Source organism: Ambystoma mexicanum, chromosome 6q (genome assembly GCF_040938575.1).
Source record: "Ambystoma mexicanum isolate Mex_15411 chromosome 6q, UKY_AmexF1_1, whole genome shotgun sequence".
Classification (NCBI taxonomy): domain Eukaryota; kingdom Metazoa; phylum Chordata; class Amphibia; order Caudata; family Ambystomatidae; genus Ambystoma; species Ambystoma mexicanum.
This window is the reverse complement of record NC_090937.1, coordinates 1228183264-1228327442: the sequence shown is the minus strand read 5'-3', so window position 1 is coordinate 1228327442 and position 144179 is coordinate 1228183264.

Here is a 144179-nt window from a genome sequence, read left to right as displayed (position 1 = left end):
CCACCACTTCCTTCCAGAGAAGAGTGCAATGGTTTTGATAAGGCAGCACCCTAAACATTTTAAATGTCTGCAAACTGTCGGCAGACTTAAAAAATGCACAGGGCCCTGCAGCCTTTCATTGGCACTTCTATTTTTAAATTGTGAACGCAGCTCTGAAAAGAGCCTTTTTTTTGGCTTTTTGTTGTTTTGCATTAATTTTGGTTTTTTAACAAGACACCCAAGGAAAGGAAAGGAAAGGAGGGTAAGGAAGGGGCACCAACCATGGGGATAAGAAAGGGTATGTCGAGAGAGGAAGATGTAGGGTGGGCCTTAATCAGGTAGTGAGCAGGCCTTCTCATGGTCCCGGACCGCAGCCTCGAAAGCACTTTGAAGGGTCCCGCATACACAATACTGTGACCCTCGAAAGGTAAGGGTGTATTGTGTTGTGTATGGCCTGCGAGGCAGCTGATGGAATGCAGTTCCAAACAGGAGTGCAGCTGGCAGGAGCAGAAACGGAGGATGCTGCAGAGGAACTCAACCTACTACGTTTCTCGCAGGGGACAACCCTACGAATAGCGCCAGCTTGGAACAACCTTAGGTGCCGCTTCATGAGGTAGTAACGTAACTGTACAAACCTGGTTTGCCATGACTGAGCACCAACTGGCACCCAGTGCAGCACACCTTGTTTGCACGAGCATTCGGTACTCCTTCATGAGTGACAAACAACCTCCACACACAAGATTCACAGTGGATGCTAGTAGTAGAGACTTCCACTACCTCATCCTCATTCTCATCTTCCTCGTCATTCCCCTCTGCATCTTCACACCTGTTCCCCTCCCCAGTCCCTTGGGAAAGTGGTGGTGGTGGAGGGGGTGGAGGGGTTGTGAAGCTGAGGCAGTAATAGCAGGAGCAGTTTGGGTTGCCATCAGGAGGGATACGGAAGTGAGCAACCGTGAACAAGGACAGCAGGATCCTGCACCAATAAACAGCAATGACTGCAAATGTCAATATAAGCCAAATAGGCAGTGCTCTGTCTTAGTAATTCAAAAGCAGAAAATAAGGAGCACCTCTGGGGTGTGGCCTTTTATAGGGGTACCTGGTGCGCGCTTCATGGACAGCCAGGCTGTCCGTGAAAAACATTGAACACCAAAAAGGGTTCAAAAAGTTCCAAAAGGTATCCAGATCGCAAGGGACATGGTCTGGTACCTTTGCAAGGGTGAAGTTCCACAGGAAAATACCTTGGATTGCTCAAAAAAGTACTTTGTGTGTGTTTGGGGGCCTGGACCGTGTTCACAAACAAGGACACACGCTTAGCATGGGTGCGGTCACATGATGATATCGCGGACACGTTCGGGAATGGGACAGGTATCCGTAGGACACCAAATGCATGGGGTCGGTTGTACGCATGCGTGTGGGTATTCTACGGACAGTGTTCCTGTCCCCGAACTAATTAAAAGTGCGACACACGTGTGTCAGACAGTTCTGGACAGTTGCAATGTTCGTAGGACCCACGGGTGTGATTCTCATGTGTGCAGGTGTTCTACAGACAATGTTCAGGTCCCCAAACTAATTAAATGTGCGTCACAACTTTGCAGACAGGCGGACGGGCTATGTGTTCTACGGACGTATTCACCCTGATTGCGGACGATGCAAACAGGGGGATGTTCTTAGGACACCTTATTTTGAATAATAGCGCACATGCAGACAGATTTCGTAACAGCATACATAACATCCCATTAACAAAGTTTTTTCACTGAATTTCATAGGTTTTTAGTAGCGCAACTTAACTGTAACGTACCTTTAACAACATTTTTTCACTGAATTTCATAGGTTTTTAGTAGTGCAACTTAACCATAAAATCCCTTTAACAAAGTTTTTTCACTGAATATATATACATAAAATGCTTAGCTATGTTTCCGTATTCAGTTGATGCAATTTATCAGTGTTAGGTTGCCCTCTGCCATCCAAATAACAAAGTGCACCTCTGTGTGCCCTTCCACTTCAACAACAGTCATAATTGTAACCAACAGAATGAGCACAGTTCTACATGGTCAGAATCATTTTGAGTTACTTCTTTCCATCCCACTTCTCTTCACACATGGAACAATGTTTCTAGTGTCAATGAACAGTAGATTACCGGCTCAATGTTTCAGTCTCTGAACAGCAAAATGCTGTAGGATGAATGCCTCCTCATGATCTAAAACTGAAAGTAGGTGCTGTAATTATGCTACTACTCTTTCCACCCCCACTTCCATTCAGTGCACAGCAGTTCCAATGTCAATGAATATTTGATTACCAACTCAATGTTTCAGTCACTAAAGAGAGAAAAGCTGTTGGATGAAAGCCTCCTCACAAGCTAAAAATGAAGTTAGGGGCTGTTGTCATGATACTATGCAATATTATGCCGTCACGGGGACTCTGCACTGGAAGTGTTTACAATTACGTGTCTACAAGACACATCATGTAGGCCAGTGTAATCAATTGATACTGCAACTATGTGGCACATACCTCTCATTCCATCTGATACAAGTAGGCCTTTCAAATTCAAAAGAAGACAGTTTCCGATATGTTTAGCCTTATCAATGACAATTAATAAGTCTCCGGGACCTACGCCCATTTACTGGAAGCGAATGGTTTTAATTCTGATAACCGTAATATACAAAAGACCTACTCAATATATCAATACTTTTTCTTATTTCTTGTTGGATCCCTTCTTAGTCTTTGTTTTGTGGTGTAATACACTGTGTTTGTGCTACGGAGAATGACAATGTGTCTGTTTTTTTCTCTTCTGTTCTGTTGTTCTCTAGTGAGAGGGGGCATGGCTTGTCATAGCATTATTAGTCATCTGACCTCTTCCTCCTTCATCAATGTTCCTTCCTGACATCAATGTTGCTTTATTAGTAGGCACCCTTACCATTTACCTATGTGGCCACCTCATGCACAGGGCATTGCACACTGCAACACCACATCTCTGCCCATGGAGTTTGATGACCAGGGGCCCGAGTAATGGAATTATTTCCATGATAAATGTGGGATTTGCGTGCCGTTCTCCGCAAAACCGCATTTGTTGACTAATGGATTTGACTGTGCTGCATTTTTACGTAGCTTGCGTGAATTTGCACAGGCTAAGCACATATCTACGAGTGTCCGAGTGCCTTCTGTGAGACACCACACAGAGCGTGGCCGTGGCTTGCACAGAGGGCAGGGAAGGGGTGGAACTCGGAAAAAGAGGAAAAACAAGGGAAAATCTGGGAATTATGAGGGATGGCCCACAGGCAGTCCATTGTACAACCACTATTGCGCACAACAATACGTATTCCGGAATCTGAACACTCAACCTTCCAGCAGGGAAATGGCCACGCAATGCCCTTATGCTAACTATCCGCCACCGAAGGCAGGCATAAAAATACTTGTGCATAGGATTCACCACTCAGCGGTAAAATCGGGTGTCAGATTTAGGGGTGCATGCACGCAGCTGCGGTTCCGATCTGACTTAGGGATGCACATATGCAGTGTAGCGAGGTGCAGGAACAGTTTAAGGGGGTTTACATGCATATATTCTGGGTTTTACCTGAGTTCTGATAAATTGGTCGCATGTTGTCGGGGTGCCAGTAACTGTTGCGGGGACCCTGCGCACGGTCCCTGAGATGCGAGCCTGCTTGCAGGGGACCTCACACACTGTTTTCATTGTGCAGGTGTTTTTTTTCCCAGGGAGCACGTAAAGGTAGCTCTTTCTGGCTGTTTTTGCTTTGCGTGGGCGTGTGTCGGGCGTGTTTGAGCCATGACTTGTGTAAACAGTTACTTCACACAAACAATTCAATGAATACGCAGAGCGCGCAGAAAATATTCTGCACCTAGGCTCGCACAGAGTGATTGTGGGATCTCTGCACAATATTCCATGCATTTTGGGCCCAGGTCTTTATGCTCCTGATGTAGGCTACTATAAAACCCATCTCTTGCACATTGACATTCTCCGCTCTGCCACTCACTTTCTTTTCCTTGCCAACTTTGTTTTCCATAACTGGCATGTGTACTGCAGTCAGTAGCTCACATAATGTTTGGGCCTGATACCACATGCGTTCTGAGAATGTACATGTGCTTTCAAGCCTTTCTTTGGACATGGGCACTTTTTTCACTTATAGGTTGTATATGCATATTTGTAACCAGTGTTGCCTGTCTGGCGCCATTTTTGTAACGGACGAGTGTTTTGGTCAGGTTCTTTGCCTACACATCAGTTCAGATGCGATTTCAATTGGGCAGCTAATGGATGCATTTGTTTGATTTGCATATCCATAGAGGTGCACAGTATATATTTGATAGGCCCTTATTTCAGGCATGACACACCACAGTTGGATGCATGATCACACAGGCGTATCTTTTCCCAATTGCGCAGCTCAATTTGATGGGTATTTTTTGAAGAAACTGGACAATATGGTATGAAGGGCCTTTTTAGAAGCGTGAGTTAACATGTTATTTTTGCTGAAAAAACTAGAGATAATTTGCAGACTAATAGGGGTCCCATTGCCCAACTCAACATGCCACTGTTTCCGTTTTTTTTTTCTTTCTTTTAAATGTGTCTCTTTGCAGTCACAGAGGATCTGATAGTCCATTTGATTGATTCGGTTCTACACACAAACGAAGGAATTCCCATTTCATTAGAACATGTTACCATGACAAATAAATCACCGGAAAACGCACAGTACACCAAAAACGTTTCTTTTTTCAAGGTTTGCACACTCGTACTCCTTTCTCATATTGAGGGCAAGGTAAGTTCCTATAGTAAAGAAACGGTAAGACTGCTTTAACGGTAGGGTAGTACTTCTAACCGGATCAGAGCCTGATGGGTTGGGTTGACCCACTCTGGCGGTGTGGTGGGTGCTCTGGAAGACAGCCACACACCACAACAACCTGCCCATGTACTAAAGAACAGGGTGGAGTGCCTTCCTATGATAGGTGCTTGTCACATGTCTCGTCCCTTTTTTGGTGAATTAACACGCTTAACACCAAGCACAGTATGGCACAAAGAACGTAAAATGAAAAGAACGTGAAACTTTACACTGCTCTTGACATAACATCACATGTTTGGTAAGTTATGTGCACAAAACTGAAACCTAGTTATTCCGTACGTTTCCCTTATGAGAAACACGTTTTAATGTCAGTGCACATACTTAGGTTGGATAATTGCTAACTATTCAATTGAATGCTCAAAACAACTACCATTTAAATCAAATTAAGCACGATTCACCAATGTACTTCTGGATAAATCATGGACAAAATGTATCCATAAAGCTGCTCTTCAGTAAAATGACTAGGGAGGCTGTCAAGAAATTAAGGATCAATGTGTTTAACCTCAGTGGAACGGAGTACATTAGGAACAATTTTAAGTGATTAAGCAGAGAGCGCTTAGCAAAGAACAGCCTGTGGAACACTGCCTTGCCAACATCATTTCAGAAACAATGCGGGTTGTTATCTGGATGGAACTGAAGATGAAGATGCCAAGAGACACACGGAATCAATTGCAGGCGAATACACATTTTCCAGGAAGCATTTGACAAGGTCTTTATTGAAGGTTAATTTATGAGATGCAGTCGAAAATGAGCACATTTAACTCAGACGAATGCTCGCTGCAAAGGGAAGAGCACAATAGGGCCAGATGCTGAGCTTTTAGAAAAGGGGAACATTGTGGTATTGTAATACACTTTAATTGCGATAAGTTGCACTTACATTTGTGCATGTTAAAATAATGCTGTGCAAGACTTCGTCCGACAGGACTTTATTTAATAATGTAACACCTAGATAATTATATATATATAGATTCAGTGAAAACACATTGTTAAAGGGACGTCATGGTTAAGTTGCACTATTAAAAACCTATGGAATTCAATGAAAAACTTTGTTAAAGAGGTTTTTCGGTTTTACTTGTAACCATAACATCCCTTTAACAATGTTTTTCAATGATTTTCATAGGTTCTCATTAGTAGAACTTAACCATAACGTCCCTTTTACAACATTTTTTACTGAACTTCATGGTTTTTTAACAGTAAACCTTAATTTCCTACATGTTCCTTATATTATACTCGCCCCTCCCAAATGTAGCAGTTGCAGAGTCCATGGCAGCTCCTCTGAAGGGACCCACACATTACATTTCCTCATTCTCAATCTGAATATCCAGGAGAGAGCACTTGCTTTGGAAAGCTATTAGGGAGATCAGCAATCTTGTTGAACATAGCATTTGTTGTGGCCATTCCTCCTTCCCAGTCACCCCCATCACCACCAAATCACCCTCTGGAGGGCCTGGACAGGGGAACAGCTGTGGTGATACAGATCAGGATGAAGAGGAAGATGAGATGGAGAAAGTCACACCATCCAGAATGAGTCCTCTGTGTGACAAACACCACCATTGGAGATGTACCGAAGGCTCATGCAGCAAAGTTGTACTCAGTCATAGAAAAAAGGTGCTGTATTCATACAAGGTCACCTGCATGCGGCACCACACCCAATCTAACCACCTCGGTTCTCTAACGAAAGCAGTAGCTTTCTCAGGGAAAAGTAGGTTGACACCCTCTACCCCATCTTCTTCAACTGCTCCTGTTACCACAAAGGACACTGCTTTGGGACAGAGGATCCCAGCAGCCGCCTCACAGGCCATACAAAACACTGTTAACACTTACCTTTTGAGGATCACAGTACTATGTATGCACTGTTATGCACAAATCTGCCGTGGGGAGCAGTTTCGGAGTGTCTAGTGGCTGAGGTCAAGGAGCACGAAAAACACTGCCCCTCATCTTAAATTTAAGGCCCACCCAACATCTTCTTCTGTCCACCTGCCCCTCCACCTCTGTGGTTGGTGCCCATTCCCTCCCCACCTTACCTTGTTCTCCTGGAACACAACAGAAAAAAGCCCAAAATTTACAAAACCAAAAAAAAACACAAAAAGGTTCCGTTAGATGTCACCTTTCACAGTTAAAAAACAGAACTGAGAAAACATCTCAAAGGATTCTTTGCAGACTGCATAGTCCACAGAAACCTAGAAAATTTCAGGCATGGGGTGGGGGAATGAAAATTATTTTAATTGTTTTTCGTGCAAAAATTGTGACTCTTAAAAAAACCTTTTTTCTCTTTTTAACTTTCATATTTTTTGATTATTTTGTTTTATATAGAGATTATACATTCTACACAACATAATTATTTTAGTAACTTTCACAAAAAGTGCTTTGAATTTATTTCTTTTTTTCCATATTTATTTAATGCAACTTCTAACAAATACTTGAATCCATACTTTGTGTGTTCACAAAAACTGCTTCATTACATTTTGAACATTTTTCCGAAAACTCTGATTGCCCACATCAGTTAGATGGACTCCATCTCTCCGAAAATGTTTGACAATATCATATGTAATGTTCTCATAATGAAAAGATGTCATCCAACATCTCACAAAAAAAGCACACGCAGATTTATTCACATTGCACCTTGCTTTCTCCATTTGCAGACAACATAATTTCAAACGCATCCGCATTTGTCTCTGAGCAATCCGAGAAAACACAATTTTTGAATTTTTAAATATTTCTATCAACTTTCCAAACATATTCTTCATTGCAAACTGCAATGAAATTTCTATAACGTACCCCAAACTGTTCCGTACACAATGAACAGCAATGATATCCGGAAGTTTTAAATTAACCATATTCTTACAAAACGAGAGTCAGCCCACTTCAATACTAGCACTCCATAACATGATACTTTAAATTCATGGAATCGAAGATTTTCAGCCAATCCGCAGTGCTCAGAATAGACCTTCAGCCAATGGATCCAAAAGTCCCCCACAATCAATACACTCTGCCTCCTCAAAGACACAGCCATAGCCATCTTCATTGCTCTCACCAAACAAAACTCCTGCTACCCTCTCTTCCTGTACACCAGACTCATGAAACCTGAATGGCTAATCCCCCGATATCTGCGGACTACCGCGTTGTCCATGGACGCAGCAGCCAATCAAAGAGGTGGGGGAGTTTTAACTCAATTTCAGTTATTTATTCTTTAGTGTTGGCTCTGAAAAGAACCTTTGTTTTTTTTGTTGCTTTTTTGGGTTTGTTAACAAACTCCTTTTTTTCCTTTTCTTGCTTTAATGTACAGGAACTGTTTCAATGCATTCCTAACATTGGAAGACAATTGCATTTCGGACATCTGTGAAGTGAACTCTATTTTCATGAAAAAGATTCACACATCAGACCTCATATTGTCATTCACAAATTTCTGACATTGCTGCAGCATATAAAAAGCATATACAGCTTTATTCACAAGTTGCTGCAATTCTTCCATTTGTGTACTGAAAACGTTTGCACATCTCCCTGTTTGCCTCTAATTAATTTGAGAAAGAAAATATCTTTGCATCAGGAAACAGTTACATCAGGCTTCTGTAAAAAACATTCAGGGCCAACTGCAAATTCTTTGCAGTCACATACCCCAAACTGTGCCCTCCACAATGCACAACTATCAGGTCTGGACATTTAAAGTGTGGCATACTCTGAGAGAATGACAGCAAGCTTGTCCAGTTCAACCTAGAAACTGCATGCCACAAAACATCCACTTCTTGCAATCCAATACTTTCATAGATGCTATAATTTTCAGCAAACACCTTCAATGACTGGATTGAAGAAACTCCCTAAATCCATATACTCTGATTCCCCAGAACCACTGCCATAAACATCTTCAGTCCTCTCACCAAACAAAACTCCGGTTACCCTACCTATCTTCCTGTACACCACACACAGGAAACCTGATTGATTCCCCCGATGTCCGCGGACACCCAGAACTATCCAGGGTCTCTGCAGTCCCCTTTCCATGCCAGACCCCCTCAAAAAACCTGGAAGTGGCACATGCCATACACAGACTACTGCGGTGTCTGCGGACATGACAGTCAATTGAAACAGTTTATTCTACAATTGTTGCTCTTAAAAAAGGGCCTTGTTTCATGTTTTTATTAGTTTTTCTTATTTTTAGCTCCTTCGCTTGAGTGCTTTACTATAAACTCCACATGTTCCCATTGAAGTTGTTCATATGTTATGAACTTTTACAAAGCATTTTTAAAATTGAAAAGAAAAATGTCATTCCCATCATTTAAATTCACTCCTTCACTCTGAACACTATTTACACCATCCACTATATTTTAATTCTGAAAAGAAGCCATCCCTGAAGCATATAAAAAAGAACATACACCTTTATTCACCAGCTTCCTTGCTTTTTCCTTGTCTGGACTCAATGTATTTGGACAGCTCCATATTTGCTGTGGATTAATTGCATAACAAATAATGTAAACCGTTGGAAACAGTTCCAATAGGCTTTTCAAGAACTCCTTAATGGCAAACTGCAGTGATGCAGCAGTCACATGGCCCACACTGGTCCCTCCACAATGCACAATAATGATATGTGGCCAATATGGCCATTCAAATTGAGCCATACTCTGCCAAAATTATAACAAACTCACCCAATGTATTCTACAAACTATATACCATCTCACATCCACTCTATGCAATCCAATAGTAGCAGAGATGCCACAAGATTCAGTATACGCTTTAAATCAATCCATGCCATGATCTCCCACCATCCACACAATCATGTGTTCCTAGCAATAGTCACAGCCATTTTGCCTGCACACAACACATAAAACACCTACAACCCTTTATTCCTGCAAACCAAAACCAACCAGAACATCTCATTGGCTAATCCCCACAGTCCCCTTTACATGGCAGGCATCTTCAAAGGACCCAGATGGCAGGTTCGCAATCTGGGGACTACCGAGGAGTCCGCAGACCTCATAGCATGGGGGCTAGTATATCAACAGGTATCTAACTGCATACATAATACTATAATAGTACTTTAAAAGTCAAGTTAGTTAGAATACACCAACAGGTATCCAACTACATGAAAAAATACCCTACATTGCAATACACTTGAAATACACCATCACAATTCCTGTTACTACACAACTTTTTCTAAAGTCTAATGTAGTTAAAATACACCAACAGGTATCTAACTACTTTAAACATTCCTTAATAACAACACACTTAAAACAAGCATACTATCACACTTACATTGACATAATTGTGGTTGTTATGTTTGTAATCCTCTATGAATTATTTTGCCCAATGACCCAAAGATTATTCAAGTCAATACAACAACAGTGTAGCTTGCACTAATGTTGTATCACACATAGAACACATAATGTACTGCTTATGAGGGTCAAAAAAAGTGAATGTACATGTAACATTGTGTGCAATTAAAGCTTTTCAACTAACCTGCTTAACAAATTATATTGTTTTTTTTTTCTCACAGAAAACGAACCAGAGATTCCAGTTTTACTACTGTATAAAACTATGTAACCGTACCAAATGTATCCCAATACATACTCCATAAGCACAATCCTCAATTGTACTACAATCATAAATGCCACATACTTTTGACTCCCCCTACAGTTATATATAATTACTATACACGTATTACTACAGTATGTATTGCCAGTGGCCAGATTAAACCAAGTACATACAATACACCTTAAGTGGGATAAAGTTATAAGCCTCCCAAAAACTTCTCTTCCTATGGGTTGAGCAACTTAACTATAACTACACGTCACTATTGCAGGCCGTGTAATACGGAAAAAATGTAAATTGGATACACTGCTCCACAATATGTCTCTTGGTAGAAATATGTAAGTCGTGCCACACTCGTAATCCAATATGGCTCGATAATACTGCATCCAGCACTTACTAATGTTAGGGAGATTTTCTCACAGCACTCTGGTGAGGGGTGTGAAAACATCTTTCCAAGGAATCAGACAGAGCTCTAACCTCAAGATAGAACAAAATCACTCTATGCGGTATCCAAAGCATAGCAGTTGTGGCTACACACGGGATCAGCCAGAACGCTTGTAGTTAGTTGCAGTTAGCCCGAAGAGATCACCCAATTTATTACACTACAGAATGCTGAAAAATATATACTCTTTAGTCACAAAATGCACATTAAGCAGTCGTAAGTTCGAATAACTGCTTTGGTGTAGAACACAACACAAAGTGAAAAAAGTGTAAAAAGAATGCAATCACCATAGAGTAGATACTAAAACTCCTAAGATATTGGGCCTCCATACCGGCAAGAAAATCCAGCACCTGCGAATGGGCTATTACCGTGGTATTCCGACCTCGCTGGTCCCAGTAATTGCCCTTTCATAACAGTGCCGGTGCTACAGGCTTGCTGAGCTAGCGGGTGCCTTTCATTCTGCCAGGGGAGACCTGGCGGAATGAAAGGCACCCGCGAGCACAAGTCAGAGTTTGCCGGTACAGATACAACGGTACCGGCAAGCTTACCAGTACCATTGTATCCGGACCGGCAAACTCGTAATGAGGCCCAATGTATGACCTCTGCCTGTTGGTAAACTCTTGGGTACTTCACAATGATAATCAACAGAATAAAGCCATGTGACACCAATATAGTAGTTTGGCAATGGCACACTTACCTCTGTATCTCTTACTAGACATGGGGAGCTAGTAGATTGCTGATTCTTTTTTTGTTTAATCCTACTTTGCAGAGACCAAAGCGTGCCTGGCATTTGCTCAGCTGTTTGGGGCACCTTCACTAACAATAAGACAAATAGGTTTTGGAAAGACAGGTATATATTGTGCTGTCTATATTTTTGTATTATTTCCAATGCATCATGAGATTTACATGTACAGTTAATGATTACGTACATGTGGTGACATTGACCTGTTTTGGATGCACTGGGGATCCTGAATTGAATGCAAGTACTGCAAAGCATACTTTTACAATAATAGTGTTATGTGTTTTTCAATTTTAGAGCTACCGAAGGAAGGGTCATTAAGAATTCTTGAAACACCACATGCAGTTTGTCAATTACATTGTTGAGTTGTATCGGTTAACTGAATTCCTGACAGATTTCTCATAATTGATACTAGAGAAAGAACCATGCTGATTATTTCTAGGAGTATGTGGTGTATATGAACAAACTCTATTTGGCCAGGTTAATATATGCTAAATAACATCAGCATAATAAATTGAAACTTAAATGACTAAACAATGTAACCTTAAATATTACTACTACATTAAACAGCACATAATTAAATCCAATGTACCATATGTAAAATCCTCCATATATAAATGAATTAACACCTTCAATGAAACAGTGATTGCATTGCCATTATTAACATCAAACATATAAGGCTAGCCACAGTAAGTAACATTGAAAAAGTCTTGGATGAATTAAGACAATTGTAGAAAGGAATTTAAGGTTGACCATGGCACAGCAAAAACATATTATAATGTTCTACCTTTTTCTCATCTAAATCCTATATCAAGGAAAAAACGTTATTTGCAGGGACATTAAGGTGAGGACTTAATGCAACAAAACCCTGGAAATTCAGCTAAAGCCACCTAAACATCAGGCCCCTGTTGCGCAGACTATGACCACAATGTTGACATCACAGATACATTTCAAGTGTTTTTTTACAATGTATTGCTCACTCTAACGTCCAGGCAACTCAAGATTTTTCCTTAAATTTCAAGTGTTTATTCCATACAAAACATTGCATATTTTTAAATATTCCTATTAATAGCTGCAGCTACAGCATCAGCCAATGAATTGCAGGATTTTACATGCAAAGCTCACACAAGCAACAACTGGAGTGCTTTTATTTGCAGCTAGACTACTGCCCCTGTTAACAGTGTAGCCGAGGAAACAAACAGATAATTGGGAGATTTCAATTACTAAAACTCCATTAAATAAATCACAATATTTATTGTAATATATATTTGCAGTCTCTCTTCAATGTTATCTATTTTTGTAACATAAAAGGTGACCCTTAAAAGGGCTATTTCGGTGGATGGAAAGAGGGCGATCGAATATGGTAGGAAACACAATAGAATGAAACATCTAACAAAGGGAATTTAAATAAAAAGCAACATATATATTACATGGCCACGCTAGTGGCCATGTAGTTATGGTTAAGTTGGTGTTTCCATAGGAAGAGCACTTTTTGGGTGGCTTATAACTTCGCTCCCCCTGGACAAATCCTCACCAAACTTTGCAAAAAAAGTATATGGCCCACTCTGAATTTTTTGCAAAGTTTGGTGAGGATTCGTCCAGGGGGGGCAAAGTTATAGTGGGGGTCCCAAAACTTTTTTTTTTTCCAATAGACTGAATGGGAAAAAATGTTTGCTAGCGCCTACAGCCCAAACCTCTGGACGGATTTTACCCAAATTTGGACCAGGAGCAGCAACTTGGTCCTGAAAGCGTGCTTTTGCAAATTTGGTGAAAATCCGTCCAGTAGTTTTTTTTTAAAATGACCAAAAAGTAGGTAAAAAAAAATTAGTGATATCTGTGTTCGGTCCGCGGACACACTTCCCTGTTCGCTCCGCGGACAGTGTCCTGATTGGCCGAGCGGTTTACGTCATGTCCACGGACATGCAGCGTGTTCGCTGATTGGACGGTGTGAAGCATAAAGTGCATCAGATTTTCGGTAGCGCCCGCCATCTTGGATTCGCGGACGTCCGCGGACAGCGCGGTGAAAGTTTGTTCAAAATGTGTATTTAGTAGAGTGTGCTGGTGTGTAGGAGTTTTTGGGGAGGATGGGAGGGTATGAGATAGGTTAAATGTTGTACTTTTTTATGTGGTAGACGTTCTTTTTGTGTTCGATTTGTCTGCGGACATTACAGGTGTTCTGAAATGTTCTAAATAAACTGAATGGGGGGTGTTCTGAGGACTCAATATGTTTCCGTTTTGTTCGCAAGCAAGCTGAAACTGTTCTAAGAACACTCACGGTGTCCTGAAATGTTCGCAAATAAACAAAATGGGGGTGTTCTGAGGACGCTGCCCGTATTGTTCTGTGACAAGCTGAATGTGTTCTAAGAACACTCGCGGTGTCCTGAAATGTTCGCAAATAAACAAAATGGGGGTGTCCTGATGACGCTGTCCGTATTATTCGTTGTCAAGTTGAAAATGTTCTAAGAACTCTCGCGGTGTCCTGAAATGTTCGTAGGGGGTGTCCTGAAGACGCTGTTCGTATTGTTCGCTGGCAAGTTGAATGTGTTCTCAGAACACTCGCGTGTCCTGAAATGTTTGCAAACAAACTAAATGGGGGTGTTCTGAGGACGCTGTCCGTATTGTTCGTTGTCAAGTTGAAAGTGTTCTAAGAACACATGCGGTGTCCGTATTGTTCTTTCTCAAGTTGAATGTGGTCTAAAAACACTTGTGGTGTCCTGAAATGTTCGCAAATAAACAAAATGGGGGTGTTCTGAGGATGCTGTCCGTATTGTTCGATGGTAAGTTGAATGTGTTCTAAGAACACTTGTGGTGTCCTGAAATGTTTGTAGGGGGTGTCCTGAAGACGCTGTCCGTATTGTTTGTTCACAAGTTGAAAATGTTCTAAGAACTCTCGCGGTGTCCTGCAATGTTCGCAAATAAACAAAATGGGGGTGTTCTGAGGATGCTGTCCGTATTGTTCGATGGTAAGTTGAATGTGTTCTAAGAACACTTGTGGTGTCCTGAAATGTTTGTAGGGGGTGTCCTGAAGACGCTGTCCGTATTGTTTGTTCACAAGTTGAAAATGTTCTAAGAACTCACGCTTTGTCCTGAAATGTTCGTAGGGGGTGTCCTGAAGACGCTGTCTGTATTGTTCAATGGCAAGTTGAATGTGTTCTAAGAATACTTGTGGTGTCCTGAAATGTTCGCAAATCAACAAAATGGGGGTGTTCTGAGGACGTTGTCCGTATTGTTCTGTGGCAAGCTGAATGTGTTCTAAGAACACTCGCGGTGTCCTGAAATGTTCGCAAATAAACAAAACGGGGGTGTTCTGAGGATGCTGTCCGTATTGTTCGTTGTCAAGTTGAAAGTGTTCTAAGAACTCTCGCGTTGTCCTGAAATGTTCGTAGGGGGTGTCCTGAGGACGCTGTCCGTATTGTTCTTTGTCAAGTTGATTGTGTTCTAAGAACACTCGTGGTGTCCTAAAATGTTCGTAGGGGATGTCCTGAAGACGCTGTCCGCATTGTTCATTGTCAAGTTGAAAATGTTCTAAGAACTCTTGCGGTGTCCTGAAATGTTTGTAGGGGGTGTCCTGAAGACGCTGTTCGTATTGTTTGCTGGCAAGTTGAATGTGTTCTCAGAACACTTGCGCTGTGCTGAAATGTTCGCAAACAAACAAAATGGGGGTGTTCTGAGGACGCTGTCCGTATTGTTCATTGTCAAGTTGAAAGTGTTCTACGAACACATGTGGTCTCTGTATTGTTCTGTGTCAAGTTGAATGTGTTCCAAAAACACTCGCGGTGTCCTAAAATGTTCTTAAATAAACAAAATGGGTGTGTTCTGAGGACGCTGTCCGTATTGTTCTTTGTCAAGTTGAATGTTTTCTAAGAACACTCGCGGTGTCCTGAAATGTCCGCAAATAAACCAAATGGGGGTGTTCTGAGGACGGTGTCTGTATTGTTCGTTGTCAAGTTGAAAGTGTTCTAAGAACTCTTGCGGTGTCCTGAAATGTTCGTAGTGGGTGTCCTGAAGACACTGTCCGTATTGTTTGCTGGCAAGTTGAAAGTGTTCTAAGAACACTGGTAATGTCCGCGGACATTTAAAGTTTCCAGAGGCCATAGTTGAAATGTTTGACTCTATGGGTGTGATATGCTGCGGTGGTTGTGGCTATGGTATAGAGTGTATAATATACTTACTGTTTGGTTTAGTAACTGGAGTACATGTATTTCTTGTTAATTTCTGTGATAAAAGAAAATAGCATGTTAGTATTAGTATTTTGTAATGACTTATTACATTGTATAATCAACATTTTTTTTTTGGGACCCTCATATTTAGTAGATTACAAACCAGGGTACTGTGCAATTTGCTCTGTTTCTGTGTTCGTTGCTAAAATCATTGGGTCTGTGAGAGAAAAAAAATCCATGTTGGATTAAAAAAAAAACCTTTTTCTGTTATGCTACAGTTTATTTGTTTGTTTGTTTTCAGTGTTCACTTGTTGCTTCTGGCTAAAGCTTTATACCTTGGGTTGTTGCATTTTTTTGGAGCACTAAAATATTATTTATTTGTTTGGATATTATGACATTTTGGAGCAGTTAGATACCAGTAGGCGTATTCTAACTGTCTATTTATTGATATATTTTAGTGGTATTGATTTATCTGTTTGGATATTGTTACATTTTTGGACAGTTAGATACCAATTGGCGTATTCTAACTGTCTATTTTTTGATATATTTTAGTCGTATTGATTTATCTGTTTCGATATTGTAAAATTTTGGGACAGTTAGATACCAATTGGCGTATTTTAACTGTCTATTTTTTGCTCTAATTTAGTGGTATTCATTTATTTGATTAGTTATTGTACAATCTTTGGGCAGTTAGATAGCTTTTGGAATATTCTAACAGTTTATATTTTTTTACTACAAGATTACATAAGGTTTAAGTACAGTTTAGTTATCAAATTTTGGTTTTAAGAACATTAAATAAGCGTTTGTAAGATTTGCTGGTAATCTCTGCTTTATAGTAATGGTACTATCATTACATTCAAACCATCCACATTTCATTTTTATATATGCAGTGTAGTGCCCTGAATTGGTTGTGGCTCCTCCGTGGTAGATTATAACTATTGTTGTGAAGGTTTTCTTACCAAGTGATATTTGACCATGTGTGAATCCAGTCAGCTTGCAGTTGTTTTTGGTACCATCTGTATTGTAACGTAGAAGCATTAGTATTACGTATTTACTATGTGTTTGTATTACTAACGTGGAACGATTATCTGAATTGCGGCTAGAACATAATCTACCATGGTTTGCATTTTGTACAAGTTGCTGAAATGGAGTGGATTCACAATTATGTATTGATATATATATGAAGTGTTCATTGGGGATTTCTTCTTGTGTCACATTGTTGCAGAGAGTGCATGTATGTTTCCACATGTATGAAATCTGGAAGATTTCATGTATAGGTATGTTTCTGTTTTCGAGCACTTGTAGTAAGTACATTAGAAATTCTTGTGGATCTTCCTGTGAGTTTATAGTGAATTTCACCATTCCAGCACAGTAGTCCAATTGTTGTTTTATTCCATAAACACTATACGTGTTGTCAGGATTATTTGCTGAATTTCTGTGAAGTACTAACATTTGCATACACAATGGGTCTGTACTGTGTTAGTAAATGTTGTCAACAATTGGTGGTAATTGAAATAGAATATTCATTGCTACATTTGCGTAGCAACTTACACCAACTATATTTGAGAGTTTAAATGGACCAGGTAGTTCTGTGTCTGACTGCTTTTTTTTGGAGTTTGTCTTCCTTCTTTGAAGAAGTACCTGGTTTACTTTCCCTAATTGATTCTTTTTTGCTTGTGGTATTTGATGAAGTATTACTTTCTTTTACTCTCTTTGGAGGATTTGCAGTGACATCCTGTTGCATTTTTGTTTGATTTATTTTTCTTTTATAATGTTTTACTTTTTGTGGAACAGAATATGTGTTTAGATGGGGGGTGTATAGTGAGTGAAGTCTATTGTATTCTAAAATGCAAGGAATATCAGCGTTTATTTTATTTGCATCAAAGTTGATTAGAAATAGACCGTCAAGTGTACGTAAGCGTGATAGTGCTACGTAGCTCATGCCTTCTTTAAAGACTGTGTTACCAATATCTATCATTGCTTTGTCTAGGGTAAGACCTTGTGATTTATGAATCGTGACTGCGTATGCAAGAGTTAGAGAAAATTGTTCTCTGCGTACATACATGTCTTTGAAGAGAAGGAATCAAGCTTTTGAGCGTCCTATTCTTTTTACTCCTGAAAGTTTGTCAAAGAGTATATTGACAAACTGAAGTATATTGACAAACTGAATTTTGTTGTCACGTGGGTATGTCTGAAAGCCAACAACTGTACCCAGTGCTCCATTAACTTGTCCTTGGTCCACGTCAAGGTTACGTTTAAGCATTACTCTGCAATTTAAGGATAATTTAAATATCTTTTCTAAGCCTGCTGTGTTTGAGATTGATTTTTCTAAACTATTTAGTCTTGTTGTGGCTTGGTCACACATGGGTAGTGTCATACCATGTACATCTAGTTTGTCTGTGGCGCTAATTTTCATTATTGGTTGCATTTCTTTACTTAACATTATTTCATTGAATTTGAAACAGCTTGCAAGAGTTGGCATTAAGGCCATACAATTGACATTTTTGTGGGCTAATTGTTCCATAACATCTGTAGCACATGCATTATCGCCATGAAGTGCATTAATTTGCCGGGATTTCAATATTGCTTCTGCTTCTTTAGAAAGTATACCAACTCTGATACTTTTTAAGATGTTGGCATAAGTGAGATCTGCAGATTGCCGCATGTTTTCTGTTAATTCTCTGTATTGGAAATGTTGCCAAAGGTTGACATTTCCAATGCTGCCAACAGTTTTACGGCAGAGTTTGTGTCCTAATGTTTTAAAAATAGCCTTCCCTTTTACTGGTGTCAATTGAAGAAGATCTCCGAAAACAATAATGGGGGTAATTCATAGAATTCAGCGCACAAGTGGCGCACGCGGCTGGCGCACAGTGTGCGCGTGCGAATCCCTGCGCCAGCCACGTGCGCCAAAACCCATTTCCGCGCACAGCGTATTCATGGATTCCAGCCACCAAAACCAGCCGTGGCGCACAGTGGCGCAGCGACCTTGCAGCAGCGCCAGTTACGCCCCCAAGAACGCCTTCCGCGCAGGGAAAAGCCATAAAAATCCCCAATCCAGCACAAAGGGCTGCGCTAACCCTGTACCAGCACGGCAAGCGGGCTACGTGTATCACTGGGGTGCGCGGGAAGTACCTCACGCGATTGGCCCCATGCGAGCAGGGTACGCATATTACAGGGGTGCGCGGGAAGTTCCACACGCGATTGGCCTGGGCGCGTGTATTTCAGGGGTGCGCGGGAAGTTCCACACGCGATTGGCCTGGGCGCGTGTATTTCAGGGGCTCGCGGGTGGTTTCACACGCGATCGGCCCTGGGGGAGCGTGTGCGTGTATTTCAGGGGTGCGTGAGAAGTTCCACACGCGATTGGCCTGGGCGCGTGCATTACAGGGGTGCGCGGGAAGTTCCACACGCGATTGGCCTGGGCGCGTGTATTTCAGGGGTGCGCGGGAAGTTCCACACGCGATTGGGCTGCGTGTGGGTATTAGGGGTGCTCGCAAATTTTTACTTGCGATTGGGCTGCGTGCGGGTATTAGGGGTGCGCGCGAAGTTTTACACGCGATTGGGCTGCGTGCGGGTATTACAGGGGTGCACCCACATTTTTATACGCGATTGGGCTGCGTGCGGGTATTAAAGGGGTGCGCGCGAAGGTTTACACGCGATTGGGCTGCGTGCGGGTATTACAGGGGTGCGCACGAAGTTTTACACGCGATTTCAGCAGGGTACGTGTATTTCAGGGGTGCCGGAGAGTCCTACATGTGATTAGCCAGTGTGGGTCCTCCCAGGTGTTCCCTGTACACCCTCCACGGCCCCTGCAGGCAGCCCACACCACAGGGGACTACCCTGCATCCCTGGTCATGTCCCGCAGGCAGCCCACCCAACATGGGCATGCCCCCCAGCAAAGGCACATGTCTCCTTGCACCAATGATCACCAACTCATGTCCCCTTGCACCCCCACCCCCAGCATTGCGGGGCACCTGCCAGCAGGCCCCCACCCATGTCTCCCAGCACCCCCACCCCCCCCAGTCACCGGGGGCAGCCTCCACCAGGCCCCCACCCATGTCTCCCAGCACCCCCACCCCCCCAGTCACCAGGGGCAGCCTCCACCAGGCCCCCACCCATGTCTGCCAGCACCCCCACCCCCCCAGTCACCAGGGGCAGCCTCCACCAGGCCCCCACCCATGTCTCCCAGCACCCCCACCCCGCCAGTCACCAGGGGCAGCCTCCACCAGGCCCCCACCCATGTCTCCCACCACCCCCACCCCCCAGTCACCAGGGGCAGCCTCCACCAGGCCCCCACCCATGTCTCCCACCACCCCCACCCCCCAGCAGTGCAGGGGCCCCCACCACCAGGCCCCCACCCATGTCTCCCACCACCCCCACCCCCCAGTCACCAGGGGCAGCCTCCACCAGGCCCCCACCCATGTCTCCCAGCACCCCACCCCCCAGTCACCAGGGGCAGCCTCCACCAGGCCCCCACCCATGTCTCCCAGCACCCCCACCCCCCAGCACTGTGGGGCACCTGCCAGCAGGCCCCCACTCATGTCCCACTCATGACCCCTTGCACCCCCACCCCCCAGCACTGTGGGGCACCTGACAGCAGGCCCCCACTCATGTCCCACTCATGTCCCCTTGCACCCCCACCCCCCAGCACTGTGGGGCACCTGCCAGCAGGCCCCCACTCATGTCCCACTCATGTCCCCTTGCACCCCCACCCCCCAGCACTGTGGGGCACCTGCCAGCAGGCCCCCACTCATGTCCCACTCATGTCCCCTTGCACCCCCACCCCCCAGCACTGTGGGGCACCTGCCAGCAGGCCCCCACCCATGTCCAACTCATGTTCCCCACCACCCCCACCCCCCAGCACTGTGGGGCACCTGCCAGCAGGCCCCCACCCATGTCCAACTCATGTCTCCCAGCACCCCCACCCCCCAGCACTGTGGGGCACCTGCCAGCAGGCCCCCAACCATGTCCCCCTGCCCCCAGGTCCTGACGATACTCAATCATGGCAGTAATGGGCAGCATACCCAGCACAAACACCCAGCCAAGGATTGCATCCACCCACATAGTAAATGCAATTACATGATACAACCCCAATGGCAAGTATGTAAATGAACACATGTCCGTCACACACACATGCACAATGGGCACAAGTGAATGTCAAAACCCATATCATGACATGCATGAAACCAATGAGAAAATACCACAAATGAAAGTCATGAAAATATGTATTAAAGATGAAAAAGAAGTTAACAAATAAAACATACAACAATGGGGATAACAAAAGAAATGGTCCATGTCCGAGAACTAATGTGAAAATTCAAAAAACAAAGGAATCCAAAAACTAATGTTGTCCAAAGCAAAATCAAGGGGAAAAAAATAAGGAAAAACCATTGCCTCATGGTGAACACAAATATAAATAAAAAAAATGTATTTTCAAAAACCCAACTATGCACAAGAATCTTCCAGGGTCCATGAGCCCAACACTATAAATGAAACCTACTACTACCTAATAAAAAAACTATATACAGAAAAGTGGCCATTGTCCGAGCGGTCCAAAAAAATCTCAAAAATTAAAGGAAACCTCACACTAACTAACTAAAGAACTATATACAATGGCAGCGGGCAAGTCCTGCGGCTCACTCTGTGATGTTGCCGGCCAGGGCATCATCGAACTCCATGTCGATGTCCTGGAGGCGGGACTCTAACCTGGCCCCGAGGTCTCACAGGGATAACCCCATGTTCACCTCAAACTCCCTGCGAGCTTCCTCGAGGCACTCAGCCCGCCTCAACGCCCGACGCATGGAGAACTCCGTCCTGACCATGGTGAGCCGCTCCTCTTCCGCCCGCTGCCGCTCCGCACCTATCCGCTGGACCAACTGCTCCCACACGGAAGACACTACCATCCCAGGGTTCTCCTGCCCTCCGGCCGATGCCTGCCCCTCTGATCTTGATGGCCCCGAGCCATGATGCCTCCCACGTGGAGCCTGCTGCTGCCTCCGACGCCACTGCCTCTGCCAGCACGACGGCATCCAGGCTGATGGAAACCACCGACGCCGTCGTGCACGTGCCCTGCCCGATTATGCCGTCACATCCTCCATCTGCTGGGGTCCAGTTGCTGTGTTGTCCACCCCTGCTGGACCTCTGACTCCCGACTGTGGCAGGGATGGGATCCCCACCGAGCTGGCTGCATTGGTCAGGGCAGGTGCACAGGGGGCCCTGGTGGCATCCGGGCCGGAAGACAGCAAGGAGAACGACTGGCGTATAGTCTCCACAGAGGAGGAGAGGGCCGCCAGATTGGCCGACACATGCAGGAAACCCCCGAATATGGCCGATCCCAATTGGGCCACGTTGGCACGGTGCTCTTCGTGATGACGTGCATGCTCCTCCTGGGAAGCACGCACGGCATCACGAATCACAGCCATGCGCATCGCGACCCCAATCAGGACCTTCTCCACACGGCCAGGGGTCCCGTCGTCCGCAGGTGGAGGGGAGTCAGATGACATGGACATCCCCTCTACCTGCGGACGGGCCTGGGACGGGGCATCCCTGCTGGTGCAAGGTGGTGCACCCACAGGTTCAGGGACAGCGTCATGCACAGGCCCCTCCACGGTGACCTGTGCTGCCTCCTGCCCCTGCCCCTGGACTGCACCACTTGCACCAGCAGGGATGCCCCCACCAGGCCCCATGTGCGCTTCAGAGGCGGCCTCCTCCTCCTCTGTGGAAACCACCAACCTGGATGGCTCCTCGCCGTCTACCGCCGTAGCAGGCCCCTGTGGGGGCTCACCCACTCCTTCCGCTGCAGTAGTGGGGGCATCCCCGCCGCCTTGCTCCACAGCGCCGTCTCCGCCCTCTCCTTCACCAGCCGCTGCGTAGAGGGAGACATAGAACACAAGCATCAGGGTACTGTACAGTGGTCCCCTAGACAGGAAGCAATAGCAGATGAGTGACACTGTCAAAGTACACTTCCATCATGTCACACCACAACACATGTGTCAGTCCAGGCAAAACACACACAGTGACAGTCATGGTGCGTGCCATGGACATTTCAATACATGTCCAATGGACTCTCAAATCATACAATGTAATGGGACTCACATGCATCATGGGTCATGCCTATCACATGCACACACTTCACCTCAGTCACATCCATCTGGCCCCGTACACCCCAATCACAGTGCATACAAGGATGACTAGGCTGCATCAGTGAATCTGTACATTGTCACAGACATGTGTCATGCATCCATGGCACTCACAAGTCACAGACACGCAGGTCAGGCACACAGACATGGATACCACATATGTACCTGGCATCAGCACCCATCCCTCGCCCCCACCCATGTCCAGGAACAGAGACTGCCATGCTCTCATGTGTGCAATCTGCACAGGGCTCCCCATGTCGCATTTGAACACATGCAACAACCGTGCGGTCCACACATTACTGGTCGCACATGCATTACCATGATGTCCCTGCACACATACATGCGTACATGGCCTATGTCACACATGCAGGCAAGTATCAGACAACCAGCACACTGCAACATGCCCTGTCTCACACAGCAATGCTTGGCCACTTACCGCTCAACTCCAGACGGGTCTCCCTCTGAAGGACCTGGGCGTGGAGCGCTGGGTGTACGCATTCCAGGACCCTCAACTGGATGGAACTCATGCGGCCCCGGCCCCCCTCCACGGGGCGCCGGGCCTTCACGAGGGTCCTGGACCTCAAGTCCTCCCAGCGCTTCTTGACCTTCTGGATGGTGCGGGTTGCCACCCCCTCCGCGTTGATGGCAACCACACAGTCGGCCCAGATCCTCTCCCGTCCTTCCTTGTTGGCGCGGGACGATCCGAAGAGGGCATCATACTGCCCCAGGACTTGCTCCACCAGGACACCAACTTCGGTGGCAGTGAAGCTGGTGCCCCTCTGCCCCTCTGGCCGGGGGTTGCCACTGGTGTCAGATGTTGATGTGGCCGATATGGCAACCCCAGGGGCAGGAGTGGGTGGGCAACTGGGTCATGGGGCTGGGCTGTGGAGCGATGTTATTCGAGTCGGGAGTCTTCTGTTCCAGCAGGGGTGGACACAGCAACTGGACCCCTGCAGATGGCTGATGTGCAGGCACCAAATGGCAGGGCACAGTGGCAGCAGGCAGGCAGGCAGGCAGGCAGGCAGCAGCAGATGGCACGTGGGAGGCTGCTCGGGGCACTGGGGGGCAGTGATTCGGCCTTCTGGGCAGGAGCGTGGTCTTCCGTGTGTTTTCGCATGGCCAGCTTGATACGGAGTGATTTGGCACGTGAAAATCCTGCACGTCAGAGTGTAATTCGAGGAAAGGCCCTTAGCGCGTAAGCGCGTCAGCACGTGTACGCGTTTTCATTGGACCAAAAGCCCTTACAGCGTAAGCGCGTCTGTGACGTATCGCGCACGGGCGTTGCCCTGGCAGGGCTTGGAGATCCCGCGTGCCTTTACAATGCTCTGTACGTGCTTTTCGTGCGGTGCGTGTGTTTTCCATCCGTTGGGGTTCACACGCTATTACTTCACAGCGGGTGTTGGCTACGCCTTCTTCTACACGCAAAGCAGACGGTGAGTGGTACCCCGCTCCCCTTTTCAGGGGATCGCGTGAAAAACTTCACGCGAACCCCTGAAATACACGTAGCCCGCTCCCCCAGGCCCGATCGCGTGAAAATGTTCACGCGAACCCCTGAAATACACGTAGCCCGCTCCCCCAGGCCCGATCGCGTGAAAAAGTTCACGCGAACCCCTGAAATACACGTAGCCCGCTCCCCCAGGCCCGATCGCGTGAAAAAGTTCACGCGAACCCCTAAAAATACACGTAGCCCGCTCCCCCAGGCCCGATCGCGTGAAAAAGTTCACGCGAACCCCTGAAATACACGTAGCCCAAACTTCCTGCGCGCCACTTTTTGGATGTGCTGGGACTTTACCGCCTGCCTTCATGTGGCGGACGTGTTTCAGCTTGTGCGTGTCTTTGGCTGTGCGTGGCTTTGCCCTATTCGATTCCATGAATACGTGTGGCTCGAGTGCGTGTGGGCGTTCCGTCTGCTTCCTGCAGTACATCCCCAGTTCCGCCCTTATTTTCGCCCGTTGTTCCCCATTCCGCGCGTTACGCCCCGTGTCCCGCCCACTTTCTGGTGTATGCGCTGAGGTTGTGCGCTTTCACTGTGCGGGTCGCGCACGCCTTTCGGGATGTTGCAGTGATTTGTGCGCCATGCACGGGTTTGGCGCACATCCCGCGGTGAACACGCGCAGGGACTTCCATGAATCGCACACGTGCGCGTGCGCCTGTTTTTTTCCGCTTGCGCCTGCTTGCGCATGCTTGCACGAAGATTTTCGGCGCACGTTGGTTCCATGAATCGGCCCCAATGTGTTTTCCTGCAAAGAGCTCTTCATAGTTTGTTTTGAGTACTTCTTATAATCTGAAGTGAATCAAAGCCAACATCAGATTGGAGACCATGCTCACTTCACCTATTAGTAGCATTTTCATTTGTTTCAATACTCTGCGTAGTTCCATTGCAGCTTCTGCAGAAAGTTTGTAATAGTCTAATTTGTTCTGGTGTTCTACTGGCAATAGTAGTAATCGTTGTAAAGTGACACCACCTATGTTGTAGGCAGATAAACCTGTGGTGGCAGTGACAACAGCTGACAGTTTGTTGTTTGTCAATTTTTGAAGGAACTTACTGATGATTTTGTTTAGGAATGTTTTGCCAGAACCAGCTTCACCACTGACGTACAGTAGTATAGGTTTATAATTATAGCAGGAACATTCTTTATTTTCATGTTGTACACCATGTGCAATTTGTTTTGTTACTTCTTGAAAAATGCTACATTGTTCATTGTTTAGTTTTGATTGTAGTATAGTTAAGTCTTCTTTATCTTCATATTGACACATGGTGTTTTCTACTCTCATTTATTATTAGTGGTTCTCCCAGTGGTTCTTGGCTTCCTGTTACAGAAGGTTGACTACTGTCAGGAGTGTCCTTATCTAGTTGGGCCTGGAGTTCTTCTTCGTGTTGCTGTTCATTGTGCAACATTGTTTTGTAGTGTGTAAAGTTTACATCAGTTTTAGTGCTTTCATTTGCTTTGAAAGCATCTCCATATGAGTCATAGTTATCTAGTATTTCTTCTTCTTTTCTCCATAGTTTAAAGAGTTGTTGCAGGGACATTTAATATACTTCTTTATGTTGAGGAGTCTTTAATGCTAATTTGATATGATTAATTAAATTTGGTTTAGTGAGTTTAACTAAGCTGCCTTCACAGTTTGTCACTCTGTATTTACCTTTTTTTCATCAGGTTTTATATTATTTTTGTATGTGTAGTTTTGGGCTATGTGGTATAGACGCATGGTTTCCAAAGTATTACTTCTGTTTGGGTAGTATGTGTCCAATAAATTGTTTTTTAAAATGTCTTGGCTGTTAGGATCACATTTGGCTATTGTTTCTATATCTTCGTATGATTTTAGAACTCTTTTTCTAGATTTAGCTGCACCAAGACTTAGCCATATTATATTTTCAGATTTACCATACAATGCAGTACCAGTTAAACAATCAGCTGCTTCATATGATCCACATTCTCTATGGAAGAGCATTTTTATGCCCAAGCTGTATAATTTCTGAGACACTGTTTTATCTGATGACAGGTAATTCCAGAGGTCTTGGAGCTCTGTCTTTTCTGCTTTGGTAAAGTATGCTGTGACATATCGTGCAACTGCAGTAGAATTGTCTGCAATGTACTGCACATCTATGTTTGCATTCCATAAGTGGGCAATGATTGCATTATAATCATTGCTATATTTTTTCTTCTTCTTTTCTTTTTTTGTAATATGTATTTTTAGGTTACTTACCTTTAACACTATGTCTAACTGAAGACATGAGGTTATTCACTTGACCTGTATTTGTAACTGGTCTAGGGAAACCAAATCGGCATTTGGTGTAGTATTTCCCTATGTTTTTGTATTTGCGACAACAATATTTTCCACATTTGTGTCTTTGAAATTGTAAAATTTGTACATGAAGATCACTATTTGTGGCTTCTGATGGAATTTCGGAAGTGACATATGTTTCAATAAACTGTAAAACAGTGGCATCACTGTCTTGACCAAATTTAGGAGCATCTTTAATCCATAAAAGCATGTGGATATGTGGTGCTCCTCTGGCTTGGTATTCTTTTCTCCAAAAGAAGTGTTGCATTTCTCCAAGTGGAGGAACAGTTTTATTACAAATAAAATGTAGCATAGCAATGAAGCGATGGTAAAAATATCTTGAAACATTAACAGGATCCAAAGAACAAAGTTCTACCGGGGTTAGTACATCTAGGTTTGTTTTGTTTTTGTTTGGTATGCATAGGAAATCATGTAAATCTTGCCATGCATATTCTGCACAACTTAATGTAACAAACCAAGTGGGTGGGCCAAGGTTTCTATTCATACAACGTACATCTCCATGACGTTGAAACCAGTACTCTTTAGGACCACGCATATTTGCTAATAGATTTGTAATATTTGATTGTAAAACTTCATCCTTTTGTTGCACTTTTTGTAATAATTGTGTAGCTGTCATATTTTGAAAGTGTGATCCTGATTTTAATATGTGTGCAACTCCGTAACATAAAGTTGCTAGTTCACTTTCAAAGAGTAGGTGGAATATGTATTCCACATTTTGTCTAAATCTGGGATCTTCAGAATACATCCATAATGAGCGGTATTCTGATGCTGATATTTGAATAGGTCTATCATCGTACCTTCCTCCTTTGCCAGTAGGAAAGAGTCGAGGAAAAGCAAGTGTTTCTATACTTTTTCCCATATGCTGATTGGTGATCCTTTTGTTTGACGCATTATGTACATTTCCAGTGCATCTTCTATGGTGTCATTAGAGTGCAAAGGATGAATTGTATAATGGTCTAAAGTATTTGATATTGTAGCAGGATCTAGGAGCTCAAATTGACCATTTTCTTGTGTATCTTGAATTATTTCAGTTGTATCCTTCAAGTATTCTTGAATATTAATTTGTTTGTAATATTCATTATTCTCTTTAAGATATTGCAAGGCTTGTCTAACTTTATGTAAATCTACCAGCTGTTGCCATTTTTTTTGTCTTATGTAGGTACTCCATTTACTATGATAATTAAAGATTGCTGCATTGGACGTTGCACTCCTAGAGTATGCACATTTTCTTTTAGATCTAATGGTAAATAAACTACTTTTCCACGAATGCCTTTTACCAATTCAGAGGGAGGTAATTTTGCTGTTTTTGGTTGAAGGCGTATTATTGCTTGAAATGGGTGCACTGTTTGAATTATGATGCTCTCATATAAATTAAGTTGTTGTAGGCATTTTGGTAGTGGGTATAATTCCAAATTATTTGTGATAGCACGTGAAGGAGTTTGGTTGTTGTCAAGTTTTGTAGTGCAGTAACTGCAAAGTATTAAGGGGTCAGTTATTTCGTATTAGTTTTCTGCTACAAGGTAGAGAGCTAATTCAAACCATTTAGAATCTTCATTGTCTTCTATTTTGTATGATAGGTCTACAGTTTTTGTGTTACTTTTATAAAAAGTTCTGCGGCAACATACACACACATGGTTTGGTACTTCAGCTGATGTACTTTTAAATGTTATTATTTCTTTTTTGTATGTGTTTAGTAAAAGGTTGCCATGTGTAGAATTGTTGCTAATTTGGTTTAAAGCTATTTACTTCTGTAAGTGGCTTTCATTTCCAAAATATTTTTTCTGGTTATAGTCAATTTCTTCAAGTAGGTCTTTTGCTGTACCATGTAGAAGAATGTTATTTAAATTTGCTAGTGCTAAAGCAGGACTTTTAGCATAGTACAGTTTATAGACTAGATTTCTTATAGTTGAATGATGTGTTGATATCCTTTTGATATCATGGAAGGTGGTTTTACAGGTTGGTCCTGTAATGCAGGCCAATGAATGTCCTTGTAGTCCTGTGTACTTGCGCACTGAACAGGTATTCATATTTTGCAGTAGTTTAATTTTGATTTTGTCTTTTCTTTTTACATATTGATTGAGGAATTGGCGTAAAGACTTGAAAAATTGTTTGGGAATGTTACACATTGACGTGCATGGCCATTTGTACACTAGATGTTCTGATTTTCAGCGGACTCCTAAAGCATCACTGATTCGGGTGCAAGAAGACAGATGCCTCCAGATGGGCCTGTATTTGGCCAGATGCAACCTTATCCAGGAGTTTTAATAGGAACGGCATGTTTGTAATCAGTCTAAAATTGCCAGGGCACTTTAGGATTGTCGCTGGGCGCTTAATTAGGGGTGAAATTACCACTTCCTTGATGCTGTTGAGTACATTTTTGTGCTAGATAGATCCATTAAAGAATCTTGTCAAGAAGGGGGCGAAGAGCCTGTGTTAGCTAGCATTCCTTTAGATGGTAGTAGGTCTCCTGGAAAGGATGTAGGTCTCATTTCGGTAAGAATATCCTCCATTAACTCCATGGTGACATTTTTGAAAGATAATCCTTAGTCTCAGCCTTCCTTCTTGGTGTTCAGTTCAGATGCTTGGTCTGGGGGTATATTCAGTTTAGCATGACCAATTTGGATTTTATCGCGTGCTTTAAGGACTTTGTCCTCTAATGCTTTTTGAACATTGACACAGTCTCTCAAGTCAGGGGATTAAGACAGAGATAAAGCTGCAGGCTTTAGGAGCAGCACATCTGTAGACACTTCATTAAAAGCCTCCTCTGTGAACATCTCTACCATTTATAATAACCCTTCAAAGTCTCTGAAGGTGTACATATAAGGGAAACAAATTGAGGAATTCAAGGAGATTAAATATCTTAGTATAGGGCACAATCAGTCACAGGTGGAACAGAGCTGGTACTTCTATTTAAAGCACAGAGCACTTACCTTAGCCAGGCTGGCCCTGATTATTCACAGAAAATATGGCATCTATACAATGAGACCAGTGATAACCTTTCATAGGCAAAAGGCAACTGCAATCTTACTATATGGGAGTGAAAGCCTAATTAACATCTCGAAAACATCTGGCCGTTGGTCAAAGGCATATTCTGGTGAAAAGTCCTATCATTGGCCCCCGCCTTTCCGACATCGAGGATAAGATACAAACTAGCCCTACAGTCACTTGAATCCATTCAAAACTGGAAGTAGCTAGACAACTACTGTAAAATTGTCAATAATGACGACACACCAGCAATAAGGATTCTCACGCAAACCCAAGATACTCCTATCTCTCACTCTGAGAGTATGGAAAGAAGCCTGTCAAGCCCTGCTGACTCGATACAACAAGGCTAAAAAGAAGCTCAAGGAGAATTACTGGATTCAAACTATTCAAGAAAAAACAATGTACAAAATGAACATTATTTCCGGAATCGAAGCAAGAGCCTTGAAGAACTACTTCCCTACTTAGAAACGTTTCCCTCTATACCAATTCGAGATACATACTTCCGACTCCTTCTTAATGTTCTGCACACTAGAGAGTATCTTGCAGTCATTAAGCAAATACCCAATGAAGAACATTTTTGCAGATTCTGTGAACAAAGAAACCAAGAAGAGACGATACACCACATCTTTATGGAGTGCCCCACTTTAACAGAGTGCAGGACTCTTTTTACCAGTATGATGAAGTATCCTAGAACACCTTTTGGAGACGAAGAAATGTGGCTCCAAATAATCTCTGGCAAAAATATCAAATTGATCATCATGATAATGCAATTTTGGACATCAGACTTGAAGCTGAATTAACTTTAAAACTTTTTTATATTTCGCAATACTCAGAACACATAAATCATAAACGTAAAAGTTTGTTTTCAAACTGAAAACGTTTAATAAAAAAATAAAAAAATATTAACTTAAATATTAAATACGCTGGCTGTTGCTAACAACACATTTAACGTGTGGAGGCTGATTCTGCACAACCACTCCTCACAGCTACAATACAGATATCAGACCACATATAAGCTAAAAAAGACTGCCCTCCAATATGGTCCAGACTATCTCATGCAATTTCCAATACACATCAACCACATCATCCCGGGAAACTCACACCACATGATTTATAATGATTGATGTTCCCAAGCTTTCTCTCAAAACATTAGAAGGGCCATGCTTTACTGTTTTCATGAACAATGAGAGACATACATTTTTAGTTTTTTCGTTTTTCTTTATTGTGCACATAGTTTTAAAAATACATTAAAAATGTACACACATTTTTCAAAATTCAGAATTAAAACATTACACACTCATCTCAATTATTTCCTTAAACAAATGAAACTAAACACATTGCAATGTGTTCCGCTCCTACATTAAAAAATGTTACAACCTAATACATATATACTAAATACATATATTTAAAAATCATTAAAAATTAGAAAATACAGATTGATATTTCAATTTTAAATGTACTCAAACAGGTTTTTCAAGTTGGTAACTCTACTAATTTGATAATCGTTAAAAATTGGAACAGTGCTTTAATTAAACGGTAAGAGATGTTTGATCTGCCCATATTCCAGAGTATAGACCCAGCAATGCTCCCATATTGGGCTATACATTTTTAAAACAGTACATACGCTTACCCCTCAATTTGCCAAACTTACGAGTAGATGTTAAATTGCCTCCCTTGATTCTAAGCAGAATATACAACATTCCACATAACCCTTACTCCATTTCACCAAGTGTATTCTTGTTGGTAGGATATTCATTCTAAATATCATTAGAGTATATCCTACTTTCCATAAGGGGTGTTTCATAAGGTACTGTGCACAAACGCTCTGTCTTTTATGATTGCTGATGACATTTTGGTATCTTTCAAAGCTCCCTGCTACGTCACATGTTTTACACCAGTCTGCTTGGCAGAATCTGTTTTTAAAGCTCCCCGGGACCTGCTCAAGCAAAGTACCCACCAGTCCCAGGTCGTAAAGCTACTTTATGGTAGACTCAATTAAATTACTACCATGATGGGCTTGATTCTGTTTAAATTCGGCAAACATTGTTTTTTCCGGCCTGCATTTAAACTTATAACATAATTGGATTCTTTTCCATGTGATATGGGCCTCTGTTTTGCATTTGCTCAGCCATATTGGGAGTTCCCTTAGACTCACCACTTCCTGGCCCCTGGCAACATGAATATTTGGACTCAGAAAGGCAAAATATCACACTTATGTGATTAGGTAGGGTAAAACATATAAATGGCTCGTTATAGGCTCTTTATTCGCACCATATTTATATGAACAATCCAAACATAAGAAGACATATCTAGTCAGTTATATGAAGACGTAGGAAAAGAGCTCTTCACCATTAGCAAGGTAGCAGAAGACACCTTCATTTTAGCTCGTACAACACTGCTTATTCCCAGAGCAGGTAGGCAAAGAGATCACGCACAATAATGGGGTCTGGTGCAGAGCATCCTCCCTCTCAGCAGAACTGCATCACCAAGGGGTACAGACTCTAACTGTGTTTTCTGAGGAATAAACTCTCCTCTTTATGGGGCCTGACCACACCCTTCTCGGTTATGACTGCCCTCTCAGTCTCATCCTTCAGCAGACAATACAATAACTATTCCCCACAGTAGTCTAGTCAGCAACAATATTTATGTGACCTTGCTTCGCCTTCACTGCAGGGATGTGTGATTATTCTGCTGAGCCCCTAAAAAGACGTAGGCTCTCACTATGGTGATGGGACATGAATGTCCACGATGGCTGTGCACCAGTGCCATATTGTTTTAGCTTTTATTTCGCATTAGCATTACAGCCGAAAAGGAAATCAATCCTTGTTCAAATCGGATTACGCTAATAGGTATAGCTCCTGGAAGCCTTCATACCTTTTTCCAAATAACATCCTCGAGATGATGGTCATCTTGGTGAAGAATATGGTGAATCTCGACTCTATATGTCACCATATGGATGATCTTACTTTTATAGAATTTTACTATCGGAATAATAGAGAAATAGCCACATTTGTAATTGAAATTAACAATTCCTCCTATCGCTTTTATAGCATTTGTAAAGAAACCCCTCATCGAGGGGGTATTCAGAATGTGAATTCCTAAATATTTCATTTTGTTGGCCTCTTTCACCTGTATTCCTCCAAGCCAGACAGGTCTTTTTTTAATTCATTTTCCTGACGTTAATTTAATCAACAGGGTTGTATGTACGTTAATGACTAGACAGTATTCTTTTAGGCTATTCAGTAGTCTTTGGATGCATAATTTAGTGCAGTCTAGCAAGATGATATTGTCTGCATAGGTAATCCAAAAGACTTTTGTACCCAGAATTTTAGGCGCGATAAATGAAGCCTGTTCCAGATGATTTCCTAGGTCTGCCGTATAATAATTAAAAGGGAAAGGTTCCAAAATGAGGCCTTGGCAGAGGCCATTGTTGGTTCGTATTTTGGTTGATAAAAGGCCCTCTTGATTGAAGCATGTTCTAATGACTGAGTGATCAAGTAAATGTATCAAGGGGGCCATTTGGGAGACCCCAAAAAGCTCATTTTTCCCATAGTTTATTTCTATCAAATCTATTGACAGCTAAAGATAAATGGATCGATGCCACATATATTTCTTTATGTACTCCCTCCCAAGCCAGATGTGTGTGCATAATTCATGATCTAGCCTGCTAAACTTGTGCCTACGTCCGGTCGGAAGTCCAGCTGGTTTGGTTTTAGGATGTTATTTTCGCTTGCCCATTCATCCAATAAAGAAAGTAGTATTACTATGAACATTTTGGAATCTGCATCCAATAAGGTGCCTGGACTATAATTTTCTGGTGCCTCTCTATCTCCCTTTTTGAAGAGAGGCACTATATGGACCTCTTTCCAGGATTCAGGGGTATCTCTTATTGCAATCATCGAGGAAAAGTATCTCTCTAATGCTAGGGACCATGAGATTGTATTTGCTTATATTCCCTTGTTAGAAATGCCGTTTGGTCCTAGGGCTCTCGAGTTGCTTCTTGTAGTTATAATATTCCTAATAGCTTCTGCTGTAGAAACGAGAGCCCAATCTACCCTTTTAAGGCTTTCCCAGTTATATGCGCTATCTACTGGTATATTATACAGATGAGAAACTTGTAAAATCCAACTCTGTTCCTTTATGGGATTGGATTGTGCTTTGATCTGGTAGTTGTCCTTCAGTGTTATTGCATTCCAGTACGTACTATCATTTTTTTCTCTCAAACAAGTCAGCATATTTTCACTATTTCTTTGTCAGGCCTTTGCTTTCAAGTGTTGTAGCTAATTTGTATAGCTCTGTTTTAGTTTTTTTAGACTATTGCTCACTTGGAGAGGTTCTCCTCCTATTGTAATTGTGCTTCTGATTGCTTTCTTCTATTTCCTTTTAGTTAGTTGTGTCCCCCCAGGTATCCTCGGTGTGAGAGTGTTCTTTATTAAAGCTGGGAATTCACAAATTGAGCATGTTTCGTTACTAATATGCCTTCTTCTGATTTCTAGTTAAAATGTTGTATGTCTCCTTCCGCCCAGATTAGTCTATTTTTCCCAAAGGATAATTTTACACTGGTCATATAAATTGCAGGGTATAAAGTCAGAATATCATAAAAAGTTACCAGGTCACTTTGGGAGCCATTTTCTACCCTGTAATGGTATTTCAATGTTTGCAAATCCTCTGATGTGAAAACAAAGTCTATCAAAGAGTTCTTTTTACCACTTTTCGAGGTGTTGGAGGGAGATGCCCTCAGGTTACTATTCTCTCTATGGGTAGTTAGGTTCCAGCCCTCGAAGAAGTCATACCATTTCACCTCCTTACTGTTTGCACACTTTTTACTTTGAGACCTTGTTGATATGTTAAATAATTTTCAGCATCAAGACAGTTTGCATTAAAATCTCCTGCTGTTAAAATGTGGCCTTCCGGTCTGGATTCTTTCCACCCACTCAGTGTCTCATTTATGTTGTCCATCAAAGACATTTGTTCATGATCCCCATAGTTGCAGAAGACATTTATCATCAATATCTGCAAATCTCATTCCTTCAAAGTTAGGCATACTGACAGTCCACTATTTCTATTTTTGCTATAATACAGTGTTTCACCCTGATAAGCAGCCCACCATTTGTTTGGAATGCTGCATCCCCTACTGCCATTTGTTAAAGGATAGAATAACCATCAAAACTGGCCTTTTCCATCAGAAAGGAGTCTCCTTGCTTAATCAAGTGGCAGAAGTCCCTCGTATTCTGGGACACACAGCTGAAAGTGATATCCCTCTTTCCAGCTCTCAATACCCTTGGTACACAAGGGCTTGGACAACCACAGCCAGTCTCTAGCATCTGGCACTGAGTTCTCCCTCTCCCCTTTCTTTTCCATTGGGGCCTCAAAGATATTTGTTTTTAGAAATCCTGTCTTTCTGTAACGCTCACCTGATTCTCGCAGAGGCGCCGGTCTTGACTGGGCGACTACCGTATCTTCCAAGGTGATGTGTAGCACCCGGTTGGCTCTTGGGCTGGACCTCTGTGCACTCTATGCGTGACTTCAAGAGTAAGATGTCTTAGGTAAGTGAATGCCGAGCTCTCCATCTGCCTCGGGGCAGGGTGCTGTAACCAGTTTCTTCACTGGATCGGTAGCGCAGGCCTCTTGACTTCAGAGGACTGCTGTCCGTCGTTTACTGCACGAACGGTAAGTTTCGAGTAATTCTATTGTCTTTAAAGTCTTTAGTAATGATGTCTCTTGTTTTGCAGGTTCCGGCGATGGCGGATGACGGGCTGAAGTGAGTTGAAGAGGGAGTCCGTGTGATGAATAGAAGCGCCTGGAAGCACGTAAGTAAGTGCTTGTTGCCTGCTTCACGATGCGCTTTAACTGTCTTTTATTTTGCAGGTACAAGTTCGGAGCGGCTGCAGGGTGCCGGAATACCCACTGGGTTAGGTGTGGAAAGGAGTAATGGCACGTGAGTATTAAATTCCCCAATGTCTTTAAACGCACCTTGTTTTGTCTTTCAGATGCGGGATGCAGCGCCGAAGGCCTCCGGAGCGTGCAAAGAGTTGGTAAGCTTTTGTCTTTCAGATGCCGGAATGCAGTGTGAAGACCTCCGGAGCGCACGAAGAGTAGGTAAGCCTTTGTCTTTCAGATGCCGGAATGCAGAGCGAGGCGTTGGTGGCAGCCGATGGACCAGGTAAGTGAAGAGCTGTCACTGAAGACCGTAATGCTAACCTGTTCTTTCTTGTCTTTATAGGTGTTGCTGAAGACTGGATTCAGAATGGTAAGCCTTTTTCCTTAGGCCCATGATCAGATGCAGAAGACACGATGAGCGCTCTGCTGCTGAGAATGCAGAATAACGCAAAGCAAGATTCATCCACCGGGTGTGGTTTAAATAGCCTCCTGTAGTGCTTAGGTGTCTCCTTACCACAGCCTTGGTAAGAAAAGAGTTCCTGCCTTCCAGAAGAGTTCCAGTGTTCTGAATCTAGGGAGTGGCTCCTGCCCCACCCAACAGGAAAAGTAGTTCCACACAGAAGAGGATCAGAGACTCAACTGGCAGGCAAGTAAGCAGCATGGTCTGCTGCAGGTAAGTCCACCCAAGCATTATGAGCCCGGCGCTTCCAGCGCTGGGACTGGGCATATTTATGAGCCTGGTGCCACTGGCGCCAGGACTGGGTCCAAAAGGTCCCAATTGGGACTGGTTGGCCCTCGGAACCAGGGTTATGGATCTGCTTCCAAGGGAGTTGGGAAAACCCTGACCTTTTGGAAGCAGAGATCATGACAGTACCCCCCCTCAAGGCCCCTCCCAAACCGGGCTTCTCCGGGGGTTTTGGCTTGTCAGGAAATGTTCGGTGAAATCTTTTGATTAGGCGAGGAGCGTGGACATATTCAGCAGGTTCCCAGGATCTCTCTTGGGGGCCGTAGCCTTTCCAGTCAATTAGGTAAAATAGTTTAGATTTGGAGATCTTGGAGTCCAGAATGCTTTTGACTTCAAACTCGAGTTCTCCATCAACTAGGATGGGTTTTGGAGATTTAGTTAGTCGGGTTTGAGGTTGCACGGGTTTTAATAGAGAGACGTGGAAGACCGGATGTATCTTCATGTGCGGGGGCAAGTCCAACTTGACCGCTACTGGGTTTATTATGGTAGTGATGGAATAGGGACCAAGGTATCTTGGATTGAATGTGCGTGGCCCTTTTAGAGGTAGATATTTGGTGGATAACCAGACTTGGTCCCCTACTTGATATTGAGGGGCTTCCTTCCGATGTTGATCTGCTCCTTTCTTGTATTGTTCTTTAGCCCTTTGAAGGTGAGAAACAGCTTCCTTAAAGGCTTGGGTGATTGTAGAATGCAGGTAGTCTACTGCTGGTGTTTCAAGATCTTGGAGGGGATCCAACTCCGAGGTTCGAGGGTGACTGCCGTACAAAAGAAAAAACGGTGTTTTCCCAGTTCCCGAATGGACAGAGTTATTGTAGGCATATTCGACTATCCAAAGGATGTCTTTCCAAGTTTTTTCAGTTTGTTGCAGCATGCAGCGTAAATACTGTTCCAGAGTTTGATTGGTCCTCTCGGTTTGTCCGTCGGTCTGAGGGTGGTGACTGGTCGATAGTCTCACATCAATTTGAGCCGACCGACAGCAACTTCGCCAAAAATGAGAAATAAATTGACTACCTCGATCCGAAATTAGAACCGAAGGAAAACCGTGTAGTCGGACAATGTTTTCGAGAAATTCTCGGGCCAGAGTTGCTGCTGTTGGCAAGCCTTTGAGCGGAATGAAATGCGCCATGTTGGAGAATAAGTCCACGATTACTAGAATCGTATTGTATCCGGAGCATGGAAGTAGATCGGTGATGAAGTCCATAGAAAGCGTATGCCAAGGGCGAGGTGGGATGTCAATAGGGCGTAAGAGGCCTGCTGGTCTTTCCTTTTGACTCTTGTTTTGGGCGCATACTCCACAGGACATTATAAAGTCTCTGATATCTTTTTTCCAAGACGGCCACCAGAAGTAGCGCTTGATCTTTTCTGAGGTCTTGGCCATACCGGGATGACCTTCCATTAAAGAATCGTGATAACAGGAGATTACTTTTTTCTGTAAATCTGTGCTGGGTAGATATAATCGTTCTTGGAAATACAATAAGTTGTCCTTTACTGCAAAGTCCTTTCCCTGCAGATGCCAATTCTGTATGTCTGCTGGAGTTACAAGTTGCCTGGCTTTATCCTTAACTTCCTCTATGGATTCTGTGGCGATTACACCCAGAATTCTTTGTTCGGGAATGATTGGTACAGGTTTAGGGTTGATCAAGTGTTCCTCCACTCCCATCCGAGAAAGGGCATCAGCTTTACCGTTCTTTGTACCAGGTCGATAGGTAATTATGAAGTCAAACTCGGCAAAGAATAATGCCCAACGGAGTTGTCTAGAGGATTGGGCTTTTGCGGTTTTCAAATATTGCAGGTTTCGGTGATCCGTAATCACAGTAACGGTGTGTCGGGCCCCCAGCAGATAATGCCGCCAAGCCTTAAAGGCAGACTTGATAGCCAGAAGTTCCTTGTCAGTAATCGTGTAATTGATTTCAGGAGGCGAGAATTTGCGGGACCAAAATGCCACGGGATGCAACTGATTGGTTACCAGTTCCTTCTGTGATAGAACTGCCCCCATGGCAAGGCTTGAAGCATCAGTTTCCACGATGTAGGGGAGTTCGGGGCGAGGGTGTTTTAAGATTGGTGCGGAGATAAATTTAGTCTTCAAATCCTGGAAAGCTTGTTCCGCCTCGGTAGACCATTCAAAACGTTTGTTTTTCTTTAACAAGGCAGTGATGGGCTGGACTATTCGAGAGAATTCGGGGATAAACCTGCCGTAAAAGTTAGCGAAGCCTAACATGCTTTGCACACCTTTTACGGAGGATGGTGATGGCCATTTGAGAACTGCATCGACCTTCTTTGAATCCATACGTACTCCGCCAGGTGATAATATGAATCCCAAGAATTCAACTTCAGTCACGTTGAAAACACATTTTTCCAACTTAGCGAAAAGTTTGTGTTGACGCAATCTTTCGAGGACCATTTTCACGTGTTTTCGATGTTCAGATTCCGATGAAGAATAAACGAGGATGTCGTCAATGTAAACAACAACACACACATCTATGAGCTCTCTGAGGACATCGTTCATAAAATATTGAAAGGCGGCCGGGGCATTGCAAAGTCCGAAGGGCATGACCTGATATTCAAATAGCCCATACTTGGTGCGGAAGGCAGTCTTCCATTCATCGCCCTCTTTTACTCGCACCAAGTGGTAAGCTCCTCTAAGATCCAGCTTTGTATATATGCATGCTTTTCTGACTTGGTCCAGGAGTTCAGGGATCAAAGGTAACGGATATCTATTCTTAACGGTGATCTGGTTCAGGGAGCGATAATCGATACAAGTTCTAAGGTTTCCTTCCTTTTTTGGAACGAAGAACAAAGCTGAAGAAGCAGGGGACTTGGAAGGACGAATAAACCCATTCGCCAGGTATTGATCCAGGTATTGTCGAAGGTGAAGGTTCTCAGGCTCGGTGAGGGCATAAATTCTACTACAAGGAGGAGTAGATCCAGGTATCAGGTCTATCTGGCAGTCATAAGACCTATGAGGAGGTAGAGTGTTAGCCTGATCCTTCCGGAAAACATCTTGGTATTTAAGGTATTCGGGAGGTAACTGGGGAGTCTCTGAAGAAATTGCTGCCAGTGCAACACCAGGTGGAGGGTGACAAGTAGAGACACATTCTGGAAACTGGACCGTTCTTGCTCGCCAATCGATCAGAGGATTGTGTTTCTCTAACCAAGGTATTCCTAGAATAATCTGAAACTGAGGGGCCTTGATCACATCGAACACGATCTTCTCATGGTGTCCATCTTGACTTACTAGCGTCACCTCTTGAGTGGTATGCGTTACAGGCCCGGAGGCTATCTCCGTACCATCCACTGTAGTAATGACGTCCTTTACAGCCTTGGGACAAAGAGTTAGATTCATCCTCAAAACCATTTCATGATCCACATAATTGCCGCTGGCACCGCTATCGACGTAAGCTTCAATTGCATGTAATCGATCCGGGTTATCAGGGCAAATGAGGACCATAGGTATCACGAAATGCGAGGTCACGGAACTGGTTTTCACGCTCGGCAAGAGGACCTCTATTCTTGTCGGGCGAGGTCGTTTCCCTGCTCAGAGTTTGTAACTTTGGTAACTGCAGCTCCTACTGCCTTCTTGGCAGGTTTCACCGGACAGTCTCGAAGAAAGTGCCCGCAATATAGGCATAATTGCAACTGTTTTCTCCTTTCCCGCTCCTTTTGTGTTAGAGGACCTTTCAGACCCCCTATTTGCATGGGTTCCCCGGAGTCTACTCCTTTGGAAGGAGTTGGCGGTTTGGAAAATACTCGAGCATCAAACTTGGAACGGTCGGCCTTCCTGTTCTGCAGTCTATGATCTATTTGAACGACCAAGTCTATATAATCCGAACAGTCTTGTGGGGGATTCACTACTTGGGCTAAAACGTCTTTGAGCTCTCCACGTAGACCTCTATAAAACAGCGTAATCCTTTTGTCCTCAGGCCATTGAGTTTCCACTATTAGTCTTTTGAAAGATGCAATATAAGCCAAAAGGTCTTGTTTACCCTGTCGCAACGAAAGAAGCTCATTGTCCAAGGCCTGCCCCTGTGAATGTCTTGCAAACAGTTTTTCCATACTAAGCTGAAAGGCTTGAAAATCATGGAGAACCGGATCATCTTGATTAACTAGAGGGATCGACCAGTCTGCCGCATTGCCACTAAGGTACGAAAGTACAAAAGCTACTTTAGCTTGATCAGTTGGAAAGGCTGCTGGCCGGCATAAGAAGTGCAACCGGCACTGATTGATAAATACTGCAAACCTCTTTGGGTCACCAGAAAATCGTTCGGGCGGAGCCAGAGGTACATTCCCAGGTAGGTTGATCTGCACTGGATTCATAGAGGACGTTGAAGGAAGATTTGTCCCTGATGCGGGTAACGGGGTTTGTCCGGCTTGTGACTGTAGCAATTGTCTAGCAAGACCGTCTGTCCTCTCCTTGGAAATAATTAGTTCCCTTCTTAGAGCATTCGTTTCCTGACGAGCTGCCTGCACTTCCGCCCTTAGTTCCCCAAGTAACCGGGCTAGGTGGTCAGTATCCGAGGTTTCCATAGCGCCTGGGCGAGAGTTTTGCGGTAGGCTTTGCGTTCTGTAACGCTCACCTGATTCTCGCAGAGGCGCCGGTCTTGACTGGGCGACTACCGTATCTTCCAAGGTGATGTGTAGCACCCGGTTGGCTCTTGGGCTGGACCTCTGTGCACTCTATGCCTGACTTCAAGAGTAAGATGTCTTAGGTAAGTGAATGCCGAGCTCTCCATCTGCCTCGGGGCAGGGTGCTGTAACCAGTTTCTTCACTGGATCGGTAGCGCAGGCCTCTTGACTTCAGAGGACTGCTGTCCGTCGTTTACTGCACGAACGGTAAGTTTCGAGTAATTCTATTGTCTTTAAAGTCTTTAGTAATGATGTCTCTTGTTTTGCAGGTTCCGGCGATGGCGGATGACGGGATGAAGTGAGTTGAAGAGGGAGTCCGTGTGATGAATAGAAGCGCCTGGAAGCACGTAAGTAAGTGCTTGTTGCCTGCTTCACGATGCGCTTTAACTGTCTTTTATTTTGCAGGTACAAGTTCGGAGCAGCTGCAGGGTGCCGGAATACCCACTGGGTTTGGTGTGGAAAGGAGTAATGGCACGTGAGTATTAAATTCCCCAATGTCTTTAAACGCACCTTGTTTTGTCTTTCAGATGCGGGATGCAGCGCCGAAGGCCTCCGGAGCGTGCAAAGAGTTGGTAAGATTTTGTCTTTCAGATGCCGGAATGCAGTGTGAAGACCTCCGGAGCGCACGAAGAGTAGGTAAGCCTTTGTCTTTCAGATGCCGGAATGCAGAGCGAGGCGTTGGTGGCAGCCGATGGACCAGGTAAGTGAAGAGCTGTCACTGAAGACCGTAATGCTAACCTGTTCTTTCTTGTCTTTATAGGTGTTGCTGAAGACTGGATTCAGAATGGTAAGCCTTTTTCCTTAGGCCCATGATCAGATGCAGAAGACACGATGAGCGCTCTGCTGCTGAGAATGCAGAATAACGCAAAGCAAGATTCATCCACCGGGTGTGGTTTAAATAGCCTCCTGTAGTGCTTAGGTGTCTCCTTACCACAGCCTTGGTAAGAAAAGAGTTTCTGCCTTCCAGAAGAGTTCCAGTGTTCTGAATCTAGGGAGTGGCTCCTGCCCCACCCAACAGGAAAAGTAGTTCCACACAGAAGAGGATCAGAGACTCAACTGGCAGGCAAGTAAGCAGCATGGTCTGCTGCAGGTAAGTCCACCCAAGCATTATGAGCCCGGCGCTTCCAGCGCTGGGACTGGGCATATTTATGAGCCTGGTGCCACTGGCGCCAGGACTGGGTCCAAAAGGTCCCAATTGGGACTGGTTGGCCCTCGGAACCAGGGTTATGGATCTGCTTCCAAGGGAGTTGGGAAAACCCTGACCTTTTGGAAGCAGAGATCATGACACTTTCTTAATGGTGAGATTCCCAGCAATTCACAGAAAACTTTCTTTCACTAGGGTCTGTCAGGGTTTCAATGATATTGCAAATGTCGAAACCTCACTGGTGAATTTCATCAATGTAATGCAATCATTTTTCTCTTATTATTCTAGAACAGACCATGATTTTTAAAACATCCCATCGTTATGCGTCACAGAATTCCAAACTATCAATGTCTCTGGAGCATCATTTCTTGAGAACTGGAATGTCATGCAGGATTGCCAAAACCCTAGGTCTTTCAGGAACTTTAGGTCCGAGTCATCAAAGATAGCCTCCATGATGAAAGATTGTTTAAGTTCCTGCAAGGATGCATGTCTCCATGGAGGGGAAGCAGATTTGTTCAGTGGGAAGTTTCTCTTCTATATGTCTGCATTACCCACTTTTGGATCAGCAATGGGATTCTTTGTGGTACATGGGCCCTCACTTACTGCTGGCTCACCCCTTGGTATTTCAAATGTTACAGCTGCCATCAATTTAGTTAGGTGTGAGTCCTTCCAACTTGCTTGTTTTCCATGGTCAATGAAGCCTGTTTAGCAGACACATTGGGTTTCATGGAAAGGCCCTAGGGATTGATGCTATTTGTGTGTCTAGCTAAGGACACACTGATGGTTTGTATGTACTATTCAAATGTCAGTATATTCAAATATCCAACTGGTCACAAAAATATAAAATAACAAAAATGCCAACTCTAAAAAGACCATAGGGCCTGATTACAAGTGTGCGGGTCCAGTAACAACAGTGCCGGTAAGTCTACCGGCACCATAGTGACTGGACCGGTACACTATGAGTCTCCCTGCCGGAGTCACTGTGAACATTAAAAAAGCCACATCTTCATGTTTTCTAACTCAATGTGATTTTGACTGTTCATAATTTCTCTTAACTTTTCAATATCCTTTTTCAGTAATTTTAATTGTTTTAATTAATCCATGATTAGTTTTTTAGAGGAGCTACAATGTCACAAAATAAGTATTTGAATAATTCCCTCACTCCCAAACACAAATCCAAATACCTCAACAATCAATGTAAACACAAGAGAGGCAATAGAGGTGGGCAAAAACTACCAAATACAACAGGGTATGCTAACAAGATCAAAGCAAAGAGGAAATACAAGGCAGACCTAATTCTTAACATATCATATCTAGAAATTGACCAGCATCTAGGATCAGCACTTAAAAAGGGGCTTTCCTTCAGCCCTTCATATCAATTAGATTACTTTCAAACACAACTGGACATATACAAATTCTGCATATGTTTAAAACTTTAAAAAATAATAAAATTTGAAGAAACTCCAAAAAAGAACCCAAATAGACCGGCCAAATAAACTCCATCAACCTTGTCAGTAGAACTAGTAGAACACGCTATTGATCTCCTTAACGTAGCATGGGAGGAAGAATTCACTGCTCAAAAATATTTTGAAGAACAACAAATAGATACCTTCCTATTAGAAGAAACATTGCTTAAGCCCAAATCAAAATTCATTCCAATGTTCAATTCTGCTAATGTAATAGACATGTTTCATAAGGCGATTCGAGAGGAACTATGTGAAAATTATTTATCCAACAAAAAAGGAAAAATCCGTTATAACCTAACAATGAAAGAAAAAATAGCAGTACAAGACTTAGACAATAATGAACGTAGTATAAACAAAATGGTGGACAAACGTGGAAAAGTGGTGCTAATGAATAAAATTGACAATGTAGAAGGTAGAAAACAACTTAATGATCCAAAGTGTTATCATAAACTAGTAAACTACACTCTACCAGAAGTGGTAAAAGAATGACACCTGATGAGCCAAAACTGGTTGGAACAAGGCCTGCTTCTGGAAGAAGAATTTGACTATATGAATATCCAATTTCTTGTAATGGCCACCATTTACTTCCTGTGACCACAAAAGTGATGGGTGGAAGGTTTTGAATGAATTTGAACCACTGGCGTTGCTCTGGGCAACCTCCACCCCACCGTTTTTTAGCCCATCTGCGCCATTGCAAAAGGGGTCCAGCCATATGCAAATCAGTCTGGTACTGCCACCAATGGTAGCAGCCCCGCCCGAACTGCTAGGGCAGATCCCCTCTGCATGGAAACACAAGCAACCCCAGACATGTTTCGGCCTTGTTGGGCCTCCTCAGTGAGGTGCAGCTTGGTTCCCTATGGTGCAACGAGCAAGGGACCCACGTCTAGGCATACCCTCTCTCACATAGTGAGACAAACTGTGACCACAAAAGTGATGGTTGGAAGGTTTTGAATGAATCTGAACCACTGGCGTTGCTCTGGGCAACCTTCCACACCACTGTTTTTTAGCCTGTCTTCGCCATTGTAAAGGGGTCCAGCCATATGCAAATCAGTCTGGTACTGCCACCAATGGTAGCAGCCCCGCCCGAACTGCTAGGCCAGGTCCCCTCTGCACGGAAACACAAGTAACCCCAGACATGTTTCGGCCTTGTTGGGCCTTCTCAGTGAGGTGCAGCTTGGTTCCCTATGGCGCAGCAAGCAAGGGACCGACGTCTCGGCATACCCTCTCTCACATAGTGAGACAAACTGTGACCACAAAAGTGTTGGGTGGAAGGTTTTGAATGAATCTGAACCATTGGCGTTGCTCTGGGCAACCTTCCACACCACCGTTTGTTAGCCCATCTGCGCCATTGCAAAAGGGGTCCAGCCATATGCAAATCAGTCTGGTACTGCCACCTTCCAGCCATCACCTCTTTGTTTTTGCTTTGTCACCCCGAGTGGTTAAAATGTTGTATGTCTCCTTCCGCCAAGATTAGTCTATTTTTCCCAAAGGATAATTTTACACTGGTCATATAAATTGCAGGGTCTAAAGTCAGAATATCATAAAAAGTTACCAGGTCACTTTGGGAGCAATTTTCTACCCTGTAATGGTATTTCAATGTTTGCAAATCCTCTGATGTGAAAACAAAGTCTATCAAAGTGTTCTTTTTACCACTTTTCCAGGTGTTGGAGGGAGATGCCCTCAGGTTACTATTCTCTCTATGGGTAGTTAGGTTCCAACCCTCGAAGAAGTCATACCATTTCACCTCCTTACTGTTTTGCACACTTTTTACTTTGAGACCTTGTTGATATGTCAAATAATTTTCAGCATCAAGACAGTTTGCATTAAAATGTCCTGCTGTTAAAATTTGGCCTTCCGGTCTGGATTCTTTCCACCCACTCAGTGTCTCATTTATGTTGTCCATCAAATACATTTGTTCATGATCCCCATAGTTGCAGAAGACGTTTATCATCAATATCTGCAAATCACATTCCTTCAAAGTTAGGCATACTGACAGTCCACTATTTCTATTTTTGCTATAATACAGTGTTTCACCCTGAGAAGCAGCCCACCATTTGTTTGGAATGCTGCATCCCTACTGCCATTTCTTAAAGGATAGAATAACCATAAAAACTGACCTTTTCCATCAGAAAGGAGTCTCCTTGCCTAATCAAGTGGCAGAAGCCCCTCGTATTCTGGGACACACAGCTGAAAGTTATATCCCTCTTTCCAGCTCTCAATACCCTTGGTACACAAGGGCTTGGATAACCACAGCCAGTCTCTAGCATCTGGCACTGAGTTCTCCCTCTCCCCTTTCTTTTCCATTGGGGCCTCAAATATATTTGTTTTTAGAAAATCCTGTCTTTCTTAATGGTGAGATTCCCAGCCATTCACAGAAAACTTTCTTTCACTGGGGTCTGTCAGGGATTCAATGATATTGCAAATGTCGAAACCTCACTGGTGAATTTCATCAATGTAATGCAATCATTTTTCTCTTATTATGCTAGAACAGACCATGATATTTGAAACATCCCATCTTTTTGCTTCACAGAATTCCAAACTGTCAAAGTCTCTGGAGCATCATTTCTTGAGAACCGGAATGTCATGCAGGATTGCCAAAATCCTAGGTCTTTCAGGAACTTTAGGTCCCAGTCATCAAAGATAGCCTCCATGATGAAAGATTGTTGAAGTTCCTGCAAGGATGCATGTCTCCATGGAGGGGAAGCAGATTTGTTCAGTGGGATGTTTCTCTTCTATATGTCTGCATTACCCACTTTTGGATCAGCCATGGGATTCTTTGTGGTACATGGGACCTCACTTACTGCTGGCTCACCCCTTGGTATTTCAAATGTTACAGCTGCCATCAATTTAGTTAGGTGTGAGTCCTTCCAACTTGCTTGTTTTCTATGGTCAATGAAGCCTGTTTAGCAGACTCATTGGGTTTCATGGAAAGACCCTAGGGATTGATGCTATTTGTGTGTCTAGCTAAGGACACACTGATGGTTTGTATGTATTATTCAAATGTCAGTATATTCAAATATCCAACTGGTCACAAAAATATAAAATAACAAAAATGCCAACTTCAAAAAGACCATAGGGCCTCATTACAAGTGTGCGGGTCCAGTAACAACAGTGCCGGTACCGTAGTGACTGGACCGGTACACTATGAGTCTGCCTGCCGGAGTCACTGTGAACATTAAAAAAGCCACATCTTCATGTTTTCTAACTCAATGTGATTTTGACTGTTCATAGTTTCTCTTAACTTTTCAATATCCTTTTTCAGTAATTTTAATTGTTTTAATTAATCCATGATTAGTTTTTTAGAGGAGCTACAATGTCACAAAAGAAGTATTTGAATAATCCCCTCACTCCCAAACACAAATCCAAATACCTCAACAATCAATGTAAACAAAAGAGAGGCAATAGAGGTGGGCAAAAACTACCCAATACAACAGGGTATGCTAACAAGATCAAAGCAAAGAGGAAAAACAAGGCATACCTTATTCTTAACATATCATATCTAGAAATTGACCAGCATCTAGGATCAGCACTTAAAAAGAGGCTTTCCTTCAGCCCTTCATATCAATTAGATTACTTTCAAACACAACTGGACATATACAAATTCTGCATATGTTTAAAACTTAATAAAATAATAAAATTTGAAGAAACTCCAAAAAAGAACCCAAATAGACCGGCCAAAGAAACTCCATCAACCTTGTCAGTAGAACTAGAAGAACACGCTATTGATCTCCTTAACCTAGCATTGGAGGAAGAATTCACTGCTCAAAAATATTTTGAAGAACAACAAATAGATACCTTCCTATTAGAAGAAACATTGCTTAAGCCCAAATCAAAATTCATTCCAATGTTCAATTCTGCTAATGTAATAGACATATATCATAAGGCGATTCGAGAGGAACTATGTGAAAATTATTCATCCAACAAAAAAGGAAAAATCCGTTATAACCTAACAATGAAAGAAAAAATAGCAGTACAATAATGAACGTAGTATAACCAAAATGGTGGACAAACGTGGAAAAGTGGTGTTAATGAATAAAATTGACAATGTAGAAGGTAGAAAACAACTTAATGATCCAAAGTGTTATCATAAACTAGTAAACTACCCTCTACCAGAAGTGGTAAAAGAATGACACCTGATGAGCCAAAACTGGTTGGACCAAGGCCTGCTTCTGGAAGAAGAATTTGACTATATGAATATCCAATTTCTTGTAATGGCCACCATTTACTTCCTGTGACCACAAAAGTGATGGGTGGAAGGTTTTGAATGAATCTGAACCACTGGCGTTGCTCTGGGCAACCTTCCACCCCACTGTTTTTTAGCCCGTCTGCGCCATTGCAAAAGGGGTCCAGCCATATGCAAATCAGTCTGGTACTGCCACCAATGGTAGCAGCCCCGCCCGAACTGCTAGGCCAGGTCCCCTCTGCATGGAAACACAAGTAACCCCAGAAATGTTTCGGCCTTGTTGGGCCTCCTCAGTGAGGTGCAGCTTGGTTCCCTATGGCGCAGAGAGCAAGGGACCCACGTCTGAGCATACCCTCTCTCACATAGTGAGACAAACTGTGACCACAAAAGTGATGGGTGGAAGGTTTTGAATGAATCTGAACCACTGGCGTTGCTCTGGGCAACCTTCCACACCACCGTTTTTTTAGCCCATCTGTGCCATTGCAAAAGGGGTCCAGCCATATGCAAATCAGTCTGGTACTGCCACCTTCCAGCCATCACCTCTTTATTTTTGCATTGTCACCCCGAGTCGGACGGGAGCCCAGACGTGGGTCCCGTGCCTGCTGAGCCTAGAGACCCAAGTTACTCCTCACTGATGAGCCCCAACAAGGGTGAAACATGTTTTGGGATGCTTGTGGTCTCATGCAGAAGGGATGTGACCTAGCAGTTCGGGCTGGACTGCCCCTTTGGGGTGGGGCCAAGCTTGATTTGCATATGGTCTTTCCCCTTCTGTAATGGCTTGGCAGGCGAAGAACGGTGGTCTGCAGGGTTGCCCAGAGCAACGCCAGTGGTTAAGATTAATTCTAAAACTTCCAGCCATCACCTCTTTGTTTTTGCTTTGTCACCCCAAGTGGGACAGGAGCCCAGACATGGGTTCCGTGCCTGCTGGACCTGGAGACCCAAGCTACTCCTCACTGATGAGCCCAACAAGGGCGAAACATGTTTGGGGATGCTTGTGGTCTCGTGCAGAAGGGATGTGACTTAGCAGTTCGGGCTGGACTGCCCCTTTTGGGGTGGGGCCAAGCCTGATTTGCATATGATCTTTCCCCTTCTGTAATGGCTTGGCAGGCAAAGAACGGTGGTCTGGAGTGTTGCCCAGAGCAATGCCAGTGGTTAAGATTCATTCTAAACCTTCCAGCCATCACCTCTTTGTTTTTGCTTCACTATTTACTTCCTGCCAAAAATCCATAAGGACTATACTAAACGTCCTCCATGTTGTCCTATCATCAATGGCATAGGTTCTCTCTCAGAAATAATATCTCAGTATATTGACATTACCTTCAGCCTTTGACAACACATCTGGCCTCATTTATCAGTGATACTAAATATATTATATAACAACTTGATTCTATAACCTGTCAAGAAAACTATAGATTTTTTACATTGGATGTTGTCTCACTGTACACAAGTATCCAACATGATTTAGGTATTACAAGTACAGAATTCTTCCTCAAATCCCAGTCAATATCTTACAAGGAACAAAACAACATGATAATTCAAATGTTAAGCTTTGCCTTGAACAACATCTTTTGCTTTGAAAAATCCATTTATAAACAACTCCAGGAGACCGCCACGGGCTCCATATTCATATCTTCTTATGAAAACCTCTTCATGGGCTATATTGAAATTTACCATGACTGGAAACTTACAGCCTTTAATGACTCCAGCAATATTATATTCTGGTGACGTTACATTGAGGACATTATCATGATTTAGGAAGGAGACAAAACAGAGTTAATATCATATGCCAAATATCTCAACAATAACAACTATAATCACAAATGTACTATAAATAACAGTACTGTCAAAATACAATTTCTAGATCTGGGGTTATACACTGATCAAAACAGAATACTAACTAATCTCTACACCAAACCCACGGCAGGTAACAGTATCTTGCATGCTAGTAGCAACCACCCGAGACATGTAACTGCTAACATTCCCTACAGAGAGATCCTCAGGTTAAAATATAATTGCAGCACGGAATCAACAAATGTGACCAATGTTAAACAAACAATTAAAACATTTAGCCAATGAGGATACAAACAACGTACACTGAGGGAATCAGTGGTAAAAGCTGAGGAAATCACAAGATCATTCTTATTGAGAGACAAACCTAAAAACACTATGCAAACAATGACTACTAAATTCATAACCACCTACAGCTTAGATGCATCTACCGTACGGAAAATACTTATCAAATATTGGCAATACTAAAAATAGATGAGAATGTACATATCAGAGAATATATTTTTGATTGATGTTTATATATACCAATAAACCTATATATTTTATTATACCAATCTATTAAGACTTTTTCTACCTAGTACAAGTTTATTAATTAAGAGTGATGTGTAGTTTTAGGAGATTGTACTATTTTTAGGGTACATTTATTCTTGGATTAGATATTTCAAACATGCATCCCATTTTTTAAAGAGAGGATTTTTATTGTTCAGAACACTAAGAAATTGGCACATGGAACATCTGGAGTTGACACTACTGTCAAAGTCAACAGTTCATTAAATATTGGTGGCATCACACATGGGGAATCGCCCTACTCGACGCAAAGCCGATTTCCATACACATAACACATGAGCACCAAGCATTTTATTTTTTGTAGTGCTCATGCAATTTCCAATGTGCATCATCCACATAATTTCAGGAAAATTTCACCACATAATTTATTAGAATTAATGTTCCCAAGCTTTAAAACTGGACATTAGAAGGGCAACTCTTCACATATATGAAAGAAATATAAAGCTCATTTAAGAAAAATATTTTTTTGCAACACATAGGGCCTCATTACGACCCTGGCGTTAAGGGTTTAATGGCGCCGTAAAAGGTGTCGGCACCGTTAAACTCTTAACGCCTGATTACGAGGCCCCTTTGCGGGACCCGACCTTAACGGCTGGTTTTTCCAGCCGTTAAAGTAGGGACCCGCAAAGGGACTTTGGTGCTAATAACGGTACCGCAATTTGCGGTACCGTTATTAGCACCTTCCCCATTCCCATTGAGCCCTTTGGGGCAAAAATGGGAATGGGGAAGGGCCATGGCGGCATGGGGAATTACCGCCCTGCCAACCTCGGAATGGGGTGGTAATTCCCCATTCCGCCATGGTGGACACCGGCATGGACCATGGCGCTAATAGCACCATGGTCCTCCGCCTGGGTCGTAATGAGGCCCATAGTTATGTCTGTTGTTATCAGCAGTGTATGCTGGGGATGCAAATCATCATTCAATTGCTTATGGCATAAGGCTCCACCATGACCCCAGCCGAACCAAACAACCACTATTATTCACTGCACCTATCCTGCATCCTAGTTCAGTGTCCACTATACCATAATAATGTAACCAATGGCCAGTGCTCATGGCTTGAAGCAATGGCAAGTTGCCATAGCCATGGAGCATACACAGCACACATGCCACATTCACCAATAAGCATATTAGAGTACACATTTGCATTTGCCAAGGACCAGGTCCACTACCCAGACACCAAATGTATATCACTAGATTTTATTCTTACATTCTTACACTTTGGAAAAAAAAAACACAAGACATATTTCAAAAAACATGCCTGCAGGTCCTTGCTAATGCTTGTTACACAACAAAGGAGGACACTTAATTACAATTCATGGCAGTGTTTGGCTTTACGCCGTAACAACCCAGTGGAGGCGCGACTCATAGTATTTACATACAAAATACAAACAGGCTTAAAAAGCCTCTGTAAGAGTAAACAGGAATTTGGAATAGTTGCTGAACAGACCAGCTTCAAGATAAAGCCACTTGTGATATAACAATGCTTGTTACACAAGTTTGTTGTAATCTAGTCCACCAATTCAGGCTGTAACCACAAGCAAAATATGTTTTACCAGTCAAACCTACTCCTTTGGTCATGCTGCATTCCCTAATAAGCAAATTACAGTACACATTTCTCCTTGCTGACAGCCCGCCCCATTGCCAATTCACCAAAGTTATATCGCTGTTTTATGTACTTATTATTTCCCCTTTTTTAAAAACACAGGACATACTTACAAAACCATGCTTTCCAGTTCTTGCTGACCCTCCTTGTGCATATTTTCTGCAATCCCATCCAGCACGTTAGCCGGTACCCACAGGCACATGTTCCCTTTCAAACCTATCCCAATTTCAAAAAACCTTACACATAGCTGGTCCCTGAGGAACATGGCCACTTTAACCCCATTGGTTGGCCCTCATGTTTGTCCACGTTCGTCAAACAGCAACAAAGTTATAAGCCATCTAAAAATATCGAGACCCCATCCAATTTTGCTCCCTCTTGACAAAATCCCACCAAACTTTGCAAAAGCATTTATATCCAGATCTAAAATCTATTTGCCAACATTTCTGCAGATTCTCCAATTGGCACCACATTTATAATCCTTTACAATATTGTGGGACCCGCCCTCTAATTTTGTTCCATTTTGAAAAAACAGCACCACACTTTGCAAAACCATTCAGAATCAGGTCTAGCCTGAATGACCAGAATTGCATGCAGTTTCATAGAATGGCGCCAACATTATCAGCCAACCAAAAACTGCTTTTCACCAACCCTATAATATACAAATACAAATAAGCATAGATTCCCCCGAAAATCTAAGATGTTCGTGGACATCACATGACTGCTGAGGTCTGCGTGCCCAGTAAACTGCCATTGACAGCTGCCAGTATTTCTGTAGCAAATAACAGTACAGCAACAAGAACATTAGAACAAAAACATTATTTCCTATTTAAAACTGTTGCACATGTAAACTTCAAATAAACCACTCCAACATTTTACACCCTCTAGTTTGTGTACTAAAATAACATTCCTTAACACATATTGCATTTGCATTTATTGGGACAACTCACACGCAAAAATTAAGCATTCAGAATAGCATTTACACTCCACCAAACTCCAAAAACTGTCCCTGACATGCCTACCAGCCCCCTCCACTCCTCATCGTCTTCCTCCACTCCGCTAGTCTCTTTTAATCCCCCAAAACACTCAATGCATATAAGATGCAACGCCACCCAAAATTCTGGATAGCAGGTGCTACCACACGTCCACAGGCACACGACGTGTCACTTGCTTGGATATAGCTGTGCCTGCAACAGGGGGTGGGGGGAGTGGGGTGGGTGAGGATCTACCCATGAATAGCTGCACGCTGGGCGGCTGTTGGATAGCCATGAATAATACAGCACCATCAACCACTTAGAAAGTACAACACATACACATCAGACATACCCTGGACATACAAACTACTAGACATTCAAACTAGCCATACTTCAGATATCATGGCTAGTGTGAAAACTGTGTGGCTGATTGGAGGCAGTTGGCTGTTTTGGATGCTGGCTTTTTGTGAGAAACTAAATATTAACATGGACCTAGGTTTGAGAGATGTTCCAATTAAATAGTATGGATTACGAGGAATGCGTTGGTTCCAGGTGTTTCCAAAATTGTTAAGTCTGAGAAGCACAGGCCACTCAGACATCATACTAATTCATTGTGGAGACAATGATTTGAGGAATGTATGAGGGGTGTCCCTTACTTTAATGATGAAACAAGACATGGGAACATTAATGGAACTATTTCCTCACACCATCTTTATCTTTTCCAATCTCGCTCAGTGGCAAAAATGGAGATGGTCCAAAAGATTAAATGGTAAAATTGAGAAATGCCAGATAAATGTAAATAAAGCAGTTTCAGCATTCATGTCAGACCACAAACAATTATGGATTGTGAACAACAACATACAGTTCTACATGCCCAATTTCTATTTCTATAGACATGATGGAGTACACCTAACCGATGACGGAAATGCAGACTTCCTTCATAACATGAAGACAGTAGTCCTAGTGTGCTAACGTTGTTCACTCAGTGTAGCACAAAACAGTCTACTTATATAAAAAAATGCACACATACGATAAATAACATTTTTTTTAAAATATAACTGCAACTACAGTTCATTGACTTTTATCATAACCATGGTTACGAAAAGTTAGTTGACAAGGGACTGACTTCAAGTTTTATACTACAATCCAACTTAAATGATCAATACAGAACAGCACTAATAACAAACCATATAAAAATGCATAACAATAAACTAGATAGACAATCATTACACACCCAAAATAACACCATAAGTGAGAATACATAACTTGCACTGTATGGCACATCTAAAACTGTCTACAATTGCCCCTTTTTATATTAATTTTGTTAAACTATTTTCTTCCATCTTTCTCCAAAGTCTCACATGCTCAAAAGTCTGAAAACACACATCCAAAACAAAAAAAAGACTCTAATACCTAAAAAAGACTCTCCAATAATTCAGTCCCGACATCACTATAGCCAAAAGAAATACTTTCAAAACAATAGAAAACACTGACACCCCAAACTACATAGCTGCAGATATCGAACTACACATACCCTCAGCTATCTGTGGTCCTTTGTAGCCTCAAAACAGCCCAAAAAATGCTTTACTGCCCCCGCACGTCACCAAGTGCCCGCCTCATCTGTGGCAGCTCCCCCACTCCCGAGAGTGGCCTCCTCACCTCCCCTCCCCTCTCTCTTTATCCCCACAAAACACACTGCTTCTATGACGCAGTTTGCTATGTGAAAACAGCTATTCACGGCTTTAGCAGAGGCTATGGAAAGCTTTGTGTTGCAAACTCGGTCCCTGTACCCCCTCCAACTCCCAGATTTCACTCAGTGCCCTCTAGCCATCCCCCATCTCTACCCTGATTACATTTGTACGTTTTTTGACCTACTAATAGCTTTTTACTGCATTTCATTCTGCCCAAATCCTCGTCTATATACACGACTATCTCTTGCAACGAGAGGAAAACAAGATGACTGTTGTTTCATTTCTGAAAACCATGATCCTGCAATACACCATGGGAGATATAACTATCATTTTTGCAGAAGGGGGCACCCCATTTCTCCGTCAAATGTTTAAATAGCTATGGCATGGAATAACCCCAAACCATGAATGGATCGCAAGTCAACACTTCGTGCCCAAGTTCTTTCGGACATGGTCCAAATTCGTCCAGCAGTTTGAAAAACTTTGCAGTCTAGGGGACCCTTGGATTTTAATCACTTATTAACAATAGAATTTAGAGGGAGTCCTATGTGTCTTTGACTCACCTTACCTATAGGGCAGTGACCACCACCCTATAATTCATTTACCACCTCTCCCTCACCTGGTCAAGACACTCTGCCTCTGTCTGCAAGAGTGATAATGAATTTCACCTGCACATGCCCTCGTTAGACCTTAAAAGCCAAAAGTCACTCAAATTGCTTTGCCTGAAGGATATGCAAATCTATATTTGAATGAATCAGCAAATATCAGCGGCCTCATTACGACCCCGGCGCTAAACCATGGTGCTATTAGCACCATGGTTCATGCCGGGGTCCGCCATGGTGAATGGCGGAATTACCACCCCATTCCAAGGTTGGCGGGGTGGTAATTCCCCATTCACCATGGGCCCTTCCCCATTCCCATTTTTGCCCCATAGGGCTCAATGGGAATGGGGAAGGCGCTAAGTACAGTGCCGCAAATTGCGGCACCATACTTAGCACCAACGTCCCTTTGAGGGTTGGATTTTAACGCCTGCAAAAAGCACTAAACACTAACCCAGAGCTCTTGCAAATTACTAAAGCATGCATCATACCACTGCTTTGTCCCTCACAATCCACTGTTAGTTACCCTGCTTGATTGATAGACATCTGCAACCAAACCCTCACTGTTGCTGTCAACACCGTAGCTCACCTTGTACCATGCAAACCTAAACCCAAACCACACATCAATATATGGTTCACTGTAGACATCAGAGCCCTTTGCCTGAAAAAACAGGAGGCTGAAACTGCTTTTGAGCCCAATAAAGCAGGCTTCAGATCCTTATCAAGTGAATATAAAGTGGCCTTTCTCCAAGCCAAAAGTACCACCTTGAACACTATGATTGAAAACACCAAATCCAACATGTGCAAGATATTCTCAATTCTGTGTGAGCTTGAATCTCCCACCCAACCACCCTTCAACTGTACCAAGGAAAATACTTGGTGTGCAAACATCCAAAATGCCATCTTAAAGAAAATGTATACACTTCAGAAAAATATAATTATCAAGAGAAACACCCTGGGCAATGTCACCCCAGGTTCCCCCAACATTGGCCCCACTAAGACCCAACATATCCCACCCCTATTTACCTTGAAACTAGTGTCAGTAGCAGAGGTCATCCAAATCAGGAAAGTTCACAAACCGTCCTGCTGCCAAGGGAATGCCTGCCTGGCCCAGGTCATAAAGAGCTGTGAAGAAGCATTCTCTTCATTAATTGCTACTCTTATCAACACCTGATTCTCCTCCTGCTTTGTTCCTACTAGTCTAAAAGACATTTGGGTACTCCCTCTCAGGGGCGTTGCTAGGGGTGGGCTAAGGGGGCTATAGCCCCTGATCTTTTGGTTGTAGCCCCGGATAGAATCTTAGGAGCTACAGCCAAAAGACTAGCCAGCCCCCAGTCCCAACAGTTCCGACATCAGCTTAGCCCCAGGTCATTTCCAGACCTAGCAACTCCCCTGCTCCCTCTGCTAAAAACATCCCTCCCTTGACCCGGTCATCCCTACAAATGACTGCCCTATCAGCACCGTCACCTTCCTCCTTAAAATCCTCAATCGGGTCGCTTACCTACAGATCTAGGCACTCCTCAAATCCAACAGCTTTCTAGGGCTGTGGCAATCCCGATTTAGGCCTGGCCATGGCACAGAAACTACACTACTGGACCTAAATAAACAACTAGATGAGATTAGAGACAGTGGCAAGTCACTCCTCGTCCTTATGTTCGACTTGTCCATGGCCTTTGACCTCATCAAACATCAAATCCTGAGCCAGCAGCACATTTTTCCACTGATGCTATCGTGTGGATCTCCTCCTTTTTGGAAGACTGCTCCATGTGAGTCTTTGCAGACAATGCAACAGCCCACCCAGACCCTGTCCCCCTCGGAGTCCCCCAAGGCCCATGCATCTCCATGACCCTTTATAACATCTTCACAAAACCTCTATTTGATCTCCTTGATGACTTGGGAATCTCCTATATGAATTACGCTGATGACACACAGAATTTCCTCCCTCTAACAGGCAACTACACCACTGACTCCAATACGCTGCACACCGTTTAACATTCTATTCAATCTTGGATGGCTCCCCACCTCCTCTGCCTAAATGATGACAAGACAGAAATTATTTTGGTCGGATAGCAAGCACGTCTTAATAAGTTAGGCAATGACTACAGTTTCTTCACAATAGACAGCATAACCATCCCTGCCTCCAGCGCTGTCAAGACCCTCAGGGTATACCTAGATGCTACTCTATTCCTTACACGGCAGGTCAATGCAACCTCATCCTCGGCTGCTTACACTTCCAAATTGATCAACACCAGCAGACCATTCCTATCACCGGCGAGCCACCTTGCCATCACTGAGTGCTTATTGGCTTGAAACTGGATTACTGTAATGCTCTCTTCTCTGACATCTCTACTTGAAATAACAATAAACTCCAGGTCATTCAGAACAAACCACTCAGGGCAGCGCTTAACATCCCTAAGAGGGAGCACATCTCAGCAGCAAGAAATAATTCTCACTGGCTACCTGTTTGTGAGCAGATTATCTTCAAAACTTTATCCATCATTTAGAAATGCATTTCAAACACTGCCCCTACCTACCTCTTCAACAAACTCAAAAGTGTCTTATCCTGTAACCAGCGCCTTGATGACTCTGGGCTTTTAGTGCTTTATAAATACATAAATAAATAAATAAATAAAAATAAATACATATTTGTCCTAGTAATCTAGGATTTGGATAGTTGTCATGGCAAGATCTGGTCTGTCCAATCCAGGGTTATGGTTAATAGGAATTTGATGTCTGTGATTCCTGAAGTTTGAAACTACCTCGAGCATTTTACATTTGTTGTGAGTAGATTATGTGATAACTTGTCTATGTCGACATTTAGAAAGTTACGGAGTCCATGTTATGTTTCGTTGGGTTTCTTATTTGCATGAACTGTTAGAGTGTGAACTTCCTTAGAAGAAAGTATTGTGGTACTTTTACTGAAAATGCCATGATGAGGTTTGTGATTTCATGGAGGAGGTCAGTTTGGGATGGTGGATCAGGTGTGAATTGAATCTGTGTGCATGCTTGAATATAGGGAGTAGAGACATTTCGTATAGTTGCTATGGGAGGGTTCTTTAACAATGCATGTCCAGAAACATTGTGACTAAACCCTCAGTTACTCGGGTGCAGTAAATTCTTTTAATCTGTAACCTTTCAGTCACTGATGATGTAGTTGAGTTGTGTAGGGGTTGGCAGCACCAGGCCTCTATGAGGAAGAGGACATTGATAATGTGTATGCTGATGTGGTTGCTAATTTTTGTGGACTGGATTAATGTAACATAGGACTTTAAAAGCATTCAATTGAATGATTGTTAGAGGTGAACGGCTAAGCGGAAGTGGGATATGGCTGAGGTTCTGGTGTGCCTGTTTGTATTTGTGTATAGTACAATGCAATACTTTACCATTGTGTGATGGTGCAGGGGCCATAGCAGTTGGTCTTTTTCAGAGGAAAGAGTACTAAACAAAATCCTTCCGTGCCTTTTTACCCTTAACTACAGATGCTTAGAAAATGATGATTTGATTTGAATAAAAATAATTTAACAGAGAAGGGCATACACTGGAAGTGAAGGGGGCTAACTTACCATGTGATTGTTCCATTTTCTATTGGTCCTATCCTCAATAGTTTATGTTATTGTTATTGCATTGGAGGGCTGTACAGGTTACATAAGGAGTGCCATGTGTAGCTGTATTACTGTTCAACTCTGCTGCTAGGACATGAGTCTATTGTTTCAAGTAGGCATTGACAAATGTTCTGTGAAGGCTGGCTGTTGGGAAGAAGACCTATGATCATCCATGTTCATCCATCAAATGTACCTCATTTTGTGTAGAATGAATAGTGTTAATCAGAGGTGACTGAGTCTCTCTCTCTCTCTCTCTCTCTCTCTCTCTCTCTCTCTCTCTCCCCCCCATCTCTCTCCTGTTAGCCACCATTTGCTATCCAGCTGTATGCATTCCTCTGATCTTAATTTAAAGCATCATTTCAAAATAGCCCCTATAAACAGGACATTTCCACCAATATTTGTGAGCAATCACTCGTTTTAGCTAGTCAGACTCTAACAGTTCTCATGTATTGTTCATTGATTAGTCTTTGGATGTACAGAACATGCTCAAGTAGAGAAAAGATAACATGTGTGCACTTAAAAGAATACCATAAATGAACACATTTATATTTCTAATGTGATATTAATTCAAATGAATGTACTTGTTCCACTTCTTGAATGCTTGCATGGTTTCTCACAAGCATCCATGCATCCCTATAAGTAAGATAGCTCCTAGAGTAGAGGGCTCACAGGAGAAATCTGTTTTGAACGTTTACCAGTGTATACTTTATAAAGTTGTATTGAACACAATTATAATCATTTTGACAAAACATACATAATATCAAGTATTACAACACGACTGTTACATAGAACAACAGTACAGAAGTACTTGATACTCTTGGGGTTATGGTCATTCAGACTGTCTCTCTCCCAATTTCAGCATCTTTGGATCGCTGTCTGAATATCAGCCACCTCCATATTCAAACACTACCAATCGTTAGAGTCCAGTGTAATTAATACATCTCAAGGATCTGCAAACCCCCCATACTCAGTAGACCATTTAAGTTGTCAACATGGTCTTCCCATGCCTTCCTCGATAGTGGTTGAGCTTGCATGGACTCGTGTATCCTCATGTCCTTGATCAAGGTCCAGAATGGGCTGCCTCTCTCTGCTGAAATGCATCCAACAACAATTCTGTATCCACCTGATGTTTTTAATATTTCTGAGACGTGGACCAATTTGCACACTGATGTTTCTTTCATGTTTTTGTTACTACAAACTCAATGTCCTGGCCGTATTTCCTCACTTCCCTCAAATTCCTCCTCAATTATTATATATTTTTTAAATAAAATTATCAAATAAATGGAGGTACGATTTTGTTTCTATATCCCTGTTCAGTTTCCTGAAAGAGTTAAGACAGCTCAGAAGCCCCTGAACCATCAGTACAAATTCCAGTGGATTTGCCTTTACAAACCAGCCCTCATTATACCATTCATGAACCAGACCGTTGAACCTGATTGCCAACACCAGCCTCCATATAACCACATGGTCCCTCTGTCTGATTTTAACCTTCAGTGACACTAAAGAAATGTGGTCTCTCAGAGGGGTCCATGCAGTGACTTAAGTTTGCCTACTCATCATAGAGGGGTTACACCTCACCCTCTCCTCATACTCTGTACTTGAGCAAACCACTCACTCCTGTGATGCATAATGGTATGTTTATTTGTGCAGCACTACTCTTCGGTTTGAAGTACATGCTGCCCTAGCTTAATGTTACATTTATAAGTCACCTGTATTTGCTATCATGTTTTGGTTTTTACCCTGACATATGTCCCACTAGTTCACACCATCATAAACTGGCTCACTGCTTATTCTAAATTGTGTGTTAGTTTGTTTGTTTATTTGATATAGCGCAAACTCAAACCCAAAGGTAGAAGGGCGCAGATATTACAAGAATACTTGAGAACTTGGTTACAAGGTGATACACCTATCATTGATGGTGTATCATCTGTTTACAGGCAAGTTGCATGGTTGAACTTAACGGAACTGTGGATCTCTGTGCTAGCATATGCACTTCAATTTATCCATGAGCTGGTGGATATTCTTCTGCTTTTTGTTATATTTCCTGCTGCCTGTGTGTGGGGTTCCAAGGGACAGAGCTGCTGCAGTCTCTGTTTTGGAAAGTAGGTTTTTTAGGGGGGTTGGAACACTATTGTACAGTGGCACTGGATCCGGTTTTCACCTGTTTCAATTTGGAATACTCTAGTTTCATTCATCAATGATAGGTGACACCATTGTTGGGTTTTTTAAGAACATGTTGTGTTTATTTTTCCAGAAGGTCAAATGCACGTTTAGGTAACTTGGTTACCTAGGCAACCTCAAATGTGTTCTGGTCTGACGAGCTGGATAAATCGGCTCACAAGACCGTACTGCAATTGTGTGTGCTCCCATATAAGTCTGATATAAATGAGAGCCATCTTAGAGTGATACAGGTCTGCATCGGTATATGAAGGTCTGTATGACATCTGGTGCAATGGATGTTCCTGAATTATGCCTGGCAATAGCGAATAATCTGGTTTGATTCTTCCCTGCCAAAATCTGATGGTCTTAAACATCTCAACAGCCCAGAGAATTGGAGCTATTGTACAGATGGAACTAGAGGCAGAATAATTGAAGTTTTCCAACAATACGACAATATCTAATGTGAAAGATAAAATAAGGGAAATACATTAATCAAAATAACCAAAAATCTCAATAGGAACATTCAGGAAAACTGAACAAATGTATCCATACTTAGCAGCAAACGTTCTTGAGCTGCGCAGTATAGAACGGACACAAAACACAACCGACAACAGGCAGGGTCCTCGCAGATGGGTTACTTTCTCAGAGACGAGCAGTGACTCTGCTGGAGAAGACCAATACATTTACAGCTACGAGCAAGCCCAATGGGTGAGGGGCCAGAGATGGTTTTTAGGCAGTGCCCTCCCCCGAGGCCACCCAGGAAATGTTTACAACCCAGAGTTTCTACCATGGGGAGACAGGAGACAACAGAAGTTCTGCAGGAGAATGTTCTATAAATATGGAGACCACTATAAACATTGCATATCGGACATGAGAGGGAACTTCCAGTCTGGCAAAGGGACTCTCATTTGTCCGAACAAACCGCACAGACTGGTTCACCGCAGAAATAGAACTTACAAAGTTCTTCAGAAATGTAATATTAAAATACCTTTTCAGGGAACAGGAGCTCCTGGAGGGTATGATGTAGACAGGGCCATGTATCCCATCCACTTTCACCCCACAAGACAATTAAGTGCCAACAAAACTGCTAATGTTTGGGAACTGCATTCTTGGATATCATAAAAGACTAAGCATCCAAAGCAACAAGTGAGGCATAACTTATTCAATACAGAGAGAGGGGCACTGCAACATCTAACGACAGATAAAAGGCTGACAACAAAACCTGCAGACAAGGGAGGTGATGTAGTGATCTTGAATAATGCACAATACACAATACAAAGAAAAGCAACTACAAAATTATTACAAGATAAGGAAAGTTATCAGATTCTTAGGAGGAAACCGACACCAGAAATTGAACAGGAGATTACCCAATTTGGAGAAGATAGGGTATGGATAACAAAAGAGGAATTTGAATCACTCTGAACAAAGAACCCCGTCCTTCTATGCTCTTGCAAAGATGTGCAAGGACTCGATCAATCCACTGGGTAGACTAATAGTGTCGGGATGTGGTTTGATCCTGGAGCCTTTGTGTAAATATGTAGATATCTTTTTACAACCTATCAGCAAAAATACTGCAACATTGTTAAAATATACTATGGCCACAATAAAACTCCTGATGTTTGAACCATAGAGTATTTCCAGGTTGCAATGGGCATCAAATCGCTCTATGCTAATATCCCCCAAGACGATGCGATTGAAACATTCCGGGATTTCCTTACACGCAGAGGGACACAACAAGGGTTACCAGCAGAATTTATCATAGACCTAATGAGCATTCCACGCAAGTAGAACTTTTTCCAGTATTTTAATCAGTTCTTTCGACAGATATGTGGGACAGCCATGGGGCCAGCATTTGCTCCAAACTTAACAATACTCTACATTAAATTGTTTGAGGAGAAATGTGTCCTCATAGAAAGAAACCCATATGGACTACAGATTGCCAATGGATACAGGTACAGAGAAGACATCATTTTTATTGGGACAGGAAGCCATGAGTCCCTCACCGAGTTCTTCGATTGCCTAAATGGATTTCAGCCAATGATAAAATTCACCATGGAGTATGACAGACATCAAATACACTTTCTAGACCTTGTCATAAGAACACAAGCAGGCCAACTGAAATGTGATGTGTATAAGATAACAACAGATCGCAATACTACTCTCCATTTTTGAGCTTCTACCCAAGATCGTTGAAGGATAATTTACCTTTCATATTCAAAAAGGTGGATCTTGGTGATGAGGTTGGAGCAACCACTATACACAAACTCAGTTCTAATTCAAAAATGTAATTCAACAATTATATCACAAAGTTAAAACCACACAGCTACTGTACATAATCAATCATGTTACCCTTCAGCCATGTTTTTCCAGGTTATTGGCAATTGTGCCTCTCTAGAGGACTATTATGAACAAACCGTCTATGTAACAACTAGAAAGAGCAGGGCTACCCAAAGAAACCGGTATCACATGCATTGAAGAGGGCTAGGTTTGTGGCCAGAGAATCCCAGAGAATCCCTGCTGGAACCCAAGGAGAAATGCGATACACAAGAGAGACTCACTTTTGTCCCGACATAAAATACAGATTAATTCCATATATAAATAAAATGGTAAGAGAATACTGGTTGATGGTCAATACTTGTATACCAACCACACCACTACACCTTTTCATTTTTAAACGCTCATTCGATTTGACGGATACACTGGTACATTCCAGGCCAAAACAGACAAGTACTAATATTTCAAATTGTGACCTTGGGCCACTTAAGGGGCACTTTCCCTGCGGTAACTGCAATGCTTTCAAATATACCACAAAGACAGCATTGTTAAAGATTGAGGAAAGGACTTGGGGAAATTAGATTTATGTCTAAATGTAAAACAACCAACGTTGTACTGCATAGAGTGCCCATGTGGGCTAAGATATGTGGGACAAACAATGAAAGCGGTTGAAGGCAGATCCCTTTTTACGCACACTCCGGAATAAAGAAAACCTGCTAGGGAAATAGGACAGGAGATAGTGTTGCAAGGATAACAAAGTTTTAATTGTACAGAATACAAATATCAGGAAAACACTCGGACTCGGCCTGCTGCAAACAGGGGCTTAAGAACCCCACAATCGTCATTACATACAGTATTAATGGGTACCACCAATTGTAGGCACCCTACACATGAGCCTGCTCCATAAGAGATGCCAGGCTGTAATTGGTTAGTTCATTCCCATCGGTCTGGATCAACCTGGTCAGCTGGGCTCATCCTCACAGTGAAGGTCAGGGCAGACATTACTACATTGTTTCATCCTAAACTAAACACGCTAAGCCTGGTTATTATATCTTTGTGGTAGGCACCTGGGCAGCACAGAAAACTGTGCCAAGGGGAAGGGAGGATAAAATACAATCATGCTGACCCACACATTCAGGGCATCATTGATACTGCAGTTCCCGCATGCAAGGTCTCCAGCCAGGGTTTTTATCTTTAATTTATCCCTCCCTTTACCTCCTGTTACAAGAAATATGTTTTAACCCTTGGAAAAATACAGCTGCGCTTGCTTAGATCTTCTGTGAACGCTTGATTTGTGTTGGGCCAGGGGGATTGTGCACATATTGGGGACTGCAAAGGTGGGATTGTCAGGTCAGTGGTGTGCGGCTGGCTCTGGACTGCCTGGGTGGGGGTAAGAGGCCTACTGGCTGTTTAATTGAAATGAATGGACGCAGTGAGTATCATTATGTTGCTCACACTCTTGCAGGGTGCATTCCTTTGGAAGATACTAAATATTTGCAACACTGGAGGGACGAGGGGGAAGTGGACTTTCGTGGGAATGAGGTTTTGCAGATTCATTCTGTCTTAATGAGATTGGGCCTAGTGAGCAGAGAATGTGAACAGCGCAAACATAATCCTTTTAGGCCTAATACAACACATGCAGCGGGTGTTCTGATCCTGTGCATCTACTGTTGACATTACAGGGCCTCTACATGTTGTCTATTACTGCAGATGGCTCCCCCTTATTCACTAAATCACCTCATATGGTGTTCACCTTACCCGAAAGTGCCATGGGGGGTGGGATAGGCTCATCTCCATCCTAACATTTGCCCCTTTTGTTACTTCTACAGTAACAAATTCACCCCACCATATTTACTCAAATGTTCTACTTCATCCCATGCTGACGTTTCCTTTATTGGCATCCACACTCTGCACACATGTCTTAAACGTTCCCCTCCCTCGCTGCACATACTGTTCAGGTGTGCAGGTCATGTATATGCAAACCCCATCACCTGCTAGATGCACCCATACCTCTTTGTAGTTTTCTGGATCAGGGGGAGGTACAATGGTTGTGTGGTACAAGTTATCAACTAGATTCCCAATTGGGATTGGGACCATGTGGTGATCAGGGTGGTAATTTTACTCAGTTTGTATCTCTACTTGCTTTGTATCACGAGGCACTTTATTATTTCCAATAGTCACCATCATCATTGCAATATGAGTCACAGCTTTGGCACAACACCAGAGACCCAATTGGTACATGAAAAAGATCACCAGAATAACCACAAAGAAAGGGACTAGCATTTTCACCAATGTTATGAGCCATGATGGGACCCAGTTGAATTCCATCGCAAATCGGTCTTCATCCAGGACCCCTGCTTCCTTTTTCAGTCTTACCCCTTGTTCATGCACCGCTGCAATGACATGTGATAGTGTCCCATTTTCAGCATCTTCAGAAGGTCCGAATGTGCAACATGAACTCCTGATCTTTTTGTAAACACTGCCCTCCATAGCCATCAGGAGGTCCAACACGTACCTATTCTGCATCGTCATTAGCCTTAGGGTCCTTAGTTCCACTTTAATGACGTTGAACCCTTTTTCGGTATCATTTGCCAGCTGGATTAGCTCCCATCAAACTATCTAGAGCCATTTGGCATTGGCCCTTCTCTGGATGCTGGGTAGTAAAGATGTAAAACGTGTCTCTGCTGAATTGTAGAGCTTATATTCTTCAGGTATTTGTGCAAGTTTCTCGGATGAGTCATTGGAAATGTCATTTGATGCTCTTTTCCTTCTATGTAGTTGGGCATAGGGCTCTTTTTCAGGGAGCATGTGAAAGTTTGGTGGTTGCTCTGTGCGTCAAAGGTGGGGGCACGGTGGAAGCTTTGAACAGGAGTCCCTCCTTTAGGTGCTCTTCTGGTACAATAAGCAGGGTGGAGTGCAGCGTTGCTATCAAACAGTATCCCATCCAAGAAGGTGGGAGGCGCAATACGCTTGCTGGCTGCAGATCCAGTAATGGTCCATCAGTGCAGCTGTGCCTTTCTTGAGGTCGGGCACTATGACAGTGTGGTTAAATTTTTTCATTTGACCCACTGTCCGCTAGCTGATAAAACAAAGTTGGTATGATTTCTGTGGGTGCACCTTCACTGGTTTCTTGAGGGCTGCAATCCAAATTAACTTTGTGATATGTTTTGTCCAAGTTTGCTCACAGGTTTGCTCCACAAGAATTTACATTTTCTCAGACAGCCCCAGGAGTCCTTCGGCCCGGCATGCATGTGTTGCTTCTTGCCACTTGTTGTTGACATATCTTGCTCCTTTGATTCCTAGATTCAATTATTTCAGATAGTTGGGGTTATTGGAACTCGTTTTGAACCTTTCAGGCATCAGGATCGATGACTTCTAGATGGACATTGCGTGCCTGTAAAGTGCCTTTGATCCTGCATAGTGCAAGGCAAATCAGACATTGGGCCTGATTCCAAGTTTTCCGGTCCGATAACAACAGTACCAGTAAGCTTGCCGGTACCTTTGTTACCGGACCAGCAAACTACGAGTTCTGCTCACGGTTGCCTTCCCGCCCACCAATTCTGACCTGGCGGGCATACCGGCACCCACGAGCTGACCATACATTTGGTATCTTTCAGAGGAATGGGCCCTGCAATGCCATGCGACAACACCAGGCTCCGTGCGGTGTCCATTCATCACCACTAAGCTGCTAATAGCCCTCTAACCCCCTTCCAGCCATCTGAGAGCCAGCCCCACACCACTGAGCCGACCCCCACACTCTGAATTCTCTGATAAGTTAGCGACCCACCTGTCCCGACACAAATCAAATTACCATAAAAGATATAAGCAACAGGGAGGGATACAATATACATCAAAACCCAGCGTGGAGATCTTGGGTGTGAGAGGAGCTGTATCAACAAAGCCCAGAATGTTTGGGTCAGTGTGACTGTATTTCATCCTCCCTTCCCCCTTGCACCAGTCTCTGAGTTGCCCAGGAGCATGCCAACGTGATGTAGCAGTAGGCTTAGTGTGTTAGTTTAGAAGTAACAAGTTGAGCCCAGTGGACCCACGTGGAGCCTGACCAACAGCGAAGGAAAAACCAATTGTAGCCTGGCATCCCCTATGGAGCATGCCTATGTACATGGATCAGTGACACTCAATTGTACTATATTTGATGATGCCACTCGATTTTTTAAGTTCCTGCTTTTCTTATGATTAACCAGACCTTTCTCGAGCAGCAGAGTCCTTTGCAGATAATTTGTATTCTGTACAATTGAACCTTGATATCCTTGCAAGCTATCTCCTGGCTTATTTCACTAAAGGGTTGTATTCACTCTGGAGTGTGCGTTAACAGGGACTTGCCATCAAGATGGATGAGGATATGATATAGGCCACTAGATGTTGCTGTCAGTGATACATCTCGATCATATCACACTAAATAGAGAACACCCTTTGTGTTTCTATACAGACTAAACATTGTTGGGTCCACAGCTTATGGTCATTGCTCCAATCAGGGCATTGCCTAGGTGCCGCTGCGACTTCTATTACATGTGCCATATCAGGGTATTGTGTTGCAATGTCTGTCTCATGTAACTCGCTAGTACTTACCTACAATCTATGATATTATCCTATGTATTGGACCTTCACTACAAACCTGATGATTCACTATGCCCAGACATAATTCGGGGACATACAATGCACCAGGTGGCATACAAACCTACGTATAGCCATGCAGACCGATATCACTATAAGAGGAGGATCATTTATTCCAAGCTTAAACGTGGACCGCAAACAATTGCAGTACAGTTCTGCGAGCTAATTTATCCAGCTTGTAAAACCATAACAAATTCGAGGTTGCTGAGGTAACAAGGACGCTGTAACAGTACACTCAGACGAACAACAACCACACCTGGTAAGCAAACCGCAGCAGAGCTATCGGTGCACTTTTCATGTTTCAGAAATATGCAAGGTAACTGACCGGTGAACCGCTTGGTTTACGTTCTCTTCACATTACTGCCATTCGACTGCAGCAGCCATATATTGATTCTGCTTCGTGCAGGAAATCGACTTCCATAGAAACACGGGGTGCCATGCATATAGAGAGACGCACTCAACATCTCCCCTATGGGTAAGAGGTTTTAGGACTGTCAGCCATATGAGATACTGACAAGTGCAGTACTTGCCATTAAAGGGAGCATTATTTTCTCTTTCCTTTACTTAGTGCTTGGCTGTCCTCCTCATACTTTGAAATATTGCCACCTTAATAAAGGTAGTTCAGAAGCATACCCGGGAATCCCTTACGATGTAACATAAACTCGAGCAGAGAGGGTACGTCTTCAACAGCTCAGTGACATTCCACCTATACTCGAGAAAGTTTAACTCAATAATTGGGTTAAGGCGTCCCCCTCCCCCCTTCTTTCCTATTGAGTTGGTGGAAGCATCACTAGACCCCTGAGCCCATGAAACAGTCTATGAGGCCACACTGGAAGTGCTATACACTTTGTCTTGCTTTGTTAGATAGAGAGATACTGCTTTGCTCACCTTATGCTACCTTTGAGATCTGGGTCTCTGCACAGGACCTCGACCTGTGCCATTGATCATTAATAGGTGTAATGAGAGAAGTCCTTTTACTAATCGTTGTTTGTTTTCTGATTCCGATATATGTGTATGAGCATAGCTGTATCATTGAATACTGCACTATTAATGACATGTGTCCTCTGCACACATCATGATCATCGTTTCTTCTATATTTAAAAGGTAGTACTAGATGATGTATATGTGTATGAAGACATGCATAATAAGAAGCTTCTTGGCAAGTGCAAGGTGAATATTAATCATACATTTAGAAATATGGTATTCTTCTTTGACTGACATTGAGTAAATAATAGAAATTCTTTTCCGGTTATAAATCACTTTCCTGTCAGGACATTTTTATGTATTTTTACTTGCAATAGAGAACTTAAAAAAAGGGATTCGAGGTAAAGCCATTTGTTATGGCCAACACTAGAGTAGACAAAGGTCGGACATTCACCACAGATTCATAATGGTCTTTGATGTCAAACACATCAACAAACTACGTTAAAGCATCTAGGAAAAAGATAATTATAGCTTCCTTTGTTGCCACTGGAAACATGTTTATTAAATTCCCAACATTAAAAATAGAATACCAAATGAACCCTGTTTTATTGGGTTGGCAATTTGTTCCAGTCTCATTGCCAGGACTTTTAATTTGCCATCAAATTAGTCCTACAGGAACTGCACACAGACGTAGTTTGCCCTGTTTTTGGAAAGAGGTCTGTGGTGGTCTTATTCAACCATCTGTGTTAGTCACCATTTTAGAAAGAACCCCTTTGCACATTTCGTTTCAATTTAGTGGCATAGCATTTACTCAACAGGACATAGAAATCTAATAGAATGACATATGGGCCACCTGCGTTTCGTTTCCTGGTTTGCCCAGTGGATGTTGTAACCTATTTTGCAATTCCAGGAACATTGAGGGCATCTTTGAATTCCAAGAAGGCAAGCAAATGTGTACTGTCAGATATGAGGTGTAGTTGTTAACGGCCTTAATTAAAGTGGAAGATCAGTAATTAATGTCTCGCTTGATCAAAGAGGCCAACACACCCAGCCTGCCACTTGTTAGATTATATTTTCTTTATGGACAGGCACAAGGAACAAACCAAAGAAGGATTGTTTTTCCGAACGAAAACATATAATTGCTTTGTTTTTGTGTGATCCCTTTCAATTGTAGTCATGTGCTTTTTACATTTTTCCAGACCTGTTGCATCCACGGCCATTTTATGTTCGTTTTCTAGATCCATATTACATTTTCTTAAGGATAATTCCTGTTCCCATTGCCAATGAATTCTACAACAGTAACACCAATTATGTGTAATAATACACATGTGAACAAACATATAAAGCAAGCTATTGTAAAAGAAAATATCTAAATATCCATAAATATGTCCAATATCATATGCCCCCGTTTTCCTGGCCTAATTGCACAAGCCCACTTCTATTGCAATTGCAGATATGTTTATACTGGCATCAGACTCTCAATATTAGAAATAGTCTTGTTATTTTTTTTTCCTGTCACACCCACTTGGCATATGATCCCAATTGTACTCATTCATCACGCAGTTTACTGCATCCTGTCCAAAAAGCTTATTTGTAAAGCTATCTTACCCAGGGGATGCTCTTCCAACTGATACTCCACTTTTTTTCTGAATACAAATACAAACTACAAATGCAATGCCTTAACATCACCAATTTCTTTTTAAAAAAATCCCCCAAAAATTCCAAGAAAAGTTAAGGATTTACAAAAAGTTGTATAATTGTTAAAGTTGTTTTCCTGATTTGTTCTAATGTTTTCCTGTGTTTCCCATCTCACCCTCTTGACCGTTGTTGAAAGTGTATTTGAAAAACTGCATGCTGACTACTTGGTAGGCAGAATTATATGCAGTACCCTTCGGGAACACCACACAAAATTAGGACTGCAAGTGACAGTACAAATTCACCTTTGGTACGAGCCCGTACTACACAGTAAAGTGGTAGTGATGGCTGAGCAGCCAGACTTATTTCAAGAGTAAAGTGAGCAGTATCACTAGTTACACAAAGGACAGCAATTAATATGATTCAACAAACACTGACTCAAGGTTTCTGAGTAAAAGAATATACATTTATTTACAAATCAGTCATTAAACATTTCACTATTATTAAGCAGTAGAAAAATCACGTTGCCAATACACTACACCACACCCAATAGATTCTGGACAAGTTAGGCTAAAAAATGAAGTGTGAGCAAAATGGCACTACAACAATTTAAAAGGGAGGGAAAGACAAAGTTAAACAGAAATTGAGCAGCACCAACAAGTAAGTAAGCAGAGCAATCTAGAAAAAGGAACTACAGTAAGGAAATCAAATTAAAGGGGCCCGGCCCAAAGTTAATGGACCAAAGTCTTTGCAGAGGATCACACAGTTCAGGGTAGTTTGCGGTTAAGTCTTTGCCAAGAGATCAGAACGAAGTTGGTTAGATGGAAAGTTACTTTAAAGAAGGGAGAAGGACAAGCCCTCGGATTGGCGAAAGATTTCACACACTTTCACCGCGGCCGGACGAAACGAACAGCCAGGTTAGCACAGTACCTTCAAAGCAGAAGAATGCTGTAGCTGAGGCAGATGTTCCTGGCAGGTCCTGCAGGCTCACGGTTCCTGAAGCGACTGTCGGACTGACAAGAAGGAGGAAGACTGGAGGGTCCTGCACTGCCCAGGGAAGAAACCAGCAGCAGAGCAAAGCGACATATAAAAGGTGCGCTCCTTAAAACGCAAGCAGGGTCCGTTCCTCCTGGCTATCCAATTCACTGTAGCTCTGCACAGAAAATTCGACCAGAGAAGTGAGGCCTGGTGAGCAGTTTGGTGAACTGGTTGTTCCCACCAGCTCAAGGGGAGAAGATTCCTTGCAGATCTTCCCTGTCGTCAAAGTTTGAAGATTCAGACCCGCATCAGGGCTTCACTGGGAGGTTCAGTAGTGGTGGAGGTCCTTTTCTGTCAGCTTCTCGTAGGCTCTCTCGATCCAGTAGCGACTCTGCATTTCCAGACCCAGAGACCTGCTTTTTATGCAGTTTTCTCCCATTCACACAGCCTGGCTGTCAATCACACAACAGGGTGGCTGTCCCTCCGGGACAGTCACCACATCCAATCATATCAGAGTGTGACATGGGTCTCCGAGGAGACCCTGTGCAGGGATTCCTAAACCCCTCTGTCACATCCTGTCCCCCTCAGACATACAGGTGCCTAGGAAGGCTTCTGTGCAGAAGCCTGCAAAAGGACGGTGAAGAAATGAACCAAACCTGGTTTGGCACGCAGAGTAAAACACGAGAAATACTTTTACAAAAAGAAATGACGAATAAACCCAGGCGGAACCATATAAAAATATATATGATCCGGCGGGTTTAAGTTCGAGACTACCAAGATAGCCTAAAACAATTCCAGGGCTATTCGAGATAACAACGGTAGGAAAAATAGGGTAGTTGCCACTGCCACCAGCCAAGTATTAATGAAAAGGGAACAAAACAATGTTCCAAGAGAAACAGACAAAAAGGGATAAGTATTAACCCTTTCCAGAACGCTATGTAAAAAGACAACCCAGAGTCACTGCACTGAAGGTGCTGTGTAACACACAGTGAAAAGATGATGCCTATGATGTAGGTGAGGCTCCACAGTCTATGAACACAAGAACATTTTAAACACACACAGCTAAACACATGTAAGGTTGGGGGAACAAGGCTCATACTCTTACCAGGTGAAAAAAAAATCCTAGAAATCCAGCAAAGCTGCTGAGGGACTCAGTAGGTAAGGGAAATTAGCCATTCTGGAGAACTCTCCCTAACACTTGCCTCTCCCCCACCCCAGACTAAGGGACAGGAGGATTTAATCCACTCCTGGATGAATCTCTTCCTCTAGTTGGTTAAAAACATCCTAGAGAGACCATCAGCATTTTGGTTGGGACATCCTGCTCTGTGATCAATGGTGAAATCAAACCCTTGCAGGCAGATTGGCCACCCTAGAAGTTGTGGGTTCTCCCCTTTCACTTGCATTAACCATCTCAAGGGTTGGTGGTCACTTTGAATCACAAAATTAGATACACACACATATGGTTCAAACTTCTTCAAAGACTACACAATGGCAAAACATTCACACTCTATGGTTGCCCACCTTGTTGCTGGTTCCTTCAGTTTCCTACTGAAGAAGCAAATGGGGTGCTCCTACCTTTCTCATCCAGTTGACTAAGGACTGCACCTATACCTGTATTGGATGCATCTGTCAGTACAATGAAGGATTTGTGATAATCAGGAGCTCTTAGGACTGGAGCTTGACAAAGGGTGTTCTTCAGGCTTTCAAAAGCTTGAGTGCACTCCTCATTCCATATAAACTTTTTAGGGAATATTTGAGAGGAGATTACATTCAAGGGAGAAGCTATGGTCCCATAGTTCTCTATGAAATTCCTGTAGTACCCAGTGAGACCTAGGAAGGCTCTCACTTGGGTTTGAGTAGTAGGGGTGGCCCAGTTTTGTACAGCTTGTACTTTGCTAGGCAATGGCCTTATTTCACCTCCTCCTACCTCATGACCAATGTAGGCCATTTTGCTCTGACCAATTTGACATTTGCTTGCCTTTATGGTCAGATGGGCCTGCTCAAGAGCCTGGAAAACATATCCTAAGTGATCAACATGTTCTTTCCATGTAGGGCTGAACATTGCAATGTCATCCAAGTATGCCATGCAGAAGTCCTCTATCCCATTCAGAACTTGATCGACCATCCTTTGTAATGTAGCAGGTGCATTCGTTAGTCCAAAAGGCATAACCTTGAACTGGTAGAGGCCTGCTGGGGTTGAGAATGCAGTTGTCTCCTTGGCATCGTCTGGCAGGGGTATTTGTCAATAGCTGACATTAGATCAAACTTACTGAGGTACTTGGCTGAACCAAGTCTATCCACCAGTTCATCTGTCCTTGGCAAAGGATGGGCATCAGTCTTTGTGACTGCATTTAGTGCTCTATAGTCCACACCAAATCTCAACTACTTGGATCCTGCCTTTGGTACTAGAACAACTGGACTAGACCATGGACTGATAGAGTGCTCTATAACCATGAGATCAAGAGTCTTGTTGACCTCTCCTTTCATGTGGGATCTCACATGTTCTTACTGTGCTTTTCACAGGTAGACAGTCACCAGTGTGAATATCATGCTGGCGCCTAGGGGTCAAGCCTGGTGAAAGTGAAAAAAGGGAGACTGATTTAACAGAACTTTGCACTCCTCCTGTTGTTCAGATGTCAGTTGAGAAGAGAGATTGACTCCTATGTTTTCATCCAAAGTTTGGCCTCTAAGGAGGTCATGTAGAGGTTCACTCTCCTCCTCCTCTTGAGCTGAAGCTAGAAGCAAAGCTCCCACTTATGGTCTCGAGACATATGCCTTCAAACGGTTGGTGTAAAAGACTCTGGGAGCCTCCTTAGGTCTGCCTAAGTGCACCAAATAGTTCACCTCTCCACGTTTGCCTACAACCTTGAAGGGTCCTATCCATTTGTCCTGCAAGGCCCTTGGCCTTGTTGGCACCATAACTAATACAAGCTGGTCTTGAGTAAACTCGACCATACTGGCCTTCTGGTCATGCCAATGTTTGACCAGAGCCTGACTTGCTTTTAAGTTATCATTAGCTTCTGCTATCATGTGTGACATTCTCCTCAGGAGACCTATCACATAGTCAGTTACTCTGACTGGCTTGGGGGAAGGAGCACTCTCCAACCCCTCCTTAATCAGGGCCAATGGACCTCTGACTGGATGGCCATAGAGAAGTTCAAAGGCACTGTGATCAACTCCCTCCTGAGGGACTTCTCTATAGGCAAAGAGAAGTCATGGCAGTAGAAGGTCCCACTTCCTTTCAAGGGGTTCCTCTAAAGCACCTATCATGTTCTTCATAGTTTGATTAAATATCTCTACCAGTCCATTTGTCTGTGAATGGTAGGCTGTAGAGAACTTGTAAGTGACACCACAGTTCTTCCACATGGCTTGCATGTAGTGGGACATAGAATTGGATCCCCTGTCAGATATCACTTTGTTAGGAAACCCTAATCTGGTAGAAATACCAAGTAGAGCCTTAGCCAGAGCCTGAGCCGTAACAATCCTCATAGGTATTGCTTCTAGGTATCTTGTAGCATGGTCTACTACAACCAGGATAAACCTGTTCCCTGAAGATGTGGGAGGTTCAAGGGGACCAACAATGTCGATGCCCACCCTCTCAAAAGGAACTCCCACCACTGGGGGAGCCACCAGGGGTGCCACATTCTTGACTCCGCTCTTGCCAGAGGTTTGACAAGTGTGACAGCTCCTACAGAATTTGGCAACTTCTGAACCCATCTTAGGCCAGTAGAAATATAAGGAGAGCCCTTCCTTGGTCTTTTTGAAGCTCAAATGACCAGCTAAAGGTATCTCATGGGCCAACTGTAGGAACTGGAGTCTGTTTACTAGGGGCACAACAATCCTTTTGCAGTCCCCAGGGATAGACTCAGTCGGTTCACTGTAGAAGAGGCCATCTTCCCAGCTCAACCTCTACTTTCCATCTTCTTACCCATTAAGTTGAGAAGCAGCCTGTTGCCAAAAACCTTTTTTGAGTAGGACATTCTCTTTTTCCTCTGCTGAAGTCTGCCCGGTTGATTCCACCTTCTGCCAGTAAAGACTGGAGCTCAGGATGGTCAACAGGGTTAGATCACCAACCAAAACAGTGTCTTCCTCCAAATCTGACTCTTCAGATACTGGATCAACCACACAGGGTTGTACCTCACACTCTGCCTCAGCAGGTGGAGGAGTCACAGGTGTGACTTTGTACAATCTTGGGGATGTCCTTGTTGGTAGGACAGGGGTGCTGTCTGTCTTTTTCTTGAGGTCTTAGGTTTCCCCGTTGCCTCTATCTTTCCAGAAATAGTAGTAAACAACTCCTGTGGAGTGGGAGTGATGGTTTCCTCTATCAACCCATCTGGAGAGCCTCTCAAGGTCCTCTCCCTTGCAGGCGTAGTTAACTCCTGTCTCCTCTTACTGGGAGGCCTGGGGGTACTAGACACAACTCCAAGAGATTTCAGGTCATTACCCAGCAGGACTCTCCCAGGCAATTCACTCTGCACACTAGCAGGTATTTTGACAGTAATATCATTACACTGGATGAGAGCTGCTAACTAGGGAAGCATTTTAACAGGGCCTCCAGCTAACTTGGTGAGGCATTTGGGTGCCTTAGTAACATCCTCCAACTTGAAAAATTATTCATCCACCACAGTTATGCTGAACTCCAGTGTCTCTGATGACAGGAGTCTCCTAGCCATTCACAAGAACACTATCTTTATAATACTCTTTAGTATTATCTGGGATGGAATTAAAGACATCTAAATGCTGTTGTTCCCACAAGCCCAGGGACACTAAAGAAACACTAGCTGAGACTCGCATGGGTTCATCAGCCAGTAGGTGAAAGTTTCCACTTGCCATAGGCACATCTTCCTCTGGGGAGAAGGCTAAAGGGACAGTGTGGACCCTCCAATGTTTACCCTTACATCTGGGATCCCCTTTCACATGGTCAGTTGACCCACAAACATAACATTTCCCAAATGTCTTGATGCATGGGGGTTTGTTCTCACCTCCAGCTGGTTTGGGTCCGGATGGTGCACTAGCCTAATTCAGTTTCCCTTGTGGTTTACCCCTATGTTGCTGTTTGTGGCCCTCTTTTGGATTGGAGGTATTTGAATTCTCCTTGTTATCTTTCTTGTTATCTTTCTTTGGCTGCTTTCCCTCATCCTTCTTCTGAGTGGCCCCAGAATCCTTGTGAGTAGCCCTGTTAGCAACCTACAAGTCAGCAGCCTTAACTAACTTCTTTTGGCTCTATCTCCTTCGAATCAGCCAAGTGCTGTCTGAGCTCAGGAGAGCAGGCATCATAAATTGACCGCAACATAACATGATTTGCCATGCCTTCATAAGTGTTCACTCTGTAACCCTTAACCCAACCATCTAATTTTTTCAAACATTCACATACCCAGGTAGCCCAAAGGGGACCATCATGCTTTTTGAGGGTCCTAAACCTCTTAAGGTACAGGGAAGGGGTCTTCAAAATCAAATCAAGCAATTAAAGCTAGCTTCACACAATTATAATCCATCCTATCCACCTCCCCCAACTCCATCACAACATTAGATGCAACAGTGGGTAGCCTAGAGAAGAGCCAAGGAAGCAACTGATTCCCTGTAATGTTTTGAATCCCATGGGTATATTCAAACATTGCCAACCAATCCAAAATATCAAGCTTAGCCTCATACATACCCACAATTTCTTTAGGCATACGGGGTCTCTTAGGACTGGAATACCTTGAAGACGCTGGGAGAGAAGCATTTTCAATAGACAACTTTTTCATTTCTAAGGCATGGCTCATCTCCATTTCTCTGAGCTTAAGTCTGTGATGCTTTTGTTTAGTTTGAGCATTTCAACGTTTAAATTCCAATTCAAGCCTCATCTTTTCTAGAGCAATGTATTCAGGACTGAGTTAAGGACCTGTAGGTGTCCCAGTGGACAAAGGTTGAGGTTGCTGAGCAGGTAAGGGAGCAGTGAGGCCTACATTATGAGACACCTCTGCCTCTTCTAACTCATCAATAATAGACACATTATCATCTTCATTATTTTCCACATTTGCTTAGGGGTCAGGTATTTCGGACCCACCCTCCAGACTTTGATTCTCCAACAACCTTTCAATCATTTCAGACTTTTTACCTTTGTGAACAAAATAAGTTCCCTATTAGGGAACTTCCATCCACAGCACACATCTAGGGCTATATAGTCAAATATTTAAGGTTTGATTGATTACATTTTCATTATATTTCTTGAAAATATTATTTAGACATTCAATTTCTAAAGTAGGATTAAGCATCACATAGTCAGATCATTAGGTACAATCAAGATGGCATTTCCATTTTTGTGAACAAACACAACTTATAACTTGATATTTTGATTGGTTCAGGATTTATTGTTCCAAAAATAAGTTATCCAACGCGTTTCGAGAATAAGTTCTCTTCTTCAGGGGCTGTATTATGCTTTAAATCTAGTAGAAATTTAGAGATCCTAGGGGTATGACCAACAAAGTCATCATATTAGAAAGAAAGAAGAACGACCAGATATTGCAGTCATGAGAGCTGTAATTCAGTAAGTAGATGTCAATACATCGTAAAAGAGAATTCTAGATCAAGGTTATTCACTGATGGTGGTTATTTGATATCAAACAAAATACCTCAAACTCAATTTTTTTCTGACACTCTTTGTTGACCTTCCACATTAGGGTGTACCACCTATTGTTAGTGATTAATGAAGATTGTGCTTACCCTGTTCCTCTTTCTTTAAGTTATGGGTAGAAGGACGTTCTTCCCTCCATAGTAGAAACCAGAATGATAATGGATATGTTCTCTGTTTTCTCCAGGATTATCTAGGACATTTATTGCATGATTAGACCCACATATGTGAGCTAGTAATGGTAATGTTCTCATTGACTTCAGAACTATCTAGGACATATACTGTATGAGTAGCCTAGCCTTAATATTGATTAGAAATTCAGGGTTTTAATCTAGATTGTCAGGACAAGTTCTACCAAACAATAGTCTTTTTTGTTTACAATAAAACAGTTTTACATGATAATCATGCGTTAGTTCATTAAGCTTAAATAAATAAAGTCTAGATGAGAATCAACACTTACTCCAAAAATTGTGGCTAAAGGAATACTGTGTTCTGGAAGAAACTCAAGGATTATCTGCTTCTGAAGCGTAGTAGGATGTCCCTGGTCTGTTTACCAGGTATCGGAAATCAAACGCAATATCACCTGGGAATGGAGAAGCCCATGGTAAATGCACGTTCATTTAGTCAAGCTGAATGAGGGTAAAGTAAAAGACTTCCTAAATCAATACTTACAGGTTCCAGTTTAAATGATCTCCTAGTCACTGTGCTGAGGTAAAGCGCTGGATGTTTACCTTTTATTCGTCAGGCAGCACCGCAGCTGGTTTCCTCCCTGGGTAGTGCATTACCTCGAACCTTCCTCCACGACGAGAGCCTCTCTTCCTCTGCTGGATCACCCTAACTACAGGAACTACCAGGAACAAAGGCCACCGCAGGAGCCACGTATTCATTTAAAGGTACATTGTTCCGCCAGGCTACCCTTTCTTCGCGGTAGCACTAAAGTTGTTTTAAATCCTTTACCTACCTGTTGGTTTGGCCGCCCCTCTCTCTTAACATTGTCTTTTCAACGTCTGCATCCACCTTTCCCACTTCGTTAACCAAAGACTTGACTGCAGCTACGAGAACATTTTGCCCCTAGGCCCTTGCCCTGTACCAACTGACTTTGGCACAGGCCTACTGACGCTGGTCACATTTGTTAGATCTGCCTTCTTTAGATTGATTCTCAGCTAGAACTGTGTGGTGCAACTATTTCTTTTAACTACCCTTTCCTTCCCAATTTTAAACCTTGTGAAATGCATTTTGCTCAGTTTTCATTTAAGTATTGCCTATATTGATGCACTGTCTCGCTTAACTGGTCCACTAACTTATGGGAAGTGTTGCTAGGGTGTGTAAGAACCTATCTCTATATAACTTGTGCTTTCCCCCCTTGTGAGAAATTGTTAGAGGACCCCTTGTGTGTAGTTGTCACTGTGCCGTGTTGCTCAGTTTTCACTCTGGTTCACTTGGTCTACAATTTATCTTGGGAGTGTGTATAATTTTCCTTTGACTTAATTTAACTTGCTTGATGACTGTGATACATGTGTTTTATTAGAAGTGTATACAATAAATATATAACTACTTTTTAATACAAAGCTTTGGTCAGTGTTTCCTTGTGCCATGGTCCTGTAGGCCTATTGTGTAAACCCTGAATACTGCTCATCTCCCTCTTGAGATAAGTCTGACTGCTCAGCCACAGCTACCAACTAAATCTTTGTTGTACAGACTGATACCAAAGGGGATTTATTGCTCTCACCCGTAGTCCTAATCTTGTGTAGTGCTCCCTAAGGGAACTCTACAGGATTCTGCCTAACATCAGTGAATAACCTTGATCTAGAATTCTCTTTTACGATGTAGTGACATCTACTTACCGAATTACAGCTCGCATGACTCCAATATCTGGTTGTTCTTCTTTCTTTCTAATATGTTGACTTTGTTGGTCAAACCCCTATGATGTCTAAACTAAATGAAATGTATGTGACATATGTTATAAACAGCGGAAAATGTTGTAAAATATTGAGTTTGTATTCCTCATCTAATTGAGAATATTAATTAATTTGTTTTTTCTACTAGATTTAAAGTTTGAATTGCATAATACAGCCCCTGAAGAAGAGAACTTATTCTCGAAATGCATTGGGCAACTTATTTTTGGAACAATAACTCCTGAACCAATCAAAATATCAGTTATAATGCCGTCTTGATTTTACCTAATGATCTGACTATGTGATGTTTAATCCTACTTTAGAAATTGAATGTCTAAATAATGTTTTCAAGAAACATAATGAAAATGTAATCAATCAAACCTTAAATATTTGGCTATATAGCCCTAGACAGTGTGCAGGGGACAGGAGTTCCCTAATAGAGAACTTATTTTGTTCACACTTTATCCACAACCTATATGCCAGGGTTGTTATCTTTCTCCCCTGCACCTTGACTTCACATAACAACTACACAAACATTATCCCCACACCATTTAAATCAGCTAAAATTTACTTTGGAGTGCTTGGTCTTATCCCACATTTAGACTTTTTACCTTTAACAGAGAGATTCCTTTCTCTACACAGTTTTTTCAGATAATTCACAGTGTAACAACGGAGGGTCTCCTGACTGTAGCTTTCCATATCAGACATGATTAATATTGCTTTTTAGTGATGTTTGGCCTTGTGGTTAGTTGATCCAAGGTAATAGCAGCACTCTAATAAGTGTAATCACTATACTTGATCCTCACCGGTGTACACCAGTGTTAGGCAGAATTATATGCAGTACCCTTTGGGAACACCACACACAATTAGTACTACAAGTGACAGTACAAATTCACCTTTGGTACAAGCCAGTACTACACCGTATTGTGGTAGCGATGGCTGAGCAGCCAGACTTATCTCAGAGTAAAGTGAGCAGTATCAATAGTTAAACAAAGGACAGCATTTGTATTTGTATTTTATTTATTTGTAGCGCGCCAGGCCCACAGACATCCGGGCGTGAAAACTTAATAGACATAATTACAGAAATATACAAAAATATACAATACAGCGTAATCTACAGCTGAAAGCAGTTACAGATACATACAGTAATGAATGGATTTGGATAGCCGTGTTACATATTCAGGCAAACTTAAGCAGTTTATCATGAGGAGCATAAGTTAAACAAAGCATTTTCAATAGGGTATGAGGGCAGAAAACTCTAGGTGGTTGCTTAAATCAGGAGACTGAATCAGATTTGAGCGAAGAGCCATGATTTAGTTTTCTATTTGAAGGCATTAAATGAGGGCTTAGATCTGATGGTGGTGGGGAGAGAATTCCAAAGCTTAGAAGCCAAGACAGGGATGCTCACGCCTCCAGCTTTTTGAAGTTTAAATCTGGGCAGAGATAGGCTGTGTGCCTGAGCAGTTCTTTGGGGTCGGGAGGAGGTGTGGTAGGAAAGGCGGTTAGAAATGTAAAGGGGGGCCTTGTTAGCCATGGAATAGTGTTTTCAGAGAAATTCTCTGCTTGACAGGGAGCCAATCTAGATTAGTTCTGACATCAGAGTTATGTTGGTTTCTAGGAATGTTTAATGCCGCTCTAATGGCATTGTTCTGAGTGATTTGCAGTTTGTTGAGGTTTGCCCGGCTGGCCCCCCAGACAAAGGGCGCTACAGTAGTCTATCTTAGACATGATGAGAGTTCTGGCTAAAATGATGCTATTAGGGGGGGTCAGAAAAGGTCTGCAGGCTGCGATAAGTTTACAGGTATATGCCGGCGCTGATCTGACTGCGTTAGTTTGTCTTGTCAGGGACAGGGTAGAGTTGAGATAGATTCCCAAGGTGTTGGTGTCCTTGGATACCTTAATGACGTTACCATCAATAATGAAAGACTGATATGAGTGATCTAATTTATTAAGCCGTTGAGTGGAGCACAGGATAAGGAGCTTCGTCTTATCATCATTGAGGCAAAGTTCATGTTAAGCCATCCAAACCTATATACTTCACTCAATGCCTTGGTGTCAGCTGTGTAGTCACCTGTGATGGGGATGAGTATCTGGGTGTCATCAGCATAATTTGTGTAAGAGACACCCAGATAATCAAGAACATCATAAAGTGGTTTATCACACACATTGTAAAGTGTAGGTGACATGCACGAACCTTGAGGGACACCGCATTGAATGGGAGCGGGGTCAGCGGCTGCTGAAAGAGCAAATACCCTCATGTATCTGAGGCAGAGAAGTAGGCGGCAGAACAGAGGTGCTGGCACAGGATTTGGTGATTAACCAAATGAAAGGCCGCGGACAGGTCTAGGAGTAATAGCAATGCTAATTTCCCGTTGTCTTTCAGGACTTCGATTTGTGTTTTCAAATCTATCAGCACCGTTTCGGGTCCAAGCCTGGGGCGGAAGCCGGATTGTCTTAGACCGAGGAGGTTGTTATACTCCAGATAGTCTTGAATCTGCAAGTAGGCCATGCGGTCCAGTATTTTGAGCATGGAAGGGACGGTGGTGATAGGTCTGTAGTTAGTTGGTGTACTCGGGTCTAAGATGTTTTTTTTAGCAGATGGATCAGCCATGCATCCTTGAGATTGTCAGGAACAAGGCCATTATAAAAGGGGCAAGGTCATGAACGGATTCCTTATTAATGGGGGCAGGCCAGGAATCGCCTTGGCAGTTAAAAGGTTTGATTCTGTTGATAATTTCTTCCACTTCAGCAGTAGTGAGTGGAGAGAAGGCAAAAGGTTTGAGATTAGGTGGGACTAAGGGAGCAGTCATAGATGGAATGGTCTGACTATTATCAAGCTGAGTACAGTTTTGTTTGTCTTTAATTTTAGATTGGAGTGAGGAGATTTTATTCAGTAAGGCTATCTGGATATTTGCACACCATTTGCTATCTTTAATACAAGTGTCGGGAGGTGTGGCAGTGATTCAAGGTCCTTTAGGATCATGAATAATTCTTTAGTATTAGGGTCTGCTTGCATGATGCAATTGTTAAATAACTCCTTTTTAGCATGGAAGGTGGCTTCTTTGTAATTAAGGGTGGCTAGGATAAGGCCATCCTTGTGAGCATCGGAAGGATGACTTTTCCACCGGTTTTCAGCGCAATGTTTCGCTTTGCAGAGCACTCTTAGCTGAAGTTTAAACCAAGAGTTAAGGTGCGCTTGTGGTTTAGGCTTTCTAAGTTTAATAGGGGCGATAGAGTTTAGAGCTGAGAGCATGGCGTGATTGTTAGTGTCTGCTAGGATTGGTGGATCAGAGCAGGAGTGTGTGACCTTGTCAAGGGAAGGGAGTAGGATGGGGAGTCATTTCTCTCTAGTTATATTCCTTTTATTTCTAGTGGGGAGGGCCTTAGCCATCGTTGGTGGAGGGTGTGAGGCTGCTTCAATATTAAAGGTAATGATATGGTGGTCTAACCTTAAACAAGGAGCATTAAAGAGTACACTAATGTTGCAGTTAGTAACAGCTAGACAGTCAGCTGTCCTTCCTTTAATGTGGGTAGGTTCTTGGATGTGATGGGTGAATCCGAAGTCCGTTAAAGTATTTGCAATTACTATGATTCAAACAAACACTGACTCAAGGTTTCTGAGTAAAAGAATATACATTTATTTACACACCAGTTATTAAACATTGCACTATTATCAAGCAGTAGAAAAATCACATTGCCAATACATTACACCTCACCCAATAGATTCTGGACAAGTTAGGCTCAAAAATGAAGTGTGAGCAAAATGGCACTCCAGCAATTTAAAAGGGAGGGAAAGACGTTAGACAGAAATTGAGCAGCACCAACAAGTAAGTAAGCAGGACAATCTAGAAAAAGGAACTACAATGAGAAAATCAAATTAAAGGGGTCTGGCCCAATGTCAATGGACCAAAGTCTTTGCAGAGGATCACACAGTTCAGGGTTGTTCACGGTTACGTCTTTGCCAAGAGTTCGAGAACCAAGTTGGTCAGAAGAAAAGTTACTTTAAAGAAGGGAGAAGGACAAGCCCTCAGATTGGCGAATAATTTCACACACGGCTGGCCAAAACGAACAACCGGATTAGCACAGTACCTTTCAAGCAGAAGAATGCTTTTGCAGAGGCAGACGTTCCTGGCAGGTCCTGCAGGCTCACGGTTCCTGAAGCGACTGTCGGACTGACAAGAAGGAGGAAGACTGGAGGGTCCTGCACTGCCCAGAGAAGAAACCAGCAGCAGAGCAAAGCAATGAATAAAAGGTGTGCTCCTTAAAACCCAAGCAGGGCCCATTCCTCCTGGTTATCCTGTTCACTGTAGCTCTGCACAGCAAATTCGGCCAGAGAAGGGAGGCCTGGCGAGCAGTTTGGTGAACTGGTTGTTCCCACCAGCTCAAGGGGAGAAGATTCCTTGTCCTCGAAGTTTGAAGATTCGGACCCAGAGCAGGGCTTCACCGGGAGGTTCAGTCATGGTAGAGGTCCTCTTCTGTCAGCTTCTCATCGGCTCTCTCAATCCAGTGGTGACTCTGGCTTTCCAGACACAGAGACCTGTTTTTTATGCAGTTTTCCCCCATGCTGTCAATCACACAGCAGGGTGGCTGTCCCGCCGGGACTGTCACCACAGTCAATCATATCAGAGTGCGACATGGGTCTCCAAGGAGACCCTGTGCAGGGAGTCCTAAACCCCTCCCTCACATCCTGTCCCCCTCAGACATACAGGCACCTAAGGAGGGCTTCTGTGCAGAAGCCCACGAAAGGACGGTGAACAAAGGAACCAAACCTGGTTTGGCTTGCAGAGTGAAACACGAGAAAGACTTTTACAAAAAGAAATGGCGAATAAACCCAGCCAGAACCGTATAAAAATGTATATGATCCAGGGGATTTAAGTTTGAGGCTAACAGGATAGCTTAAAACAATACCAGGGCTATTTAAGATAACCACGGTTGGAAAAATAGGGTAGTAGTTACCACTGCCACCAGCCAAGACTTAATGAAAAGGGAATGAAACAATGTTCCAAGAGAAACAAACAAAAAGGGATAAGTATTAACCCTTTCCAGAGCTGGAAGATAGTGTGTACTGGGTCTGTGAGTTTTAAAAGAGACTAATAAAGTCAATGGCAACTTTACATGCTCTGGGAGACAGTAGTCCGTCCGAGAAAATGGAGTCTGAGTTTGAGAAGTCTGAAAAGACAACCCAGTGTCACTGGACTGAAGGTGCTGTGTTAACACACAGTAAAAAGATGATGATTATGGAGTATGTAAGGCTCCACAGTCTATGAACACAAGAAAATGTTAAACACACACAGCAAAACACATTAAGAGTGGGAAAAAAGCTCACACTCTTACCAGTTGAAAACAAAAAATCCTAGAAATCCAGCAAAGCTGCTGAGGGACTCAGTAGGTAAGGGAAATTAGCCATTCTGGAGAATTCTCCCTAACACTACTGTAGTTAGAACTTCTTTAAAAAGCCACACACTGCTGACCCATGATATGTAAGAGTCATAATCGATGTCTGCCTTGCTGCCTACGAGCTGCTAAGGATCAATGGCTTGTCAATATCAACTGAAGGCACTGTCACTTCTTTCACCCATCTGCTGAGATACAAGAGAATGTATTGTTTAGTGAATGCATTATATATAAGAATAGTGTGTTTGCTTGGATTTTCCTGCATTAGCGTGGCACCCCCAAACTTCTGAAATGTCATCTTACTTTTACAAATCAATACATATAAATAATTAGTAACTGCTTTTTATAGTCAAATAAAAGCCTGGACGTTTTTCTCTGTCTTTAAATTTATTATTATTATTTCTTAAAGTATAACAATAAGTAAATGGGTTTATACCATTTTATATTATCGGATATTGTAACTCTATGAGTCAAAAGAAACACTTCTGCTCGTATGTGAATCACCAAGAGCAAGTTTGAGTCCAATAACAAAAGCATACAAAAACAGAAACTCAAAGAAAGAGAAGCCAACAAAGCATTCTTTCGAAATAGCACTTTCAAAGTGGTACTTCCAAATATTGCTTGTTCTTTAAAAGAAAGCACACAAAGTAGCAGCTTACAAAGAGTGCACTTTGCAGCAATATGAAGTAGAGAGTGTTAGGGAGAATGGTGCAAAAGATTGGGCTTTCAATGTAACTGCTTTCAGTATTGCCACTATAATGCAGACGGGAGCTGTTTAAAAGGAATCTTTTAATAGTACATTGAAAACACTTGGGTTTTTTGAAAGCCTTGATTGTTGATCGATTCAAATGACCCAAAGGGAACCACAGTGAAACAAATAATACAAACACTTCTTTACTGTTAGGGAACCAAGAAGACAGTCTGAGCATGCTCCAAACGACAGGAAAATGTTGATAAATTTCTTTTTCATCCGGCAGAATGCTTTCTCACCTGTGTCTTGGTATCCTTTAGGTGTGCTATTTGAGTCGATAATATGTGCTTGTCTTTTCTTGTGGCTATGCCATTTAGTTGCTGTTATTTGATTTTAGCATGCTACTCTGTAAAATGTAAATTTTGAAATCACTTCTTTACTTACCAGATGTTTTAAACATGTAGTATATGCAATGAAACATTAAATATATGTTTTACCTCTAACTAAAGATAACGCCATTGTATGCCGTCATTGCTATTTCCTATTAGGACTGTGCCTCCTCTATTGTTTGGAGAAGTGTTTGTTCTGAAAATGTATTGCTTGTTTTCCTGTGATCTCATCTACTTCATTAATTGTACAACACACTTTTGACACTGCGGGTTCAGTCTTACTGTACACATGGCAATATTGAATACATGCAAAATGCCCTTGTATGATAAACACAAAAGTCCCTGGAGTGTATTTAATTGGTGTAAATGCAAGGTGTAAATGTTTCAAGACTTATTTTATGTTGCATGTATTTTCTTCACTCAATCTTAACCCCTTGGAGCTCTTGTTTGTCAATGAGTAACGTGAAATGCATGCGTAAAAATACTGCATACAATATGTTTGCATGAATCGTACGTTACTCATAATCTTTATGTACCATTTTAAAACCCCATCATGTACACCAACATGACATTGTCCTGCTAGCCTAAATCCTGCGGATTTCACATTCATAATAAACTAGCAAAACAGGTGGTGGATTACTTAGCAATCCATTGTAGATGCATAAAATAGACAGAGAAATAGTTTAAAGGCAGACACCGTTTACTCAATTTGCTATGCAGAGTACAAAAGGGTGGCATGAAGGAAATGGTTTTGCGGGAAGGGAATTGCAGAAACCAGGGCGATGGGTTACATTCAAATATGTGTCTGTCTCTAAAAGTGAGTAGATGAGACACATAGGGCCTCATTACGACCCAGGCGCTAATGGGTTAACGGCGCCGTAAAAGGCTGCGGCGCCGTTAACCTATTAGCGCCTAATTACGAGGTCCCTTTGTGGGACCCGACCTTACTGGCTGGTTTTACCAGCCGTTAAAGTAGGGACCCGCAAATGGACCTTGGTGCTAAGTACGGTGCCGCAATTTGCGGCACCATACTTAGCGCCTTCCCCATTCCCATTGAGCCCTATGGGGCAAAAATGGGAATGGGGAAGGGCCATGGCAGCATGGGGAATTACCGCCCCGCCAACCTCGGAATGGGGTGGTAATTCCATTCCTCATTCCGCCATGGCAGACTCCGGCATCGACCATGGTGCTAACAGCACCATGGTCTTCCGCCAGGGTCGTAATGGGGCCCATACTTTTGGGTGAGAACTGGGTGGAGCCGCTGGACGAGTTGGGAATTCCTGAGCATAGTTTTTGCGAGAGACACACTTTGTGATTTTGCTGGGAGTCCCTAGCTGCGATTCTGGGAGGTGGGTGACCTTTCCTCTTGAAGTCAATGGAAAACAACCTTTGGTGCCCAGTTACCCCAAGGTTTGGCGTGTGATATAAATAAAATCAACTATACTAAACTAAACTTGCCTTTGAGTGACATCTGGTAGAAGTAGGAGGAGCCATACATACCTCTGAGTAGCTTTTGGAAGTGATACACTGACCTACTCTTTCTGGAAGGGATCAGCAGTGCTTCAGGGAGGTGGTGACACAGATATGTGTCTGTCCTTTGAAGCTAATGGATGAGACATGTGCTGTCATGTGGCACCTGGCAGAGCGGCAGGGATTTCCAGAGCACAGCTTTCATGAGAAATCTCATTTTTCTGGGGGGCAGCATCAGAGATTTGGGGTGTTAGTTAATACAGCAGTCGATTTCTTTTTCACAAAGTGAATGGATGAGACACATGCCATCAGGTAGCACATGAGTGGATGGCTGGGAACATGGAGGAATACCTGTAGTTGGGTTGATTGTCATGAGAGGGACTATGAGAGTTTCGGGAAGGTGAGTAACACACCAGCCAGTGTCCATCTCTTGAATTGAGTGGATAATGCACATGCTATTGGGTAACACCTGCGGGAGGAGCAGTAGGTACAAGGACTCCCTATGCACAGCTTGTGAGAGAGTTATACTAGCCTGATTGTTCTGTGAGGGTACGACAGAGGCACCAGTCTGTATCTTTCCCATCAAGTGAGTGGATGAGATATTTTCCATTGGTTGCGCATAGAATCAGTGGGGGGAGATGGGAATGCTTGGGCATAGCATGTGTGATGTGCTCCCTTAGTCCTGCTTGGAGGGAGCATCAGGTATTCTTGGGGGAATGATACATGTAGTTGGTTTACTTCCATGAATTCAATTTGGCACACCTGCCATTGGGGGAATCCTGGTAGCAGGAGAGGGTGGAGCTGGGACTCCATTAGTGCAGCCTGTGGTAGAGACATGGTTGCATGATTTTGCAAGTAGGGAGCAGCAGAGATGTGGTGAGGTGTGTCCATGTCATTCTTACATCTAGGGAACGAGACACATTCCATCAGTGGACTCCTGGGTGTAGGAATAGGAGAAGCCAGGAATTCATTTGAGAAGTTTGAGGGAATGACACACTTGCCTGCATTTGCTGGTAGGGACCAGCAGAGAGTTGCAGAGGCTAGTGACACAGTTGTCAATGTCCATCTATTGATGTGGGTCGACGAGATATGCTCCTTCCGGTGACACCTGAAAGACGAAGTAGGGGGAGCCAAGAATCCCTGAAGGTATGTTGTGCAAGAAGCAAGTCTAAATTATTTTGGTAGGAGCAAGCGGAACATATTGAATTGTGCAGGTGAACCCCAGTTGGTGTGTCAAATGTAGGCAGGGACTCACTTGGGTTCTACATCTATGCAGTCCCATATACTAACAACATGATGCATATCATGGGAAGAGGTGCAAATATGTATAGTGTATCCCTTTTCCATAACATCAAACAAGCAGCATAACTTCACTAGCTTGTCTGATTATCCATGGAATTACTTCATTTGCATTAGCATTTGGTAGTGGGACACCAAGGTCTACCCCAGAAGTCTAGCGATGCATCACAATAATCAGCCTTTGTATCAGGTCAGTGCAGCGGAAACATTTTAACATGGGCAGCAATAATGCAAGCTGTATAATAGACAGTTCCTGGTAGAATGTGGCTGACATTGGATTTTCTAACTACTGTTGTGGAAAACCCTGAAGTCGTATGACCTATGGAAACAGTTGATCATTGCTATGAAGTTGTCATTCATTGTTGTTTTTTTTTGCTAGTCAATAATAGACATTTATGGATATAGTGATTCAGGTTCTACAGCAGTCCATTGAAGACAGATCCACTTCACAACGAATATATGGACATTTAGTCAGGGCATTCATTAGAGGGGTGTTTTTCCTATCTCTGCCAGCAGGTGTATGTAAGGGTCACCAGGTGTATGCAACTTAGGAGTAGCCCATGCTGTGCATGAAGAATGTTTAGAAATATGCAACCAGAGTGGATAAGGCACATGCTTCATCTTGGAGGAGGTGGATGCATAGTCGCTAAAATTGTGTGATTAGTATTTGCTACATTAAAATTAAGAAAGACAAAAATCAGCCCCTACTCTGCGAGCCTATCATGCACAACTAGCACTGTGCTATCTGCACCCCTCCACCCACCCCACTGGTTGCCACTGTACACTCTTTGGAATTCTACCTTGCACCTGTTGGACAGGCTATGTGAGTGGCACAATTGCATCGCTGATTACTGATTACTGAACAATTAACAGCATAGCTCTAGGTGGAATATTCGTGACACAACGTCAGTAACTGGTGTATGCTTACTGTGTTATTAACTTTTGATGTGACCATCAAGTGGGTTAGTCATTACAATACTGTAAAGAAGACCGGTGGGGGGGTCTGTACTTCTGCTCTCTATATGGTAGAGGGGAGGCACAGAGGACCCCAGCCAAGATTCTCTAATACGGTAGCGATGGACGAGCAATCAAGGCCTAGCTTCTCAGGAGGTGATGCAGGCTGGTTCTTAAGTACAGTGTATCCCCAAGCCCCCACAAAGGAATGTCCACACACTGTATTACTGAAAACACAGTCTTTATATAATTAATATTCAAGGGTTATGTACACTTATCACAATAACGCACTTTGTGCTCAGGAAAATCAGCAATGGTAAATATCTACAATTCTCAAGTGGTACCACTAATATTAGACCTCATTAAAGTGCATTCACAATACTGTAGAAATGGCACACAGATCAATAAGAAGGAAACCAGCAATAGAGAGAGGAGAGATAACAGAGGGTTGAAACAATAGGCAGAATACTGGCCCTTGCTACTGGACACAGTTCTGTGTGGAGATCCCCCCACCTGGGCAACCTGCAAAATAAAGAGATATAACCCCAGCCCAGTCCAGATATTGTTCAATAGTCTATTTTTCTCCTATAATGTTTTTACCCCCCCAATGTACCTGGTGGAGTCGAGTTCCTCGAAAAGGCGTCGACAAGCGTCGAGGGACTCGCTGTTCGGCGACGGGGAATCGACGGCCCTTCTTGAATGCCTTCCTTTTCAGGCGGGAGGCACGGGGCGTCGAACGTCCGTCGACGAACGAGGCCGAACGTTGTCGAAGAGGCGGCAGCTCCGTCCGAGCGGTGCTCGTCGGCGTCGGGGCGTCGGCGTCCTGCAAGGCGGAGGTGTGCGGGGCACCTCGATGACAATAGTTCTGGACCGCAAAGATTGTAGAGACGGGAGCCCAGCAAGGGCGTCGAGTCGTCCGAGTCTTTGGGGTCGTCGGGTGGCGGGAAACCCACCGGCAGGTGTCTCCTCGGCGCGTTGGTCGTCCTCGACTTTCTCCGGCAGGATAAGCGGTCGACGATGCGGTCGAGAGAGTCCTTCGATTGAATGTTCTTAGGCAATGGAGCGGACGGCTCCGATCGTCGGCGGCACGGCGTCAAGTGGTTCCCACGGCTGGGCAACACAACTTCGACGGGCCTCCAGCGGTTACACAGACCTGCGAACCCTGGTCGACGGCAATGGACTTCGACAGCGTCGATGTCCGGGTGCTTCACTTCGATCTCCTCGGCGGTCCCGTCTCGGGTCGGCAGCCTTTCGAGGGTCTGACTTCCAGGGCGCTTCGGCGAAGATTCAGCGGTGCTCGATGGTCCCTCGGAGCACGGGAAGAGGGCGCCTTACCAGGTCCTCTCTCGGGTCAGTCCTCGACGATTTCGACAACCTTCAGTTCCGTCGAAGCAAATGCCACAGCAAGTCTTCTTCTTCCAGCTGGACGTCGAGGATCAGCAAATCCAGTTACTCTTGAGTGGAGACTCAGCTTCTGAATGCTTCTGAACAATTTCCAGTGGTGAGAGGTCCCCAGATATACTATTCTGTCTCTCATCCACACTGCTGGCACACACACAGCAGCCAATCACACAGAAGGGCATTCATGCAGTCAGTCAGCCAATCAGGCACACAGTGCATTCAGGCCACACTCCTCCCTTTCAGACACTCACAACAAGGAATGTGGATTGGGACAAGTACCCAGCCATTCAACACTACACACTGCATTCAGGCCAGTTTCGGGCAGGGCTGTCTCAGTCTTTGTCTCTCATGCCAGAAACCAGACAACCACAACAAGGAGTGTATATTGGTCACACACTCCATTCACCCAGGTCCCACCCACAGGAGGTACCCACAACATACAGTCACTGGGAAGGCTCCAGTCAGTCTAGCTGGGCCTTCACAACAACACCATATATGGAACTTCCACCCAACAGCCAGTCAGGGGGAAGGGACAGAGTCAGGGCATCCCAGGACTTTGGGAAAACAAGACAACAGGCAATAGAAAGCAAGAGGCCACAGGGGCCATCTTGTTTCTATCAGGAATCAACTGATCCCAATGGCAGGGCCTGGGTATCCCAAAATGGAGGACACCCAGAGCACCTGTCCAATTCAGCATGGAGCTGCCACCAGCCCATACCCTGCTCTGTGGGCCACCCACAGGTGCCCAAAAACATACACTAGGGGCACAGGGTTGTACCCCCCCACCCATGGGTGCCATAAGGGTATCCCAGGGGTCTGTTCACCAAACCAAAAGAGAGAGCTGCACTGCCAGGAGTCCCAAATGGATTCCTGGGCAGAAAACATAACAGAACACACGATAAAAGGCAGAAGAGGACAAGGATTCAGAGGCCCTGTCCCTCTGATACATTTCCAGCATCACAGTCGCCCCCCCCAGACTGAGGTGGAGGGTGCCTAATCTCCCACGGGATAGACACCCTCATCCAGACGGTCAACATACCTTCTGGAAAGGCCATCTGCATTATCGTGACTCTTCCCTGGTCTGTGCTCTATGGTGAAGTCTAGCCCTTGTAGGCTAATCGACCACCTGAGCAATTTCGGATTCTCACCCTTCATCTGCATAAGCCACTTCAGGGGCTTATGATCTGTTTGGACCTTGAAGGTGGACCCCGTAAGGTAGGGCCTAAAACGCCTAAGGCTCCAAACTATACTAAAACATTCCTTTTCAACAGTAGCCCACCTAAGTTCTCTACCCTTGAGTTGTCTACTGATGAATATGATAGGATGTTCTCTCCCTTTGTCATCTAACTGGGACAAGACAGCTCCAATTCCGGTGTCGCAGGCATCCGTCTGGACGATAAAGGGTCGGCTGTAGTCAGGCGCACTCAACACAGGTGCCCTACACAGACTTTCTTTCAAGCCATCAAAGGCCCTCTGACAGTCTTCAGTCCAATTAACCTTCCTAGGCTGTTTGGGTGAAGTTAGAGCTGTCAGGGGTGCAGCTATGGTTCCATAGTCTGCCATGAAATTGCGATAGTACCCAGTGAGGCCCAAAAAGGCTCTCACCTGGGTTTGAGTAGTGGGAGTCTCCCAGTTCTGTACGTCCTGTACTTTACTGGAGAGAGGTTGGATTTGACCCCCTCCTACCTCATGACCAAGATAGGTAACTTTCCCCTGAGCTATCTGGCACTTGGTGGCCTTGATAGTGAGGTTAGCCCTTTTCAAGGCCTGCAACACCTTATCCAGATGTGTCAAATGCTCTTCCCAGGTGGAACTGTAGACGGCAATGTCGTCTAAGTAAGCCACACAAAAGGCTTCCAGCCCACTGAGCGCATGGTTGACCAATCTCTGGAAGGTGGCAGGGGCATTCTTCAACCCAAAGGGCATGACCCTAAACTGGTAGAGTCCCTCAGGTGTGGAGAATGCCGTCTTTTCCTTGGCATGGTCCGTCAGAGCTATTTGCCAATAGCCTGAGGTAAGGTCAAAGGTGCTCACAAATTTGGCAGCACCTATAGTGTCCACGAGCTCATCAGCCCTGGGCAATGGGTGCGCGTCAGTTTTGGTGACGGCATTGACTCCTCGGTAGTCCACACAGAACCTCCAATCCTTGGTACCCGCCGGGGAACTTGCCTTGGGGACAAGGACCACTGGACTGGACCAGGGACTGGTGGAGGGTTCAATAACACCCAGATCCAACATCTTGGCGACCTCAGCCTGGATGTGGTTTTTGACGGTATCTGACATACGATAGCTCCTGCTTTTGACAGGCACACTGTCACCAGTGTCAATTTCGTGCTTACACCACGGTGTAAGGCCCGGTGTCAGTGAAAACAGAGGGGCATACTGCTGGAGCAAAGCCCGGCAGGCCCTCTGCTGCTCTGTTGTCAAATCGGGAGAGAGTTGTACTCCCTCCACTGAGCCATCCTGAGGGTTGCTATGCAGCAAATCAGGAAGGGGCTCACTCTCATCCTCTTCTTGCCCTGAAGCTAGCAAGAGACATGAGACTTCTGCTCGCCTGTGGAAAGGCTTGAGCCTGTTGACATGGAATACCTGGGGGGCTACCCCAGAGGCTCCCATGTCCACCAGATAATTGACTTCGCCCATCTTGGAGATGATCCTGAAGGGTCCAGTCCACTTGTCTGCCAAAGCTCTAGGCTTGGTAGGCTCCATCACAAGGATTTCCTGTCCCGGAGTCCAATCCACTTGCGAAGCTTTCAGGTCATGCCAGTACTTATTCAATTCCTGGCTGGCCTTGAGATTTGCTGTTGCCTGACCCATCATTTGTGTCATCCTCCGCCTGAGGCCTAACACATAGTCCCCCACTTGCTTGGCGGGACCTGGAGGGGTGGCTTCCAAGCCTTCTCGGATCAAGGCGAGGGGCCCCCTCACGGGATGTCCAAAGAGTAACTCAAAGGGGCTGAAACCAACACCCTCTTGAGGTACCTCTCTGTAAGCAAACAGCAGGCATGGCAGGAGGAGATCCCATTTCCTCCTTAGGGGCTCTTCCAAAGCACCTAGCATGCCCTTGAGAGTTTTGTTAAATCTCTCAACCAGACCATTGGTCTGGGGGTGGTAAGAGGTGGAGAACTTGTAGGTTACCCCGCACTCTTTCCACATGGTTTTCATGTAACTAGACATGAAGTTGGATCCTCGGTCAGAGACAACCTCCTTGGGGAATCCAACACGGGTGAAAATGCCCAGGAGAGCCCTGGCAACCACCTTGGCAGTAACAGTCCGAAGGGGTATTGCCTCAGGGTACCTGGTGGCATGATCTACCAAGACCAGGATGAACCGATGTCCACCTGAAGTGGGAGGGTCAAGGGGACCGACGATGTCGATGCCCACCCTCTCAAATGGGGTGCCAACCACTGGTAATGGCTGCAGTGGGGCAATGACCCTGCCTCCAGTCTTGCCAGACAACTGACAAGTTGGGCAGGTCCTGCAGTGGGACTCCTCCTCTACTCCCATCCGTGGCCAGTAGAAATGGGCAGAGAGCCTCTGCTTAGTCTTCTTGGTCCCAAGATGACCAGCCAAGGGCACCTCATGCGCCAACTGCAGTAGGAAGGGCCTGTAAACCTGGGGTACCACCAACCTCTTGCGGGCACCAGGTTCGGGCTTAGTGGGCTCACTAACAAGGAGCTCACCCTCCCAATAAATCTTGAATGTCCTAGGCACTTCACCTTGTGCCTGGGACAGGGCCTGTTTCCTCAGGCCCTCGAGAGAGTGGCACTCTCTCTGTCCCTTACAGAAGTCTGCCCGGGAGGGTCCCCCTTCAGCTAACAAGCATTGAAGGTCGGGATGATCCTCCGGGTTGAGAACCTCTCCCACAGGAGAGTCTTCTGTCTCTTCTCCCACAGGAGTTGAGTTTGGGTTTTCCGCTGGACCCAGCCCGTCCGGAGCATGGATCCCATTGGGTGCTGTCGGAACAGCAGGAAGAGAAGGTGTTCCCTCCACAGAGGTGGCCTTCTTGGTCTTCCTTCTTCTTGCCTTAGGCCTCGCCTTTGGCTCGGATACCTGACTCACAGCCAGACCCGGTGTCACCTGTGACCTAGTGACTGCAGCAGCAGTCATGGGAAGACCATCCGAGATCAACCCCAACTCTACTAGATCGTTTCCTAACAGAATGTTAGCAGGGACATTGTCCTGAACCAGGACAGGAAGCTTTGCTGTCTTGTCTCCAATCATGAGTGTGACTAGGGTTACAGGCGATAATTTGGGAGGCCCACCAGCTAACCTGGTGGTTCTCAGAGGAGCACCTACATAGTCCTCTGGCTTGAGCAGGGTCCTGTCCACCACTGTCATGCTTGCCCCAGTGTCTCTCAAACCAGTAGAAGGCTGGCCATTCAAGAGGACACTTCTCAAAAACCTACGGGTGTTCTGCGGGATAGTCGCCAGTACTTCTGCGTACTGGTCCCAGGCCCCAAGGGACACTAAGGAAATCTCTACTGGAGCACCAAATGTGATTCCTGTAGAGGAGGGGAGGACAGTGGCCTCCACCTCAGACACGGGGTAAGGGTAGGTCAGGCTGACAGCCTGTACTCCAAGTGCCTTACCTTTACACTTGGGGTCACCCCTTTTGTGATCCAGAGCCCCACAATCCCAACAAGTGCCAGGAGTGCGGGGTACGGTACTGGAACCACTGGGAGCCTGCTTTGCAGCAGGTGGACCACTACTCTTATTCCCACCCACAGAGGACTTATCCCCACTAGATTTTTGGGTCTTAGGAGAGGAAGGTTTTGGTTTACCCGACTGTGACTGCTTTTGGGACTCCTCAGCTTTCTGAGAGGCCCCCTTTTCTTTGTCCTTGTCCTTCCCACTGGAGTCCTTAGGGGACACCCGGTGGGAGACCCACTTGTCAGCCAACCTAGCCAGCTTAAAGGGGTCCAAAATGTTCTGGTCAGCCACATACTGACGCAGCTCTGGTGAACAGGCTTCAGAAAAATGCTCAAAAAACAAGAGGTGGGACAACTCAACAAAAGTTTTCACCTTGTATCCATCAATCCACCCCATCATGTTCATGTGCGCAGTACTCACCCAGTCAACCCAAGACACATTCTCTCTTTTCTTAAATTCCCTGAACCTTTTAAGGTATTGGGCAGGTGTCTTGCCAAACTTGGCAATCAAAGCAGACTTCATACACTCATACTGACCCCTTTCTTCCACACTCAGCTTCAGAATACAGTCATATCCAGTTTGAGGCACTCTGCTTAACAAACACTTAGCCCAATCTCTTTTATCTACATCATGAATTGCACAAGCCATTTCAAACGCTTCAATCCATTGGAGGATATCTGAACCCTCCACAAACACACCAACCAAATCTTTCATAAACTTGGTGGCTGGGGACCTGACACTCTCACTGGATCTAGCTGAAGTCTCCACTCTGGCTTTCTCTAGCTGGATTCTCTGACATTCAGTGTCCTGGCTTTTGAGTTCAAGGTCCTTATTTCTGAGTTCAAGATCCCTATTCTTGAGTTCCACTTGCTGGGCCAGCTCCTCTTTCTTAAGCTCAGCTTCTATTTCCAACTTGCGATATTCAAAGGCTAACTTCATCCTCAATAACTCAAGTTCCATGGAATTGCTGGGGTTTGGAACAGAGGCAGCAGGAATGGTGGCATTCCCAGAAACAGATTCAGCGACAACCCCAGGGGCAGAGTCCTCACTGGTTGCATCCCCCCCTTCCTCAAGAGTTTCACCATCAGTCTGGTAATCCACCAGGGCAGCTATCAGCTCAGCCCTAGACTTATCCACAAAGTCTAACTCCCTGGCTTCACAAGCACTCTGGAGAGCCTCTAAGCTCATCCGAGTCAATTTACCATTTGCAATGGCCTCCATTGCTTGTAATGCAGTTATTTGGTACACACCCAAACCTTAATCTAATAAAAGTGCGGATATTTTGTAAGTGGCACGGTTATACACTGAGTCTTAAAACCATAAGCATCCCACCGCTGCCACCAGCTTTGTAAAGAAGACCGGTGGGGGGGTCTGTACTTCTGCTCTCTATATGGTAGAGGGGAGGCACAGAGGACCCCAGCCAAGATTCTCTAATACGGTAGCGATGGACGAGCAATCAAGGCCTAGCTTCTCAGGAGGTGATGCAGGCTGGTTCTTAAGTACAGTGTATCCCCAAGCCCCCACAAAGGAATGTCCACACACTGTATTACTGAAAACACAGTCTTTATATAATTAATATTCAAGGGTTATGTACACTTATCACAATAACGCACTTTGTGCTCAGGAAAATCAGCAATGGTAAATATCTACAATTCTCAAGTGGTACCACTAATATTAGACCTCATTAAAGTGCATTCACAATACTGTAGAAATGGCACACAGATCAATAAGAAGGAAACCAGCAATAGAGAGAGGAGAGATAACAGAGGGTTGAAACAATAGGCAGAATACTGGCCCTTGCTACTGGACACAGTTCTGTGTGGAGATCCCCCCACCTGGGCAACCTGCAAAATAAAGAGATATAACCCCAGCCCAGTCCAGATATTGTTCAATAGTCTATTTTTCTCCTATAATGTTTTTACCCCCCCAATGTACCTGGTGGAGTCGAGTTCCTCGAAAAGGCGTCGACAAGCGTCGAGGGACTCGCTGTTCGGCGACGGGGAATCGACGGCCCTTCTTGAATGCCTTCCTTTTCAGGCGGGAGGCACGGGGCGTCGAACGTCCGTCGACGAACGAGGCCGAACGTTGTCGAAGAGGCGGCAGCTCCGTCCGAGCGGTGCTCGTCGGCGTCGGGGCGTCGGCGTCCTGCAAGGCGGAGGTGTGCGGGGCACCTCGATGACAATAGTTCTGGACCGCAAAGATTGTAGAGACGGGAGCCCAGCAAGGGCGTCGAGTCGTCCGAGTCTTTGGGGTCGTCGGGTGGCGGGAAACCCACCGGCAGGTGTCTCCTCGGCGCGTTGGTCGTCCTCGACTTTCTCCGGCAGGATAAGCGGTCGACGATGCGGTCGAGAGAGTCCTTCGATTGAATGTTCTTAGGCAATGGAGCGGACGGCTCCGATCGTCGGCGGCACGGCGTCAAGTGGTTCCCACGGCTGGGCAACACAACTTCGACGGGCCTCCAGCGGTTACACAGACCTGCGAACCCTGGTCGACGGCAATGGACTTCGACAGCGTCGATGTCCGGGTGCTTCACTTCGATCTCCTCGGCGGTCCCGTCTCGGGTCGGCAGCCTTTCGAGGGTCTGACTTCCAGGGCGCTTCGGCGAAGATTCAGCGGTGCTCGATGGTCCCTCGGAGCACGGGAAGAGGGCGCCTTACCAGGTCCTCTCTCGGGTCAGTCCTCGACGATTTCGACAACCTTCAGTTCCGTCGAAGCAAATGCCACAGCAAGTCTTCTTCTTCCAGCTGGACGTCGAGGATCAGCAAATCCAGTTACTCTTGAGTGGAGACTCAGCTTCTGAATGCTTCTGAACAATTTCCAGTGGTGAGAGGTCCCCAGATATACTATTCTGTCTCTCATCCACACTGCTGGCACACACACAGCAGCCAATCACACAGAAGGGCATTCATGCAGTCAGTCAGCCAATCAGGCACACAGTGCATTCAGGCCACACTCCTCCCTTTCAGACACTCACAACAAGGAATGTGGATTGGGACAAGTACCCAGCCATTCAACACTACACACTGCATTCAGGCCAGTTTCGGGCAGGGCTGTCTCAGTCTTTGTCTCTCATGCCAGAAACCAGACAACCACAACAAGGAGTGTATATTGGTCACACACTCCATTCACCCAGGTCCCACCCACAGGAGGTACCCACAACATACAGTCACTGGGAAGGCTCCAGTCAGTCTAGCTGGGCCTTCACAACAACACCATATATGGAACTTCCACCCAACAGCCAGTCAGGGGGAAGGGACAGAGTCAGGGCATCCCAGGACTTTGGGAAAACAAGACAACAGGCAATAGAAAGCAAGAGGCCACAGGGGCCATCTTGTTTCTATCAGGAATCAACTGATCCCAATGGCAGGGCCTGGGTATCCCAAAATGGAGGACACCCAGAGCACCTGTCCAATTCAGCATGGAGCTGCCACCAGCCCATACCCTGCTCTGTGGGCCACCCACAGGTGCCCAAAAACATACACTAGGGGCACAGGGTTGTACCCCCCCACCCATGGGTGCCATAAGGGTATCCCAGGGGTCTGTTCACCAAACCAAAAGAGAGAGCTGCACTGCCAGGAGTCCCAAATGGATTCCTGGGCAGAAAACATAACAGAACACACGATAAAAGGCAGAAGAGGACAAGGATTCAGAGGCCCTGTCCCTCTGATACATTTCCAGCATCACAAATACATCCCACAGTGAGAATGTAATACTGATGTACCAGCTTAAGTGGACCTGGCCAACACCAAGAGGGCCTATGACTTGCTCTGTAATTGCAATCTGGCTAGTTAAAGGTCTTGCCTTTTAAAGATAATGCTGGCTTCCCTTATGGACCCACTTTTTAAAGCAAAACATTTCTCCTTTCCAAATTCATTTGTTAAGGAGGAAGGACTGCAGAAATGAAGGGGCAATGTGCACATGTGAAACAATGCTTTGCTGCTGTTCTAGAAATATTAATTGGAGAAACAATGCAGGCAGGAAGAATAACACCAACTAGCACACATTTTACCAACTAAAATGGGAAGGTCAAGAAACATATTGACATCATCAATAGGAAGTACATCACTGACACCTATTGAACATGTTTTGACCGGTATTTGACAAGTGTGGGATCAGCCTTTAGGAAGTAAATGTTGTTGTACGCCCTCCTGAGTGACTCAGTGACTCAGGCATCATGAATACAGATCAGTCATCAACAGGGACAGACAACAGACATCCATTCACATAGGTGTTTGATGTCTATATGTTGGACACCTCAGTGGAACGTGATATTGACGCAGTGCAATATTGATAAAGCAAGCAGTCTTTCTAACCAGAACCTCTTGTGTGAGTTTCTGTTTAATCTGTAATCTGTGCTCCCCCATGCATGCAGTTGTATTTTGTTTAGTGTAGCTTGGTCTATGTTCTCTAACTGCTGTAGAATCTGAAGGTGAGTCCCTTTTTACGCACACACCAGAATAAAGACAACCCGTTAGGGAAGTAGGACAGGAGATAGTGTTGCAAGGATAACAAGGTTTAATTGCACAGAATACAAATATCAGCAAATTACTCTTCTGCTCGAGATCACTCTGACTCTTACAGTTACAAATATGGGCTTAAAAACCACACATTTGTTATAATATACAGAACAATTGGGTGCCAATTATTGGAGGTACCCTACACATGAGCATGCTCCATAGGGGATGCCAGGCAGTAATTGGTTAGTTATTTCCGATTGGTCTGGATCCATGTGGGTCAGCTGGGCTCATCCGTATGTTGAAGGTTGTGACACACATTAATACATTGATTCTGTCTAAATTAAACATGCTAAGCCTGCTTATTCATTTATTATGGCAGGCACCTGTGCGGCACAGGAAATGGTGCCAGGTGGAAGAGAGGATAAAATACATTCACGCTGACTCACACATTTAGGGCTTCATTGATACCAATGGTTCCCTCACTCAAGGTCTCCACCTGGGGTTTTGATCTTTAAATTATCCCTCAATGTACCTCGTGTTACTAGGGATATGTTTTCATGCTCTAAAGAACTACAGCCGTGCATGATTAGATCTTCTATAAACACTTGATTTGTGTTTGGACAGGGGGTCGCTTGTTTATCAGGGAATGCAAAGGTGTGGGGGTTGGGTCAGTGGTATGGGGCTGGATCTGGACAAGCTGGGTGGGGGTTTAGATGCCTAATGGCAGTTTAGTGAAGATGAATGGACACAGCGCGGAGCCTAGTGTTGTCTCAGGCTTGTGCAGGGTGCATTCCTTTAGAAGATACTAAATATTTGCAACACTGGAGGAACGAGGGGCAAATGTACTTCCGTGGGGACTTGGCTCTGTGTAATCAGGCTGTTTTAAGGAAATTAGGCCTAGTGAACCAGGAACATGAACAGCGCAAGCCTGCAACTTATCCCATTTGGGCTAATACAAAATAGAGTCTTGGGCCATGGGTTTTCTAGTGCCATGCATTTACTTCTACGCACTACAGTGCCTCTACATGTTATCTGATACCACAGATTACTCCCCCCTTGTATTTTACATCACCTCATATGGTGTTCTCCTTACCTGGGAGCACCTATGGTGATGGGATAGGCTAATTTCCATCCCAACATTCCCCCTTTCATGACTTCTACAGTAACAAATCCCCCCATATTTATGCTCATTTGCGCTCCTTTCTGCTTCGTCCCATGATGATGTTCCCTTTATTGGCATCCAGGCCCTGCACACATGCCTTAAGATTTCCCCTCTCTGCGCATACTGTTCAGGTGTGTAGGTCATGTATATGCACCCCTGTCGCCTGCCAAATCCACCCACACTTTTTAATAGTTTTTGGGATCAGGGGGAAGTACAATGGTTGTGTGGTACAAGATGTCAACTATATCGCCAATAGGGCAATAAGGATGGGGACAATGTGGTGAGCCGAGCGGTCATCTTGCTCAGTTTGAATCTCCATTTATTCCCAATAGTGACCATCATCATTGCACTTTTAGGCATAGCTTTGGCACAAGACTGCAGACCTAATTGACACGTGCAAAAGATCAGCCTGGATAACCATGATGATACGGAATAGCATTTTCACCAATATGTCGAGCCACGGCAGGACCCAGCTGAAGGCCAGAGTGAACCAATCCTCTTCCTAGACCCCAGCTTCTTTCTTCATTTTCACCTCTAGATCGTGTACAACGGCTATGACCTGTAATTGTCTCGTTTTCAGCATCTTCAGATGGTGCGAATGTGCAAATCCCGATCTATTTGCAAACACCGCCTTCCATAGTCGTCAGGAGGTCCATCATCTAGCTATTTTGCATCGTCATAAGTCGTATCGACAATGGATTATATCTTTTCGAACTACTTAGGAATGCAATATATTGTTGATATGGGTATTGGCGTCGAGATGAGAGCGACCATTTGCCCTTATGCCTCCTCATTGATAATAATCGCGTAGATAATCTTTCATCTGCACATGATCTGAATGGGCAGGTATCACTTAATCAGGGACAGAATCGTATCTTGAGGAAAAAGCATAACATCCTCAAAGCCAAAACTAAATCCATGTTACTCCTACCAAAATGTATTAGCTCTTATGGATCTGACTGCAACTACAATGATGATATGATTAACAACTTTCAGAAATTATGAATGAAATAAAAGGTAAAACCGTCGAAGAATGATCCTGTAAAACTGTATTTGAACGTGCTAATTTGCCTCTGCCTTTAAAACTGGCAATGACAAATTGATCCAATTAACTAAAAGAGATCTGCAGCATACAATCAAACATACCATTGATCAACAGTACATGAAGCTCCCCATGCCATCGATTGTGGCCCAGATTAGGACTCTTAAACAAACCTACAAATCCTGGTTAAAAACCCATAAAAAAGAAACTGAGCTGCAACTTTGGCAGAAACGTGCCTGTTTTGCTCTGAATGGTGATGGTAATGGCATGCAATTGCTCTCGAAAAATAAAAAACTAGACTTATCTCTTAATTGTATCAATGAGGATGCATGGGCGATACATGTCAAATCGACATTTGGCCGGGTCGAATCCCCAGACCTGCCCTCCCGATTCCAGAAGCTCAGTGGAATTGCACTGAGAGCGTCCTTGCTATTATTATTGAGAAACTGAAATCTTCGCATGCTGCTGGGCCTGATGGCATTTGTAACCTTATCATCAAAAGCGATCCCCCGTTATTGGGTGCTGCCTTGCATATCCTTATCTCACACATTGGCAAACATGGACTATCTTGACTGTCCACAAGAAAGGCACTTGGAATGTGCCATCCAATTTCCGTATGCTTGCCATGTTGGACTCCATTTCTAAAACCTTTACCAAAGTCCTTCTCTTTGAACGCAACACTTGGATATCCCGCAATAAGATTCTGCCCCAGAATCAAATAGGTTTTAGAGATAAATCGAGCAAAGAACATAACTTACTCATTTTGAGCTCTGCCATTGAACATTCTCGGCAACGTCATAAATGGGATGCACATTGTGCATTTATTGATTTTTCCGCAGCAATCGATGGCGGACACTCGATGCCTGGGGGATTCCCCCAGGCTTACTTCATATGTTGATGTTCCTTCATGAAGATACATTTGTTTGTGTTTGCTTAAATGCACTTGGAAAACCCTCTAAACCCATAACAACACACTGTGGTGTTAAACAGGGGTGTATGATCGCAGCCATACTATTAACATCTATGCTGCCAACCCGATTAAAATTAAGAATTTTTTCATAGGCTGGATCGCCTATGCGGACAATCTCGTCATTTTAGATTATACGCCTGCTGAGTTGAAAATAATGTTGGATGCTTTGGTCACATATTCGGCAGTTAATGGTCTCATAATAAACATCGAGGACAGCAAATGTATGGTCTTCTCCCAGAAATCTCAAACCCCATAGGGCTCAATGGGAATGGGGAAGTAGCTAATAATGGTACCACAATTTGCGGTACCGTTATTAGCTCTGAAGTCCCTTAGCGGGTCCCGCCTTAACACCTGGTGAGACCAGGTGTTAAGGAAGGGACCCGCTAAGAGACCTCGGAATATGGAGGTAAGGGATTACCGGCACCGGCACCCTTACCGCTGCCGGTAATACCTTACCTGCTACCTTGTAATGAGGCCCATTGTGTTTCTATTATGGGTACCCATTAGTCATTAGCCTTCCCTTTGCGCTCATGTCGGAGTACCAACTGTTTGAGTGTTTCTGGGTGGCGAATGTCGTCCACCAAATCTAGTCTTAAACCATGATATGCATCATATTTGCGTGGGTGCGCTTGCCTTCTCTTCCTGTTACTGCGCGGTAATGTTAGCATTGCATAGTGTTTTTTTTTTACCCCTGGCATTAGTAGTTTAAACATTCTAGTATTACATATTGTCATTTGAGAGGTGCTACTTTTTACAGGGATACTATTATAATCTGTTTCATTAGTTGTGCGAATTTCAACTGCTGTTACCAATGTGCACACATTTATCCTTTCATTTAGATCAGGGAAGGTGGTAGAGGTGATTTTATCTATTGTAAAATGCATAAGCATAGAACTGGGGCCCTGCAATGGCATTTCAGTTACATTAAAAAGAGATAAAGTAACATTTGAGGGTATCGCTGTTTCATTCAAATCTAATCCTGTAATGTTCACAGGTATACTTTTGTTCCAGGCCCATTTAGACCTCTCCCCCCTTCTTTTAGATAAAACCCTAATTCAAACATAAGTATAATAAACAAAATTGTCTTCAAATGTAGCCACATTCATAGTTGTAGGCCCTAGTAACACTAATTCTTCCAATATCTCAGCCCGTTCAACTTTACTGCAAGAGGGGTGGTTAACACAACTTCATAGGGCCCATGGAACCTGGGTGCGTTCCATTTTCGGACAAAGCTTCTGACATAGACTCATTTCCCAGGCAATAATGGTTGAGTAGGGACTGTGTCTGTCAGTGGGGTAGTCCTAGTCTCCCTGTCCTCTGCGTGGTACTGTGGGATGTATTGACCCACTCTGCTATACTATGCGGCCTCACTCTGCTATCTATGGTATGAGAAACAGCAAAATGGCGGTAAAAACCTTGTGTGCGCCAAAAAAACGTTTAAACACACAAAAAGATGGCTGCTCAACCTGCCACCCATGGTGCATGTGTGGTGGAACAGAGCACGCAATGCAGAAAAAATGCCAGTGGACTCCATGACAAGTAAACCTAGAGTGCAGAGGGAGCAGTAGCGCTTTGGAAGTGAAACCCCAAAACTTGCCTGTAAATGTCATTTATTTTGCTGCTGAAACTTCAAAATGTCTGCACATAACACTTTCCAACACTGAAAATCTTACTTGGCACTAAAATGTATTTAATCTAATGAAGCACTGTGAATTTACAAAGTCCTGAAATGTTAAGAGCAAAACATTTTCTAAGCAAAACTGGATTGCCTGTGAATGACAGCCCCTGTCAAAAATCTGTGTGCAGCCACACTGGGCTTACAGTGAGTGACAGCCCCTGTCAAATGGGCTCTCCTGATTAAACTGTAAAGTGGTCTAAAAGTAAAGATCAGCCAACATTAGCAAATATAAAATGATTGGTGCTGAAAGTAACATAGATCTCAGTTGTTTTGATCCCACAGGTTTAAATCTAAGAATATAATTGATGCAACAAGTTTGTTTTAGGTTGGCTTTGCCTGCAAGAGGTTAAAAAAACAGGTTTCCACCCAAGGGGAGGGCATTCCTCTCAGCAGATGCTCACTCACACATGGTAATTTTGGGTAGAACAGACTTGTGTCTGCAGCCAAGGACGGAACCATGGCAGATTCTCCAAGCCACAAAATGGACATGTGACATGTGCAATGGTCATAAACTAGGCTTGCAGAACAAAATCCCAAAGGTGGGGCTGTTCCTTGAAGGAAATCCCAAAGGTGGGGGCTGCTCCTTGCCTCCAGAGACAGACAAAAGGCGGACCATTTGCTGCCAAGAATATATAATGGACATTTTAGAGACTTATAACTCACTATCAGAAGTGGTGAAAAATATGAAAAGGACAGAGTTGTTAATTTAATTTTTGTCCCTACATTTCAAAACGTGGTGGAACTTTCTAGCATATTCTGAACAGGAATGGCAATCTACGTGGTTTTATGGGAACTGTATTTATGCTAGAAATGTTAAACTATGCACACACATTCCTATGTAAAACACGCATACTTGTGGAATATTGGAGAAAGTTTGGAAAATGTTTTCTTGGCGAAATCGACAAAATGCGGCAAAAAGGCGAAACAAAGTCTCACAGCTGTGGGATTTTGATGAACAGATACTCCATAAAATATGTAATCCTTGTATCTGATTTTAGTAGAGGTTACAAATGTGTAAATATGTATTTAGGACAAAATTTGATTTTGATACTAGTGGCTAGGAGAGGTTTCTAAGGATTGTAAACACCAAACCATAAACGTGACATCATCTGGTTTTGATCCAATCACTCGGATGCAGGGCAGAGATGAGGCTCTGATCCAATCCCAGTTCACAGGGGAAAGTTTAGTTAAGCCGGACCATACACCCATTTTTGTGATGTCATTTGAAAGGATAAATAGAGACAGCTGACAACACATAGACACTCTCTGTTCTGATTCCAGTGAAACACTTTTTTCCAGCTTTCAACATCCAGCCTTCAACATCCTTCCAGATCCAGATGCCAATGACAAGGCCAAGCAGTAGCTGAACCATTTTCAGCTAGGCCTCAACCTTAACTAATCCTTACAACCTAGTGAAGCGCTGTGGTGTAGGGAAGCATCCTGAAACTATCTGGCTTGCTAAAATAAATGCTTGCCTGATGAACTTGCCATCCCACTGATCTGAAATATCCAGAAACCAGAAGGGCAGATCCTGTGCAGTTCTGGTGACCGGCCCAGCTGATCCTAGCTGATGTGCTGTCCTTCCCTGATAGACTGATCCATTGACCAGAATGTTGACGGCCAAAAATCTTAAATCCCAGTGGATTGTGAGTATTAACAGGATGCTAGAAAACTATTGTATACCTTGCATTTTCTTGTCCACTCTAAATCCCAGAACTAGCCTTAATTCCATAACCAGTAACAGTGTCAAAATCTTTAGTGCTATCTACCTTGTCTATTTGCTAAAGCGTCATTTTCATAGTCATTTTTATTTGTGTAATTCTTATCCATAAATCCGACTTTGAGTGTTTGGACTGGTTCCGCCAGGGAAGGTGCTGGGGATCTGTTACTGAAGTCATGAATCAGTCTCAGAGCTTACTTCGAACCAACCTGGTTGTCTAGTCTGCATGTTCTAGTCTTCAGTAAAAGCATAACTTATACTTTCTGATTTTAAACTGAAGTTCTTTTCCAAATTCATGTCTTTATTTTCAAAAAACACCTCTCACTAAAACCTCTATAAAGCTCTTAGTTTTAAAGACAGAAACTCGCACTGATCCTTAACATCCTTAGCTATATCCACAACCAAAACCCGCAGTCCGAAGCAGTGCGGTTGACCCATTTTTTGTCAAAAACTGCATAGTAAAAGTTTGCCACAAATTTTACATTTTGCAAAAGTTTTACACATGTGAATTGCATTTACATTATTTCCCACTTTTCTTTTGAGATTCCAATTGTTTTCTTTTGATGAAATCATTGCTTGTGATTGCTTGCATATGTTCAAAGCAGCTCCCATAGAAATGTTTAATAATTTAAGCATTTTTGAACTCATTTAGTGTTTTTGCTCTGCCAATTTGAAAGCCATCCTGACAGTTGAAAAGTCAAATCCGTTTTTCTCTTGTGTTTAAGGGGAGAAGGTGGGAGTGATATTCTGTTTGGTCTATCTTATTCCTGAGTACCTGCTCTCTCCTCAAATCTATTTAAATTGCCTATTGGTGGATTGAGGGGTGTTGGAGGGGGAACCTCTAACCATAGCGCTCCAAACCAACCCAAAAGTATCCTTTTCTGTGCTGCATTCTTTTTGTGTTCTTTACCTGATTCCCAGTGCATTAAAGATATTATTCAGGGTTCTGCCACCCCATTGGTGATTGTTATTACCTATACCTATAAAAATATATAGTGATTTAAATTCTAAATAAATAAATAAATATTTACTGTTCCAAACTAGCCTGATTCCTGGTTCGTTGTGACCGGGGTGGTATTTTGAGAAGGGTGAGATATGAGTGGTATATCATTCAGAATATTGAACATATAGACAAAAATATATAAGGTTTTCATTTGCGCACTACATTGCTAGGCGAGACCTGGGTGGGTGCCTGATTGAACTGTTGGAACTCTTCATCCAGAATCGTAGCTGCCCTATGATCATCTGATGCTCTTCTTTCCTGTGACAGGGGTGTGTGCATGCATCGGCTAGTCACTATTTCATGGAGGGACAGGTGGTGGTCCTTACTAGGCTGTGTGCGCAAATAAAATAGTGCTAGGGGCAGGCAGTACACCCAATTCTTTTTCAGGGTGTTACATAATTTGGAAAGTCTGCTTTTAAGGAGAATGTTGATTCTCTCCATCACCCTGTTTAATTGTGAGTGCTGAATAGAGCACATATGGTGTTTAATCCCCAACAGAGTTGCTACCTTCTTGAAGAGTTCATTGAAAAAATGTGTCCCATTGTCTGATCATAGGATATCACGCTCTCCCCAAAGGGTGAAAACTTCTCTAAAAAGAAATGTTGCAGCACACTTGGCATCTAGGTGGGCACCAGGGCCAGCTTCAACTCATCGGGAAACTGGACACACCACCTCAATTAGATATTGTTCCCCATTGCACCTTTCTCCCATGTCTGCATAGTCAATGTGCAGCTCAGAGAAGGGACCTATAGGGTGGGCAATGTCCCTCTTAGAGTTCTCCATGTCATTCCTGTGCTAAACACTTGACACGCTGTACATTGGACCACCATCCTTGCCAGGTGCTCCTGTAAGTTTGGGATAAGCCAATCTTCCTGAAGGTCTGCTGCAATGTGTTATTTAGAGCTGTGGCATGGGAAATGGACCTGTTCGAATGCCGTGTGCAACAACTCCACAGGCATCACTACTGTTACTGTGGCCTGCTGTATCCATAAGAGATCTCTGGGGGATTGCATGCACCCATTTTTTCAACCATAGATTCTGTTCTTCTATGGGTGCCCTGTGCTGTAGCTCGATTATTTGTGCTATAGGGAGGGCTGTGTATGCATCACTGTGTTGTTCCGTGTTGGATGTGGTTATGATGTATTTTACTGATGTTGGTAGTGAGTGGCATGCTGCCTCAATGGCTGCCACGCCAGTGGTCGCATTTCCCAATAAGATTTTATATGTATTGTGGATGTGGGATGTATTGACTCACTCCGCTAAGCTATGCGGCATCACCCTGACAGTTATGGGGACTGAAACAGCAACAATGGTGGCAGAACCCTTCTGTGCACCAAAAACCTACAAAAACCTACGAAAAACATGTGTCTCAGCACACAAAAATAGGGATGCACAACCTGCCACCCATGGTGCTTGTGTAGTGGAATAGAGCACATCCTGCAGAAATGTGCCAGTGATTCCCATGACCAGCAAACAGAGTGCACAGAGAAAAGCAGCACTTTGCAAATGAAACCCAAAAATGTGCCTACAAATGACATTTGTTTTGTTCCCAAAAACTCCAAAATGCCTATAACACAACACTTTTCAACATTCACATTCTTGACTGGTGCTAAAAGTCCTGTATCTAATGAAGCATTGTAAACATACAAAGTCGTGATATGAAGAGCAAAACATTCATCAGAAAACTGGATTGTCTGAAAACTGACAGCCATGCCAAAATCTGGGTGCAGTACCCTGGCCGCCTGAATGACAGCTGTCAGAGGAGACTGAGAAAGCATTAAAATAACCTACAACTAAAACATTTGCTGGATTAGCAAACAGAAACAGGATTGTTGCCAAAAGGGAATACAGATTGTAGTTGTGTTTTGATTCCACAGATTTTAATGCCAAAAAAGAAATGTATTTGTATATGATGCAACAGATGTGGGTTTTGCTAAATTTAAAATTTATTTAGTTTGGCTAAAGCTGCAAAACTGGAATAGCAGTTTTTTCTCACAAGGAAGGCCTTCCCTCAGCAGAAACTCATGGGCAGGTGTTAATTGCGGGGTTTGAACAGAATCTGATCCAAAAGGCAAAGGAACAATGACCATCCTCCAGCCAGGACATTGAAGGTGTGAAAGGCCGTAAAATTGCTGCAGCACAGGAAACTACTGGCTGACAGAAGAAAATTCCAAAGCAGGGGGACACCACATGCTTCATGGAGTGGCAAAGACGGACCATTTGGTGTTAACAGGATATGCAATGGACATTTTTAGCAGGTGTATAACTTATTATCAAAAGGGGTGCAAAATCTGAAAATGGCAGATTAATTAACCTAATTTTTAGCATTACCTTTGAAAACTTAGTACAACTGTGTAGCTTGTTCTGAATAGGAATGGCAATACATGTGGGTTTATGGGGTCTGTATTTCCGCTAGAATTGTGAAAATGTATACAGTCATTCCCATGTTAAACACGCACATTTGTGGAAACTTGCATAAAAATTGAAAAGTGTGTTTATAGTGAAAAGGGCAAAATTCTGTAGAAAGGGGTAACATGATCCCACAGCTAGGAGGTTTTGAGGAATATCTGCTATGTAAAATATGCAATCAGTATATGTGATTTTTATGGAGGTTGCACATGTGTAAATATGTATTTTGCTAAAATTAGACTTTGGGCCTCATTACGACCCTGGCGGAACGGGTTAAACGGCACTGTAAAAGGCTGCAGCGCCGTTCAACCCTTTCCGCCAGATTACGAGGTCCCCTCGCGGGACACGTTAAGCACGCCTGGGAAAACCAACGGGCCATCTCGTAATGGCCCTTTGTTTACTCCCTCTCCCATTCCCATTCAGCCCTATGGGGGCTGAAATGGGAATGGGGATGAACCGTGTCCATGTCCTCGAGTGAGGAATTACCGGGCCATCCGAACTCGGAATGGTCCGGTAAGTCCTCATTCCGAGGACACGGACACGGATGCGGTTTTGCCGGCAGCCATGCCGCCAATAGCGGCATGGCTACCGGCATACCTCGTAATGAGGCCCCTTGTGTTCCAGTGACTAGGGGTGGATTCTCAGCATCATAAAATGACACCATAAAGTTGACACTCTGTTTCTATCCTCCTACCAAGGCAGAGAGTAGACTCTGACCCAATCCCCTTTCAAAGAGGCAGGCTTAGCTAAGCCAGACCATACACCCATTTGTGATGTCATTTTTGGGGCATAAATATAGACAGATGAGAGCACATAGGGACTCACTGATCCGGCCACCATCCTGATTCTGGCAGGGCACTCTGATCCAGCATTCTACATCCAGCTTTAACTATTCTTCCAGATCAAGATGCCAAATCTCTTGCCATCAATAGAGACTATTGATTTCCAGCAAGGCCCCAATCCAATATCCTCTCCACTTAGTAAAGCGCTGTGTGGATGAGAAGCCCTTTTGAACCAGTATCCAGAAATTCTCTGGCTTGCCACCCCTGGGCTTGTCTGAGGAACTCGCCATCCAGCTGATCCAAATACCCACCGACTAGGAGAGCAGATCTTGTGCCAATCCGGGGACCGACCTAGAAGTTCCAGTCCCGTGCCTGATGTGCTGTTTTTCTTATACCAGACCCAGTCCAATACCAGAGCTGACAGTCCCATTTAAAAATGTATCCAGTGAGTATAAATAGGACGAATTGTGTCACATAGCATATGTTCTTTGCATAGTCTTGTCCCTATCTCAAAGCAATCCTATCTTTCAGTCAGAACCTGTAGTGATAGGAGTATCTTTGCCTTGTCTTATCCCTAGCTCCAACCCATCCTATCTTCCCTTCAGAACCAGTATTGTTAGAACTATCTTTGCGCTGCCCATTTTCTCATCTGAAGAAGTTGGGTTTCCTTATCAGGTGGTCATCCTGATCCAGCGATTGTAATCCCTGTGTGGTATTTGCTTCTTCATAGTCATCCCCTAGTGTAAGCAAACTCATTTGTCATTTTTAAAAGCGCATTTCTGTTTTTCCTTCTCGCGCCTATTTCCAAAACCGACCTCCACTAAAAACTCCATAACTCCCTCAGTTTTTCAACTCCTACTTATAGCTAACATCTGTACCTATCCATAGAACCCAAAACTGCATTCCAATTCAGTACGATTCTCCCGTTATCGCAAATATTGCACACTGAAAAGTTTGCCACAAATTTCCATTTTGCGCAATTTTTACACATGTAAAAGAGCTTTTAATTGCTTCCGACTTGAATTTTAAGATTTCAAATGTTTTCTTTGGACTAAATCATTGCTTGTGTTTGTGCGCAACTATCCAAAGCGGCTCCCATTAGAATTTATAACAATTTCAGCAATGTTGACCATATTTGATGTTTTCGCCCAGTCCATTCTAAAGACAATCTTAAAAGCCATTCTAACAGCTGGACAGTCAATTCTGTTTTTCTCTTGTGTTTGCTGGGGGAAAGTGGGATTGATATTCTGTTTGATTTCTGCCATTCCTGAATTCCTGCTCTCTCCTCCTATCTCTTTACATTGCCTATTGGGGGTTGAGGGGTGTTCAGGGGAACCTCTAACCACAGTGCTATCTGATCTGAACCAACACAAAAGTATTATTTTCTGTGCTGCATTTGTTTTGCTTATTACCTATTCCTAGTGTACTAAATATATTATTTTGTGTTCTGTCACCCTATTGGTGATTGTTGTATATCTATTAAAACATATTGTGATTACATTTTAAATACATAAATAAATATTTACCTTTGCAAACCAGCCTGATTCCTGGTTCAGTGTGACCAGGGGGGTTCCAGGAGAAGGCTGTGATGTGCTACCATTTTTTAAATATTTGCAAGGAACTTCGGGTTGCTCACCCTGAGTTGCAAATGGATATTTCCCATCTGTGAAAAGTACAGTGAGCAAAAAGCGTGTGCTGCAAACTCTCATCTCAGAACAGGTTATCATGCCATTTTCTTTCTGGAGAGGAGCACCTGCTACCTTTTTTGTGATATGAGTGGTATATCGTTCAGAATAATGAACTTTTATACAAAAAATAAATAAGGATTTCAGTTTTGCACTACATGCTTAGCGTTGACTTGGGTGTGTGCTGGATTGAAATCACTTACATGGGTGTGCGCTAGGCATTTAACAACCGCCACCACAGAGGGCTCTGTGAGGGCAGAAATCAATGAGTCAATTAAGGCTGTGTGTTGTACTGGTGAGCCATCTGCTCTTCCGAATCCCCTCCTTCTCCAGCATGACAGACCTGCATGCAACATAGTGCTGACCTAGGCATAGGGCCTCATTACAAGTAGGGCGCAAAGGGATACCGGGCACCATTAATGACACCGGTGCTGGTATTCCCTTTGTGCCCTACTACGAGTTCCCTTTGTGGGTCCTTTCTTAATGCCTGCTTTTAGCAGGCGTTAAGGACGGAACCCGCAAAGGGACACCGGGGTCAATAACAGTATGGCAACTTATCTCCAAGGATGGCAAGAGGATAATTCCAGACAGAGCATATACAGTGCACGCAACTCCCAAGCCGCTCACAGAGAAAGACATGCAAAAGTTCCTGAGGTTGTGTAACTATAGTAGAGCTTGGATTTCAGATTGTGGAGCATATACCAGCCCGTGCCTACAGGGCCACAAAGAGGCACAAAAAGAGGGAAACACAATTCAGTAGACAACAGAAATGATGACCAGTTTTAATGATCTAAAAATGGTGATTTCAACAGCTCCTGTCCTCGCCTCCCCTGATTAGACACAGAAATATTACATTTTCTCTCACTAAAATGGCACACTCATGACAGCAGTACTCATGCAAAAAAGTTCAATGGGCCACACAACTCTAGTGTACTACAGCGGCAAGCTTGATTCTGAGATGCATGGATAGTTTGCTTGGGAACAATCCCTCACAGCTGTAGCCTTTGCCATTGAAAGGATTATTTCTCTATCATTATAACCATCTTCAAGGAGGTCCTCGTCTGTCACTTCTCGTAGTGGTTCATTGGGGTCGATACATAACACAGAGCAGCCATTGGCACCCATGGGGGTAAGTTCCTAGTACTAAAATCCTTTTAGTAGACACAAGCAAGCCTTCCAGATCTAATCACAAGATTGTACAAGTAACAACTTTGTGAAGTGCCACAGGCTGGAAAATGAAGTCTGCAGATACTCTCCATTGCTTTCTGGTAATCTGGGGGACAGCTCGAGCAAGTACTCTGATATCATAAACAAACATGTCTGGATTTACAGGGATACCTCTCACTACCACCTCACTGGCCCAAGTGTGTATTACCAGCATTGTTCAGAGGGACCACATGCCAGGGGTGGCACAGACAATTCCCCTGTCCGTGAAGGTTATCGTCATGTTCAATTTGCTAAGCAGATCCCTACGAAGGAGGTTGACTGGGGAAGTCTCGAAGTAGAGGACAGATGCTCATACAACCTTCCCTCCCACCTTGACTTCTAACTCCTTTGTGTATGGAACCATTAAAACAGCCCCACAGAATCCCTGCTTGTCAAGAGTCTTTCCTGATAGCGGATGTTTCCCTCACTAATGCATGACTTCTCCGCTCCTGAGTCCACCATAGAGATGAATTGTTTATTTCCTATCTCTGCCCCACCAGTGGTTCTTCTTCTGGATGTAAGGTCATTAGACATGCAAGTGGGCTGTTCTAGTCGGGGTAGGTGCCTGTCCCCGGAACTAAAATGGGTTCTCCCTATCACTGTTGCTCCCTGGTATGGGGCTGTTGCTTCCTTAGGCACAGTAACAAATGGGTATGTGCTTTCCTTGGCTTGGTGGTTGGGGTGGGCTGGTGTGACTGCATAGTCTTTTTTTGGCTTGGTGAGCAGTAAGGGCTGAGGATTTGGGGAGGCAACTGCATATATGCCTGATGGATTTCAATTGGAATTAAGGATGTTCACTACACAAGTCCTTGTCATCTACCTGGGAGGGGGTACCCATAGGGTTGTTCATTGTAATTATAATATCCCCCTGTCTGCTTTGGTATTCTCTTGTAAATATTTCCCACGCGACCAACACTGCCATGACCCGCCACCCCTTGGTCCTGTTCACCAAATCCCCCTTCTCTTTGCCCTCAGAACCCACCCTGTCCTCTTTGTGACCCTCCTTGCTACTGGGGTCCTGAAAAGTGTTGCTTTCCTCTCCACTGTCATTGTCCACTTTCTGCCCATACTGCTGCCATCCACGCGTGTGCTGAGATGGAGGCACACCCCTCCTCTACCATCTCTTCTGGAGGCAGCACTGTCGACACTGCTGCTACCATCACTAGTTTATTTTGAACTCGTTTTGCTTCCTCTGCCTGCCTCCTCTGGATAGTTTCTTTCTCATGCTCTTTGATCCTCCTGCAATGGTGCACTATAATACTTTGAATATTGGGTCATCCCTTTGCCTCTACCCCAGTTATCTTATCGAGAACCTTCTGCAATTCCTTAGGTAGCCCTCTTTTTATGATAAAAAAACAAGGGCGTAGATTGATCCCAGCCCCTACCCATTTCTGTTCTTCACATCTCTTGAACCTTGAAAATGTACAGTGCACCGTCTTCCTTGTACCCCATTGTGCATTTCATTATTGATTGAAAGTCTGTGTTGTCCAGGAACGTCCACTACAGTGCATTCCATACTTGCACTCTAATCTTATTGAATGATGTCCCATCATGGGCATAGTTGCTCGGTGTCACTCCCAGGTATTCTGCTTTAATACACACTATCTCTGCCTGATCTCCTACTGCAACTACTAACAATCTTCTAATGTCCCCTATGGCTAGGAGAACCCCTGCAGTGTTTTTCTGAAAGGCATAAATCAATTTTCCCGCTCAAGTGGTGAGTTGTGGAACGGTTTTAAGGAGATTGTTTTTGTCAATTTGCACCCATGGGCCATAATGGGGTCACCCTGCACCCTTATGTATTAAGAGCATTTGCATTTTCACCTTTACTTTCCCACTCTTAACAACACTACACTTCTTTGCCAATGCTACCCTCCCAAACCTTTCCCTTAAACTTCCGTCTCACAGGCTTTCTACTCTTGGTGTAGTCATGGGTGCTTGCTCGGCCCCTATCTCTCTTTCTTCAGTGTCATCAAAATCACTCCTCATTCCCTCGCCAGGACCCCACCTTCTCATACCCCAAGCTGTCTGTTTCTCCCTCCCGTTCTACATGAACAGTTATTTTGGGCACACTGTCAATCCTGAACAGGAAGTAACCCGACTTCCATTCATCCCCAGGCAGCTGTGGGGGCTTTCCTGGGGGGAACATTGGAAACCCTGCCACCCGTGTTGTTTCACAGGCTGCCCTCAACCTTGCCAATTCTGTACATGTGTTGGCCAATGCTACCTCAAGGTCTCTTACGCTTACCCTTGTATGGGTGGACAACGCAGTGGGGCAACATATGGTGGGGGTGAGGCCATATTTGAACCATCCACCATCGTACCCCTGGACACATATGTCAGGTTAGTGTATCTTTCTTCTGGCAGTGTCGTGAGCAGTTAAATCCCCTTCTTTGTGGCTCCACTTTTCCCAGTCTACTCCGTGCTCATTTTCTTACTATTGTCAGGTGTCGCCCCTTTTCCCTCAGGGGACTCTGTTTCCTTGAAAATCCTCCAGAGGTCCAGAAATCTCCCTCCTATTCTGTAATAGTCTCCCCCTATACCTTGGAGTTAAGTACGTGGACATATGGTCCAAGGTGCACCTGTCAAAAGACCTGCACTCTGGCCAGGAGTGGGGTATTTCTTCTCCTTTCGTCTCAGTCCCCCATTGGTTATGGTACTTCTTATAATTTTCTCACAGTACAGGGGCTAGGGCTTTACATATATGGTCTAGTGGTGTACGTCCCATGGTTATGTTCAGTCAGTATTGTGTGTCGAAAATGTACTTGTGCAGTTGTCCCACAACTAACCCAAAAATACAATTCCTCCAGTATTACTTAAAACATATTTACTATGATTGTGTCTGGAATATCAGTCAATACTGTCAAAATATTCACAACAAACAAAACATCAATTAAACTTTTTACCCCTCAGTTGTTTCCCCCTAGCGAATGTTCATTCACTCCGTACACTCTCCCCATATGCGCTCACAAACATACCATAAACGCCCCCCATGGGCCTCCTCTGTACACATAAAATTACACACAAAATATAAACTAAAATAACAAGCTAAAACAAAAACCACTACTCCCCTTTACCCCAGAGCTCCTAAATTTCTTTGTGTATTCCTCTCTCGCACTGGTCAGGACAGTGCAATGTGGCATCACCTTCCCCCCTCACTCAGGAGGCTCCCATATTCCTTTTTTCTTATCCTTAATATATCACAAAAAATTAAAAACGAAAATGGCCATAAAAGCTTTCACAATCAAAAAGTCAAACTATACGGTCACTTCCATTCACTGCGTGTTCAGCTATTTCACACTGCTCCAAATCCCCATCTGATCATTGTTATCCACTGCACACTATAATCATGTGTTCATGTTTTCCCAAAAGCCTCCGTTCACGGGGAATCCAAAACAGGCCTGCATAAGCATTTGAATCCATCAAAGATACCCATGCTGCAGAACAGGAGTAACAAGTAAGTAACTTCTTCCAACACCTATAGTATCAACCGCCAGTGAAAGCCTGTGTTCCATGCCACCTGACATCCGCCTCTCCTCGCTGCCATGTTCCCCCCAACGTATGTCCCTTTTTTTGTTTTTTTTCTCACCCTCCCATCCCCCACTTACCTTATTTCAGTAGCAGCGAGTGTTGCCGCAGCCGCTGCTCCTTCTCCCCAGCTTCTGCTGGCCACCATGAAAAAGAGTTCTGCCTTCCCTTTCTATGGTGGCCATCTTGGAAAATAATTTTCCTTTGTTCAAGGGGACGCGCATGGTGGGGATTAATGCCATATTAGCATCACAATTACATACACCACTTGACAAGAGTTCTAATGCTGTCTCAAATGGTGCAGCAACCTTTCATATTCCTTGCATTCTCTTATAAAAATGCAGCTACCCACTAAATGTATTGGGCTTTTTAACAGGGTGCAGCTACCCTTACATTTCTCAAGCTCTCTCACAGGGAACAACAAGCCACTATAGTTCCTAGGGTCTCTCAGGGTGCAGCCACTCTTTATATGTCTCAGACTCTCTCATAGTGCACAGCCAACCACTACATTTATTGTGCCTTCTTATTTGGCGGTTTCACCCGTGAAATATCTCAGGCTGTGTGTTAGTGACTGAGAGTCCCTGACAAGTTGATGACATACATATGCCATCAACTATATTTCCAATGATGTTTTTCAATACTGCTAGCATCATAATTACAAGCACCACTTACCTAAATTGTTCAGGCTCCCTCACAGGGTGCAGCTACTTCTTACATTGCTCAGGCTCTTGCACATGAAGAACCAATCGACCAAAAATCTTAGGCTCTTTCAAATGGCGCAGCCACACCATAGATGACTTTGGCTCTCTCAAATGGTGCATCCACCCGTGAAAAGGTGAAGACTCTGACACATGGTGCATCCACCCACTACTTGTTGTGGATTCTCTTATTAGACACAGTCAGCATCTACCATGTCAGGCTCTCTCACAGGTACAGCCACCGTCTAAACATCTTAGGTGCTCTCACAGGACACATCCCATTTAAATGTCATAGGGCCTCATTACGACCCAGGCGGTAAGTTACCGCCTGGGTCGTACCTTTACCACCATGGCGTAAACTACGTTTACGCCATGGTGGTTGGCGGACTTACCGCCCCATTCCGAGGTTGGCGGGGCGGTAAGTCCCCATTAACCCATTTACCCTTCCCCATTCCCATTTTTGCCCCATAGGGCATAATGGGAGTGGGGAAGGCATTAATTACGCCACCGTAAATTACGGTGGCGTAATTAACAACAAGGTCCCTTAGCGCCATGGATTTTAACACCTGCGAAAAGCATATGGGAGTTGCAGTAAACAATTGTCCTGGGTAGGGGTAGGGTACTCGATGGAATTCGTACCCTAGTGCTCTAGCAAGGCTGTCTGTGACCCATGGGTGAAGATGACGGGTCACTCAACGCACAGGCACCCCAAAAACAAAAAGTAACATGCACGAAACCCCTCGTAGACCACATGCGTGGAAAAATGAACCTGCACTACGCTGTGGCACCCAGAAACACAAAAACAAGCGTACGTGTATTACATGCAGCCTACAATGACCTCTGAAGGGGTACACGGGGCAAGCTAGTTGGTAAATGCGTGAGCGACTCACCGTCTGCCTGGAAAAATAACGTGAAAAAAACTGTGCGACACCCCCGCCAAAAAGAAGAACTGTACGCTGTCTGAGGAAACAGGCCCAAAAAAAAAAAAGAACGCTGTCAGAGGTAACAGGGAGTGTGAACTTGAAACGCTGCGAAGTAATCACGTGTGAACTGACAAGAAGTACAGAATTCAACCACTCGCTCTCCACGAAAAGCACATACAAGGGAATGGGGTCTTACACGTACCTTTGAAAGCGGCCCACACGTACAGCATCACTTACACGTGTACGTGCTAAAGCCCTTTCCTCCAATTACACGAGCTGACACTCGGACGTGCAGTTTTTGGATGTGTACGTTGAATATGCACTTACGCGCGTAGGCCCTTTCCTCGGATTACACGCATCCACATGCGGATGTGCAGTTTTTCCACGCGGGCTGAACCACAATGCCCACGTCACGAGGAAAACGCCCGTGCGAGTCACGTCACAGAAGCGCTTACACACTAAGGGCCTTTGGTCCAATGAAACCGCGTACGTGTGCTGATGCGCTTACGCGCGAAGGGCCTTTCCTCGAATTACACGCTGACGTGCAAGATTTTCACGTGCCAAATCACTCCGTATCAAGCTGGCCACGCAACAACACATGGAAGACCACACTCCTGCCCAGAAGGCCGAAATACAGCCCCCCAGAGCCCTGAGCACGCTCCCACCTGCCATCTGCTGCTGCCTGACTGCCTGCTGCCCACGTGCCCTGCTATTTGCTGCCTGCACATCAGCCAGGGGTGCAGTTGCTGTGACCACCCCTGCTGGAACTGAAGACTCCCGACTGGGGTACCATCCCTCGACAGCCCAGCCCCAGGACCCAGTTGCCCACCCACTCCTGCCTCTGGGGTTGTCATGTCGGGCACAACACCATCTGGCACCACTGGCAACCCCCAGCCAGAGAGGCAGAGGGCCACCAGCTTCAGTGCCAGGGAAGTTGGTGTCCTGGTGGAGCAAGTCCTGGGGCAGTATGATGCCCTCTTTGGATGTTTGGGCACCGACAATGAAGGACGGACCAGGATCTGGATGGACATTGTGACTGCCATCAACGTGGAGGGGGTGGCAGTCCGTGACTTACCCCATGTCAAGAAGCGCTGGGAGGACTTCAGGTCCAGGACCCTCAACAAGGCCCGGCACCTCTTGAAGGCAGCGGATGCCAAGGGGTGGCGGGGGCACCTGTCCGACCACCAGATGAGGGTCCTGGAACACATATGCCAAGCGCTCCATGTCAAGGTCCTTGAGAGGCAGACCCGTCTGGAGTCGAGCGGTAAGTGTACATGCATACTGATTGGACACTGTGCATGTGGTGGTGTGCCAGTAGTGTGCAGGTTGCACATGTGTTTTGGTAGGGCCATGTAGGGATGTGTATGAACAGGGGCGTGAGGCTGCCACATGTGAGTCCTCTTAGGTTTGAGACACATCGATGGTGTATGTGTTGGTAAGCATGCTGTGCAAATGCAGGTGTGGTAGCACACATGTTTGAATTTCTGTCTATGTACGTTGGCATGGTTGTGGTGTCACACATGGATGCTGGTTCCTGCTGCATGTATCTGCACTGTGTACATGTGCATGTGTGTGTATTTGACAAGTGTGCAACTGTGATGCAACATGGATGCACGTGACACTGATATGTAGAAGGCTGAATGCCAGATGTGACATGTATGGCGATCGCATCACTGCGACAGTTGGAGGAGATGTAGACATGCATGTAAGTGTGGTGGCATGTGTGCGTGTCTAGTGCACTCCCTGTGTTTCATGTGATGCCAGGCTCACCTTCGGCTGTTCATGCTGTTGTATATGTATGGATGTTGCTGCCTGGTGCAATATTGCTGTGGAAATGCTCATGTGTGTGAGTTGAAATTACATGTGTGTCGTGGAGTGTGATGCCATGTCTGAAGTTTGACACTGCCACTCATGTGCAACTGTCATGTGTGTACCAGTCTATTGTACAGTGCCCTGATGTCTGTGTTTTATCTCTCCCTGTCTGCAGTGTCAACTGATGAAGAGGGCGGAAAGGGTGCTGTGGCGCACAGCGGCATGGATCACACCACCAGCTGGAGACGCAAGGCCCGGCTCCCCTCCCAGATTGTTATCTCGTCGGGGAGTGAGGAGTCTGGTGCCGCGTCCCAGGCCACACTTGCCGAGGGTAGGTCCAAGAGGCAGAGGTCGGAGGTGGACTCCTCGGCAGAAGGGGCAGCTGAGACCCCTCAGGGTCCAACGGAGGAAGGTGGCATGGAGTCATCCAGGTTGGTGTCAGGTTTGGTGGAGGAGGAGGCCGCGGAAGGGACACACACGGGGTCTGGAGGTGGGGATTCCACTGGTGCAAGTGGTGCAGTGCAGGGGAAGGGACAGGAGGCAGCACAGGCTGCCGCAGAGGTGCCTGTGTGTAATCCTGTCCCTGATCCTGTCACTGCATGATCTGGCACCAGCAGGGATGCCTACATCCAGACCCGTTTTCAGGGAGGGCATGAGCGCACAACAACTGGCCTTCCACTCCATGTGGAAGTGGCTATACGGGACCGTGTTGAGCCTGTCCTGAGTGGGATAGCGTTGTGTCAACGGGACATGCAAGGTGACCTGAAGTCTTTTCATGGAGAGACTGCACGTCGTCCTGCATGCCTCTTTGACCATGTTGACCTACTGGGACGGGTCTCCGGTGCTGGATTCCTCTGTGTGCTGGACCTTCTTGCGACCCCCTCCTCACCTGAACCCCCCTACGCGCAGTCGTCCTCCATGCCATCTTCCCACCCATGTGTCACCTGGGTACCCTGTGGAGCTGCCCCTGACCCAGTGGCCAGGCTGGTGGAGGACACATCCCTGCCACAGTCGGGAGTCGGACGTCCAGCAGGGGTGGCCACCACGACAACTGCACCCCACCCGGAGGAGGACATGCAGGCAGCAAGAGCCAGGGCACAGGCACAGCAGCAGCAACATGGTGGGAACAATGATGGCTCAGGGCCTTCAACATCGGAGGGGCAGGCATTCCCCATAGGGCAGGAGGACCCCGGATTTCAAGTGTCTTCTGTGTGGCAGAGGTTGGGCCACGCCATAGATGCGGAGCGGCAGTGGGCGGAAGAGGCACGGCTCACAATGGTCAGGGCGGAGAACTCCATGCGGAGGGCCCTGAGGCGGGCCGAGTGCCTTGAGGCAATTTGCAGGGAGTTGGAGGTGAACATGTCGTCGTCCCTGCAAACCCTCGGGCCATGGAAGAGGACCGCCTCCAGGACATTGAGCGGGAGTTCGCTGATGCCCTGGCCCGGGACATCAATAAGTGAGCCGTCGGACTAGCCCGCTGCCATTGTAAATAGTTAGATAGTGTTAGGTTTCCTTTTTGTTTTCTTTTTATTTTGGGCCGCTTGGACAATGCACCACATTTTTGTATATAGTTCATTATTAGGTAGGTATTTTTTGTAGGTTTCATTTAATTTGTTGGGCTCATGGACCCTGGATTGCTGATCTGTTTATAGCTGAACAGTAGATGTTTCTCGTTTTTATTTTAATTTCACAATGGCGCAATGGATTTCATATTTTTTTTTGCCCTTGGATTTGCTTTGTTGGACTGAGACTTTGGACAAATGTTTATTTGGAGTTCTTTGGATTCTGATTTCATATTCCTTATTTTATTCTTGACATGCTGCATTTTATTTTTTATTCCCATTATTTAATTTTTTTTTCATTACATTCATGTTGTGTTCAACACATTTTTGTTTCATACTTCGATGTGTGGTATTCTCTCATTGGTTTCATGCATGTCATGATATGGGTTTTCACATTCACTTGCACCCATTGTGTGTGTGTGTGACAGACATGTGTTCATGTACATACTTGCCATTCGAGTTGTATCATGTAATGGCCATTTCTCTGTGGGTGGATGCGATACTTGTTTGGGTCTTTGGGCTGGGGTGGCATGGGGTGTGGTGTGGGTGGCCTTGAGGCCCATGATTGAGGATCGTCATGACGTGGGTGCTGGGGGACATGAGTGGGGGCCTGCTGGCAGGTGCTCCTGACTGCTGGGGGGTGGGGTGCTGGGGGACATGTGTGGGACATGAGTGGGACATGAGTGGGGGCCTGCTGGCAGGTGCCCCTGACTGCTGGGGGGTGGGGGTGCTGGGGAAAATGAGTTGGTGAGCACTAGTGCAAAGTGACATGTGGCTTGGCTGGGGGGCATGCCCATGATGGATGGGCTGCCTGCGTGACATGACCAGGGGTGCAGGGTAGTCCCCTGTGGTGTGGGCTGCCTGCAGGGGCCATGGAGGGTGTAGAGGGAACACCTGGGAGGACCCACACTGCCAATTCACGTGTAGGACTCCCCGCGAACCCCTGAAAATCACGTACCCTGCTCTGACAGCAAAATCGCGTGAGAAACTTCCCGCACACCCCAGGAATACACGTACCCCACTCGCACAGGGCATTTCGCATGTGAAACTTCACGCGCACCCCAGGAATACACGTACCCCACTGGCACCGGGCCTATCGCGTTTGAAACTTCCTGTACACCCCAGGAACACTCGCACAGGGTATTTTGCTTGTGAAACTTCACACGAACCCCTGTTATTCACGTTCCCTGCTCCAATCACGTGTGAAACTTCCCGCGTACCCCAGGAATACACGTACCCCATTCACATAGGGCATTTTGCGTGTGAAACTTCCCGTGCACCCCAGGAATACACGTACCCCACTGGCACAGGGCCTATCGCGTGTGAAACTTCCTGCGCACCCCAGGAATACACGTACCCCACTCGCACAGGTCATTTCGCATGTGAAACTTCCCGCGAACCCCTGTTATACACGTTCCCCGCTCCAATCGCATGTGAAACTTCCCGCGCACCCCAGGAATACACATACCCCATTTGCATAGGGCATTTCTCTTGTGAAACTTCCCACGAACCCCTGTTATACACGTTCCCCGCTCCAATCGCGTGTGAAACTTCCCGCGCACCCCAGGAATACACATACCCCATTCGCACAGGGCATTTCGCATGTGAAAATTCCCACGCACCCCAGGAATACACGTACCCCACTGGCACAGGCCCTATTGCGTGTGAAACTTCCCACGCACCCCAGGAATACACGTACCCCACTCGCACAGGGCATTTTGCGTGTGAAACTTCCCGCGTACCCCAGGAATACACGTACCCCACTGGAACAGGGTTTATCATGTGTGAAACTTCCTGCGCACCCCAGGAATACACGTACCCTACTCGCACAGGGCATTTTGCATGTGAAACTTCCCGCGAACCCCTGTTATACACGTACCCCGCTCCAATTGCGTATGACACTCCCCGTGCCACGGGGTACGTGTATTCCGAGGGGTGCGCAGGGAGTTTTACAGGAGTTTTCATGGTTGGGGGCCTGTGAGCCATGTACGGGATTTGTGCTCTGTGCATGGTGCACGGGGAGGGGTTGGGTGCGTAACTGGCGCTGCTGCAGGCTCGCTGCACCACTCTGTGCCACGGCTGGTTTTGGAAACTAAAATCCATGAATATGCTGTGCACGGAAATGGATTTTAGCGCACGCGGCTGGTGCAGAAATTTGCACGCGCACACTGTGCGCCAGCCGCGTGCGCCACTTGTGCGCTGAATTCTCTGAATTACCCTCATAATTTTGTGTTGTGGGAATTGGGGGTGGATTATGATGTCACATTATTGTAATTGAGGGTAGTGTGTGAAGGTTCATGGGCCCAGTGGTCAATCGCAACATATGGAGTTCTGGGTACAAATTGCAAGGACCAATCATTTCTGTGTGGGGAGATTTTTGTTATGTCACACGTTCGCAGATGCTAATTATTTTACTTTCTTTGAAAGTTTTCCTTTTGAGGGCAATTCTTTGACAGCACCTTTTCATGCAGTTCTGTTCAGAGTTCTGTTTGAATTTGATATCCCAGATGTGTCTGGGGCCCTGAATAGAATTGTACTACTTCTTGCACTGGCGTACACTCCTTTTTGACTACTTATCTGAATGTTGGTGAGTTCTACGAGGTGACCCCCAACACAAAACCCTGGATAGTGACAGTATTGCAGAATCAAGTGAATCCCAGAAAGCACTGCTGCAATCATGCCCACAACTGCACCACCATTGACCAGGCATTTGCACTCTTCAAGACGCACATAGGAACTGAACATGACTTGTGGTGGAGTTATGAAGATAGGATTTATTGTGGCCTTGTCCCATTTGTTTTACAACATAGCTATCCGACATATAGTGCCCATGAACCATAACACAGTTGATGACACAGACAGTGATGTTGGATGCCCTGGGAATAAGAGACAGCTGCCAGCTCCTTAGCAGCAATAGGAAACAAAAATGATGGCCTTTTATGTTGGGTGAAATCTTCAACAATTTATTCAGATAGAGGGAAGTGCCTCACTACCAGGATAGGTGTTTATGCCTCCTATCCCCCTCCCAGTACAAAATCAAGTAAGAAGACCACATCAACTTGGGAACTAACAGAATTTATTGAAAAAAAGGACAATGGGGACATTTCTACTGCCCCATTGAGAGTGGTTAAATGTTTTGAAAAAATCATGTCATGGATAATTTAAAAACATGTAATGCACAGAGTGAGTATTATAACACACAAAGGCTGTTTCTAATGTCTGACCAAGCAGGTGTCAAAAAACAAATATGTATTCACATATAATTTACACACATTACACCAAACAATGTTTTGACATTTATAAAGCAATCAACAACACTACATGAATTAGACAATCCAAACATTAGATGACCAAAAGAAGTGCCCAAAGAGAACTTTCATTTAACAATGAGAGGATATGCAAGGTTATTGGCTTAACCCTATTGTTAATGTATGTACAATTTATACATCAAGATGTACCCAACATGTTTCTGTCGATGTTTCTCATCTGTTCGACATTCTTCAGGGGTATACTCATAGCAAATCATATCCATGTCTTGGACATTTTTCGGTTATGAATCCTCCTTATGAAAGACAAAACCGTCTTCATATATTGTATGGACACCTCACCAATTGTTCTCCATTCCAACCAACTACAATGAAACAACAAAAACAGACCAAATCACTTACAAATAAGCTCTGGACATTGTGTCAAAATTAACCCAAAACCCTAAATGTCAAAATGACCTTTCTTGAATATATGCCTACCTGTTACAATTATCTGTCAGGAAGCACATCAGCCATTATCAATCATGCAAAACACCATGAAGGTGTGTTTTTTTCCAGACCGATCCCAAACATCTCAAAGTTTGCACAACAATTATCTGCAACACATCACATAAACAAATAATCAGAAATATGTTATAAAAATCCCCAGCCAAAACACACCAATATGTTCACGTGTTATGTCACCAAAAACGAACAAATCTCGCCTACACTCTGTGTAGTCATGTTGTCCGTCAACATGCCTAATGAAACTGGAAGACATGCAACATGATGGTATCTATGTACATAGCATCCAGCCACACAATATGTGGACAGGTGAACACCTATGATTACCGTAATCTATAATTTGCCATTACTGCACCAAAACACTCACAATCATGCCATTGTTTGAAGATGAATTATAGTAGGGACTCTAGATGCCTCTCAACCATCTACAAGGGCTTTGTACACCGGAAACATTAGTATAGCAGGCATGGATTCAAACTGCTACTACACAGTACGACTCAGCGTTCGTGAGCAACAATACTTGCTACAAACTCACCAATATTTAAATAATTCATGCAACGTACAATGGGGAAAAGAATTCCTAGATTGTATGAGTGGAGATAGGAAGACGGAGAGGGCATTCACATGAATCCACATCTAGTTATTACATACAGAAGAGTGGAGGAAAAACAAACGACCAATCACATGATCACGTGTTTTGGCATTGCATGCCAGTCGGTACTAGAAACCGATGCGTGGAAAACTAGGACATAGTACTAGGACCCAGTTTAATCCATATGTAAAATGAATGTAGCCATGTTGATGCAGGCAGAAAAAGTCAGAGATCTGCACTATTAAATAGTCCCTAAAGAAACGTGTGAGGTACAAACATCTGTGACAGTTACCACAATGTTGCCTACACATTGTTCAGAATATGCAACCGAAATACAGATCAATAGTCCGTCAGTGTATAGATCTCAAAAAATGGTGACAAATTATCAACAATTTCTAGAAAGAAAACACCACTACAATTAAACCATGTTTTTTGCTAAATAGCCATAATCTGATACATAGTGGTAAACTGTTTATTTGTAAAGCGCTTATACACAAGTAAAGTGCTTCAAAGTGCTTCACGGTGGAAATGGAACAAGGGAATACAGCAGTTGTCATTCTTAAACCTTGAAACTTCAGAATGAACTAACAAAATTAACTAGCATACTAGGCCTGAGGCATTTCTACTAGTGCATGACAGGAAGGAATGAGAGAAGGGGGGAAGCATACAATCAATAAACTACCATAGTATGCCAAACAACTTGTTAGATAGTGCAAGTGCATGACAAAGAGTGGGGAAAGAAGGGAGAGAGGGAAAAGGACATACAGTAAACTACCCTACTAGGCCTGGTGACATTTCAGATTGATTGGTGGATGGTAATCACTAATGTGCCTATGCAAAAGTGTTTCAGGTGGAATCAAGCTAGGCAGGGGAGACAGTGGGGGGACAGGTCAAACGATCTTGCTAGGCAGAGGCATTGCTAGGGGGTGGCTAAGGGGGCTATAGCCCCTGGTCTTTTGGTTGTAGCCCCGGATAAAATCTCAGGAGCTACAACCAAATTAGCATAGCACCTGGTCTTTTTCAGAACTAGCAACACCCCTGTTGCTAGGCATAGTACACTCAAGGTTGTGCAAGTGCAGAGACAGGAACTGTGTGGGAGGCAGACATGCACACCCAGTCCAGCACAGCAGGGGCCTGGGTTAAGTGTAGAGTGGTTGCCCCTCTCATGAAACATATTCTAAGTGCAATAGTGGACCGCAGAGTGCAGAGGCCTAGAGGCAAGTGCAGGACCGGCAGGGGAGCATGGAACCTGTGAAGCTCTTAAGGTGCACTAGGTGACCTGTCAGCGAAATTCAGCAAATTGGGGAGGAAAGAGGAGGCGGGAAGCAGGAGAGAAGATAGAGGAGGTTAGCAGGGGTGAGAGAAAGAGAAAGAGAAAAGGAAGGTCTTGAGGAGTTTCTGGAACTTAAGGCAGTCCATCTCAAGACAGAAATAAGCAGGGATGCTGTTGCAGAAGGAGGCACCTGCAGAGGATGAAGATCTGCCCCCAAATCTCAGTTTGGAAAAGCATCTCACCCGCAGAGAGTTGGAGGAGGGCGAGAAGATGGCTCAAAAAGGAGAATATTTAGGAAGAGAGCATTGTAGACAGTGCGGACACAGAAAGCATTGATGACTATGCAGAGGGACTTCAAGTCATGAAGTCATGTAGTCATCCTGTATGTCACCATGCCTAGTGTACCTTGAAGACATGCAACATGATAGTATCTAAGTATATAGCACCCATCCACACCATATGTTGACAGCTGAACACCTATGATTACCATAATCTATAACATGTCATTAAAGGACCAAAGCACTTTCAATCATGCCATCATTTGAAGATGAATAGTAGTACGGTCTTGAGATGCCTCTCAGCTAACTGCAAGTGATGGGTACACTGGAAACAATAGTATAGCAGGCATGGATTCAAAGTGCCACTGCACAGTACGACTCGGCGTATGTGAAAAACAGTTCTTGCTACTCCGCCTTCCTATATCCACTCGTACAATGGAAGGAATCATTTTCCCTGTTGGTCAGTTTGTTTTGGTGAGTTTGCCCTTGAGCGTCTGATTGTGGACTTCGCCACTCAGATTTTACCAAACCCCTTGTGAGGTGTAGACAGTGTGGGAACAACATCACATACCTCATCCTTTTGCCATGAGACACTTGGTACTCCCTGATGGTTCTCACCCTTGTAGCTGTACACATCATCACTTATGTTGTGACTTCTGTTTGGAAACATGTTGCATTTCGAGAGCTCTTCTTACCATGGGAGCAAGAGACCTTATTCAAAAAACACTACTGGGCCAACACTCAAATGAGAATATTTACCTATATTTATGAGCTCTATTTCCTTAGATTCTGCAGTACCAATTGAGTGGCTATTCCTTCAGTGGGGGCAGTAGAGTCTATGCAACCTCCCCTATTTGCACTTTAACATTACCATGCTCTCATCAACCTGTGTCCTTTGCCTTCTGGAATGCTGGCTATGGGTTTGAAATATCACTTGCTACATCAGTCGTTGTTCAACACCTGGGATCCTACTCTGCCCTGTGCCCTTAATCAATCACTGCACAGCATTATACACCACCTCAGGACGCTGGTCTTGTCTGTGCATCAGCTAAAACACACAAGAATGAATCCTAATTAATTGCAGGAAACTCTCAATGTTTTCGGCGGCCTTGTCATCTGCAACTAGCAACATGACCTATTCCACTTGGGCAAGAACCTCTTCTTGCTGTTATCACACATCTATATAGTTTCCTTATATCTTCTTTGAGCAATCTACCCCTGTCACACTACATAAAAGCCATTTAACTACTGGGGGTGCCTCTTGCACGTCTTTCTACCTGTAAAATCTACATTAGTTCTTATTCATCTACTACTTTGCTACACATCTGTTTCATGATATCACCTGTCATGCCCTCTGCCTATGGTGCATACTGCATGTCACTACACTACAGAACTGTTCTGAAGAATGCATGTGCTCCTGCCACTGCTAATACGTAACACAGTAGCATTGCTCAAAGACAGAAATGCTGACCCTATAGATTGCCCGATCTCCTCACTATAGGTAATTACTCAACTGGTATTTTCTCTCATATTTGGGTCATTGGACTTCTATTACAATACTTGCAACAGTGTTGATCTGCCTCCTTTATATAATCATTAGGGGGTCCAACACAAATCTGTTTTGAAGAGTCATTTCCCTGCACGCTCTCAGCTCCTCTTGCACAATATTACATCTGTTTTTGGTTGAATTTGCCAGTTGGAACAGGTCCAAATACATGATCTGGATCCATTTCTCATTTGTGGATGCATGATTTCCAGGGGCTCATAATGAGGCAGAAAATGTCTCTGTTTTTGTTAAAAAATGATACTTGGTGGTTATTTTGTTAAGAGTGTCTGCAGATTGCTGAGAATAATAATCACTTATTTGCTGGCGAGTCAGAGTTTCTGCTCTTTCCTCTGTCTGTTCATTAGTATGGGGCTGCAGTGGGGACTAGGCTTTTTTGAGTGGACACTGAAAGGTTTTTTCAGGGATGATCAGGACCGGTGAATGTAGTGCAACCAATGAGCAAACAGCATTCTATGACAGTGGGAGGTGGAAATAGGCCATGTTTCCACAGAGCCAAAATAGTCCATTATTGTAGTGGTGCCATTGTGCAGTGTTGGCATAAAGAAAGTTTGTGTGCTGTTTGAGCTCACTGCCACATTTCCTTTGCCTCTGAAACAGAAGGATGATTGTTTGAGTTTCTGTGCTTTAACATGTTGATGCTAGTTAATCTTTTAAAATCGCTATTCCATATACATTTTGCAATTACTATGTTTAGCCTTTATTACATCCTCTCTAAAGCCCACCAGTTCATCAGCATTCAAAACTGCTACTTAATTGTGGATCCATGGTCTCACTGTGCACTATATATACCCTGGCCCCATCTTTTCTTCACACTGAGTTCTGTCCACTTGTTCCACTACTTCATTTTGCTAGTAGTAGACGTGAGCCGGGCACACAAAGTAAACAGCTCAATACACTTCTTTCTTCTCTACCTTCTCTCTCTCGCTCCCTTGCTAACTTACCTTGTGATTGTATGTGATTGTATTTTCTTTTTCTTTTCTGAGCGCCCAGAGGCCTTCGGGTTAGTGGCACACTACAAAAAGCACAGATAGATAGATAGATAGATAGATAGATAGATAGATAGATAGATAGATAGATAGATAGATAGATAGACTTGTCTACTGCACCGACTGGTAGCTTGGTTCCCTCAGCATCTCACTGGGCACCAGGCTCCTCCATGACCAGTCTTCCCTGCATTGCCTCCTGGCCTAACGTGCACTTAGGGACTGTAACCCCAACAGACCCCTGCCTGCTGTAGTTACCTAGAGATGTGCTGCACTGGCTGCACTTACTCAGAGCCATGCTGCCCTGATTGCACTCCCCCCTTTTCCTCTACCTTGCACTTCCCCCTCTCCTTCCCCTCAAACTTCTATTGTCACACTTGCACAATCCAAATGACAAAAGGAATAGGAGTATCATTTGTCTTGTCCTCCATATGTCTTACCTCACTTGTCTTGGGGTACCTAGAAACACTTGTGTACAGGTGTGTTAAAAATGCCATATCATATCACATCATATGTGCCCCCGAAACAGCCCTTATACCTTTAATAGAACTTTGCCTCTAAGGGGGACACTTCCTTGGGCAACAACAATCATTGATTGCCATCCGTACATGGTATGAGGGCGCATATAAAACATGAATTGTTATACTGAGCCCTACCCGCCTCCTTCATGCTAGCTTCTTAGTGGTACTCTTCTATAATGCTAATGAATATGTTTTCCTATTTTTCAACATCCCTTTTCCGTCTGGTCACAAGATTTCTGTAAGCTGTTAATACATGTGTTACATTTGTTTCATTTTTTCCCCCGTTTTATGCTTCTATATTAATGGGTTTCGTCAAAAAGAAAGAGAGAGACAGAGAAAAAGAGAGAGATAAACAAAACATCCCTAATTGCAGTTCTGAATTATTTTTCAGTTCTCATTTCCTGATAATGTTAGCTGTAAAGACCCATTAGTTCTCCTGCTCCCAAAGGAGAGCACTGATTTGGAAAGAGTTCTCATGTCCTAGGTGGCACACAACTTCAGGGTCTGTGCTGTGTCCTCCTGCTGTTGGTGGTTGGTGATGTTGCTGGTATTGTGTCGGGCATCAGTGCAGTGCACCCATTTGTGGCATCTGTGTACTTTCACTGCAGTAGGTATTTCTCTAGGAAACTTGATAGGGGCCAGATAATTTATTTTCATCTTTTCTTGAATGTTCTGATGAAGATGTTGTCCCTGTTGTAGAGCAGTGGCTTGGTAATGATGCAGATTTGCTTGAGTCCATTGTGGCCTGTTAATGGGATATAAATTTTGCACACCTTTAAATCCTGTAGGTACCACCCAAACTCTTCCCCAACACGTCTGCACTTTTATGGGTATCTGTTGTTGTTCAAGCAGGGACAACCAGCGTATGCATCTGCTGACCTGTAGCCACCTTGTGTGGTGGTCTTTGTCTGAGCAAACTGAACAGTGCCAGAGGCAAACAATGGAGCCAACTTTTCTTGAAAGTGTGGCAAATTTTGGCCAATTTGCTTTGCAATAAACCGTTCAGTCACTCTACAATCCTGTTGGTTTGAGTTGGTATGATGAGCAGAGCTTATGTTTTTTGCCCAGTAACTTGGTGATTTCGCTAAACAGCTCATTCGCAAAATGAGGTCCATTGTCAGACCTCAGTACAACACAGATGCCCCTCTTTGGGAATACCTCTCTAACCATAAATCTTGGCACAGATTTTGCATCTGCTTCGAAGCATGGGCCAGCTTTAAGCCATTGAGAGAATTGTCAGACAACAACAATTATATAATGAAAGGTACTGCACCTGCTAATCTTATCAACAATGTCGATATGGAGTTCCGTGAAAGACCCTGTTGGTTGAGGCAATGATGCTTTAAAAAACTTCAATGAGTGTCACATGTCGAACGAGTGACACATGGAGAATTTGGCCAAAAATGTACTTAGCTGCTCTGACAGATTGGTGGCATACCAATCCTCGCTGATATCAGTGCCAATGTACTGCTTAGAGGTATGATTAGAGTATTGTATTTGGTCCAGGGCTATGAGTAGTATTTCAAAGGCAGAACTACTTTACCTGTAATCCTTTGTCTCCATATATGATCTGTGGTTGATTGTGCACATCCTCTCTTGACCCATAGATCATTTTCCTGCTCTGGGTCTTGTAATTCTACAATGCGCTCCCTGAGAAGTGAGGTATAAGTAGTTGGGTTTACTCCTGTTGCAATGCTATGACAGGTGCTTTATCTTTCTCTTTGAAAGGCAGGTAGGCTGCCTTCCCAGGTGATTAGGTCTGTTCCTTTGGTGTGGGCAGTGCACTTAACATTGGCCACTTTGGGGGAACATTTTAATGCATCTATCAATCTGGATAATAGGGATGCATGCTGTACTGAGGCACCATCTGACTACCTGAATATTCTCCTCTGCCATCTGGATGCCCAAAATGAACTTAAGAGGTAGCATATGATGAGTCAGAGAAGATGGTAACTTCATCATACTCTGACATTTCAAGAGCTTCACAGATTGCTATAAGTTTGGTTGCCCGTGCTGAGTACACAAGGGTCATCTTTTCTGTATGATAAATGTATTTAACTCTTCTTGTCCCTTCACAACCTCAATACTGCTGATCCGCGGTGCCTCTGTCCATTCTCATGATCGATTATTGATGACCAATCAATGAATCAAACTTCTCCTGAGTCAAGAGCATCTTCACTTACGTTGGCACCTTCTTATGATGTGTCCTCATAGACTGCACAGTCATGTATGTTTTTCTTGGGGCGGCACAGGATCTGCAACAAATGGCATTGGATTGACAACATGACACCTGACAATATGGAAAGAGGGACTGGAGAGTATCAAATCATATCCAGAGTATCTCTGTGTGGTGAGGGTTGATTTGAACTTTTCCAGGATTGAGAAAATGGCATTTTCCACATATAAATTGACTGATCATCCAATAGTTATTGCAGATGATATCTGCACTGCAAATGTAGTGGCTGCCATAGCCTGTTCACATGGAAAATGGCCTTGCATTATTAGATCTAGGAGAGCCACTATAATACGCTAGAGGTTTGTGTCCCATGGTTGTGTGTTCAGTGAGGACTGCTGTCAATACCTTGCTGTCTCAGTGTGAGAACACATGGAATAGTGTATTGTAATTTGGTGTTGCCAACACAGGGGCATTGTCAATTGCTAGTTTAAGGTCAATAAAACAGTTAGTTGGTTCATCTGTCCACTCAAGTGGGCCCTTGATTTGCTGTGCCTCTTTCAGCACCTGGAGTAGGGGCTTAATGTAGGTTGTGTAATCAAAGATCCATGATCTTAAATATTTCCACAACCCCAGAAACTGCTGCATCTCTTTCACTGTAGTTGGTAACTCTCCTCCCTTCAGAAGATATAATGTGTCCCAGGTACACCACCTGCTTCTGGCAGTACTGTAGATGTTCCTTGCGAACCTTGTACCCCTTGTCTGCCAGTAATTTAAAAAGCTGTATTGAATTATTTCTGTACTGTACTTCTGTCGCGCTACACACTACAAGACCATCTATATATTGGATTACTGTGCCTTGTACCTGCATGTTGCCTAAATCCATTCTGTGCACTCTGTTGAATAGACTTGTGGATTCACAATGCCCCTGTGGTTAGCAAGTGTGTTGGAATCGCTGACCATGATAGGTGAACTGAATGACATACTGGGAGTCTTGGTGTAGTGGGATTGAGAAAATGCACTCTTGAAATCAAGTACAGTGCAGTGGGCTTCTTCTGTGGATAGGTTCCACAAGATGGTGGCTGGATTGGGTACTATTTGGAATTCAGCCACAAATGTGGCTACTCTCGTGAAATTCATGCCTGGTGTTGTGCACACTATCCCTTTGTCAGAAAATGAGATGGTCATGTTTAATTTGCTTAACAGATCTTTACCCAAAAGATTGACCTGGGCTTTCTCTGCAATAAAGTAAGGATTACAATATTTCGTATGTGCCTACAGTGATAGGTAACTCTTCAGTGAATGGAACTGTGATGACAGCCCCAGTGAATCCCATTGTGTCCATACATTGATGGTCAATGGAAACCTCTATTCCCTGATATAGGATTTGGTGGCTCCTTTGTCCACCATAAAGGGGAACATTCTCTCTCCTATCTTCACTCCCACGTGGGGTTCCTCTTCTGGTTTAAGGGGGACAGACAGGACTGGACCTGTCAGAGCTTGCTGTGGGTTGTATTGTTGCTGATACGTGTTTGTTCCTGGCAGCGAGAAAGGGAGAGCCCCCAAGACACTTACTCCCATTTAGTGGGTGACTGTACTGTGTGGTAATGCATTGTTTTCCCATGCGGGCGTGTTAGCTTGAGCCAGTGCCTGTTGCATGGAGGTCTTCACTGTGGCCAATGTTTGCTATTTCATGGGCTGCTTCTATGTGTACACTTGTGCCTGTGGTTGCATAGGGCCAGGGGTAAATGTAGGAGTGATGGCTTGTACTGGGCATGGGGCATAGGGAGCTCCTGGAGTTGGCATCTTGGTAAGCTCACCTGGTCTCTGCAGGGGCATTGGGGCATGGTTGGAGCCCTGCCTGGACTGGACTCCTCAGGTTCAAGCTCTTCACTCGACTGCGATAGTGTAGACAGCTCGATTTGCTGGTTATACATCTGGGAGAAGGTAAGAGGCAATGAGAAAGCTGTGGTGGACGTGTAATCCCCCTCGGACCCTTCGTGCGAGAATGATATGAGCATGCATTTTCCCATATGACCTCACCTGTTGTTTTGTAATGATGAGCTCTCCGTCCTGCTTTCTCTCAGCAGGGGCACCGTGGACAGACCAAGTTGCATCACTGGTCCTTATGCGTGGTGGCCCAGACCAGCTGCAACCAATCCCGCCTCGGAGATAAGTTTTTGTAACAATGATTATTGTCCGTAACCTTTGTGTTGATTTTTCCTCAATGATTATTGTCCGTAATGTTGTAATGTCCTTTCTTTCCCTTTATGTATGAAGATGGCCCGTGGAGATGCAGTGATGGAAGAGGGTTCTAAACAATGCCAAAGAGGATCCAGAAGAGCCCACTAGTAGGTAAGTTGGGGTTCCGGGTGAAGCGCACGTTTGTGAGTTGTGCAGCCAAACTTTTATGCAGTTGCTAACCTTATGCTTTCTGCCTCCCTTGCAGGTTCAACCAGACGGTGCTTGATGTCGAGCGATGTTCCGAACACCTGTTGGCTGCCAGATGGAAGTATCCGCGAGGGTGTTGAGCTGGAAGATGACTCCCATGTTTTCTGGCGTTCGGAACAGGTAAGGATGCAAGGAACTGCAAGAGTTGGATCAACAGAGACAGGTAAGATGTGCACGGTAACTGCAGAGTTGGAGTTGGGTAGCAGTGCTTTGAGTGATGGCGTGGCTGGTCCAGGTAGGATGCACGCAGTAGCTGTAGAGTTGGATCGGGTAGCGGTGCTTTGAGCAATGGCGTGGCTGGGCTCAGGTAAGATGCATGTGGAATCTGCAGAGTTGGATCGGGTAGCAGTGCTTCGAGCGATGGCGTGGCTGGTCTCAGGTAAGATGTGCGCGGTAGCTGTAGGATGGAGTTCTGGAGACTGAAGATAAACGAGATGAACTGGAAACAGGTAAGGAACTGTAGACGGCGGTAAGCGTTATGCTGCATCCAGAAGACTAATGCGAAGCGCCAGCATGCTGGTGGGGCTGGCTTATTTAGCCTGGCCCCAGCCACTCCCTTTAGGCCCCGCCTTGTGGCCCCAATTTACCACTCACTCTGACTTCTGCATGTTCCTCCAATGTCTTTGGGAGGGTGTGCTTGGCCTGGATGCACATGCCTTAGGCACACTGTGTTCAGAGTACACTTTTAAATGAGCTTGGCGCCAAAGGTGCCAAAACTGGCTCCATTGGGACCCTGCAGGGCATGAAGGTAATGTCCCTTGACCAGTGGCCAAGACAGCACTCCCCCTCAAGGCCCCTCTCACTGTTCTGCTTCCTCCTGGTCCCGGTTTCGTGGGATTGTCCCGGTGAAATCGTTTGATGAGTTATGGAGCATGGACGAATTCAGCTGGTTCCCAAGTGCGATCCTGAGGACCGTAGCCCTCCCAATCGATCAAATAGTATAATTTTGAGCGCACTTTCTTGGAATGCAGAATACTCTTAACCTCATATTCAGGTTCACCTGTGATGATCTCTGGTTTCCGGTCGTGTTGAAATCCGAGTGTTCGGTTTCACTGGCTTTAGAAGAGAAACATGAAAAACTGTGTGGAATCCAATTTTATGGCCGCAGGGTTAATAATGGCTTTAATGGAATATGATCTGAGGTATCTTGGCCGGAAGGCCCGGTGTCCCTTTAGGGGAATGTTCTTGGATGCCAACAATACTTTATCCCCGACATGGTATTGTGGGGCGTCTCTTCTATGTCTGTCTGCACATTTCTTTTGTTGTTCCTTGGCTCGGTTTAAAGTTTTGGTAGCTTCTTTACGGGACTGAGTAATAATTTTATGCAATAAGGTAATTGCTGGCATTTCCAATTTGTCAAGCGGATCAAAAGAGGATGTTCTTGGGTGGCGACCACTTATTGTAAAAAATGGAGTTTGTCCAGTGCTAGTATGGATGTTGTATGTGAATTCACTTAAGCAGAGAATGTTTTTCCACGACCCTTCTGTTTGCTGTAACATACATCTCAGGTATTGTTCCAGAGTCTGATTGGTCCTTTCTGTTTGACCATCAGTTTGGGGATGGTGACTCGTGGATAGACAAAGGTCGATTTGGGCTAGTTTACAACATCTTCTCCAAAAGGCTGAGATGAACTGAGTTCCACGGTCAGAAACTAATACGTATGGAAAACTGTGTAATTTTACAATTTGTTCCAGGAATACTGTGGCCAGAGTAACAGCAGTGGGAAGCCCCTTTAGTGGAATAAATAGTGCCATTTGGAGAATAGGTCTACCATGACCAGTATTGTACTGAACCTATCGCAGGGTGGCAGGTCGGTGATGAAGTCCATAGACAATGTATGCCATGGTGTTGGTGGTACTTTTAATGGCCGCAACAACCCTGCAGGACTTAATTTCTGAGACTTGTTTTGTGCGCAGACGCCGCAAGTTGTAATGAACTGGGCAACATCTTTTCTCTAGCTGGGCCAACAATACTTTTTGTGGATCTTGGCTCGAGTCTTCACAATTCCAGAGTGTCCTTCCACCAATGACTCATGATAGTTTGCTATTATCTTGGTTTGCACATCTTTGTCTTGGATGTATAGTCTTCCTTAAAAAGTATGGTAGGTTATCTTTAATGGAGTACTGGTCCCCCTTACCTAAACATTCCTTTTGGGCTGTCTGATCCATCTGCACTTGGAGATCGGTCTTCAAGTCTTCCAAGCAGGAAGTTGCAGCAATCTGTTCTTCGGGAATAATGACTACTGGTTAGGTTGGATTAAAGGCTTCTTTGTTTTCTCCCATTTGTGATAGGGCGTCTGCCTTTCCGTTATGCACTCCAGATCTGTAAGTTATTATGAAGTCGTATTCAGCAAAGAATAAAGCCCAACGCAGTTGACGGGAAGATTGACCCTTAGCTGTTTTTAAATATTGCAGTTTACGGTGGTCAGTGATAACAGTGACCGTGTGTCTTGCCCCTAAGAGGTAGTGTCTCCAGGATTTGGAGGCTCCTTTGATTGCTAGTAATTATTTTCTGGTGCAGAAAACCTATGGGACCAGAATGCTATGGGGTGAAGCTGCCCTGTCTCTGGGTCCTTTTGTGATAACACGGCTCTCATGGCAATACTGGAGGCGTCCGTTTCAACCACGTAAGGAAGGTCAGGTAAAAGTGTAGGTGCTGAGGTGAAAGCTTGTTTTAATTCCAGAAAGGCATTCTCTGCCTCGCGGGACCAAAAGAATTTCTTATTCTTTTTTAGAAGAGATGTGATTGGATGGACGATCTGTGAAAATCTTGGAATAAATTGTCTGTAAAAATGACCAAACCCGAGTACACTCTGTACCCCTTTGATAGATGTCGGAAATGGACACTGAAGGATAGCTTCCACTTTGCACGCGTTCATATGAACTCCTTGTGGAGTAAGCATGAACCCCAAAAATTCAACCTCCGTGACATGGAAGGAGCATTGCTCTAATTTAGAAAACAGTCAGTGCTGACAAAGCTTTCCCAAAACAGCCCTTACATGGCCAACATGATCTTCCTTGGACTGTGATCAGGATATCGTCAATGTAAATGAAAACGCAGACATCCAACAGCTCGTAGAGTACATTGTTCATAAAGAGCTGGAATGCCGCTGATGCATTGCATAACCCAAAGGGCATCACCTGATACTCAAAAAGTCCATATTTGGTTCGGAATGCTGTTTTCCATTTTTCGCCTTTTTTAACACGTACGAGGTGATAGGCCCCTCGAAGGTCTAGTTTTGTGTAGATTTGGGCACTCTTCACATGATTGAGTAATTCAGGGATAAGAGGCAGAGGGTATCTGTTTTTAACAGTGATTTGATTCAACGCCCTGTAATCAATGCACGTTCTGAGGTCGCCTTCCTTCTTGGGTACTAAGAAGAGAGCTGAGGAAGCAGGAGACTTAGTCGGGCGGATGAATCCATTGGCTAGGTACTTGTCTAGGTAGGTTATCAGATGTTGATTCTCTTGCTTTGTTAAAGCGTATATTCGACTTCATGGGATTTGAGCTCCGGGGACTAGGTCGATCTGGCAGTCGTAGGGCCTATGTGGAGGCAGGATATTTGCTTGTTTCTTTTGGAACACATCTTGATAGTCCTGATACTCTGGGCGTAAGTCACCAGCAAGTCCCAGGATCATTTTTGCCTTGATTCTTTGGTTCTGCAGGTTCTTATGGTAACCGGTTTTGGTGCATTCCTGCGGAAAGGTCAGCACTTGCGTTTGCCAGACAATCCTGGGGTTATGAGTTTCTAGCCATGGCATTCCTAGGATCATCTAGAACTGGGGTGTCCCAATAAGATCAAAGGAGATTTCTTCGCGATGACCATCCTGACACATCAGCATAACTTTGTCGGTGTATTGCGTTACTAGTCCCGATGACAATTGAGAGCCATCCCCTCCGGTAACATTTTCCACTTGTAGTTTCTGCTGAAGAGGGAGTCCTATTCGTGTGGCTAAATTCTGATCAATATAGTTACCCACAGCTCCACTGTCAATATATGCTTCCAAAGCATGTACCTTTGATGGTTGCTGGTGATGGACAACGAGAACCGGAATGACTAGGTGTGAGGTCTGAACTACTTTCTTCATTTCGCTTGACAAGTGGACCCCTGCACTTGTCGAGTGTTAGAGTTTTCCTGGATTTGGTCTTTTTCATCATTGTTGTTATCCGTTGCACTTACTGTTTTCTTGGGAGGTTTTGTTGGGCAATCCTGAAGAAAATGTCCTGCGTTGCCACAATATAAACAACGTTGTTGTTGTTTTTCTCTCTCAGTTTTGGCTATAGGGGCCCGTAATCCCCCAATCTGCATGGGTTTGGATGGTTCATGGCTCTTGGCTTGATTGTCCCTGGGTCACATGTAAACCGACCTTCCTTCGGTCCTTGTACGATCTATCTTTCGTTCTTGTAACCTATGATCCAGTTGTACCATCAGATTAATATATTCTGCACAACACTCGGGAGGGTTGACCACTTGGGCTCGTACGTCCTTTAATTCCCCACGCAATAATCGATAGAGCAATGTGGTTCTCTTATCTTTTCTTCGGGCCAATTGGTTTGTGCAATGAGACGATTAAAGGTGGCTATGTATGTCAGCAGATCATGGCTTCCCTGTTTTAGGGACAACAGTTTGTTATCTTCCCATTGGAATTCCCCAAAATGTTGAAGTACAGGATCATCCTGGTTTACTAATGGTATGGTATGGACCAGTCTGCTGCACTGCCTCCAAATATGAAAGTACAAAGGCGACTCTGGCACTATCGTTAGGGAAGGTCCCAAGACGGCAAAAAAGTGAAGACGACAAAGATTCATAAATATGGTGTATTTGTCGGGGTCACCAGTGAACCATTCCGGTGGGGCAAAAGGTACAGCCCCCGGGAGTACCACTTGAACTGGTGGTGATGGCTGTGGCAAAGGGGTTGGTGCAATTGCAGGTAAAGGGACTTGTCCTGTCTGAGTTTGAAGCATCTGCCTTGCCAGATTGTCAGTTCATTCTCAAGCGAAAATTACATCTCTTCTTAGGGCATTTGTCTCTTGTCTGGAGGCATGCACTTCAGCCCGAAGTTCCCCCACTAATTGGGCTAATTGGTCAGTCTCTGAGGTGTTCATAATGCCCAGGCAGAGATTCGGAGAGGCTTTGCATTCTGTTACGCTCACCTGGTCTCTGCAGGGGTGTTGGGGAACGGTTGACCCCTCCCTCGACTGGACTCATCAGGTTCAAGCTCTTCCCTCAACTGTGATAGTGTAGCTTACTCGAGTTGCTGGTTATACCACTCGGAGAAGGTAAGAGGCAATGAGAATGCTGTGGTAGAAGTTTGATCCCCCCTCTGACTGTTCGTGCCAGAATGATATGAGCATGCATTTTCGCATATGACCTCCCTGTTGTTTTGTAATGATGAGCTCTCCGTACTGCTTTCTCTCAGCAGGGGCACTGTGGACAGACCAAATTGCATCACTGGTCCTTATGCGCGGTGGCCCAGACCGGCTGCGACCAATCCCGCCTTCGAGGTACATTTTTCTAACAATGATTATTGTCCGTAACCTTTGTGTTGATTTTTTCCCAATGATTATTGTCCGTAATGTTGTAATGTCCTTTGTTTTCCCTTAGGTATGAAGATAGCCCACGGAGACGCGGTGATGGAAGAGGGTTCTAAACAATGCCAAAGAGGATCCAGAAGAGCCCACTAGTAGGTACTTTGGGTTTCCGGGTGAAGCTCAAGTTTGTGAGTTGCGCGGCCACAGAGTTAAAAGTTTATGCAGTTGCTAACCTTATGCTTTCTGTCTCCCTTGCAGGTTCAACCTGACGGAGCTTGATGGTGAGCGATGTTCCGAACACCTGTCGGCTGCCAGATGGAAGGATCCATGAGGATGTTGATCCAGAAGACTCCTGTGTTGTCGGGCATTCGGAACAGGCAAGGATGCAAGGAGCTACAAGAGTTGGATCACGGCGACAGGTAAGATGTGCGCGGTAACTGCAGAGATGGAGTCGGGTGGCAGTGCTTTGAGCGATGGCGTGGCTGGTCCCAGGTAGGATGCACGCAGTAGCTGCAGAGTTGGATCAGGTAGCGGGGCTTCGAGCAATGGCGTGGCTGGCCTGGATCCACGTGCCTTATGCACACTGTGTGCAGAGCATACTTTTAAATGAGCTTGGCGCCAAAAGTGCCAGGACTGGGTAATGAAGCAGGGCATGAAGGTAATGGCCCTTGACCAGTGGCCATGACCCATCTGTATCCTGTACTGTGGCTGATATATGTTATATTGCTAAGACGGTAGACCGGGGTCATACTGAATGGACAGTCTATTCCGACAATTGCGTGCAAATGCCCCATTCTTATATATACACAACAGGTTCCTCCAACCCTGGGCCTTACCCCTGAGAAACCTCCCACTCTTCCTCATTGGGAACCACTTCTCCCTCCTTGAAAACCACCTGCATACCTTTCTTCCATCTCCTTGCCCTTCTCCCTATCCGTCCTGTTGTTCCTGCTCCTACTCCTCTTCTGCAGTAGTAGAGAGTACTGTTCCTTCCATACTTATTTTTGCTAACATTTTCTGTATCAGTTTTGCTTCCACTCGCTGTGCTTGCACCTCTGTCTCTTTTTACTTCTCACCTCTTCTTTTACAGAAATGCATGACATGCGTCTGGGTCCCAGCTCCTCCCTTTGACCTCTAAGCCCATTGCTTTATCTAAATATGTTTGCACTTTTGCAGGAAGCCCCTTTGTAAAAAAAATATGGTATCCTATTATCCCACACATCCCCTGCCTCCCCGTGCCACATCTCCTTAATAGAATGCATGTAAAGCACTGGATCCACATCTGGTTTCATCTTATGTACCAAGATTGATCCTATATTTGGTTTGTTTGGGCAGGCTCCACTCAGAACCGTCCACACATGTGCTTGAACCATTATTAAATGGAACACCTATGTGTAGATCACTTTCTAATTGTACCACTGGACATTGAAGCAAGCAAGCTCTTCATGTCTCCCACTTCTAATGTAACTCCTGCCATTTGCTTCTCCAGGGCATATATCCAGTTCCCTGCTCCTGCTGTAAGTGAGGGCAATGCCTTCATTAAATGTTTCCTTTCAAAATGGGGCCAGGGCACATAATGTGCCCTCCCTAATCATTTCTATAATAGGGGAAGCTGCCTCCCTGCCTTCCTCTTCTGCACTGGTCTTCCTCCACTCTTCCTTTTTGCTACTGCCATCTGACTGGCTCGTGATTTGTCGAGCACCCCAATCCGTCATTTATGTCTGCTCCTTGTCTGTTTTCCAATGCTCCTACTCCTGCTCCTCCTTTCCGTCAGAGAAGTCTGTCTCATAGTTTATCCTCTGGTGTCTTTCTTCCCTGTGTGGCCTACTCTCATGACTTCTCCTAGCAACAGGGACCCCCTCAGCTCTCTCGATCTTAACATCTGTTATGACTGTGCTATCCATTTTGAGAAGTATCTGTCCTGCTGTCCATGCATCTGTGCCTAGCACTGAACACTACCCCCCTCTTGTTTCCCCCATATTACTCTTGGTAGCACCTACTCTGTTTTATGCTATGCTGCCTCTAGTTCCCTGAACACTCTGTTGGCTCTCTACTTTATGAGTGGGTTTAGTGTTCTCTTTCTGTTATCCTCTGATCTGTTTGTTTTGGTGTCTATTATGGGCTCATGCCCAGGATTTGTGTACCCTGTTACAGCTTATAGTGGGTATGTTCCGGGTATGGATGGGGCAGTCGATGCGTCTGTGCCTGTGTCTGGTGGGGGCCCTCCTCTATGAGGGGTGGTACTTTGGCCTGCACAGGTGCCTTAACCCCTTCCTTCCTATTCACATCATGCGCTTCATCAACCTCCTCATGTATCCCCCACAACTCTAGTATGCTTTGTCTTCTTTTTATTGTCTTGCCTTTGTAAACTGACAACAAATTTCTGTACATGTGTTTGATTATCTGTTTGCTGTATGTGCCTTCCGCGAGCCATGCTATAAACATCTTGCTCTCTTTTCCCTATACCCATTCATTATGATACTTCAAAAATCATGTCCCTATACTACGGGAGCACCTTGCACAAGTGCTCAATTGGCATGCTCATTTTTACTGACAATAACAATAA